General features: G+C 34.4%; 1 protein-coding gene and 2 long non-coding RNA genes across 3 annotated transcripts; 1 reads left to right on the top strand and 2 right to left on the bottom strand.

Moving 5' to 3' along the window:
- Window positions 1–61,923: 61,923 nt before the first annotated feature.
- Window positions 61,924–128,038, top strand: LOC149958999 (5-hydroxytryptamine receptor 1-like). Its single transcript, XM_090165117.1, has 4 exons — window positions 61,924–62,173; window positions 115,943–116,322; window positions 122,677–123,132; window positions 127,149–128,038. The coding sequence occupies exons 2-4, from the start codon at window positions 116,029–116,031 to the stop codon at window positions 127,773–127,775; spliced, it is 1,377 nt and encodes a 458-aa protein (XP_090021243.1). The 5' UTR covers window positions 61,924–62,173; window positions 115,943–116,028; the 3' UTR covers window positions 127,776–128,038.
- Window positions 78,274–79,044, bottom strand: LOC149959001 (uncharacterized). The gene is made up of 3 exons (XR_016478360.1): window positions 79,019–79,044; window positions 78,502–78,742; window positions 78,274–78,406 (listed from the first exon to the last, which is right to left on the bottom strand). It is a non-coding gene; the product is annotated as an uncharacterized LOC149959001 (long non-coding RNA).
- LOC149959000 (uncharacterized) lies at window positions 95,584–96,288 on the bottom strand. The gene is made up of 3 exons (XR_016478359.1): window positions 96,204–96,288; window positions 95,812–96,137; window positions 95,584–95,748 (listed from the first exon to the last, which is right to left on the bottom strand). It is a non-coding gene; the product is annotated as an uncharacterized LOC149959000 (long non-coding RNA).
- Window positions 128,039–144,179: the final 16,141 nt, after the last annotated feature.

Here is a 144,179-nt window from a genome sequence, read left to right as displayed (position 1 = left end):
TGCTTTATTAGTAAAAACAGTCCACTCTTCTATAGCTGTCTCCTATTTCACTCCGGCTGGGTGAAAGAGTGACCTTTGAACGTCTCGTATTCCCGTGTAACTTTGCTTTCGAAACGGTGTGTTTTTTTTGTTTTCTTCTAAACAAGGCTTAGGCTTCTTCATAGGCCTCTGCATGCAAACCGAATATTTTCTTTCTAATAAACTTATTGTTCGATAACTCAGGTGAATGTCTTCTTCAAATCCAATCGGTGATTACTTCCGCGCACTTCTTAGCGTTTGTGGACCCATAACCTGTTAGATGTTTACGGAATAAATCGAAAATACAGAGCTAAATAAAGTAATACGGTTTATTATGATGACGTACAAAAGTAGACTGACACAGAGATTTTTCTAGAACTAAAAACAAAGAGACACGTGATTAGCTAATAGAATCCCGCTTGGAAACATTATCGCCATCTAGGTTTCGAGTTCGGCATAAGTTTAAATCACTCTCTAACAGGAACTTACCTTCTGAGCATGATTGGAAACTTAGAGTAACAGTAAAAATCCTTTTAACATTAGTCTTCCTCTGGATAAATAAATGCATTCTTCAACTGATTAGAATTGGGAGGAATTTATTTTTCAAAATAATATGGAATAAAAAACATTTGTATAGAAATAATTTGTAACTTTTATTTTCAAGTAATACAGTGTGGTTTATATACAAACCTATGTCATTCATAATTAAACCTGTATCTAAGAGTAGGAACATGTTGGAAAATAGTATTTTATATAAATTTTAACAAATGGCTTTAAAATAGCTTGAAAATAGCCAAACTGCTTTTAATTTTCCATGTCAAATTTCCCAATAAATTTTTCTTTTTCTCTTTGAATGCCAAATTCGTAAGTTCTGAGATTGTTGTCAAATAAAATAAATTATAATTTGAAAATAGCATGCAAGCAAATAAACGGATACTACTATTGAAATTTACTTACCAGAAAATTAAGAACCGTGCTTTTAATTAATGGTACACCTTAACCTTAGTCTTAGTATATGGGTTTTAATTTTGTGTTAGAATATCTTATTCGAACAGTTTATCAAATTCTGGCCAGTATATAAAATATAGATACCTTTTCGACCGTGAATTGATTAATCCCTTTTAATATTGAAACACGGATATGGTTTATGCATAAAAGATTGCTTTGGCAGTTGATTAAAATATCGCATTAATCATAACTAAATTGGTTTCATTCCAAAGGGCCAGCATCATATTTCATTGTAGAGGACGTTGGAAATTCCAAAATGGATATAAAAGATTCACCTGCTTTATTTTCTTCACATTGGCAGTATTGGGGTTAGATGAATTTTACTGATAAATAATAAATTTCAAATTAGTTAACAAGTAAGAATCTTTTCAAGCACACTTTGAGAGAAAGTAGGAGAGAAATATCGATCTCCATACTTTTGATGTTTGGTGACCGTTACTTATTAAAAAAATTAGTGGTAAGCATTTTTTTATACAAAGCAGGTAAAGCAATGATAAATCCTTCAATTTTTCTGCCATACAGAACTCGCTTAGGAAAGACGTTTACCAACAAAATCTAATATATCGTTCTCATTAAAAGGTCAGTAATTTTTTTCTATCAATTTATTTTTAAAATTACTTGGTATCTAAGCGCACTATGTCTGAGTTAATTAAATATTATAATGGCTAAAAAAGGTGGCCGAAAATCACATCAGCGCCCACTCAAAAACTCCATAAATAAATCACCAGAAATATCAAATGGTTCGGACGTAGAGACCGATAATGAAATCCTTATGAAACTACAAAAAATATTCAGAACCAATATTGAAGTTGACGCTATTCACGAAGTGGTTTAAGAAATTCTGCCGTTAAAAGAAAAGGTAGAAACCCTTGAAACATCAGGCAAAAGGACTGATAATTGAGAACTTAGATGTAACTCTAAGGCGCAAAAATCTAGTAATTAGGGGTGTAGCTGATCGCGAACTAGAAACTAGAGAAATTTTTGCAAATTGTGTAGATTAAATTTTTCACGTCAAATTCTGTCCTTCCCAGTCTCTCGTACCGTAAGGGCCCATATTCTGTTGGCAAAAAAAATAAATGTTTAAATATATATTATGCGGATACCTATGACACCAAAATGAAAATTCAACAATCTTACATCAAACTTAAAAGGTTGTATACTATTGGACCGAATCCCGTTTGACCGAATCCCATTGAACGTAAAAGTATTTTCGTTTATAGCCCAACATGGCGGGATTCAGTTGAATGGGAAATTTAAATCTGGTTCGTTTTCACTTCGGGTAGGTTAGTTCAGGTTTGGTTAGGTTAGGTTAGGTTAGTTCAGGTTGGGTTAGGTTAGGTTAGGTTGGGTTGGGTTGGGTTAGATATGGTAGGCAACTATTTCACGTCGGGTCTTATCAAGGTTATTTTCCAAAAATTAAACCCGGAAAATATCAAATTTTAAGGGAAAAAGGTCTAAAAATACACGTCGGTATTAAATAATAAATATTCAAGACATAGTTTAGTCCAAATTAGATATACTATCGTCACGTAACCTACGATATATAAATATGTATCACTAAAGGTATGTTGAATGAAAACCGCGCAAAACGCGGTTTTCGGTCGATTGGAATTCGGTTGAATGGTGCATTCGGACGAATGGGATTTCGGTCCAATTGTCTACAATCAACTTAAAGGGACACAAATATATATCGAACATAAGAGTAATTCACGATTCAAGCTGAGAAAATTTGCTAAAACCAAACAACTGCAAAGAAACCAATGGGTCAGAAAAAATTCCATAAGAATTGGTGGTGGGATATTTAGATTTGAAAAATGAAATCCAAGTAATTTCCTAAAAATTAACTATAAGAAACCTTGTTTCATTTTATTTGTTTATAATTTATAATAAATGACGACATTAACCTCTCAACAATAATAGTTAGCTGTTTTTCCCAATAACAATATATTCCAGACATATTTGGGATTACGGAAACTTTGTTCCAATTAGACAGCTCAGAATATTACGACAGTTATACCTTCATCTGAACCTGTCGCCTTAGTCGCTCCTGTGGTTTTTAAGTCAATAATGAAACGTATACTATTACAGTCAAGGATTACTTTTTCTCCGTCATTTATCGACCAGAGGGAAACGTCACTGATTTTCTATGTGAAGTCGAAAAGGTTTTAAATTCGATTGATGGTCCAAATAGCAAAAAAATTGTGGTTGGTGATTTTAATCTAGACCTTTCTCAAGATAATAATAAGAACGTACGACTACTAGATACCTTTTTGAGCTAAGGGCTTGGTCAAAAAATCAATGAACCTACTAGAGTACAAAAAAATAGTACCATTATTGACCTTTGTTACTCTAATTTTAATGTTAGGGTATTGAGTAATAAAGATGTAACAGATCACTTCCCTATCGCCTGTTGAATATTGTATAGAAAGAACTACGCGACATCTTGTTTACCATTTTTGAATTTTTTGTTGTAACCATTGTTTATATTACAATCCTTAATCATTTCTTAAAATACTTATTATCCATTTACATTGTAAAAAATCGTCTATATTTCCCTTAAATTTAAATTCAAATTGCCCAACTAACATAGTTTTATGAGATAAATTGTAATGAAAACCAGATACCCTTAGACCCAAGTTGTAAAATATAAGCCTCTTTAAATGTGTATCCAACGAAACTCGCGCCAATTTCTGGGACCATAAATACTTCGTCAATTGTCCTCTTGGTATACAGTATAAGTAGCCCGAGGACGAAGAGTAGGGTCCCAGTATCTAGCACACATGGTGCCCAAAAGAAGCGAAAGTTTCGTTTCCTCCGCTCAAAACTGCTCAACAGTTCAACTGAAACGAGGTTTTGAGAGTTTTCGCGCGCTTTTAGAAACACCATTAAGAAAAACCCCCCTATTGTACCAAAAAAGCTATTGATTCAAAGTAGCTTCTTCCCAAATTTTCGCCAGATTGAACCAAGGAATTTCAGGGAACGAACGCCGTTTCGTTCCAATCCGGCTCTACCCTTAAAAGAGCAAATTCTCCGAATAAAGTTTAAGTTTTTTAGTATATAAAATCTTGTCTTAATTTACCTATAACGTTGCACGCATTTACTAAAGTTTTCGAACCCAGTCATTTGTTCAGTCGGTGGCTAGGGTTCTAGATATAGCTCTACCCTCCTTAGAAAACCACATAAATTGCCAAATTATTTATATCGCCTTCGAAATTTCTGACCTTGTGCCCGAAAAAACCCCCAATTCGTATAAGAAATCTTTGTTATAAAACATTAAAGTATTTGTTGATGAAATTAAAAAAATAAAATGGAAAAAAGTCTGGCCCAAATTAAGCGATTAACTGGTTTTTTCAAAATTTTACCTCATATATTCTCGAATAGAGATTGCAATTGCTGGATCCCTCATCCAGAAATCCAGCTGGATCCAGCGCATTTTTCGGTCTGCTGGATCCAGCGATGCGGATTCGCAAGTAATTAATTTTTAAATAATTGGCACGTGAATCGCGATTCGCGCGCCGCGAATGGCACAAATTAAAAGTGAACATTGCCGTTTCGATAGGTGGGCTACGGCCCTGCGTGAGACAAGACCATCAATACCATTTGTTTCTTGAGATTGTACTTCCAGAAAAGTGTAAAAAAGGCCTCTTGTATTAATTATGTGGTTTAATATTTAATAAAATGTAGCTAGTTGCCAGTATTAACAATAGTCTGGTTTATTTGTAATTGTCTGCCTTATTCTTCCAAGATGTGAAAAAAAAATCTCCTTAACTAGTTGGTGTAGATAGATACCCCCAACCCACGTGCGATACCAATTAGCCAAACGTGATTGATTTAATCCTTTAAAATACTTCAAGACTAATATTTTATAACTCCTACTTCTAATAAGACTTTACTTTAACAGAGTTCCCGAGGATGTGATCTGATATATTCTTTTAACGTTAACGCCCACCGTAACGACGGTTTTGACTCACTTGTTAGTGTAAACCAGCTTTTGAACGTTTGTATTTGAATTCGTGTTATTGTCATGTTTTGTTTACTGTGTTTTTGTGTTCAAACATGGGCGAATGTTGTAAGTGCTCTGTATGTAAGGGGTTTCTTCTCTCCAACTCCTTTTTTTTTTTACTTTTGGGACGGGCCGAGTGCTTAGGGTTACGGTAAATTATGTTGCAACGATATTTATACAAACAACTTTGGGAAAAGTCCGTCAACCTTTACGTTTTCATGAACTCATTAACGTAATTTATTCTATATTATTTATTATACATACTATTTATTCAGCAAGATTTTTGTTATTTATAGATTAAATCAAAATTAATTGATATAATTAAAAGTACAGTTGCGAACAGGAAACGAGCAGGAGTTATATTTTTAACAGGTAGATTCTAGGGTTCCGAGGTGGTAAATGCCAGGTGGAAAATAATGTGGCAAATAGTGGTAAATACCGGCCTGGCCAAAAATTTATTTAGGGGAAATATATTTTTTACGTTTATTAAGATTTCAACATTAAAGTTTTTGCATTTTGGGCTATAAAATACAAATATCTATACAAAGTCGCCAGAATTTGGGCTAGTCCAAAAGTGTATTATTGATAACTAATAATTAGATTTTCAACTTATTCTCTTTTCAAAAGACATATTTTCTTTATTTGCCACTATTTGCCAGTATTTTCCACTGGCCTGGACAAAAATCCAAAAAGGTGGCTTTTTAGGTACACCGATCTTTTACAGCTGAGCCAATGACTGCCACGTCTTCTAATTGCAAATAAATAATATCATCGACATACCATGGTGGAATAACAGGATGAGTTTCAATTTTTCACGCTATTTAGTACAGTACGACAGCCAGGTAACGCTAGCATCGCCTTTCAAAAAAAACTCCGGTTAGTTCTCCATGGAAAACTTTGGCTTTCTAACTTGTTGTGTATTTTTGATAAAATTCTTTTGTTTTTTGAAAAGTATATAAATTGCTGGATCCAGCTGGATTGATGTCGGTCCAGCAAAAATCCAGCTGGATTGAAAACCCTGCTGGATTGCAATCCCTATTCTCGAACCTTTCCCGTTGTTAAGGTGCAAGATTCGGACTCTCACTCTTGGGTCAATAATGACCTAACCAAAGTAATAAAACTGAAAACCAAACTCCGAAAATTATCGCAAATATAGAAAACTATAAAGAACTACGTAATAAATTAATTTTTAGAAAGTGTGTCCCCCCCCCCCCCCCGATGAATTTAACAATATCGAAGGCCAAATCGATGCTAACCTCCAATATGTTTAAGGATTTCAAATGTTACTGTTTGAAGTCGGTGAGTCGGAAGTCCTTGATATTATAAATAATTTAATATTAAATTCGGCGCCACGCATTGACTTGGTTTCCCCAAAAAGTATTAGAACTATCGGAAAATACATTACTACAGTCTTAACATATTTAATAAACTTATCTTTTGTAAAAGGAGTCTATCCAGACCTTCTGAAAAAAGCAATCATGGTGCTTATACATAAAAAGGGAGAAATTTATTTCAACCAATCTCGCTATTATCAATCATGACTGACAAGTAGCTAAATTGAAAAAATGGGAATTAGAGGGCCGACTCTCAAATGTGTTCATTTCTACTTATCAAACAGAACCGCGCAAACCAGAGTTAATGGTATTTTATCTTCCGAAAGAAAGGTATCTAAAGGTGTCCCCCAGGGGTTAATTCTGTTCCCCGGTTTTTCAATTTGTTTCATAACCTCTCTCGATGATTCGAACTCGCTGACTCTCTATGCGGATGACACATTCTGTCCGAAAGGGGGTCAAAACTTGGATCATATTATTATTGAATCTAATACGCTACTTGGTAAAATATATACTTGGCTTAAAAATAACCATTAGAATTAAATATAACTAAGAGCGTCTTTATGATGTTTTTCAATATAAATAAAATCTGAATACACACAGTTTTTTTTAAATAGGGGGCCGTGTTTTAGACGAAGCCAATAGCTATAAATGACTTGGTTTACATTTTGACCCCCAACTGAAATGGTCCGACCATGTTGATGTGGTAGCCAAGAAGGTGTCCTATACTATACACTCTCTGTATAGTTGCAAGTAAATATTTGGCAAACGAATCCTTAGGCAGCTCAGTCTCTCTATTATCATGGCGCATCTAACTTATTGTTTATTTTAATTTAAAACAATTATTTATTTTCAAAAAAAGAAATTCAGTAATAAAACCTACTATGCTCATTCTGACCCTTTTTCGAAGAGTTAGATCTTCTAAACTTGTATTGAACATTGGAACCTACGTGAACCTAGTATTTACTTTTAAATCCCTAACTCTATTTTTATACTCCGTCATATCCAATAAAGACTTAGCTACGACTGTCGTAATCCACCTATTTTATATACCCCGTATGCTCGTACATCACTGTAACTAAATTCGGTCTTTTATAAAGGTATCAAAATTTTTAATTATCTAAATATATACGGAGAACCTTGGTAAATTTAAAACACTAGCTTACCAATTTGTTGGAATTTCTGGCTAATTTATTTAATTTAATTTAGTTTTGCACTCGAAGATCTATTTGATCCGAGTTTCGCGTCTTTTGGTTTGCTCGAAGACCTATCGGTACGAGCTATTTGTAAGTTTTTAAATTTCTTCAAATTTGTTTAGGGTTTAGCTATTTTATCCCTTTTCTTAATGGACTTATCTACTTATTCGCTAATTTTTCATCCTTCGAAATTTTAATTAGCTGTGGCCATAAAATCATATTAAAGCTCTAAGCTAGTGTTGTTCGTTCTTAGATACCTTAATCATTTCTTGGTTCCTGTTTGAAATGATAAGCCTACTTTTCCAACCAGTAATGATCATAAAAACATTTTTCTAAAATACTTAACTTTTATGAAACTAATTAAAAACGAATTTTTGCAAAATGATAACATCATGTCTGTGCAAATTTACGATGCAACAAAAAAGCAGACAAAAACATTATTAACACCCCTGTAATTTAAAAACATCAAAAAATTAATTACCGTTGTAAAGGTTTCTTAGACCATAACATTGGTATATATTATTGTACCAGACTAGATTGTCTGTGTAGGTTAACGTATGTTGACTTAAAACGCGGTCGATAATAGTAGGTTTCACGCGCGGGGCGGGAGCAAATTGTGGATTGCAGTCAATAACTTTGTTTAATTTCGGGGTCGTTTTTCTCAGTGTTTTAATATTAGAGATTTACTTACTTTAGACTTTGCGAGGCTAAACAAACAGAAATTTAATTAAAACCGCCAGATATTTACATTTAATTTAAGCGGATACGGTGTCGCCAAGATTATTTCCTATTTTAGGAAGCTCTTCCTGGATCCTACCGTTTTGCGCTATAAAATGCAAAGGCTATTTCAATTTCCATACGATATATCTAAGCATTATAAATAACTTTAACTTCTGTGATACTTTCCAAAGCTCCGTGATGCGCCGGAAAGTTTTCGGGATTTGGAAAAGCCGAAGCATTGGCAAATATATCATTTTCCAGTTCTTATCAGTACCATATGTCTTTATTTTTGTTAGTTAATGAAATTGGGCAATTAAGAGTAAACATTTCACGCGTTCGTTAGCGAAACAATCGCATTTTGACATAAACTTTAAAATAATAAATAATAATAATAAAATTATACATACGTTTGATGGTTCAATATATTTAACAGAATTACTTGAATAGACAAAAATATAAATTTAATTATGGTACGATCCTATGGAAATAATTTCACGAATTTAACAACGGGATAGTCACTAAGAAAAAGTTTGTTCACCTGATAAAAAAGTCAATAAAAAGTGATTGTAAACCCGATAACTAAGTCAATAGGAAAGGTTAAAATACCTGATAACTGATAATTTAATTATGTCATGGTACTTCATGGTATTTATTTTTTTGTATTCTTAAAACGTTTTTGCTAGCTTTCGGGTACGATATCCCTTGTCAAGCGTACGTTCTGGATTCCTGATCACTGAGTCACTCAGAAACCGATTGAATAACCGATAACTAATTCAAGAGGAATAGAAATAGGTTGGTATACCTGATAAATAAGTCAATATGAAAGTGACTGTACACCCAATAACAAAGTCAAAAGGAAAAGGTAGGTTTACCTGATTACTGAGTCAGTAGGAAAACGATTGAATACCCGATAACTAAGTCAATAGGAAAAGGCTGGTATACCTGATTACTAAGTCACTAGGAAAACGATTGAATACCCGATAACTAAGTAAATAGGAAAAGGTTGTCATACCTGATTACTAAGTCACTAGGAAAACGATTGAATTCCCGATAACTAAGTCAATAGGAAAAGGCTGGTTTACCTGATTACTAAGTCACTAGGAAAACGATTGAATACCCGATAACTAAGTCAATAGGAAAAGGCTGGTTTACCTGATTACTAAGTCACTAGGAAAACGATTGAATACCCGATAACTAAGTCAATAGGAAAAGGTTGGTATACCTGATTACTAAGTCAGTAGGAAAACGATTGAATACCCGATAACTGAGTCAGTAGGAATAGGTTGGTATACCTGATTACTAAGTCAGTAGGAAAACGATTGAATACCCGATAACTAAGTCAATAGGAAAAGGCTAATATACCTGATTACTAAGTCACTAGGAAAACGATTGAATTCCCGATAACTAAGTCAATAGGAAAAGGCTGGTTTACCTGATTACTAAGTCACTAGGAAAACGATTGAATACCCGATAACTAAGTCAATAGGAAAAGGTTGGTGTACCTGATTACTAAGTCACTAGGAAAACGATTGAATACCCGATAACTAAGTCAATAGGAAAAGGTTGGTGTACCTGATTACTAAGTCAGTAGGAAAACGATTGAATACCCGATAACTAAGTCAATAGGAAAAGGCTTTTATACCTGATTACTAAGTCACTAGGAAAACGATTGAATACCCGATAACAGAATCAATGATAAGAGGTTGGTATACCTGATAAATAAGTCAATAGGAAAATGATGGTATACCCGATAACTATGTCAAAAGGAAAAGGTTGGTTAACCTGATTACCGAGTGAGGAAAATGATTGTACACTCGATTACTATGTCAAAAGGAAAGGTTAGTATACCTGAATACTGAGTCACTAGGAAAACGATCGATAAACCGATAACTAGGTCAATAGGAAAAGGCTGGTGTATTTGATTACTGAGTCACTAGGAAATGATTAAATATCCGATGACTAAGTCAATAGGAAAAGGCTGGTATACCTGATAACCGAGTCATTAGGAAAAGTTTGGTATAACTTATTACTGATTCAATAGGAAAAGTTTGGTTTAACTTATTACTGAGTCAATAGGAAAAGTTTGGTATACCTGATAAATAAGTCAATAGGAACATGATTGAATACCTGATATTTTTGTCAATAGGAAAATGATTGTTTACCCGATAACATAGTCAATAGGAAAAGGTTGGTATAAGTGATTCTGAGTCATAAGGAAAACTGTTGAATACCCGATAACTAAGTCAATAGGAAAGGTTAGTATACCTGTTTACTGAGTCACTAGGAAAAAGATCGAATACCCGATAGCTGAGTCACTAGGAAAAGGTTGGTATATTTGATTACTGAGTCACTAGGTAAACGATCGAATACCCGATAATTGAGTCAATAGGAAAAGGTTGGTATACCTGATAAATAAGTAAATTGATTGAATACCTGATATCTTAGTCAATAGGTAAATAATGGTATACCCGATAACTAAGTCAAAAGGAAAACGTTTGTATACCTGATAGTATACCTGATTATTGAGTCACTAAGATAAAGTTTGTATTTCCTGATTACTAAGTCATTAGCAAAAATTTTGTCTACCTGCTTTTGTCTACCTGCTTTTTAATTCACTAGGAAAAGTGTATTTCCTAATTTTAAATTTTTAAAACGTTTGTGTGATTTCAAGTGACTTTCTTTGTGAAATTTATTAATTGGGAATATTTTCAATTTGAAGCTGTTGAAACTTTTTTAAATTCATATTCAGCTTGAAATATATTTGTCGTTTTTTTCAATAGCAGAATAGCTTAATGACTTAGGGCGAAAAGTACTCTTCGAGGGAAATACTCGCGACTACATGTTCAATTGAGTCTCTTATTTCGTTCCTTTTAGTTAGGAATCTAAAGAGCCTCTGTGATTTCCTTTTAACCTCAACGGACTAATATAAAGTGGAAAGGACTATTAAGCTTTAGTGGGTTTCCGTGTAGGTGCCGCTATTTTCACCCTCATCTCTCTGATTGGATAAGTGGTTGCAAGAAACTAAATCAAATCCATCTAAAAGTCTTAGCAAAGGTCGTTTTTCCGTGTAGGTTTAGACGTTTCATAACTAATTACATAATATAATTTCTAAACATTACTGCAAAGAAGATTAATAACTTCAGGAATTTCGATATTTGGATGCTTCAACATTCCCAGCCGCCCTTGTGTATTTCCGTTAATATAAAATTAACCTCTACGCACCTAAAATTCAACTGTTGGATAATTCATATTGTTCTGGGATTTCAGAGAAGGGTAAGAAGAGTAACCATATGAAGCCATTTTACTACGATTCTGTGGTGGCGAATAGTATGCGTCGGGTTTAAAATACTTTCCTAAAATGGCTACTTGTGGGATTTTTGAGAACACAGACTCTCTCCCCACCTCCTTTTCAGTAGGAGTATAAAGTGTAGCTTTAATACTCGGACTGCAACATAAAATATTGGGCTAATTGAATTTAGCCGATAGCTGCTGTTGTCTTCCCCCCCTTGCGTAAAAAGGAATGCTATTGTATCTCCAAATTATTTCTACCGTAAAATGAAGGTCACATGTAGCCATCTCTTTATCGTTCTTTAATAACCTCGCAAAAACTTGTTTTTCCTTAAAGAGATTGTGATAGATTTTTTTTTAATATATAATATTTTTACATTAAATATATAAAAGACCACGATAAGTATAGTGGTAATAACGATTTTAGATGAAAAATTACTATTCACTATTCAATTTAAGATTTTAAATGGAAGGGTCAACTTCCCCGCAAGCTCCGGGTCTCATATTGCGGACGTCATTCGCGGGTATTATCTTCCGCTGCCTTGGCCACTATTGCGAGCCGAGAGAGAATATTTAGAGTGAAAACAGAGCGAAAATAGCGACTTCCCAACCAAATACGACGTAGAATATGGGTGAGTTTGCGGTGAAGAGAACATTTCATAAATAATTTAAAGTACATTTTCATAATTAAATACCAATTTCAAGTGGTATAACATATATAGTTTCGGATTCACGGCATTAATCTCTATCTAATGAAGGTTATTATGTCAAGAAATTTAATTGTGCTCCAAGCTGTCACTATCTCTAACTATTTTACTTTTCTGCATATGGTTTGCCACCGGATTTTTAAATGTACCACACATGTTGAAAGTGTCGCGAATGTTTCCCAAATGTTGAAAGTGTACCGATGGTACAGTATTCCCCATATGCCTTGAATTTCTTATACTAGCATTCAGACACATCCTTATCTTGTGAAAATAATGTCCACGTGAAAGGGGTGTGACCCCTTCGCCAATTGGGAAATGAAAGTTCAGCCCCTTGCCGACGATTTGGTTATGTGAATAGTGACTCTCCGTTGATGGACAGGAGGCTCAAACGAAACTAAGCTGCAGAGCTGAGAGCTCAACGTTTTTGCTTGGAACTCAACTTCTACTGGGACCTGAATGCTTATTACAATCAGGTCAAACGAAATAACCTTTGGTGCTAAGTGTCCTAATCCCCGTTGTGCTAGGTCTCCACCTTAACTTAGTCTCGGACTAACTCTCAAAAGCTATTTCGCTGAGTGAGTCGAATAATAATAATAATAATAACCAGCTAGGCTAATACCCAAGGCACCACCTTAGGCCTAAGTCATCGAGTGACTTTTAAAGCCATTAGTTCAGGTGGCCGGGTTACAATGCCCAAGCTGTTGTGCGGGCAGGTAACGCAGGTGCGTTGAGCATGTCTGGTTTTCCATGGAACCCTTAATGGTGCGTGTGCAAGTAGTTCATCCGTTGCCAACAAAAACTCCAATGAGAGCGCTTCCGCAGTTGAAACCATTGCAAGGGGACTGATGAATAAGTATAAAATGTTGACTTTAAATGTAATGTTTATGGAAATTTATTTTGGGAAGCTGTTTATGTTGTAATATTAATTTGATGTTTAAGTATATAATTACTGTTTGTTTCGCCCTATTAAACCCTGGTTAAACCATTTAAATCTAATGATAGTTGTAAGCTTACCATTTTCTAGACCATCAGCTACGCTATCTCCAATAGTGAGCGATACGCGTTTCACCCGGGAAGAACTTAATTGTAACGGCGCAATAGGTAAGTTGAACACGGTGCGTTCAACCTTACGAATAGTTTCAATGAGGGTAAAAGGTGTACTCCATTCGTTCCAAATCAAGCGAAAAGTAACCACCTTTTATTTTAAACACAGTTGATTAAAATTGATGGGAACATGTTTAAAACTTTTGAATATAAAAACATGTTCTCAGGCGATATAAATGTTGACGGCTCAAGTGAACCATTTGCAAGACTATATAAATACTTAATAAAATATTATTAAGAGTATAAATGAAAAATGTAATCGCTTTAGATTCTAGTAATATTTTTAGTAAGCAAAATACACAAAATACTACCCTTCTCAAACTTATTTTACTTCCAAAAGGACATTAATTAACTTTTGCCACTTGTTATTAAAGTTTCTCGCCTCACGGATAAAAAACAATTGATAGTTTAATTAAAACAATTTGGTTCAAGGAAGAATATTGTTTGCCAGATTTAAGGCTGTGTCCGGTATTTTGGGTAGTTTTTGGGAGCCCATATCTCTGAAACGAAGCACTTTAGCACCCATGTTTATTTGACATTTTTTACTCATAGAGACCCATAGAATGCATATAGAAAGTTTCGGTTCTCTTATCCGTAACACCTTGTATATAGTTATGTTGTAACAAATAAGTTTCGGGTTTCTCACTTTTTTTTAGATTATTTCACTAAAGCTAAATTATGAAAAACGTAATTTAAACGGAATCTTCATTCAAAACGTTTTTCTTGCCAACATATTAAATTACACTTATGAGGATGAAATTTGAAAAATATCTTTGACAACAGTAGTATATTTATTTGTTTGAAAAAAGCGGTTTACTGCAAACTTTTTATTCCTCAGATTATTATTTTAAAATCGCATTTCCTAGGTATCACTAGAAATTGTTTTATAGTTTATATATTGGATGTAGTCACCGATTAGCTAGATCTGAACAGTACATTACGTCTTTATATTAGAAAAAAATTGATGAGATTTTACACAAGATCCTGCCGAGTAATTCTAAAACATCTTAGAACATTGGAAATTTCAAAACTCTATATTATTTAAGGTTATTTTAATTTTTAATTTAAAAGAAATTTGTATTTAGCTGTTACAGCTTCTAGCGATTTTACCTGGAATATAGTCATTAAAAATTAATTTTTTAATTAATTAAATTACTTAATTAATAACAACTCATTTTAAAGATAGTAATCCCTTATGAATAAAGGAATAATACTAATTAAATTTGGTTGTTCTATCTCCTCAAAGATTAGTGGACTTGCAGAATTAATAATTAATAATAATTATAATCCTATTGTTTATTTGAATAACTTAATTTAAATCTTTAATATCTAGGTCATTTTCAATATAACTAAACTTTACGTTAACCCATTTCAATGTGTCATTGTTCATTTCGAATATTAGTCCGAACGGTAAAAGCTATTGCCTTAGACAAGTAGAATAAGATAAGAATATCAATTGTTCACTTAAAAAAATTGTCCTTAGCTTATTCTTAAGAGTGAAATAAGAGTTTTTACATTTTGAAACTAATATTTTCTACACCTAAAATGGTTGTCCTTATTCTTGAATAAAGGGCTTGGTTTATTTTTGTGGATAAATGAAAATAACTTTTGAAAAATATTAACGTCCGTTATCGAACTTACAATTGTTAGTATGCATCTATTTATTTCACTACAATCGAAAAATGCATGATATCATAACTGGCGTAAATTATGTCTTAATGCTTGAATAATGTAAACATACTATAAGCGGTATGAAAGAGGAAAATTTTGCTGTCTAATAGAGGTAAGAACCGCCATAGGCTTTGAACGATACCACCTTAAATAAAAAGCATAAGAGTTCTAATATTTTGGTCGAACTAACCCAAATTTTAAAAAAAAACCCAAGTCTACCTAACATTTCTTAAAAAACGCTATAACCGTAGAATATTCTACAACCGTCAAAATTATCCCAATTTACAACGAATTTCAAACTTCTGCCACTAAGTTAATTGAAGATAGAGGTACTTGTTACCAGGCAACAATTCAATTTAATTTCTTATCTCTTTAATAATTAAAACAACTGCTTATCTAATTGGATAAAATACAGAGTCATTTGAAATTTAAATCAATTTTTCAAGGTCTATTTTAGAATTTCTCTGTTTGAATTTGAAATAGAAAAGCAAAATCAGTTCAATTTCTACGAACGTAAAATGTTTTCATTTGCAAATTGTAATTGTTAACCTTTAGGTTCTTAATGCTACCACGACACAAAACAAATCTATGAGAGTGAGAAAGAAGAAAGTAAAAATTAAATGGAAATAAAGAATGAAGTTTGCAAATGAAGTACATCGCGACAGACGAGATTCTCTTTAGCGAAGGAAAAGCTTTTCCGTGTTCATTCTGCGAAACCAAAGTCTCAAGTCCTCTTTGGCACGAGGGAACCAGTCAGTATTTTGCCCCTCTTCTCTATTTAAGGTTCACTCGTGTCAGACGGAGTAACTGGAACAGAGTTTCCATCTCTTTCTTGTCGCCGGAGTCTCTGGCGTCCTGTTCGCCGAAAATGAGTTAGATACGGAACCCGAGTTTTTTCTTTCATCTCGAATTCAAGATTCCGGTGGTTTTCCTCTCCAATGCGGCCTTGATCCTGATTGAGAAAGAATAAAACAAACCTTTGAGTGTTATTTTTACTTCTTTAAAGATTAAAGAACCTTCGTACAGGGCACGTTCACGGAATTACTTATCTTTGAGCGATCTGGCTTTCATCAAAAAGACAATAAAATATTGATCTCAAGTTTTTTTCTACAGTGAAGCTCACGGCAATTTCGCGTTCTTCTTACATCAGACGGTTCCAATTACAATTTCTACATCGGTAGCACAGAAACAAAAGGTTTGTTATTTCCTTTAGCAGACGAAACACCCATCTACTTAGAAGTCGGTGATGGTTAACTTTTATTCAATAGATAAAGCTCTCAAAATTATTCGTAAAATGTTTTGATCAAGTAATTTATATTTCTGTATTATCCGATTAATTTTTTGATACATTTGTAAAATTAATCGAAAAAACTACGTTTTTTTCGATAAAAAGCTCAAATTTTACGGATAATACATGTTTTTTAAACCTTTTCCGAAATATTAACCGGTTAATTTCTTTGTTTACATTTTTTCCCCGAAAAAAACAATTTAAACATGTATAATGATTAACCGTTCCCGACCTCTACATCTACTTTAGACTATTCGCTATAGATGTAGCCGAATATATTTATAAAATAATTTAGGAAAATTTGACCTGCCTTGAGATAGCTACAATGGTATGGCCAAATGTATCTATAATTAAATAGATTTTTATTAAGATTTTGGAAGTTACCGAGATTCTATGTGATAAGAAAATTAACAGATCAAAGAAAGTACTTAAAACATCCGACGTGACTTTTTTCAGTTTCTCGACCGTGCAATGATTTCTTGCTTTGAAAGATTCGGGGAATCTCCGGCTAATCTCTTCAAACTTTTAATGAGAGAAAAATCTAAAAGCAAATACGCGTATTCCCGAGTCAAATTACAGAATAATCTTATATATGGAAATTAGAAATGACAGGCATTATCAAGAATTAATTTGTTTATACTTATAAAGAATGACTAGGTTGAGATGATTTTTAGCGTTGCTCTTAGTACCCCTTATGCTCGAAAAGTAAGCCAATTATATCATTGGATCCTTAAACCTAGCCGCTTCCAACGCGTATGAATAATCAGCTATACCCAAAGCCTAAGTCATCAAGCGACTTAAGCCATTAATTCAGGTGGCCGGGTTACAATGCGTAGGAGGGTGGTGGCAAGCCCTGCCTCTACCATTAACCTCTATAAGTTTTTATGGAAGGGGAAACTGAAGAGCTCGGGGGAAACCTCGTGAGCCAGTAGGGAGAGAACTTGCAAACTCAACGCAGAAGGAGTTTTTTTTAAATAGAGCTAATACCCAAGGCACCACCTTCGACCACATAAGCAATGTTGCTTGTGCGTGATCAAGTAACAGGTGGCCGGGTTACAATGCGTAGGAGGTTGGTGGCAAGCCCTGCATGCCACGCGAGTCAACAGCTTCCTACACTTACTATTACCGTTAACCTTAACACGTTTTTATGGAAGGGGAAACTGAAGAGCTCGGGGGAAAACCCCTTAAACCAGTGTGGAAAGAACTTGCAAACTCAACGCAGAAGGAATTCCGAGTTTTCACCCAGTGCCACAAGCTGGGATCGAATCCGGCTCCTCTTGCTGCGAGGTGAAAGTGCTAACCACTCCACCACCCCACCTTGAGTTGTTGCGAGTTTTCACCCAGTTGGGATAGAAACCAGCTCCCCTTGCAAAAATTCGACCCTGTTGTCCGTGAATCGTTTCCAAATAGTCCTTCTCGCTAAGAAAAATTTCATACATTATTCGTGTTAGGATAAATCTTAAAATTTGGATAAATTAGATTTTACATATTTCTAATGATTGTTTGGACCAATATTTAGCTCTCGGAGAAATGTAATTGCATCTTTTACAACCAAAATAAAAAAAAATTCTCCTCGCACAAGGTAAAATTTGTGCGACACAAAATGCTTGTTTAATTCAAATTGACTCCCAAACTATTTAAAATTCAAATGCGTAATGAAGTACGTTTTAAAATTCGACTCCAGTTTTCTTCAAGAGAAATCTCCAATTAAAATATTTTTTATGGCATATCTTAAACTTTATTAGTTTTTATTAATTTAATATAGGTGAAATTCGATCCAAAAATCGCTCCACGACTTACAAATTTGCTGAAAAGGATAATTTTAATTGCGGTACGATCAGAGCGACGAGACGTTTCAGTGAACTTTCTGGAGTGGTTTGTGGCAGAGAGAGAGATGATATAAGCAACCTGGGTATCTCCGATTGATCAGTGAATTGGAATAAAAGACTAACGTGTCAGCGCATTTCTGGTGGATGCCGAACCGGGCTCGCAAAATGGCATCGATTTTTGCGGGAGCATCCGTTCGCTGAAGCGAGTGACTGTCCATCTATAACGCGTTAGTATCAGCGCTCCCCGCCAGGGGATCAATAACAGTCGCGCTGGATCTTCGATAAAGCCTATGGCTGGGATCATTATCTGTACCGGATTCGTATTTATGGATAACCTGGCACGGTTGCTGTAATGCGATATGCATTAACAAGATGAAGCCTATACATTAGAGATCCTTTCCCTTTTTTGCAATTCTAGTCCCTTTACCGAATTCTTTTATAAATTAAAGCAAAATTTCAAGATACACCGCTTGACCAAATGATTCACTATTATAATCCAACTAGATAAAATAACTTGGATTTAATTAAAATAACATTGCTTTTCCATCATTGTAGTTGTATCAAACATAACACATTTTTTATTGTAATTTTCTATCTGAGGAATTTTGTATGCAATTTTAGAATGAAATATGACTTACCATTTTTGTAAGAGCTGTTAATGTTATTTTCTTGAACATGTGAATTAAATACATATTTCAATTTTATGGTCTACTTATCTCAAAGAAAAAATATTATATATTACCAAAAGTATTATAATAACAGTAACTGTGACAAGTCATATTTTAATGCTACTTTATTACTGAACCTTTTAGCGTTGTTAATTTTCCGGAGAAATAAAAAATTGAAACATAAATTACTTTTTCAGGGTTTTTAACGTTTTTAACTTTTTATCGATATAAAATGTCTAATATCAGAAAACATACTACAAAACAGTAATAGTGCTACATTGTAAATAAGTTTAAACTAGTCTAGAAGTTTAGTTTTACTTTTAGATTAAAAAAAATAAGGCGAAAATGCCGCTTTATTGAAATTTGCAAACAATATATTAGACTAATCATGGAATGAAAACCTTTTTATATTTTGAGGAAAAATATGGAAAATTTTACGACTTACAACACTAGAACCCAAGGTTCGTAAAAATGCTAGCCGCACTATAAGGTTGGCTCACGCGGACGCGCTGGGCGCCGGTTGTGGGGGAAAACCTTTGGGGCGGGAAGAAGAGGCACGCCTCGAGCTTTTTACGTCACAAATTCCGAGAGAGAAAAAACAAGATCACCCCGTCCGAATCCACGCGACGGCCGCCAGCAACGCGAAAATCTCCGTTAGGCCTAATATTTTTGCGTCCATGCAAACAAAGCCGCAGCGCGATATGAAATAAACTTTTGGAACTCTGGAAGATAAAAGGTACGTTAAATAAATAATAAATAGAATATATAGTACAGAAATAAATATTTATTGTTAATTATTCCTCAGTTTAAAATATGTAATTGTTTGAGAACTGTAAAGGTATATAATTCCTTATATTAATCCCAGATAATACCTTTTTTAACAAGTCGAAAACAATTCTTAGTATTCGAATCTTTAGGCTTACCGTTAATGATTTTTATAATTATTTTTCATATCAGGATAAATATGGAATAGTTTGAGCTATTCAAAATTTCAATTATGCCAATAATGAAGTGTTGCGGTTGCGTATTGGGTTGTAACAACTCCAACCAAGAAACTAGTGAACAAGATACTAAAAATAACAACTTCCATAGAGATATAAATACTAGAAATAAGTAGTTAGAACAATGTGGTAAACCAGAAGGCATCAATATTAAAAATGAGTGTTCAAGACATTTCAATAAAGAGAGAGACGCTCAACGAAGGGCGGATAAGAGTAACATACGAGTAATTAAAAATTGTAAAATAATAAGGTTGTTTAGAAGTGGCTTTGGCTATGATATCATTTGTAATAGTTTTTAACAAAAAATATGTATGTTTTTAAACCATTTGAAATAAAATAAGTACAAATTAATTAATAATTTATTTCTTATGAATTTTAAATAAGTCTTACACATTTTATGTAGTTATCTAATGAAATTAAATAGAATGATAAGTAAAAGAATAAAAATAAATATAAATTGTAATAAAACAAATAAATATAAATTTTAATGAAAACAATTAAATATAAATTTTAATGAAAACAGTTAAATATAAATTGTAATATAATATTAAATATAAATTGTAATATAAAAGTAAATATAAATTGTAATAAAAAAATAATACAGTTAAAAATTTATGTTTGTTTTATCATAGTGGTTCAAAAAAAACCTGCGGCAGACAGACAATGAAACAAACGTAAATATCGTCTTAGCCCTCCCGAATTACTAGCTCCTCAGAGGACTGGGGAATTTGTGACGTGGTACGCTCCTGCGCGCGCAGGGTTTTTCTCTCACGGCCAAAATGAGAGAGACTAACGTCGCGATCCGGCGAATGCGCCCCCGTTGACTAGAACCTTTCATCTACATTAACTGTAAATAGCAACCGAACTAAAAAGTATATTATGGTCCTTCGCTTTAATTCGCATTGTGCAAATTTCAAAACTAGTCGTCTTTGTTCGGAGCGAAACCTTGATTGCACAATAACTCTAAAAATTAGATCCCTGATAATTTTCGATATTTGTCGTAGCTATTTAAATTACTTGGGATATATTTTCCCACTGACTAGGTTGCAAAAAATAACTCGAGATTCCACCTAAAGTAAATTCTTGTCAGAGCAAACGACGTTTTGTAACTACATTTCTCCAAGTCTAGAATCAGTTTTAGCAGACTATTAATAAAAGTTTATTCCCAAAATACGATCATAGGCCCAGGTCTTAATTCCAGTTCGCAGGGTTGAAAGCTTTTGATCATAACCCTTACGAAAATAACTTGATCCAATGGAATTAAAACATTTTGATGAAATTGTATTAACATTGGTATTCCATACATTGTAAATCAAATAAAACACATTTTGGATTGCTATTTTCGATCAAAGTTAAATTTGTATTTTCTTATTTTTGGATTACTTTTTGAATCAAATTTAATCGACCATTTTCTGTAGTCATTTTCAGCAATGACCACAGATAAAGTTGTTGCGCGAAAGTCATCGTATTAATCATTCATATACATAACACTATTTCAACCGAATAATTTACGTCTCAATCTATAAGTGAAACACAGGAGAATTGATTGATTATCCAAAAATTGTAAATTCTTAAAATGGGAAATACCTGCCACCAGCACAAGTCAGTCAGGTCAATCCGGAATTCGAAAAAAAACATTCTTAGCAGATTACAGATTGGACAGGTCAAAAGAGCTGCAATAACAGACTAGGTACAGAAACGGACTGCCCATGTGGACAAAGGGGACAAATCCCACAGGGACGCGAAAAAGCTTTGCTTTTGGGGGCTGTATGAATTCCTAAATGTTCTGCACGCCCATTGAATTGGGTAATGTTGACGAAACCGGGTCTACAACTGAACTTTTCGCACCTCACAATGTCGCTAGTCTGCCTCAGTTTGGGTGAATCATATTATCACAGGTTTTCAGGTGAACTGCACAAAATAGAACCAGCCTAGTATGGAGTGGCGCCCTTGTCGCCCGGAGAAAAGTACCTGTTCACTCTTTATGTTAATAAAATGTGTATATAAACTTTTTATACCTCATGTTTTAACTTTGTCTTTATTTCATTATTAGTATAATTTTACAGGTTACCCAAGTTACCTACTCAGGTAATTGATTAAAGAAGTTAAATGAATGTAGATGCTGGCTTACAGCCTTGGGTTAATAGTTGCAGTTTTCGGGTTGAACAGGTTAGAAACTTTAAAGGTGCGAGTTGAACAGGTTTTTGAAAATGTCTGCATGTACCAGCATTAGCGGAGATATTTTCTTGGTGAAATCTCATTAAATTAAAAATGTATTCACATTACTAAAATTTACGACATGAAAAATTTTCAAAATGGCCAAACCCAAAGGGACTTGGTTACTTTTTTATTGAAATGGTTTTCGCTTTTGGTAAATAAAATAGTTATTACCGTAAAAAGCACAAAATTCCAAAGCATAAATTTTAATCAGACGCTGTGTGATTGATCCAGTCTTATTGCCTCGAAACCTAATCTGCCAGAGCCTTTTCGTTTTTTTGAGAACGATCTTGCAGTAAAAAATGTTCTCTGAAAGATGGATAGCAAGAAACGGTTCACTTCATTACTCAGCAAGGTCTAGCTATCTGATACAGTTCAATAACTATCTCTGTAGATTAATAAAAGAAACGTACCCGGCTATCCTGTTGAGACTAGAGAGGAAGTAGGTAAAATGGAATTATAAATTTTTGTCCACACTCAAGCCTGAAATACATCCGTTAGTGGCAAAATTCAATCTGTTTTGTAAAAATAAAAATGATAAAGAGTTTAACGATAAAAAATTTATTTTACAAACATGCACATTGATCTGCGTTTGGTACTTAAATTTAACGGGCTCCAAATATAAATAATTATTTACATTTCTATTTAAAATAAACGAATAATCCATTTCCTTACCGAAATAACAAAGTTTAATGTTGCTTGTCCAATTTTTGAATTTAAAATGTCATAGATCTGTTTTAATAAAAAAATTAGTACAATTTCACCCAGACCACGATGGTATTTTGGTTTATAAAACCAAAAAATTAAAATTTCTAGAATTTATAGTTTCTGAATAAATTGCTTAGCCAAAAATATTTGTAAACGTAAATTAGGGATCTGTATATTTTGCTTTAAAGGCTCCTACAACTAAAGAAGCCCGCGGCATCATGACATATAACAAAAGATACGAGAATTTCGAACGTTTTACTTGGCTCCGGGCTGACATACAGTACCATTGCCGCGAATGCTTTAAACGTCAATCACCCATTATAATAGTGGATAATGGAGTTTAGGAGCAAATTTTGTTAGGCTCAAGTATTCTTTACCGACGTATTCATAGATTTTCGAGCTCCTTCCTAGTCAACAACAAAGTACAGTAGCTGCCATCGGGAGACGCCTCAGGGATATTGAACGCTTCCATTTTCAAATATTTGAATAAGCCACGAACAGTAGACGACAACGCCCAAAAGTATTTGCATAATACGAACAAATTGTATCAAATGACATGGAACGCCTAACTTATCTTTCACAGATTAATTAAATATTTATTTATTTATTTGTCGATAATTAAAATTTGCACATCTATAATTCTTCAAAAACATCTTAAAGAGAAAATAACCAATTAGGTGCAGTAGACGTTTTATGCAGCCTACACAAGGAGAACGAAGCTAGCCTTTAAAGGGAATATGACCTCAGGTATTTGGTGTGGAACACCAACGTTTGTAGCTCTGGTCGATCTTGCCGTTGGCTTTAGAAATGTACCGGGTAATTTGAAAACATTTAAGGGGTCTTCCATAAATATTGCTTTGTAAGTTATATTCCCTTTCAACATGCTAACACAGCGTTGTGTACAACTTTCATTGGATGAGCTTTTACGCTGAACGTTTTCTAACGGCTTACATTTAAGTCGCCCAAAAAACAAATTAGATTGCCCAAAAAAAAGCAGTGACATTAAAAAACAATGAAAGTAGTCAAACAAATATTTACGATGACCATAAAAAATAAATGAAACCTACCAAATATATAAAAGTCAAATTTCATTTAGAAAGTCGCAGTGTACGTGTTAAGATGTCTCAAACTGTTCGCTATTTTTCTGACTCATCTTGCGATAGATGACCGTTTTATATTTAGTAACTATCAACGAAGATAACTGGAAAGAGGCTTCTTGTACTTGTGTCGTATATCTGAAAGAATTTATATGTAAACATATCGTAGCTGTAGCATACGTGAACAAATTCTTAGACGTTCCAATTGAGGCCAAAAATATACCTATTGGACAAAGCGGAAGAGGGGTCGACCAGCTAATGCAACTAAATCACTATTATTACAATGAAATAAAATTTTTGCTTTTACTTTTTATTTGGTAAGTTTAATTTCTTTAGTTTGGTCAGACGTATCATTTATTTGGGTGTACTAATTGTTTTTCAAATTCATTGGTTTTTTTGGGCTGATTAATTTGTTTTTTGGGACTGTGTCTTTTCTAACCAATGAAAACTGTATACAACAAAATGTACGACTTTTGACGGGTTGAGTTATCTTGCGTGAGGTGCTGTGTTTGTTCCTCCTAGCTTCCACTGAGTCCCCAATTTTGAGGAAAACATAAAATTTTAAACTGAAGAAACAAGCCAGATCACGTTTGTAAAGTCAATAATGCGATTTGCTGTGAAAGATATTTTGCTATTGGTTTTTGAGGAAACACGTTAAAGAGGGCCCAAAAAGGTCATAAGATGGCCCAAGTTAGTAACAATTACATGTAAACTCTCCTCTGTGACAGCCTTGACCAAATATTCATAGTGTAGTTTATAGATGGCAGAATAGATGTCGTTGTCGGCAATGAGTGTACAAGTTGCATTAATTTATATTTAACAGGTCTTCGTACTGTGACTAAATAACTGCTTTATAAAAGACTTATACACATTTCGCTAAGCAAAAGATTTCACTGGGGCAAGCGATTAGAGGCCAATTTTGAAATACCTGAAGCCTTAATAGATGGCGCTAGCAGTTTACCGTTTAAATTAGTGCCATGTACTACAAATAAAAGCTTTTAAATCGAACCTTCGACGGTTGTTTCCTTAGGTATTTTCTGTGGAACAACAACAATTTCTGCCACTCGCTGCGTTAACACTTATATTTTCTTAAGTCGTAGGATTGTGCCTTCCGAAAAACTATCACACTCTTCCCTTTCAAATGGTTCAATCTATGAACTTAAGAAAAAGCTTACTTTGCGATAAAACGGGATACGCGACGAGACATATCAGCTTTATAGACTAGTGTCAACGATTGGTTTTTAAATCTTTTTAAATTGAAACAAATGATTGGTCATATTTTCTAAATCAACTAATCAACTTCCCAGAATCTAAATTTACACGCTCAGGATAATGAAAATGAAAATAAATACTTAAACGTACCGTATTTGTTTGGGAAAACCAAAAGAAAGACTTTGTTAACGGCACGCCTTTGACAACAGCCTCTGTGAGAAAATTCTACTTCATCGACTAGTCCGACATTTTCAAATTTTGCGTACGGTATTTTTAATCTCAAAGTTATTTCAGAAATCCGAAACGAATTTTTAAATTTCCCAGCACAATTTTCTTATTGTTTCCCGGTTTAAGGGCTGATTTAGAGATTTTGAAACTATTTTTCACCCAGATTTCGGGATTTTCAAGTTGATTTAAATATTTTTTAAATCATTTTTCTCTAGAATTTACGGGATTTGTACGAATGTCGGACCCCTCGATTTTGATATATACATAAAATATAATTTTTATACTATTTCGTTTTTTTGTTGTTATTTAGACATTACTCTAACGCTAAGGCAGTCGTAGTAAAATGGTCAATTGTCTGGCGAAGAGCGACAGGTCGAAAGAATTGACGAAGGAGCATCCTCCGTTGGAAAACAGTGTGGTGCCAACAGGGAGGCAGAAACTGAGCCGGTCGTGGAGCAGGAAGGCCGCTCATCCAAGAAAATTCAATGGAAGAGCCCAAGGTCCGGAAATTTCCTGGCTAACAGGTAGAACAAAATCGTGGAAATTAAAATCACGAAATTGTAGCGGTAATTAATAGCTTAAAACATGAAATAAAAATGAACACCGTATTCCAAAATCTCAAGACTATATAGTGAATCACTGACAAGGAGAGTACCCGAGGTGTTTATTGCCGATTTTGTTCAAAGTCGGGCGTAATGTAGACCTATATGAGATATGAAATTTCCCAAAAGGAGACGTTGAACTACCCATTCGTTTTGCTATAGCAACCGAAAATGTTTTTGATCACTTAAAACGATAAAATCTCCATTTAAAAAAGCATGGGATTTTCTCGGTTTCACGAAAAAATTTGAAAATCACGAAATGTGTAATTTGGACCACATTTAGGTAAATTTCATCAAGTTTGGGTAAATTGAAACATTTTTAGGGTAAATTTGTAACAAATTTTGGGTAATATAAGGGAAAAACCTTATTTTGGTTGTAAGTGGTCAAAAACATTTTCGGTTGCCATGGCGAATCGAATGGGTAGTGCAACGTCTCCTTTTGGGAAATTTCATATCTTTGAACTAAATCGGCAATAAACACCTCGGGTGGAACTCTCCTTGTGAGATGAAACATCCGACTCCCGAATATTTCAAAATGTTTTCTGTTTCCCGTATGCCTCATGGTTTGAGAAAAAAAGAACCCCTTTCGAAATGAAGTAGAAATGTTTGTGAAGATACTGAAGAGTGTTACCTCGAAGTGTAGGCGAAGGTGAAAAACGATATGTTCGCGGTGACTAGTGAGACGAGCTTGTCATTAACACCTGACAGTAACACACGGGTGGTGTCGACGCGCAGGCAGAAAGTGTACCGTTCGCGAAGCAGGCAGGCTGCCTGCCTTTCTCCAAAAACAAGATTTGAGAGTAACGTAAATGCAATTCGAAGCATCGAGGGTAAAAAAATTCAAGGGTGAAAGTTAAAAAAAATACTAGGCTTTTAAACATTAGCCGACCATTTCATGCTTCACATGTTTGAACAATATTAATTTTTGTTTTAGTTATAATAATTTTAATTTTAGTTTTAGTTTGAATAATATTAATTTTAGTTTTAGTTTGAATAATTTTAATTTTAGTTTTAGTTTGAATAATTTTAATTTTAGTTTTAGTTTGAATAATTTTAATTTTAGTTTTAGTTTGAATAATTTTAATTTTAGTTTTAGTTTGAATAATTTTAATTTTAGTTTTAGTTTGAATAATTTTAATTTTAGTTTTAGTTTGAATAATTTCAATTTTAGATTTAGTTTGAATAATATTAATTTTAGTTTTAGTTTGAATAATATTAATTTTAGTTTTAGTTTGAATAATTTTAATTTTATTTTTAGTTTGAATAATTTTAATTTTAGTTTTAGTTTGAGTAATTTTAATTTCAGTTTTAATTTGAACAATTTTAATTTTAGTTTTAGTTTGAATAATTTTTATTTTAGTTTTAGTTTGAATAATTTTAATTTTAGTTTTAGTTTGAATAATTTTAATTTTAGTTTTAGTTTGAATAATTTTAATTTTAGTTTTAGTTTGAGTAATTTTAATTTCAGTTTTAGTTTGAATAATTTTAATTTTAGTTTTAGTTTGAATAATTTTAATTTTAGTTTTAGTTTGAATAATTTTAATTTTAGTTTTAGTTTGAATAATTTTAATTTTAGTTTTAGTTTGAATAATTTTAATTTTAGTTTTAGTTTGAATAATTTCAATTTTAGATTTAGTTTGAATAATATTAATTTTAGTTTTAGTTTGAATAATATTAATTTTAGTTTTAGTTAGAATAATTTTAATTTTAGTTTTAGTTTGAATAATTTTAATTTTAGTTTTAGTTTGAATAATTTCAATTTTAGATTTAGTTTGAATAATATTAATTTTAGTTTTAGTTTGAATAATATTAATTTTAGTTTTAGTTTGAATAATTTTAATTTTATTTTTAGTTTGAATAATTTTAATTTTAGTTTTAGTTTGAGTAATTTTAATTTCAGTTTTAATTTGAACAATTTTAATTTTAGTTTTAGTTAGAATAATTTTAATTTTAGTTTTAGTTTGAATAATTTTAATTTTAGTTTTAGTTTGAATAATTTTAATTTTAGTTTTAGTTTGAATAATTTTAATTTTAGTTTTAGTTTGAATAATTTTAATTTTAGTTTTAGTTTGAGTAATTTTAATTTCAGTTTTAGTTTGAATAATTTTAATTTTAGTTTTATTTTGAATAATTTTATTTTTAGTTTGAATCATTTTAATTTTAGTTTGAATCCTTCTGATATTTGTTGGGACATTTTCGGTACTTTTAATATCAAATAATTTATATTATTTAACACTATTTGATATTATTCTACCAAAATGTACTTTAATATTTGCTAATGGGAAATACTTATTTCAAGCGTGGTCTGTGATGAGATTAATACACGAAATAATACGATTCGAAAATTTAATATTTCTATAACACGACTTGTTAAAACACTGCGTTATGTATTTGCACCCTTTTTGTTTAATTTAAAAAAATGAAATAAATTCACCGAAATTCGGATACACGATTCATATTTGAGGCGCGAGAAAAAAGTGAACGTTCCCTTTTATAATGAAATATAAAGTAGTGCGAACATTAAAATATGCTTCTTTTAAAAGTATGTCCTGGGTCTCAGTATTGTGGCGCACTGGGAGATGTTAGCTCTGATCAATTGGTCCTATCTCCACCTCTGACTTCATTCAGGTTTGGGCTGGATACTGAGCTTCGGCTTAGGTTAACGGAGAGGGTCCGATTGGGTAGCCTGCTGTGGGGCGGCGGTACAAATAGCTCATAGTAAAGTTTTCAACCAGAATCATTGTATTGTATACAACTGAAATAATAATTAAAATTTCTAACACGCCTGTAAATTTTACAGAATTTACATTTAAAAACTGCGTGAATATAGCCAGGAAATATTATATATTTGATTTGTTCTTACTACCCTTTTTTAAAATAATTTTATGTACACTAAACATTTCCGTAATTAATTTTTAACCAATAAGGTACTTTAATTGTAAAAAAATATTCAACACATTTGCGAAATATATACCAATAAGCTCCAGCAGTAGTAGAGTCCAAAGCAAGAGACATAAACACGTGCACAACATAGTAATGCAACTCCTAGGCTCGGAATCCAGACACGTATTAAACTTAGTTCAAACAACAGACACTAATGCGATGAATTTACATTTAAATGTATAAACATTAATTTGTTTTAATTTGATGGGTAATTAAAAATATGACTCCATTGGTGCTTTTACGAGATGTCACTAAAAATCTTTTCTTCATATTAGTTGATTTACAACAAATAATGCATTTTTATGGATTATTTCTGTTTGGTAGCAATTCAACTTCAACCACAATAACTACAGGAACTACCTGTATTTTAAATACCTTAAACCGTCTTCATTTTTTACTGTAAATACATAGTAATATGTATTGAGCAAATATGTACATATATAACATTTCTACATAGAAACTACATGGCTGTCCTTTATTACAAATATCTGAAAAAACCTCTAATTTTTACTATAAACAATTAGTAATATGTACTGTAAATGTATGTATATATTACAATTCAACGATAAATACTACATGAAGCCCCTGTATTTTAAATACCTTAAAACATCCTGTAATTTATACTGTAAAGCAAATTGTAATATATACTGAAAATGTATGTATATATTGCTATTCAACGATAAATACTACATGAAGTTCCTGCATTTAAAATACCTAAAAACCTCCTGTAATTTATTTTGTAAATATTTCTTGAATATAGTAATTTAAACAGTACAGTACTTACAGTATTAAAAAATACAGAACGGGTGCTCTAAAATATTTCTGTTAATTCTACAGTTTTTTCTCTCAGTGTGGCTTGGGTCGACGGTGCGACCATCAGTAGAAGGGTACTACTACCCATGCTGGGTTTGTCATCGGTCCGGGCTGGCGTAGGGCACTATGATGATAGACCTCCGGTGGTATGGTCTCTGTTACTAGGTACACCGGGCTATAAATTCTGACACACTGGCTCTCGGTTTTACTACTTCTAGCCAAATGACTGAACAAGTGTTATTTAAGCGTCTATTATAAAAACAAATGCATTCCTTGTGTTACTTTACTTATTCTACTATTTTTCTCAAATACCTCGAGAGGTTAATACCCATGTCATCGATCGAATTTTAATACCTTTAACGGGTTAAAATGGAGGGTGGTGGCATGACCTTCATGCCACGGGAGCCCACACGCTCCCTACACTCACTATTACATGTACCTCTACAAGTTTTAGTGGGAAGGGGAAACCTCTTTAACCAGTGGGGAGAGAACTTGCAAACTCAAAGCAAAAGGAGTTTTTCCCAGTTTTCACCCAGTGCCACAATTTAGGATCGAACCTGGTTCCTCTTGCTGCGAGGCGAAATTCAACTTGTCAGGTTGACTAAAATTGCGAAACCGTAAAAGTCCGTCATTGACAAATAAGTATATTGAGTTAAATACAACTTAGCTGAAAAACGCCCCCGCTGCCCCCGTTGTTGGCACGCCCCTGAATCCACATCTATGATCGATAAACTTTGTGATTTTAAAATACCAAAAAAAGCACGTCTTTATTTATATCAGAAATCTTCGATTGATTTTCTCAAGGTTTATCGATCGATTTATAAAAAATGTCCTACTTTAAATTACGTCCATTCGTTTTTTTTGAAAAGTTGAAATTGACAGCCCATGATTTAGTATTACGCGGCAAGCGTCTTAGATTTCATCAACACAATATATCAAGTTCGCTTTCAACCGTCTTCCATCCATCGATTTCTGGCCTTTACGCATTAGCCCGAGTGGTTTAGGTGAGCTACTGCCCTTCCAATTGAGGCTGACTTCTGCAGAGCCGCGAGGGTATAGAAACGGCGTGGCATTTTATATTTATGAGGCCTCTAGTTTATCATATAACCTTTCTCGAAAGGATAAATTGTAAATATTTGAAGACCTACAACACCGTTTGAACTTTCGTCGCTTCTCCCTGGTCAATTCCCTTTCGAGTAAACATGTTAAACCTACAAAGGTGTCAGTGGTGCCGCGGCTTAGGCTACAGCCTAGGTGTAGATATCAAGAACCATCCAGGTTGTTTTGTCTTTTTAACGTTCACCATTCTCAGCACTCTCCCAGCTATAAATCCTTGCACGCACATATTTCCTCGCCCCCCCTCCCTGTTTCTTTTAGAGTGCTCGTTCCAGAGCTGTGCAGACTGCAGAGACATATGTTTAAGAACTAAGTTAAAATAGAACTTACATCTAGAGGCCTGCGCCGATCTGATATGGGTCGGCGGCGTCGTTTGACCCAAAATATACCGGCGGCGACGGCGGCGGCGTTAAGGCCTACGGCGGCGGCGTCTTCGCCGTGGCCAAAATGACCGGCGGCGGCGGCGAACGCCGGCGTTTGTATAAATTTTAGAGCTATTTTTGTAGCGACACTTTAAAAAACACGTGACCAAAAGGGCAAGGGCAAATACCAACTCGTACAAGTCCTTCCATGGACTAATTAATGTACTTGACATAGGAACGCCCCGTTTCCGAATATTTGCTTCGGGCGATTGTTAAATGTGCGCTCTGGCGGCGGAGGTAGGAACTAACGGAAAACTAGGGTCAACCGGGGAAAAAGGAAAGAGGGGAGGGGGACATATCGATAAACCAAGCCACATTTAAATTTAAAGGGAATTAAAATGTGGATAAGCCTTGGTTATATTAGTAACTATCTCTAAAGCCAAGATAGCAATGTTGGAATCTATTGACGCTAAGTGAAAGTGCTATTACTCTGCGTCGACCGAAATCCGAAAACCAAAATTTGACGTTCGACGTCGTGTTCAAATGTTGTTATTTTCGCGTAAATGAAAACCAAGCTTATTATACCACCGTTCTTTGAATCGACGGCGGCGGCGTGCGCCGATTTGCGAACAATCAGCGGTGGCGTGATCGGCGTGTTCAAAATTATCGGCGGCGGCAGCGTTTAGCGGCGGCGCAAGCCTCTACTTACATCTCATTAAAAAACAAGCCGCTCAAGGTCTATCATATTTGATGTTAAGTGGAGTAATAGCGGGCTTACGTATAACAACGTTTATGTACAAACCCATTTAGAACTTGTCCATATTTCTGATTTGATAACGTTATATTAAAGGAGCTCCAAAGTTCGGTGGCAAAATGTATGTAAAGTCAGTAAAGTGCGAAATTTACGGTTGACTCTGCCCGCCTCTGCCAAGGCGCCGAGTGAGGAGTTGGGGGGAATGAAAAGAATGCTCAATTTTCTTTTTTTTGTCACCGAACTTTTGAGCCCCTTTAAGACCTTGCCCAGAATTTGATTTTACGGCGTTTATGGGCTGCCACATTGAGACGTTTTAATTGGGCGGACGAAACATTTTTGATTTAACGCGGAGGACCTGCAGGTTTTGGGACAGATAATGGTACGAACCGTGAGCTGCAAACTATTGCGAGCAACGAACTCGGCCTCTCTATCTAAGTTATACCACAAAAATATACTATAACCCTATAAGTTAAAGGGATAATGAAAAGCCTATTTAACCTATATTTTATCGATTCCTACTCCTAAAAGAAGTACAAAAAATCGTACGATACGAGATAATTTAAGTCAATTTTTAATTAATTTTTGTTTCGATTAAAACGGGCCTTGGCCATAGCGCGCTCTCTACCTGTATTACTCCGCCAACGGGAGAGCGCGCTTTGTCTACGCACGGCCAACTTTGATTTCTCGCGCATCTTTCGCGCTACAGCGGCCATCTCATTCGTTGACGTTTCTGTGTTAACCTATGAGCAAAAGATGTGTATGACGTCAGCGCCCCTAGCGGATTATTATTTTTAGTATAGTTTTTACATTGGGGACAATATAACCACCGAGCGTGGCGCTGAACTCCTACACATTATAGTACAGTTTATAGGGGGAAAATCCTTGCTCGCGGAATTTCGACGAATGTGTTGGCCGTAGTAGCGCGAACAGCGCGTGATCAAAGTTGGCCGTGGTCTATGTTTCGGGAAAAGACAGGAGCCATCCTAAAAGCCGCTGGAGCTCGCTAAGCCTAGCTCTTGTGTTTTGATATTTTTGTATGTTATTGAATTGTACCTTGAATTTCTCAGCTTACAGTCGTTAAATTTCGGAAATTTATTATAATTACTAGCTAGTTCTTTTCGTTTTAGTATGGTTTTGGTTTCATCTTCGTTTTTACGATTTCAGTATTGCAATATTGTTTTATAAAAATTAGTACATTTTTGGATTTCTTCTGTAAGTTAATTTGGTGAATAACTTTTTCGATTATTATTTAGATTGTTTAGTTCTACTTTGGTTTTAGATTAAACTCTGAAATGAGTGTTAGTAGCATATGTGCAGTTTTTAACTGTGATAATACTCAATAAAATACTGTAAGCTGAGAAATTCAAGGTAAAATTCAATAACCTACTAAAATAACAAAACACAAGAGATAGTCATAGCGAGCTGCAGTGGTTTTTAGGATGGCCCCGTCTTTTCTGGAAACGAAGACAAAGCGCGCACTCCCATTGGCAGGTAGAGAGCGGGCTATAGCCAATGCCCGTTTTAAACGAAATTGAATTTAAATTATCTCGAATCGTGAGTATCATTATGAACTCTTTTTAGGAGTAGGAATCGATAAAATATAGTTTATATAGGCTTTTCATTTTCCCTTTAAACACCGCCATGAACGTAATATAAACGGCAATTTCTTCTGAATTTGACGCCCTTAAGTATAGGCGCCTCCGTGAGAGATGAGTATTTACCACGAAAAAAGGCGTAGAAATGGAGAAAAGGAACTTTCCCCGTTTGAGCTCCGTATAAACGGAAGAACAGCAGACAATCCAAAGGTCAATATATAAGGGTCATATGTAATAAATAGAAAACTCCCATTATTTAACATACAATATTTTTTTAAATGTTTTACCATTTACTTTAAAATCTTTAAAGATTTAGTTATACAATTTTAAAATATTTTGGTAAACTATACACGTAATAATGTAGTACTTTGTACCACCATAGATGACGCCCCAAACGGCTATGAACTCTGGCGGTGAAAAACGCTATTTATATTACGTCTTTGGTGGTGTCTAACTAATAGCGTTATATTATTTTCTTATGGCTATACTCATAAATACTCATACATAAGCATGCTTATGTAGCTTTGTTTTATACAAAAATCTCCACTAAAGGTTTGTTTTGGTGTCTAAGGCCTTTGGCCGACATCCTAAGTTTGTTCTCAAAAAAAAAATACACGTGTGAGTCAGTACTACCTAGTCATATTTTGTTTGGCCAAAATGGTATAGAAATTAGCGACGACGCGAGGGTTTGAGGGGTAAAGACGATTAGTATAAATTTTGTTCAATTAACATAGATAGATCTGTGCCTCTTTCAGCTATTATGTTTCAAAGTGTTGATAAAATATCTTGATGGTTCTAATGTGTTTCTTCATTAACTCAACGAAGGTTAGGCATTGATACACAATAAAAAACCAAGATGAAGGTAGATACAAATTTTCACGCCAATCGGATAAGTAGTTTTTGCTCTAGAGAGTCTAGAGCATGGGAATCCCAGAGTGATCGTTTTAATAAATGTTGGTCGTGTGAGTGTAACAATGCTGTGAAATCAGCCGTTAGTTGCTTCGGGATAAAACTATGTATCGGAAAGCAAGTCACCTCCCCTGACCTTGCTATGGGAACTATCGCGCCCATTGATTATTTGAAGTTGGCACTTCCTTTGACAAAATAAGTCCAACAACGCGTAGAAATAACTGTGAACGATAACAATGAAGTAATAATTTCGGTGTCTACATATGTCGTGGACAGAGGAGTATTAAAATTAATAATTAATGATTAATTTTTTTGTTATTTTTATACATGTATATTACTACAAATAAAAATATAATACTTCACTCAGCCAGGAAAAATTGAAAAATTTCTTTTTCATTTTTAGTATTGAGAGCGGGGAAAATTTCCTACTTCTGAACATTCCAGATGTAGCTACTTACAGAGTTTTAGGGCGATTGCATAATGAGAAGTTAAGCATCATGACAGCAGGGGACAATATTATCGTTCATAGTTCTTAGTAACTTCTACGCGTTCTTGATAATATCTGCCGCTGGGTAAAGGTGGGGTGGCGGAGTGGTTAGCACTTTCACCTCGCAGCCAGATGAGCCGGTTCCGATCCCAGCTTGTGGCCCTAGGTGAAAACTCGGAACAACTTCCGTCTGCGTTGAGTTTCCGTGGCATAAAGGCTTGCCACCACCCTCCTACGAATTTAGACCAAGCCACCTGAATTACTGGCTTTAAAAGTCGCTTGATGACATAGGCCTAAGTGGTGCCTTGGGTATTAGGATAGCTGATTATTATTACATATCAGAAACAACAAATCTTACCTTGAATTGAATTAACTCACCCTATATCCGCGGTTGCAGATCCCATATCGTAGGATTTTTAATGGCTATTTTGGAGAAATGCGATAAAGGGATTGTTAAACAATTTCAAAGGGTTTCATGTGATTTCAATTTTTTAGGGTATTTTCTAAGGTCAATTGAACTTTTTTAACTGTAAATCATAACCTCGGCATTTTGAATTCCAATAACGAATAATTTTTCAAATAAAATCTAAATAAAATTTTTGTGCCTATTTTCCTATGAGTTATCACAGGAATCCATACCTCTACTTGGAATGCTTATCGCGGCAGATTTTCGTCTTTATGTGACGGACCTTGGATTAATAATAGTAGTTCCTACCTGGATATATCACTTGGAAAAACCTGACAAGCAAATGGCTTTTGCGACAGCAGCGCCGCTTCGGCGAAGTTAACGGAGAATTTCCAAAACTCCCGTAACACATAGCCTTTTACAAGGCAGAACCCGTAACAAACACTTTGCAAAAGCACGTGGAACGCTAGAGTGATATATCCAGGTAGGAACTACTATTATTTATCCAAGATGCGGCTGACGGTTTTTTTTGACGTAACTATGTTAACTTAACAAACAACCACGTGAGAGGGGAGCGTGCGCAAAGGGTATTTTTATCTCGTAGGCGGGGCCAAATCCATCAGAGTGATCTCAACGTACGCTATACGGCAGGATAAGCATTCCAAGTAGAGGTATGGATTCCTGATTTTCATGAATGGAGGGGGGGTGTCTATTGGGTGGTTTTTCACCCGGAATTGTGGAATTTTCGAGTCTCGGACTTTGGCAACACTGCACGGTTGTCATTTAATTTGAAAGCGTTTCCATTTAAAGATGACATTGGCTTAGCTGATATTCGTAAGTTTTTTTGCCGGATGGAAAAACCTTTATTGATTAAACACCATTAATCCTTTTTATCGGGTTTCCGCCAAGACGAACGGAAATCCTGAAGATGGCTTTTATGCCCAAAAGACTTTGTTCGTGGAACTCGCGCGTTAGCGTAATAAAAACAGGCCAGACAATTAGTCGTAATTAGGCAGATATGCCGCCATTTGAGAGGTATCCACGTTTCCCCCTTTAATAAAGCCGATAATTTATGGAGCTCGGTAAAGAGTCCTTCCTTAATTAACAAATGTACCCAAACGAAGGTCGGAGAGCTCCGCCGGATAAATCTGGCTTCAAATGTTATTAATTCTCGCAAATGAACCAAAACTTTGTCTAGATTTTGGCGCGGAATTCCTAATTAAGGATAGCTTAAGGTTCTTTATTGTTATTTTATGTATATGAAGGCCGATATATTCTCTAAGATCCTCCCTATTATTAAGTATAAAGTGGCTGATCAATGAATATCTGTCGCGAGAATTGAATACCTAGGAGTTCAATTTGCCACACAATTTACATAAATTATTTCGTTTCAAGTATTAATAATATTAAAACCCTTTATTTAAGTACCTCACAAAATTAATTAATTTGGAATATTAGCAAATATAACATATTTTGGACTAGCGCCTGAAGCGTTTATTCAGGAGCTACAAGGCCGTATAAGGATGTTCAAGAACAAAACTATTTCCTTAGAATACGTTGTTGGAAGAGACTGTAGAGTGATGTCTTCAAAGAAAATGTTGTCTCGAGACCGTTCAGTTATGTCTCCTCATAGTATGTTGGCTTAATACACAGTACAGTGATTTCTCCTAAGAGTATGTTGTCTCAAGACACAGTGCAGTGATGCCAACCAAAAAACGTGGTCTCAAGACACAGTGCAGTGATGCCAACCATGAAAATGTGGTCTCAAGACAGTGCAGTGATGCCAACTAATAAAATGTGGTCTCAAGACAGTGCAGTGATGCCCACTAATAAAATGTGGTCTCAAGACACAGTGCAAGGATGTTTTTAAAGAAAATGTTTTCTCAAGACAGTGCAGTGATGTCTTTAAAGAAAATGTTTTCTCAAGACAGTGCCGCGATGTCTCCAGAGAAAATGTGGTCTGAAGACAAAGTGCAGTGAGGTAAACAAAGAAAATATTGTCTCGAGACAAAGTGCAGTGAGGTAAACAAAGAAAATGTGGTCTCAAGACAAAGTGCAGTGAGGTGTCCAAAGAAAATGCGGTCTCATGACACAGTACAGTAATGTCTACAAAGAGAATGTAGTCTCAAAACAGTGCAGTAATGTCTCCTCATAGTATGTTGTCTTAAGACACAGTGCAGTTATTTATCCTATGAGTATGTTTCTCAAGACAGTGCAGTGATGTCAACAAAGAAAATGTAGTCTCAAGACGCAGTGCAGTGATGTCTCTAAAGAAAATGTTGCCTCAAGACAGTGCAGTGATGTCTCTTCATAGTTTGTTGTCTCAAGGCACAGTGCAGTGATTTCAACGAAGAAAATCTGGTATCAGGGCATAGTGCAGTGAGGTCTCAAAATATAATGTTTTTTCAAGACACAGTGCCGTGATGTCTCCAGATAAATTGCTGTCTCAAGACCGTGCAGTGAGGTAAACAAAGAAAATGTGGTCTCAAGACAAAGTTCAGTGATGTCAACCAACGAAATGTTGTCTCAAGACACAGTGCGCAGTGATGTCTCCAAAGAAAATGTGGTCTGAAGACTTAGTGCAGTGCTGTCTCCGGATAAAATATCTCAAGACACAATGCAGTGTTGACTCCAAAGCTAATGTGGCCTCTAGACACAGTCCAGCGATGTATCCAGAGACGAAACGGCTACCAGACAGTGTTGCCAATGTGCGGGAAATTTTCCTTTTTGGGGGGAATTTTCGTCGTTAAATTATCAGGGAGGGAAAAGGGAATTTTTGTCGAAGTACTCATATTTTGCGGGAATTTTGAGGGGACAAGATACCACCGTGTATCAATTATCTGCTAACCCTTCTGCATTACGTATTTGTACCCTCTCGATGATTCTGATTACCGCTGAAAGGAGGCATAGCGGTAGTTTTCGGTAGGGAAATCAATAGTCACATGACATCATTCATTTCATTAAATGATGATATGTTTTTTTAAATATTTATATAATTTCATTAAAAATATTAAATATTTGGTCGCTCCCTGTTTTCCGAGGAGTTTTCACGAATGCAAGGGGGTTGTGGTTATTAAGGGAATTTTTTACCCAAAAAGGAAGATTTTTACGTTCTGAGAGGGAAAACAGAGTCAAAATAACAACCAAAGACCATGTCTTTTTCGTAGAAAAGTGGTTCTCAGAAGCGATATTATTACTATAGACAAAGTGGTCTCCTAAGATAAATGGTGTCTACTAAGAAAAGTGGCTTTAGGAGACAATCTAATATCCATCGACAAAATGGCCTTCATCATATGATGAGTTTCAAGCAGGTGCCGAAGTGGGCGATCCCGACCTTCAAAATAAATATTTCCGCCTTCAAAATGGTGCTGTGATCCTTCAAAGTGAATATATCAACGGAGACAAAGTTGTAATCTCGGATAGAAAAATTGCTTTTTCATTCTAGTAAACATTTAAAATTTTTTTAGAAATGCCACATAATTAGGGAAATTATCTTTTTATACTAATGTTAATTATTTGTCTATGGCTGAAAATTAAGTTCGCGTATAAAACGATTACAACGTAACAAGGGCTTTGATTGGTTTATTAAATTTATCTTAATTTTCATTGGCATGATCCCTTTGCATTATAGGTATCGTCAAAATTTATTATTTTAACACAAATTTGCAACAGATATCGCTTCGGAAGCTACAATTAACATGACGTACCACGTCTGCATTGTTTCGTTTACTTCTGCTAACACTCGTGATTATGAGGCTTACAAATTAGGAGGCTTATTGGCTCGAACGGTACGTAGTCTAGATTCCCTTGGTCTAGATTATCTTTGGCTCGAAAAAGCCGTGCTATTGCAATATAAAATTATAGAAAAGCAAAATTTTGGGATAAGGTGGGATACCTGAAGAAATAAAACTTGGCTTAGACTTGTCTAAACGATTCATTTCAAATGAGCTTTAAAGGGATATAAACAAAAGTGGTTATATATTTACAAATGAAATAAAAACCTTCCTATCAAGATACGCGCTTTATCAAACTCGTTTTCAGTTCGTCAGTAGAAAGGTTCTATTCTAAGTTGGATTTCTACTAAAATCGGCCACTGCAATTCTGAACTGGAGGAAATAATTTTCCTAAAATTCCTGCCAAGGTTATATTTCCATTAAGACAATGTTTTCGGAATTCGAACTTGAACATGGCCTTAATTAAATTAATCTTAATATAACGAATGCAAACCCTTCAAAATGATGGCGGCTTTTCTCTAGTTGTGATATTTTAGAAATGAAAGTCGGGGAATTCCTTTCAAGCTTGAGGACAATTTCGTTAAAATTCCAATCGCAATTTATCATTTCTAACTTCTAAGCTTTGAAGTGTATTCATTTTGGCGTCGCTTTCCATTCGGTCGCGCTTTGGAGATTTCATTTTCGCTTAATTAGCCAGGCTGGGCATTTTCGCAAAATTACTGCTCATATCAAAATCTGCTCTAACTAGAGAGGATTAAATATTATCTCTGTTTTCCGTTCCCTCAATTTTAAATGTTAAATTTGCTATAAGTTCAGTTAAGCCTCGCAGATCGAACGTAGACTAACGGTTTCAGCTAGTTTCTTCGGACAGCTGTTTCAGAAACATATTGGTGGTGCACGTGTGACCATGCGTTGAAAACTAATCCCAGGTCGGCCCCTACCTGAAAATTAAAAATATCAATTCCTTGATATTTTCGTTGTCCCCGTTTCAAAGTCTGAAAATGTGTAACTCATTTTGTTCTTTGCGACTAAAATTTTTGTGAAGCGTAAAGAAAACGTTTAGTTAAACTTGCATTTCCCTTTGGTGAATTATTAAAACCGCGTAAACGGAGTTTGCTGTAAAGGAAGCTCTGAAAACTCTTGATCAAAAGCTCTTCAAATTAATTCAATTTTGCCTTTATAAATATTTTCAATAGGGGTTTTTTTTATGTACAAATGTTTAGTTTTTTGGTACTTCACTTCAGAGATTTTGGAAACAGAATTTTAACATAAAAGTTATTTTTTAAAATACTTCTCTAATAATGCACACATGAGCGAAAAGCTAAAAAGGCGTTATTGGTCAATTTAGAAAAGCCATTATGATAAACTTTCTGAAGATAAATGTAAGCTGATGGCTTTATTTTGTTAAAAATATATTACCCTATGATATATTTTGAGCGCAATTCCCATTTAGAAAAATATATTAATTTTAACATTATTCTAGAATGTCTGTTTCAATCACTCTTCTCAAGGAACCGTTTAAAGAAATTTCCAACATTTCCCTTCAAAAAATTCTTAAGGGTTGTATCAAATATTTTTAACTGTCTATACTACAGACCTGTAGTGGTTCTAAATTCTAGCTGTTAAGAAATGTATTTTTTTGAAATAAGATTAATAGTTAACTTATTAAGGTTGGAGGCACTAGCTCTAAGCACTTCCATCGCCTAATAAATCATATTATACGAAGTTTCAAAAACTAGAAACTTTTTTAATTTTAATTCTTACTTGGAAACTGTTCAGAAATTACGTAACACCTTTTTCCCTCGTTACGACGATCCCACCCCTAAATAACGACAAATACACTCTTAGCTGCCTCAATGATAATTCCACCATTAATAGTTAAATAGTTTAAATAGCATTTACAATTAAGCATGTTAATTTTTAACTTTAAATTGGAGCCCCTCGTGTTTATAAAGGGTCAGAGAATCGTTTATATTTGAAGGGTTTTCTAAGCGTATTTCAAACGATTCTGTTTCAATTTGATTAAATTTTTAAGGAAAAGGAACTTAATGGTAAATGTTTTGGCCGGGTTCGATCCCAGCTTGTGGCACTTGGTGCAAACTCCGAACAACTCCTTCTGCGTTGAGTTTGCAAGCTCTCTCCCCACTGGTTTAAGGGGTTTCCCCTTCCATAAAAACTTGTGAGTGTTAACGGTAATAGTAAGTTTAGGGAGCTGTTGGCTTGCATGGCATGCAGGGCTGGCCACCACTCTCCTACGCGTTGTAACCCGGCCACCTGAATTAATGGCTTTAAAATTCGCTTCATGACTTAGGCCTGATATGGTGCCTTGGGTATTAGCCTAGATGATTATTATTATTTATTTATTAATACATAACGAATCTGAAGGATCTCTTACCCCATCTATTGACAAATGCCCTTCCTAAACATTCTTTGGATTTTATGACAAAAAGCCATTTGGCAATTATCTTTAAGGCGCTTTGAGGGGAAACAGGACTGAGCGGAAGGCAGATTTTTGGGTTAACCCTGAGAAGACACAAACATGAATAACCATTTTTAAAAATTTGTGAAAAACTATAATTATGTTACAAATTAGTTTACTGGTTTTGATATTGTTTATATATGGTAACTATTTGATCAAAACTGACAAGGAGACGACCCGAGGTGGTTCTCACCGATTTTGTTCAAAGTTGGGGGATTGTTAGACCTAGATGTAACATGAAACCCGTTAAAGGGAAAAGTTACGCTGGGCTTCCGTTTTGCCATGGCAACCAAAAATGTTTTTGACAACATAATATGAGAAAAAGTCTATGTAAAATAACATGCAAAAATTACAAATTCTAAGGGTCCCTCCCCCCTGTGCGAAACTCCAATAATTCAAAAAAAAATTATTTTTAAAAAAATTGTAAATTTTACATTTTTGGATTACTTTGGACAAATAGGGGGGAATAAAAACCATTTTGGGTGAACTCGAGCTAATTTGAATAAAAAGGTCGAAATTTTAGGTATAATACAAAATATTTGTAAAACTTATGCCGTGATAACTGCCATATATTTTCACCGATAAATCTTAAAATTTCTACATTACATTATCTGAACGATGTAAACAGATTTTTAGATTTCGATAGAAAAACGACGCCATTTTATAAAATGGCGGATACAAATATAAATCATGGTGCAATAAGTTAGGTAATTTGTATCCGATTATCCTGAGATTTTCTACGTTACATTATCTGCCCGAATGAATTTGTACTATAAATTTCTAAAGAAATCCGACACCATTTTGGAAAATGGCGGATATCAATAATAATAATCGTGCGATAAGTTCCGTAAATATACGTCGATTAATCAGAAATTTTCTACGTTTCATTATTTGTCCGAGTTAATTAGACCTATGGGTTTTCCAATAATAATCCGACGTCATTTTGAAAAATGGTGGATATAAATGTAACTTATGATGCGATAACTGCCGAAATTATTTGCCAATTTACGTGAAATTTTCTACATTACATTGTCTGATCGAATAAATAAGCCCCTTACACTGTGATAGAAATATGACGCCATTTTAGAAAATGGCAGATATCATAATGCGATAACTGCCGAAATTATTTGTCCAATTACTTGAAATTTTCTACTTTACATTACCTATTAAAGATAATTAATCCTATTAATTTTCATAAAATTCGAGGCCATTTTGAAAAATGGCGGATGTCAAAATGTCTCACGGTTATATAAGTTCCGTAATTATTCGACGATAAATCTGAATTTTTCTGTTTCATTAAATGATCGAATAAATAAGTCCTTTCTATTTTGAAAGAATTCCGGAGCCATTTTGCAAAATGGCGCATGTCTGAGAAGTTTCGTAATTATTCGCCAACTATTCTGAAATTTTCAATTTCTGAGCGAGTAAATTAGTCCTATTTCTTTTGAGAGAAATACGCCGTTTTTCAAAATATCAATGTATCTTTTGGTGCGATAAATTCCGTATTGTTATTGTTATAAAAAAATTATAGGAAACTTCATATATAATGTGTAAAATTAAATACATTTCCACAAAATCAAATAATATTGGGTAAGTTCTTATATATTCTTGACATATTGGCATATAATCTCCCGAGTTATCAATAATTTCTCGAGTTATCAATAATTTCTCGAGTTACCAATAATTTCTCGAGTTACCAATAATTTCTCGAGTTACCAATAATTTCTCGAGTTACCAATAATTTCTCGAGTTACCAATAATTTCTCGAGTTACCAATAATTTCTCGAGTTTCCAATAATTTCTCGAGTTACCAATAATTTCCAGAATAACAAATTATTTCCCAAATTACCAATAATTTCCCAAATTACCAATAATTTCCCAAATTACCAATAATTTCCCAAATTACCAATAATTTCCCAAATTACCAATAATTTCCCAAATTACCAATAATTTCCCAAATTACCAATAATTTCCCAAATTACCAAACATTTCCTGAATTACAACCATTTTCTGATTTACCAAAAATTTTCCGAATTACCAATAATTCTACAATGCCAATTGAACTAATTTAATAATATTTCAATTTATCCAAATTATACCTAAATGATTAATTTAACCATAATTATTTTCGATTAATCTAATGATATAAGAACTTACCCAATATTATTTTATTTTACGGAATTTATCGCACCAAGGGATACATTGATATTTTAAAAAAACGGCGTATTTCTCTCAAAAGAAATAGGACTAATTTACTCGCTCAGATATAGAAAATTTCAGAATAGTTGGCGAATAATTACGAAACTTCTCAGACATGCGCCATTTTGCAAAATGGCTTCGGAATTCTTTCAAAATAGAAAGGACTTATTTATTCGATCATTTAATGAAACAGATTATTATTGGAAAACCCATAGGTCTAATTAACTCGGGCAGATAATGAAACGTAGAACATTTCTGATTAATCGACGAATATTTACGGAACTTATCGCACGATGATTATTATTGATATCCGCCATTTTCCAAAATGGTGTCGGATTTCTTTAAAAATCTATAGTACGAATTCATTCGGTTTACCCCCAATTCGCCCAAAATAGTTCTCCCAATTCCAATTTCTCCCAATCCCATTTCTCCCAATTCCCATTTCTCCCAATCCCATTTCCCCCAATCCTATTCGTCCCAATCCCATTTGTCCCAAAATAGTTATCCCAAATCCCATTTGTCCCAAAATAGTTATCCCAAATCCCATTTGTCCCAAAATAGTTATCCCAAATCCCATTTGTCCCAAAATTACACTTGGTATAAACATGAATCTAAGTTTTATTTTAATATGCAAGTACATCAAATTTTGCCCATATGAATATGGTAAACCTAACCTAACCTAACCTAACCTAACCTAACCTAACCTAACCTAACGCCAAGTCAATTCACATATGGGCCCCTTCCTATTTTATTAGACAATGTCGTCAAAAAATATAATGCCGTCAAAATGTTACGCTGTATTTTTTTCGACATATCGACTCGTACCGATGAGATCTAAAACCGCGCAATTACCATATATTTGGAAAATAATGATTGGGAGAAAGGGGAATCCATATTTTTGGGAATATTGATCGTTGGGAGAAATGGGAATCCATTTTTTTGGGAAACTTGATCGTTGGGAAAAATGGGAATACATATTTTTGGGTTAAATGAACTCCGGTTCGGAGAAATGGAATTGGGACAAATGGGACACCATGTTTTTGGGAGAACTGATCACTTTGGGAGAAGGTCAAATTGGGTTCTTTAGAAATCTATAGTACGAATTCATTCGGGCAGATAATGTAACGTAGAAAATCTCAGGTTAATCGGATACAAATTACCTAACTTATTGCACCATGATTTATATTTGTATCCGCCATTTTATAAAATGACGTCGTTTTTCTATCGAAATCTAAAAATCTGTTTACATCGTTCAGATAACGTAATGTAGAAATTTTAAGATTTATCGGCGAAAATGTATGGCAGTTATCACGGCATAAGTTTTACAAATATTTTGTATTATACCTAAAATTTCGACCTTTTTATTCAAATTAGCTCGAGTTCACCCAAAATGGTTTTTATTCCCCCCTATTTGTCCAAAGTAATCCAAAAATGTAAAATTTACAATTTTTTTAAAAATAATTTTTTTTTGAATTATTGGAGTTTCGCACAGGGGGGAGGGACCCTTAGAATTTGTAATTTTCGCATGTTATTTTACATAGACTTTTTCTCATTTTATGTTGTCAAAAACATTTTTGGTTGCCATGGCAAAACGGAAGCCCAGCGTAACTTTTCCCTTTAACGGGTTTCATGTTACATCTAGGTCTAACAATCCTCCAAGTTTGGCTGTTAATTGAGCTACATGTAGACTTTTGGCAACTCTGAAGGCAATTAGTGCACTGCAGTCGGGTTTCTAAATTTCTACCAATTTTGATTTTCTCTCTTTTATTCCAATTGATATTGCGTAAATTTTGAAGCACGAAAATATTGATTTTTCGCTATTGAAAATTTGACGTTATACATGTAGCTTATTTACCTTTATAGTTTCACATAAACTTAAGTTTGGAGCTTTTATGATATTTATCACATTTATAACTTTCATTTACCTGACGAACATTTGTGAATTTGCGCATATTTTTCAGTTTTATAGAAATTGTATGATATAATAGAAGGCTACTTAGAGGGGCGGGCGCTTTATCTGCGGGCTATCTCTGTTGAGCACGTTTTGTGGATTTAGCCAAATGTTACGCACGTTTTCGTCGTTAATTTTAGGTAGATAACTATATAAAGTATATACTTTTTTCATAAACTTGGAAATATTTAACCAATTATTTTTAGCCAGCCTAATTGTCCATCTTAGCATAAGAATCTCAATAAAGGTTCCTCTAGAATAAAATAGAATAGGGTTTGAGTTCATTGGCATGCAAATTTAAAAGGTAATTACCAAGTTTCTTTATTTACTACATCTCTTATAATACAAAATATATATAACTTGTTCTACAGAGGTAATGGAGGAAATATTCACCAAGTTTAAGAATCCAATTTCAGAAAACTTTAAAAAGTTACAATTTCTGTTTTTTCAACCAAGGTAGCGCTATTATTTCAAATTCGAGTTAATTAATCTTTTGATTTTGATTTACATTACTTGTTATGGTAGTGTAAGAGGTATCTAATGCTTATTCTTATCAACAGTTGTAATTTTTAAGCTGGAAATTTATAGTTCAATTTACAACTAACTTGAAATTCATCTTTCAATTTACAACTTACTTGAAATTCATAGTTCAATTTACAACTAACTTGAAATTCATCTTTCAATTTACAACTTACTTGAAATTCATAGTTCAATTTACAACTAACTTGAAATTCATACTTCAATTTACAACTAACTTGAAATTCATAGTTCAATTTACAACTAACTTGAAGGTCATAGTTTAATTTACAACTATCTTGAAGTTCATAGTTCAATTTACAACTATGACTTGAAATTCATTGTTCAATTTACAACTAACTTGAAATTCATTGTTCAATTTACAACTAACTTGAAATTCATTGTTCAATTTACAATTAACTGGAAATTCATAGTTCAATTTACAACTGACTGGAAATTCATTGTTCAATTTACAACTAACTTGAAATTCATACTTCAATTTACAACTAACTTGAAGTTCATAGTTTAATTTACAACTATCTTGAAGTTCATAGTTTAATTTACAACTATCTTGAAGTTCATAGTTCAATTTACAACTATGACTTGAAATTCATTGTTCAATTTACAACTAACTTGAAATTCATTGTTCAATTTACAACTAACTTGAAATTCATTGTTCAATTTACAACTAACTTGAAATTCATTGTTCAATTTACAACTAACTGGAAATTCATAGTTCAATTTACAACTAACTGGAAATTCATTGTTCAATTTACAACTAACTTGAAATTCATACTTCAATTTACAACTAACTTGAAGTTCATAGTTTAATTTACAACTATCTGGAAGTTCATAGTTTAATTTACATTTATCTTGAAGTTCATAGTTTAATTTACAACTATCTTGAAGTTCATTGTTTAATTTACAACTATCTTGAACTTCATAGTTTAATTTACAACTATCTTGAAGTTCATAGTTCAATTTACAACTATGACTTGAAATTCATTGTTCAATTTACAACTAACTTGAAATTCATTGTTCAATTTACAACTATCTTGAAATTCATAGTTCAATTTACAACTAACTTGGAATTCATTGTTCAATTTACCACTAACTGGAAATTCATAGTTCAATTTACAACTAACTGGAAATTCATAGTTCAATTAACAACTAACTGGAAATTCATTGTTCAATTTACAACTAACTGGAAATTCATTGTTCAATTTACAACTAACTTGAAATTCATAGTTCAATTTACAACTAACTTGAAATTTTCCGAATTGGCGTTGACTTGGTTTTGCCGTGAGACAGCCGAGTTTCATAAGTAACCTTTTGAATTATAAATTTTTTTTAAACGAATTTGAGATAAATCGTAAGTTAAAATTAAAAAAATAATTTAACTTAGAATTCCTATTTAAACAATTTTTTGCTACCTGAGAGCTAAGGTAAAGCGAGTGGTTTTTCATAGTAGACCTAGTCAGAGATTAATATAATTAAAAACCACTATTGTACAATTAAAAGGTTTTATTTCAAACAGCTACGGTCGTTTCGACGCCAACACCAGCGTCGTCGTCAGGCTAATATACAATTAAAACGAAAAAGAGAACTCGTTAGAGACAATAGACAGAGTAAATGTGAAACGAGCAACAGCCGCAAAAATTTAAAGCCCATATTCAACCGTCATAGTTAAACCAAAATAATATTAATCGAGCGTCGATGCAAATATTGATTAACATTCGGAATTAAACAGGATACTATATAGTCATTTTGGATATTTTTGAAACCAAAATACTCTGAAACTGACCACATCGCCATCTTGTTTAGCTGACTAATATTGTTTTGCCTCGCAGGACTTTTTCTTGGTATATAATTCGCCTGGGACATATTTAAACACTAGGGGGCTCTGTTTTTAACAAACCCTTGCTCGCACAATAACTTAAAAAAATCGGTGATAATTAAATACATTACTTCAGAAAACATTTGCTGATGACATATTTTTTGATATTACTTCCTTTTTGCGTGATTATATTAAATAATTATAACATTCATTAAGTTTTCCAACAAAAACACAAGATCCCGAGGATATTTATTTTAGATCCCAATCACCCGGAAACGTCATTCCGAATATTCCAAAACAATGAAATTGCATGGATATTCAGGTTTTACCCCAAAATCTTACCTTGCGTTGATAATATTTTCAATTTTTTTGTTAATAATTTGTTAATTATACTTAAAAAATCATTGGGTGTTTGTACATTGAAACGACTTATTTAGTAATTTTTATTATTACTATTATATCATTTTAAAGGAATTCAAATAAACACAAAAATTTCATAAATATAAATCCAAAAATTCAATTTTCTCAAACAGTGGTTTTGAGACTCGCTACACTTTTGCTTTAACTTAGCGTAATACTCGAGCACTATATTTAAAGCAAATGTGCTTCCGCATTCTGCAAATTCTAGTTATTATGTAGTCTACTCCTAGTGCCACTGTGGCCTTTAAAAAAACTTCTAAGAAAATGGTTGATAATATTACGTCGTACTGTGGACCGTAACCGGTTGAGCTCCAGACCGATAATTCGATTAAACTTTGCAAGGAGCGCAGAACCGAAACAAAGATAATAAGAACCGTTTCTTTTCTTTTTTCGAACTAATTAAGAAGAACATTTTAAACGTTTTAATTAGAAAAGACGAAGCGAAAAAGTCGCCTTCGAGATATGTGACTAGATGCTGTACGAGTCAGCCGGACGCGGAGGGACTTCCTCTCGTGGGACGAGAGCATTTACGAGCCGGATAACGCTTTACGTCCTCGCACGTTACGCGATAAAAAATAGTGCAGTGGGGTTTCCCTCAGTTATTGCTAAATGGAGCTTGCGCCCTTGTGAATGTGACGCGAAGATTAGGACGCGCTTAAATTGGATCGATAGTTTTTCTCTTGTTTTACAAACTGGTTAAGAGGCTTAACGCTTTGCTCCGCAAAAGCTTAAGTGTTTTTTTTCTGAGCTTAACTTTTGTGTCAAGTATAGAATGTCAATTGAAAAATTGCCCAATTTAATGGATCCTTTGTTCGAACCTCCCATCAGCGCTATTAGATCGTTAAAGAGTCGCCTAGGCGGCTCTTCCGAGATAAACACTATTATTTAATAGTTCGACCGGGGATTCTCGTACAAGTACACTTCCCTAATTAATAGGCCGATTCTAACTAAGTGTCATGGCCATTCTTATATCGAATTTAGACTTGTTTGACTACTTTTAAAAAAGAAATAAGTGTCGTTATTAAATTTGGTCCAGCTTGCAATTTAAGTGTTCGGTAATTTCAATCTCAGTTATTTCTAAAGCCAAGAACTAATTTTAGGATTTCCTATTAATAATAATATTAATCATATTGAATTCTTGTTTTTAAGGGTGATTTCGAGATTTTGAAAAGTAATTTCACCCAGATTTTGGGATTTTTAAGTTTATTTAAAGTTTTCTAATATCATTTTCTCTAAAGTGTACGGGATTTTTACTAATGTCGGACTCCTCTGTGCCACAAATTATATTCGACTAGCTTGAAAATAAATTTGCCTGTATATAATCTTAAAGTTTCTTAGCCGATATGATGTTTGTGAGAAAAATAGGAAAAACGTTTCTTGGATGGCCTGATCGCCTTCAGTAGTTTAAAAACCTATTCTTTTTCGTTAAATCCAACGCCATCTTGGAAAGTGGTGATTTCTATTGTATAGTTTTTCTTTTATCAGAGGCAGTCTTTGATGTTAATTTTTAGTTTGTTGGCTATACCTAGGAGCCACAAACACAGCACCCCACACAAGGAGAACGCAACCCGTCAAAAGTCGTGAATTTTCTTGCGTACATTTCTCATTGGTTAGATGCTTTAGCACCTGCTGCCGTCAGAAGGGGACAATTCGGATATTGTCTCCCACCGCCCGTAAAACATGCAGCGTAAAGGCACGTCCAATGAAATTTGTACACAACACTGCGTTAGCGTGTTTCAAGGCTATAGCTGCGTTCTCCTTGTGTTTGTTGCTCATAGGTTATTCACATTACGTCAAAGCTATTGTTTGGGCTATCTTGGAAAGTGGTAGCCACCGTCAACGAAATTAGCCATTTTGTGTTAAAATTCAGTACCATCTTAGAGACAAAAAACGAGAAATAAAATATTTCTTTTAGCTGGCATTAAATCCAACGGCATCCAGAAAGAAAAAGGACCGTTCCTTTTCACTGCAATTGGGGTAAATCTCCGTGGTAGTAAGTCATTTGGTGGGACCCTATACAATCGCCCCAAGGCAAGCTCGACCAAATTACTGAATCAAAACAATAATGGAACTGGTTCAAACTCAGGGGGCTTGTAGACATTCATGTTACTTGAAAGTCTCTAAAGGGAAAAGTTATAATGTTTAGTGGGTATTTTCCTATATTAATCTGCCATTGTTCTTTGGCTGAAACACATTTAAATTGTGATATTGGATGAAATTGGATAATCGTTTGAAATTTTAATATTCGAATAAAATTTTAATTTACCGCCAATATTTAGGCATACATATTTTTTTTTCTCTGAAATCAATATTGTGACTATAATTTGATTTTCGAGACCTGGCAACGCTGTTGAACTGTCAACAAAAGGGTATTTATTTGCTTTGTCGATGGTTTTGGATTCTCGAGGCCTGTTTGGTTTATTTAATTTGCGTTTGGAAAAAAATACCTACAAAATTAATTTCGACTGTTAATTTGAGGACACAGTCAGGTTTCTCGACTAAGAGTTCATGTGTTGTAAAAAATAATGAGCCTTGAAACAAGCAATTGAGATGTCAGTCAGCTGTACAACTTTAAATAGCCTTCCCGACTCTTGGATTGGTCGGACATTCCGACTGTTTATAACTTTTACCCCACAGCCAACCTAGTCTTCCTGACCACTTTAAATAGCCTTCCCGACTCTTGGATTGGTCGGACATTCCGACTGTTTATTACTTTTACACCACACACAACCTAGTCTTCCTGACCACTTTAGTAGCAGTCAATCCTAATACTCTGTGCTGCATGGGTTTCAGGTGAAATAAAGAAATTGAATAAAAATTGTAAATTTAGGTTTTATCAATTTAAACTGATAGATTTAAACAATTTTTTTTACAAAACTTGGGTACATCCAAAGAAAATTAATAATAAGTCAGCTAGGGACTTTTAATGGCTAGGAGTGGAAAGCTCTTCAGGCCACGCAAACGAAGAGCTCTCTACAACGACTACAACCATAAGTAACACAATAAACATAAGTATGACACTTCCTATTCACACGATGCAATTTTTCTAATGATAGTCGGTTTCGACAATGACAACGTCAACCATTACGTACCAACGGACTGACAGCTCTCCGCGAACTACTCCTTGTATTTGGAGGAAGCCCGGAAAATCTCAGCTTTTTGATGGAACAGCCAATGCCTATTAAAAATTGAAATGCTTAAAAAAGTGTAAATAACGTTTACTTTTGGAAATTAATGATAAATTATTGAATCGGATTATATAAATAACTAATATAAACAATGTCTCCAATTCAGAAGTAAGTTATTTTCAAATATCAAATCTAAACGCGCGTATGCTCGTATTTCTCGCCATCAAACTAACCAACTATTTTTCCAACGGAAAGAGTATTAAGTGATGTGTTTCCTGTTCGGAAACTTCCTATTTCGCAATCACTCCACGACAGACTATCATTAACCGATTTCATGCTGTGCCATACTTATGTTAATTATGTTACTTATGTTATAACCGTTAACCTCCAAACGTTCTTATGGAAAAAGGAAAAGGCAAAACTCGAGGGAAAATCCCTTTAACCAGTAGGGAGAGAGCTTGCAAATTCAACGCGGCAGGAGTAGTTAGTGTTTATCAAGTGCCACAAGCTAGGATCGAACACGGCTCCTCTTGCTGCGAGGTGAAAATGCTAACCACTCTGCATCAGCAGGTACACTGATGATCCGACTATTCAAATAATATCGATAAGTAGATTCGGTAATTTAGAAGGTATTTTTACATTATCGATTGGTTGTTTTAACTGCAATTTTATCTCCTAAGTGAGCGTATATTGGCCTCCAATTAAATCCGTGTGATCTGTGTCGTCACATTTGGAATTAAATATCTCATAATCATTTTCATAGATGGAACAGAGTATACTCCAAGTTGGAAATGAAGATTTGCATTTCATTTAAAACGTTTCATTTTCTGGTTTAAATTTTGGTGGAAAGAAACTTCGAAAGGAAAACTTATTTCCATTCCTCCTCACTCGTTGAGCGCAACAGCTTCTGAGTAACTCAACTTACTCTGTTTTCATTCTCTAATATCCTCTCTATTCCCTACTATCAGGCTCGAAGATATTAATTTTAACTAATGACTCGTATTTCACCTTTTTCCATAACTTTGGAACATCTTAACATTAAAGTTAAGCCACTTACACCATAATTATAAAAACGGAGTCATTATCACCAGATAAAATAGAAATGTCCGATTATAATGTAAACACTTATAGACTCCCGAGAAAACTCTGCTACCAAATATCGTATGTCAAATGTTTCCTACATTTTAACAATGATTTCCCAATCTATAAGCTATCCAAATTTCCAAGATACGAACTAAAATTTGCTATTATCAAAGCTAAGAAGCTTCGCAATAAAATTAAAATTATTTTAAAATTGATCACTAGGTACATTACATATAAGGCAAGAGTTAAGGAATTGTAATTAAAGAAATCATTTAAAACTGCACTCTTATGCGTCAAAACTATGAGAAGAACTGTTTTTAAGTACTACTAATTTGCCACAGACTAATTGTGTTGAAACGTAGCCGGGTTTCAATTTAATCTTTGGATAAATTCCGTATAATCTTGGTAGCTTTTCTAAGAATTATAATCTTAATCAGCTAGGCTAATACCCAAGGCACCAACTTGGACCTAAGTCTGATAGCAATTTCTAATCAGGTGGTCAATTGGCGTTAAGCCTTCATACCACGCTAACCAACACTAAACTAACTGATACCGCTAACATAGACAAATTTAAAAAAATGATCATTTAAATGTTGAAATTGGAACTCTTAAAATACTGGCTGAGAGAAAAAGTTAAAAAATATTTTAATTTCTGCTTAAAGAAAAGAGTTCTTTGTTTTATATCTAGAATTCATAATGCTTGTTTAATATCTAGAATTGCAAATGCTTTTTTAATATCTAGAATTGCAAATGCTTTTTTAATATCTAGAATTGCAAATGCTTGTTTAATATCTAGAATTACAAATGCTGGGTTTAAATCTAGAAATAAAGTAGCTTATTTTACATCTACAATTGAAATTGCTTATTTTACATATATATATATATAAATTAATTTGCTTGTTTTACATCTATATTTGAAGATGCTTGTTTTTTATCTAGAGTTGAAGTTGATTGCTGGTTTTATATATTCATGTATATTTGAAGTTGCTTATCTTACATATATATATTAAGTTGCTTATCTTACATAAGTTGCTTGCTTTACATCTTTATTTGAAGTTGCTTGTTTTACATCTTTATTTGAAGTTGCTTGTTCTTCATCTAGAATTAAAGTTGCTTGTGATTTTATCTAGAATTAAAGTTGCTGGTTTTATATATTCATGTATATTTGAAGTTGGTTGTTTTATATCTAGAATTGAAGTTGGTTGTTTCACATCTAAAATAAAGTTGTGATTGACATTTCTCAACCCCTCGGGAACCACGCTTGAGGAATATATTTGCTGTAAATTATATTTTTATACATACACTTTTAAATTGAAATACAAAATAAGTAAACAACCGCGGAAAAAATGTGCAAATTCTTATTGGCATTCATATTCGTGTCAATAGTCAACTCCCTTGACTTCTTCTCTTAGGTAGGTAGTATCCATATGCCTGACTATGTGTACGCTCTCAGTGTCATCAGTAAGATTTGGCATAAAATTGTTTGGAATATTTTTCAAGATTGTTTAAAATATATTTCCCTAAAATTATACGACCCCGTTAGTCCGTCACTAGCTTCATAGTAAATACGCGTCGTTGACATTTATTTGCAATAATCCGATGCTATATTTTCCAGTTGACATATTCGATTATGTTCCGTGGCACCCTGTCGGTCGGTGAACGTCAAACAGCGCGAGTTGTCCTTTGAGGCCATGCTTGTGAATGGGGGGGAACGGGTCCCCTTTTTTACGTCGGTATATAAAAGAGTATTAGGGTTTCGCGGCCTCTTTCGCCGCTATAGAAAGAACATATGCGCCAGAGTTCAGTTTTCCCATCCCTTCAAACAGTTGAAAATCGAAAATCCGCTCTTATTTCGAAATCCTCATCTCAAAAGCTTTCAGACGAGATATAAATAAACCGTAGGCGCTTATGACGACGCGTGTTATGGATGTCGCGTTCGCCATTTCCCAGAGATATACGTCGGAGCCAGAGGTCATAGGCTGGAAAGATAACCCTCGATCAATAATGGGATTCTATAGATGGCAGCGCAACCGATTTACAATTTAAAAGTATATTTAGAATTTAATACATATAGAGAGTTTGGATATATATCGCGCGAATTGGAAATCCGTCGCTCGCTCGAGGCCAAGCCACTTTCGATATATCGTGGCTCGAACGGCATATATATTTCAGTTGCTTTTAAAATATTTCGGTTTCAAGGTGGACTTATCCGAAGTTCATTAAAGCTGCCTACACGCGTTGCGATTTCGAAGGGAATCGTTGCCTTAAGACTTGTCAAATTTGCATTCACTTACTGGAATATATATACAGACGAGCTTTTGCAGACGGTGCGGGTATGAACTACAGATTTAAATACCCACAGTACCCTTTTATACTTAATGGAAAGTATTTTTAAGTTTTTTTTTGGTGTAGCACCCCGGACAAAAATGTTCTATATAAACTAAAGTAAATCGCATAGAGCTCAATGGGGTTCTATATACCGTATAGAGTGTTCTATAGAAAATTTTATTACGTGGGTTTTTGCATTGTCTGTTCTTAAGACGTTTCTATAGTTATTTATCAAAGATGATGTGACATTTCCATTGCTTATCAGATGTAGTCAAATTCTATAATTATGAAGAAAATCGCCCCTATTTGGCAAATTCGTATACCAAATCGAATATCGAATCAAATTTCGAAAGAAACCCGAATGGAATAATAACTAAATCTCGGGACAAAAAATAAAGGAAATAGCGAAAAGGTATTTATTTGTTGAGTTATTAATTTAGCCATAAGCCTATCAACCCTAAGTTTGAATCGAAAGGCAGTGTGCTGGCGAAAGTACAGCGCTAAATCCACCCTGTGGCGGAAAAGAGAAACGTAACGCGTCCCGCAATGCATGATGCCAGCTGCTTTGGTAAGAGAGAGGTGCGTAGGGAGAGAAAGGGGGAAGGAAGAAGCTTCAATTTATCTCTACCAGGTGCCGATACTATCGCCTGATTTCTTCTTTTTCACCCGTCCAGTGGTGGTACAAAGGGCGCTATGCACGTTTCAAACTTAGAGGTTATATGCTTATGATTTAGCGTTTATATCTTTGAATATGGTTTTGTTTAACACCTTAACATTTCTTAGACGCGTACATGATATCCCGCCAGCCTAGGTAGTCTCTATATATAAATTCCAGTATAATAGTGACACAAACCGAAAGATAATGTTTATACAGATCCCAGTATAATTACTTCATAACCTACAATATCATTTCGACACAAGCACAAAAAGAGAGTTCCGAAAACGCCAATAGTGTTCCTAAAGACAAATAATTGAGTTTCCACTTAAAATAAAGAGTGCCCGCACAATATGTTTAGAAATACCACACCGAAAATAAATAGTTTCCACCCAAAAATAAAGAGTTTCCACACCAAAAATAAAGAGTTTCCAACCAAAAATAAAGAGTTTCCACACCAAAATATTAAGTTTCCACACAAAATGTTTAGAAATACCACACCAAAAATAAAGAGTTTTCACACAAAATAAAGAGTTTCCACACTAATATAAAGAGTTTCCCCACAAAAATTATAGAAATACCACACCAAAATTAAGAGTTTCCACACAAAATGTTTAGAAATACCACACCAAAAATAAAGAGTTTCCAACCAAAAATAAAGAGTTTTCACACAAAATAAAGAGTTTCCACACAAAATGTTTAGAAATACCACACCAAAAATAAAGAGTTTCCACACAAAAATAAAGAGTTTCCACACAAAAATAAAGAGTTTCCACACAAAATAAAGAGTTTCCACGCTAATATAAAGAGTTTCCCCACAAAAATTATAGAAATACCACAAAAAAATTTAGTTTCCACACAAAATGTTTAGAAAAACCACAACAAAAATAAAGAGTTTCCACGCAAAATTAATAGAATTAAACACACCAAAAATAAAGAGCTTCCACACAAACTTTAATAGAGCTTCCACACAAACTTAAATAGAGTTTCTATACAAATAAATATAAAAAATGTCCCTAGAAACACCTAACTTTCTTGTAAAACTGGATGTTGCTTTAAAGTATAGTTTCTTTTGAACATTTTTGTAATAAAACGAAAAGTTCGCTTTTCTGAAAATTCTGTGAAATTGTATCTAACGCTTAAGTTAATTTATCTTATAACTGTAGTTTGAAATGAAACCTTACTTGATTATGTACCTTAATTAATAATTAGTTATCTAAACCTCAAATCTTTATAGTATAAACTGGTTAAAAAAAACCTTTTTTGAATCGGTGAAATGATCGTTTTAAATGATTTTCCATTTATTTCAAGCATTGACCTGTGGAAATATTTTGGCGCTACGCTTTCCGAAAAGTACAGCTATTGGACCAATATTTGCACTAAATAAAGCTACGGTGAATGATTTTTTGATCATAGGTTTGAAGTGGCAGAACGTTATTGGTCCAAACGGTTTCTTTCTCTTCCACTTTAATATACGTCAGAACACGGGACACTTCTTTCACTCTTTGACCTGACTGACTGAGTTAGAGAGAAGCGACAAAAAGGGGTTCATTCTCCGAAAGAAGCGCAGGCTTTAGCTGCTTTCCCCTCTCGGAGAGCCAGACGGGGCCTCGTGACGTGTCATGACGCCAGGGAATATTATCGCCAAGTACTGCACGGGAATTTAGCGTGGCTAGTACGTTCACTTTCTTTGTCTGTCATTTGGTTGCCTTCAGTAATGCCATAAGTGTATAATATTCTTATATAAGTGTGACACTTCCTATTCTTCACATGCAAAAGTTTTCTGAGCGTTATTCACAAGACCGACTGCAATACGGGCTTCGCCGCCGTTTTGCGTCCGCTTGATCCCGCGTCAAACTTAGCCTTTGACAGTGCCTTTCTAAGGGGATATTTTCTTCTTGTGATAACGTCACTTCGTCAGTAAAATATTCATCAAAGTGACAAACTTGTGGAACAATATTATCGACTTATGGTAAAGTTCAACGGACTCTCCTTTAAGTAAAAGTTGAGTATGGGTTTTAACTGTATGGTTTTTTCGCGTTTCCTGGAATAATAGAGTTTTCCGTTGATCGACTGCACATTGAAGTCAGCACAAGCAAAGATTTGGGCGTGCATTAAATTTTAATTCTGTAGTTTTAGTTATGAAAATTCCAAGTAATTGCGAAAGAATAACAATTAAATAAATACTAAGGTTTGAGGTAGTTGCCATTTTATAAAATTGAACTAAAAATTAGTTCAGCGTGATTCGAAAATACTTTACATTTCTCTTGAGTCTTTTTCGTGCCAATATTTATATATACTGTTTTAAAATGAATATGTTTGGACGATTAAATCATGTGACCAGTGTCTGTTTTCCTTCCACCACCCTCCCCTTTGGTAAATCTTCATCTTTTTTATTTTTAATTTTGATAATTTAAACTGAATTATTATTAATTTTAAATCATATTTGGTTTTTAGGGTGATGCTATCTTGAGCTATCTTCAAGGCAATCTTGCAATAACAAGGCTGTGAATCATTCCGACTTCCGGATCGAAAAACCATCCAGTTGATATGTATGCCAAGAAATCAGTGCCGTTTTATGACGTAACGCCATATTTCTAAGAAGAATTTGTTATACTTGAATTTTTTTAAGCTCATAAATTTTCGTAGCCCCCTTTGAACCTTCGTAGGCACTGGATAAAGCGGCCCTACAATAAATTTTTCAAATCTTGCAATATTTTTTACTAACTGGACGTATCCAAACTCGACATTTGGTTTCCGATTCATAAGACGTCGCGAGCGGGGGACTAAGGACGTTTTGTCCCTCACTTGGCTTAGCACCGAATTTGGCCATAAAAGCCCCATTCTAAGATCTAACCCCTATATGTGAGACGTAAAAACCTATACATTACCAGGGTCAAAACTGAACGACAGAGGACCTAAGGAGTCAATTTTGTTATTATTTTATTACCACGCGCAAGAACCCCATTTACGAATATTTTACCACCGTGTTTTCGTCCTCCAGCTCTTTTATTTATTTATTGTACAATATTTAAGCAGGAATATTTTTATGTCTCCTTCGAGAAAGTGATTCTGTGGCGTACAGTATAGCATTTCGCCTCGCAAGAGGAACCGGGTTCGATCAAAACTTGTGGCACTGAGTGAAAATTTGGAGCTTCTTATTTGGCATTGAGTGCTCTTCCCACTGGTTGAAGGGGGTTTCCCAGAGTTCTTCGGTTTTCCCTTACATAAAAACTTCTTGAGTCAAACGGTAATAGTATGTGTATGAAACTGTCACCTCACGTGGAGAAAGGGCATTAAAAGCCGCTAGATGATTTGGGCCTAATGTGCTGCCTTGGGTATTTGCCTAACGGATTATTATTAACTTTAATAATTGGTTATTATATTTTGAGTTTTATAAATTTTCGTAATATTGATTTGGAAAAAGCTGCTGTTGGTTTATCCCGAGCTCTATATCCGCGATTTTTTCCTACTTTTTTGACACTGGTTTAACCGGGTTTAACGATCAACGTATATCAATATTGATTTAGTTCTTTAAAAACTGGGAAATGTTAGCTAAATGATGAGTCGGTTTGCATAGTGAGATTTAAAGATATTTTATAAAAAATAATTAGACACGACTAGTTTCGCTGCCGTTCGATAGCACCATCAGATTTTGAATTGATTGAACTACAATTAAATTAAATTTAATTTCCAAGGAGAAAAATAACTTAAAATATACAACCGTAAGTTGGTAAATTATATTCAAAATTTAGAATTAATTTACCAATATTACAAATAAATACTAAGCATTAACTTCCTATTAGAGACCATAGTGATTATTTTATATGGAAGAAATTGAGTAGTTTCCAGAAATAATGCAGAAACAATTCGAGAATATGATAGGCCACATTTTTCAAATGACCAATTGACCCATTATTATAGGGCTTAAAGTAGATATAATTGAAAAGTAACTTTAAATGGTCGTTACCGTAAATAATTAAGTTGAATGAACTTTCTCTGTAATCTTTTCAGTTTAGAAAGCTTTTCGTAAAAATATTTTAGGCATAAGAGGTTAATTTGAAATAAATTGGATGTTTCTTTTCCGTGTGTACGAAATAATTTTTTTTATTGTATTGGGGATAATTGTGATTTCACCATTACGTTATGTTTTCCTATTTAAAAAAAATGAAATGACCACGAAGTTTGGGTTTTTTGTGGAAGGTGACGGTAAGATTTACGATCGAACTCTTTGGAGAGATCGATGCAAAGGGTATTTACTTTAGCAGGTCCGGTGATCTTGATGTCGACGTGATTCTAGAACGATAGAACCATCTCTACAAATCTTCCCTTGAGAAATCCATGACGAGTATCGGATATAAATACTCTAATCTAAATGTGAAGGTGCTTAGAAATAATAAAGTCGAGAGTTGAACTCAAACAATTTATTACCTCGACTAGACTGTAGTTAAAAAATCCCCTTTTTAAAACTTAATTAGGTTATTTGACGATTATTTTTAATTACAGAAGTGGAACATTAATCGAGGATATTTGGCAATAATTTGATTAGTAAATCGGAATAAAACATTCTTTACAAAGTTAGGAACCATAGAGAGAGTAATTTTCAGATTATTTCGATTTTAGAACTAACTGTATTTTTGAGTTCTTAGGCCACAAATTTCTTTGTATAATTATCTATTTCTACTTCTTACTTGCAACAACTCCTGCGTAGATTTAACGTGTTATATCCTCACTGGTTAAGAGTAGAGAACTGTTAACTAGCGTTACATAATAATCAGCTAGGCTAATACCCAAGGCACCACCTTAGGCCTAGTCATCAAGCGACTTTTGTAGCCTTTATTACAGGTGGCCGGGTTACAATGCGTAGGACGGTGGTGGCAAGCCCTGCATGCCACGCGAGCCAACAGCTCCCTACACTTACTATTACTGAAAACCCATTAAACCAGTAGGCAAAGAACTTGCAAACTCAACGCAGAAGGAATTGTTCCGAGTTTTCACCCAGTGCCAAAAGCTGGGATCGAACCCGGCTCCTCTTGCTGCGAGGTGAAAGTGCTAACCACTCCGCCACCCCACCTTGAGTTGTTGAGAGTTTTCACCCAATGCCACCAGTTGGGATTGAAATCAGCTCATCTTGCTGCTAGGTGAAAGTGCTAACCACTCCGCCACCCCACCTTGAGTTGTTGCGAGTTTTCACCCAGTTCCACCAGTTGGGAGCGAAACCAGCTCCTCTTGCTGCGAGGCGAAAGTGCTAGCCACTCCGCCACCCCACTTTGAGTTGTTGCGAGTTTTCACCCAGTTCCACCAGTTGGGATCGAAACCAGCTCCTCTTGCTGCGAGGCAAAAGTGCTAGCCACTCCGCCACCCCACATCAAAAATTCGACCCTGTTGTCCGTGAATCGTTTCCAAATAGTCCTTCTCGCTTAGAAAAATTTCACACATTATTCGCGTTAGGATAAATCTTAAAATTTTGATAAATTAGATTTTACATATTTCTAATGATTGTTTGGACCAATATTTAGCACTTGGAGAAATGCAATTGCATCTTTTGCAACTTGATCCGATCAAGGGCATTGTAGCGCGGCCATCTGTATTGAAAACCTTAAAAGCCGTTAGCTGGCTTAGTGGTGTCTAGATGATTATTACATTGAATACAAAAAGAGAAATAGCAAGATTATAAGGTTTATATACATTAACAGACAAGACTTATGTGATAACATAACTAGAAGTTAAAATCCCTAAACCATTCAAACACGATAAATCAGCCGAGTTGCTATTCTTTTCAATAAATTTCTAAGGCCTTAGAAATACAACCTGCAATCTGACCTGTTACTGAAAAAAGGTTTCGTAGAGAGTTGCGGGTATGCCGACAGACATTTCAGACCTAAACGATTTTAGAACACTTACTCGATCGCTACATAAAGACCTTAGAAAAATAATAAAAATGCACCGTTCTATTTCCAAGAGAAAAAGCGAAGATGGAAATTAAAGGGTCACCCGGTCTTAACCTTTCCGTAACGATTTTCGTTTTCCCCCTTCGGCTCTAAAAGTTAGATGATAAAATACAGGGTCATTATCTATCGGTATGAGCGAACGGACAGATCGAGGGAAATGTCTTTAAGGCGTCAGGGCTACTCGGGCGTCTCTATCCCGGCCTAACGACCGCCCTCGCAGACCTGTTTGCGCGTTTTTAGTCCAGTTAGTTGGGAGTTTTATACGCGCCAAGACCCTGTAGAAACGTTCCCTAAATGGCTCGATATTTAGAAGGACGAAGCCACGAGCGGCTCCGGGTGCTCTCACTCCGAATGATCCTTTCGAGGCGCAAAGGTGCTCCGTCAGACTCTCTCTCGCAGCCGGAACGTCCCGTCAAATTAAAGCGCGCTCCCCCTACTCGTTAAGCGAATCAGTGACATCAAGACCGTCGCGCGAAAGTGGACTTAGTCACGCCACCACAGGTGATAGAACCTTCCCGAGCAGGTACATTGCGAATAACTATGGTGTATTCGCGAGTCTTCCGCGTTTAAAGACGATTCTAATGAAGAAGGATGACTGGCCCGCGAGATGGGTAAGTGCTGATATTATCTTATACGATTCCCGATTGCGCTGTCTACAGTTTAAGCAAGTTATCAAACGTTGGCCGCTGTAGTTTTGATGGAGGGCTGATAGGCTAACTAGGATAATATTCTTATATTCCAGTTAAACTAGAAAGGGCCTCCATTCAATTTGATTTTTTTTCATATTTCTCAGCGCAAACAAATTTTGAGAGAAATGTCGTTGTATGCGGAATTTTTTCTCTTATTTCATTTTTACGCCCTTTCTCTTCAAAATGAATCGGTATGTGTGCAAATAGAGTGTGTTTGCCGAACCCTGCAAATAAAATCGAGAAAAATAAGTTGTATATATTCAAATCGCAAAACGTTGAGGCGGTATCGCCGATATTGGTGGCTATGGTTTTCGGATTTATTCAAAAAACTTTTTTCTACTTCTTATAGAGACGATTGAAAAATATATTTTCTTATCCGAGCAGACCTATACCCATTTTTTATATGGCAACACTAGCTAAAATAAGAAAGTATCCAATTCTGGTTTCTGACGTTTTCTTAGACGAAATCAAGTTGTAAAAATTGAAGCTTCGGAAATGTACTGGCCTAGTCGAAGAATGCGAAGAAAATATATCGATAATCCAATGGTTTCTGTTTGTCCCTGATTGATTTGAAAAATTTGGGGCATTGTTTTCAAAGACTGAAATTGGCTGATTCTCTGTATTTTCTCTTACGGTTGCAGTTTTAATGAACCCGAAATTTCACTAGAGAATTGCACGTGCCTTCTTAATCTCGAGATTTGCACTTGTAAAATGAAATTAGTCCTTGAAATAGTAATATATATAATTGTATTGAATTAGTTAAAAGCAATTAGGGTGAATTCCCCTAGAGCTTAAGAGCGTTTATTTGCACTAAACAGTGGGGTACTCAGATTTTTAAGAAACTGGTTTTGGGGCCCATTCGTATCATGGGGAGCATATTTTCTAAATCTTTTGGCGATTCCTTATTATTACGAGCCCGTCAGCGCCTCGCTCAGGGAAACGGATAAATTTCAATTTATCATAAAAAATTCGCTTAACTGTTTATTTATGGATATTATTCACGACTATTATACGATTTAATATGCCACCAAAAACTTTTTATTCGGATTATTTTCGGATAAAGATAAAAAGAAATGCACGGAAAATTTCATATCCGAACGCCGAGCCCTACGTCTCAGGCCCTGCGCGGCCCTTACTTACGCCGCTAGTACCAAACTAGCTTCAGGTTTCGACATCATAAATCATTAACCAATCACTTATTAATCACTTAAATTAATTCAATCATTTGATTTTTATTTTTTTATCTATAAGCTTACATAGAAATATAGCATGTAAATCTTAAATCACAGCCAAGGGACTATAAGAAAGTTTGTTTTTTTTTAGATAGTTTTGTGTAAACCTTTATTGTTGCCTGATACAAAATATAATGTACGTTTATCGACATGTGACATGTGTCAAATGATCCATTTTACGTACGAGTCACCAAATTTGAAAGGAAAACAAGTTTTGATTTATTAGAAAGAGCGGCCGTGGAAGTTGAAGACTTGACAATTTTACGTCACTAGTAATGAAGATTTTAAAGTTGAAAGGAAGGCAAACTTGATTTATTTTTTCTTCCGAGTTTTTCCAAGTTACTCCGTATAAAATGACGCCAGCAACGGTCAAAATTCAATGTAGTAGCTACTTCCTTCCAGAAACGGATGCAAGCGTCAGTAATTACCGGGAGCTAAAATCGTATTTTAATTACTGCAGCCAGTATAATAGGTCTAACTACTATCGACTTCTTAAGCCAGTCGTCTGGATAAGCGTAACTCACTTGTATTCTCATTCAAAAGTTGCAGCGAAAATAAAGCGCTGGTTTTGTCGGAGAATATAGTTTATAAGATCAAATGATTACGGGACACGGATAAGGTTATTGGAAATATATAATGGCGTTTCTTCATCGTGTTTCGTGTTTCGTTTCTAATGACTTCAGTGTTCGGAGAGGCCTCTGCAAGGGCCTAATTCCGCTTAAAAAAGAGGTGATAAAAGAAAATGATTAATAGATTTTAAACTAACTATCTTGGTAGTGCTGTCAAAGCAGGAGATTTTCTCAACTATATTTTACTTGATGAAAACAAGATTGTATTTATTTATAATTAGGGAGAAGTACTTAATTGAGAAAATGTTTAGATTGGCATCAAATCCCCCTCATTCTCTAACCGTTAAATTATCCCATTTAAAATATTAAATTCAGCTTGTTAACTCGTTGGTTTTCTAGCGATTGAAGCTCGAGTTTACTTTCTGAATAAATGATTAGAGCATCGACGGCTTCACAGGGCACGAAATTTATTTACTTTACTCTATTTTAAAAGGAGAACAAATGATTATAATTAAATCGCCTGAACACTAGCGAAACAATTTGTTAAAAGGAATAATTTAAATAATAGATGGTCTCTAAGCCTTTGCTCCTTTAATGAACCCATTGCCATAGATTGCCGTGTTCTCGACTAATCGAAAATCAATTCGAGTCAAATTAGTAGGCTTGTGTTTCCACAATACCGGGTAGCCTTCTACATGTATATGCTAACGGATAAATCATTAAACAGGTTCGAAACATTGTATATTTTGAACTAGACCTTCACGGATACACTTGGTAGTTTACACTAATACTTAATAAATTGACAAAGATTGTATTTTTAATATTATCCGTGAAACTCTTCACGCCATTAGAGCTTTAACTAAAATAAATATATAAGATGTCTAATACCTTTCTTGATTTCGTCGAAAGTTGGTAAACACCTTGTACAAGCCTAGCTGTTTTTTTAAAGGTTTGCGTGATTTAATCTCTAAATTGCTTTGATAGCGGTATGAAAAACCACAATGGATAGAAAACAGACTACTTCGATCGTTAGCTAGAACCACTAGGGTATCTTTTTACATATTTTACTTTGAATTTTTTCCATACACGTACGCATCAAACATTATTACTAAATTTAAAATGACGGAATAAAAAGAATGTTTCCAATATTCAATGTTAACTTAAATTATAGATTATCTTTTGAGGATGTTTTGAAGAAGTTGAAATTTGCGTAGCCTTTCAATTGGGAGCCTTTAACACGGATAGAAAAATGTTAGAAAATAATTATTGCTTAATCTACATTAGACTTTTTGAAACTACTGAAAGTTACCTTATTTCATTTCAAGTGATTTTAAACAGTACACCCACTTAAGACTACTTTAACGACGAGTGTAACCCTTCAAAATTTTATTCAAATTAATTAAATTAATTGAAGTCGCCGTTGGCACGCACAATAAAAACCACATTTTAGATTTAAACGACGACCAAATTATTGTGAACATTTTACTAGAAAATTACTCGGTTGCAAAGGTATCTTGACGTTATTAAATAAGTTATATTGTAACATTTATAACCTGCGTAGGGTGTATAAGAGCCAAAGGCAATCACTTATAAAATTATGTTTTCTAAGTAAAGTGACTAACTAAACAATTAAGCGGTACATTTTCGGTTTAAATGGACTTTTCGTTCATTTAAATGATCATAAATTTAAATCAATGAAATTTTAATTGGGTGCTCGCTGTTCAGAACTTAAAGCACACAGTTGTTTCGGCAATTTCTAAACTTGAAGGGCAAACTTTAGAATAAAATTATAAATTTATGAACATTATTAAGTAATCGCTCTCAAATTAACCCACGCAAATCAAAAGATCAGAAATTTGCAAAGTACTTCGGAGGAAGGACCTTCTAACACACCGCCGCTTATCTAGAAGCCGAAGTGTGAATAATCTTTTTTGAAGTTCTCAGATAAGGTGGGACCGGGTTCTGGATAAGAATTAATCGACTTCTTAATGAAGATCATCATTTATTATGCTGCCTTATACAACGCCATCATACTCTATTTGAGTGAGGTTGGAAATGCGTTTACACTGAAGTATGAATGAATAGAAAGGTTTATTCGTTGTACAGAATAAATCTACGGCTTCTTTTCTAGAATAATCATTTATATTAAAATAATAAAAACTTACAATAATAATCAGTTAGGCTAATAAACAAGGCACCAACTTGGGCCCAAGTCATCTAGCGACTTTTAATGCCATAAACAGGTGGCCGGGTTACAATGCGTAGGAGGGTGGTGGTGAGCCCTTCCTGCCAAGCGAGCCAACAGCTCCCTACAAGTAATAGGAGTTTATTATACAGGAATTACAAATGTATACACTCATTGCACGCTGTGTATTGTCCAACGATGAAATAAAATAACATGTCTAATATTTATTGACCCTTTGAAAAACCAGTCCCTTTTGTATCAGGGAGCAAACCATTTTTTGGTTTAACCGGTACAAACCAAAATTAAAAAATAACATTAAAAGGAATAATTCTAAAATACTATATAAAAATGGATATTATAATAACGTTATAAACAAAGTGAATACTAAAATGAAACGGCAGACGACAAGAAACAATAGATTCCCCTGTCTTTTTTTACTTTTTTCGCCTCATCATCCCGAGTCCTTTTGTTGGAAATTAAGTCTTGCTACACGACTTAGCCCTAAGCTTAAGATGCACGCTAAACACTCGTCTGGCTTATCTTACTTTTCGGCGTTGAAGATCCTTTCACAGGAGTAACGTCATTAGAGGCCGGTTATTAAATACCCGAAGTTTTAATAGATGGCGCCAACAAGCCGAAAAGTATACAATTTAAATTACCCATAAGCCTCATCTTTCTTTTAATGTCGAAAATTTCCTGATTTTGAATATTGTTTGTGGCTTTAAGACCAGATTTAGGTAATAAATCAGCAATTATTAAATACATTCGCTCCAAAGGTATAATTTAAAAGAAAAAGTATATTAAGTAAGGGCTGGGTTCTATAAGTTTATCAGTCAGAAATTTGTGAAGTGGTCTATTGAAATCCTTTTTGATGTTGTAGGAATTTACTAACTGTCATCAATATAATACAGGGTGTTTCAAAAGTTATGCAAAAATTTGAAGGAGTTGTAGGGGCTGAGTTGAGAAGTATGCCTGTATTTTCCCCATTTTTCTACGATGAGTTAAAAAAACGCCAGAGCTTCAAATTTTGGCCTACTAGCCCCTGGAAGTAGGCTGCACCAAGCCCAAAACCAAGCAGCAGGGACTTCAAATACTGTTTAAGTTTACTTTTTTACACTGGTTACCTCGGTATGTTTACAATGTCTTTTTTTACCTATCACACCAACCCAAATCTTTATGTTCGCATTTCCCTGCTGCTTGGTTTTGCGCTTGTTGCAGCCTACTTCCAGGAACTAGAAGGTCACACTCTGAAGCTCTCTCTCTGGCGCTCTTTTAACTCACCGTAGATAAATGGGGAAAAAACAGGCATACTTCTCAACTCACTCCCTCCAACTCCTTCAATTTTTTGCATAATCTTTTAAAATACCCTGTATTATCAGCAGAAACCCATACGAACCAAAAAATGTAAAACGCTAATATCTGTACCTTCTAAACAAGGACATTTTCTCCTTTTATCATTATTATTATAATAAATTTTACTAAATAAAAACACGCCAACCAAGGTATTAAAATCGAAAAACCCTTTAAAATCCGCGAAAAAGTTTGAAATATTACATGTATAAAACGAGGAATTTTCCTTTCGCGGCTGGAACACCAAGTTTTAGTTTTTCGACTTTATATTACTCTCGTTTTTTTTCCGTAACCGCGCTCAATGATTCCTCCCACCGAAGCGAAGTTCGGAGCCTGCAAACTCGTCACGCGCACTTTCCGGGTTCAACAGTGTTTTTCTTCGAAATGACCAAAGCCTCGAGCGCGAAACAAATTGAAGTCGGAAGTTGCAGTGGGCGTCGAGCTGGAAAACCTCGTTCCCGCTTCGCTTGGCGACGCTAGCACGGAGAAAAACATTTCCTTTTTTTTTCAAAGCGCTCTTTGTCGCTTCACCACATTTTTAATTTTTTTCACGACTTTCCGAATGGGCGCATCAGCCAGCAAAAAGTAATAAAGAAATTAATTTTGCTTCATTTTAGGAGCCACCTGAAATTCCGAAAAGAAAGTAATTTGAGTTTTCGCGATGCTATTTCGAAATTTGTATTAAAAAAATACTCTTAACGAGTTTCGAATTCGCGCCGCTGCGGCGCTCTTTTCACAATCGATTTGCAAATTTAGAGTGGAAGATATTAAGGGCCTTTTTTCAGGATGAACTTCTTTGGAAGATTTAAATATAAAGACACTACGTTAAATCGTAAAACCTACCATTGTGTAGCGTTCACACTATTCCATTTTATTGGCAGTATTTATTTGTTCATGGCCTATGTATTAACTTTACTCAGTTGCACGTTAAGAAAGGCAAAGTATCTAGTATATTTGGTGGAAAGATACAAGCATGATTTTCCGGTGGGAATTTCGAATTTTGCCCACTTTCTGTTGAATTCCTAAAAGTGCTTAGGCGTGATATATTAATCCATTTTAGAAATGTCTATTGCGTTAATTTCAAAATTATCAATCAACATTTAATGTACATAATTATTTTTAAGCTTCATTGCAGCGTATTTTTAGTATTATGCTCCTAACAATCATCAAATCGCACGTTTTTTAGGTATGCCTCACTTGTAATTCTAAAAATAAATTATTACAACTGTTATTAACTCTTAACTATGTTAATTCATGAATTATCACTTTGAAATATAACGCAATAGACGGCATTTTCCAAAATTATATTACGAGAAGGTATATTTAGAAATTCAAACGTAAATAGGCTTATTACCAATTTCCCACCGCCGATATACCGGAAATTCGTGTTAGTATCTTTCCGCTTAGTATACTAGATATTTTGCCTTTCTTAACCTGCAACTGAGTATTACTGGTCAGCCGGTACTGTTTCCAACAAAAAAATATAACATTCAATTTTAGCAAAGAAAAGTATTTATTTATGTTAAGACTGAGAGGAAGGAACGTTTTTCGGTTTGATCTTGGTATTTTACAAAACATTATTTTTACGACAACCAAAAGGTCAAACGTTTGAAATTAACCTTGTACAAGTATGATTCAATAACTTCTCCTTTTCAGTGAAATTAGTTCGAAATTTTTTTTCATTCTACTTTAGGCCTACTCGGTAAAAAAAAAAACATATTATTTAGACCGTTCTCGAAGGACCTTTTGTGACGTTGTCGCTTACTTGAACACTGAGTGCCCTCAGCGATGGATTGGAAGAAACAGCACAGTTCAATGACCTTCAAGATCTCCAGAATTAATTTTTTCCTTTTGGGCTTCATTAAGAAACATGATTACCGTAAAATAATAATATTCAGCTAAGCTAATTAATAAAACGTTTGAACCTTAGCTTTGGTGTTGTAAAAATAAAGTATTGTAAAATACGAAGAACAGAGATACATTTCAAACATTTTGGTTCATCGTTCCGAAAAGAGTTCTTTTAAGTACCTCATTATCTTATTAAAAAATAGGCCTATTTCGAACGAACCAACATTATTTGTTAATTTGGAGTATGCCGATTAACTTTCCAATTGAAACATTTTGCCTTCCGCCTACCAGGGAAAATATAAATTTTGCAAAACCGAAACATTTCAGCCGATTGTTCTTATATTTAAAATAGAAAGTGATAGTGACCGTATTCACATACTCTACAAATTTCTAGATTAAATAGTTATTCGGACAAATGGCCGGGCCGATCAAATTGAAACACCCTGTATACCAAGAAGTTATTTATACTTAGAGAGAATGACTACTATAACAGGATCCGTTGCCATTTAATTTTTTGATGGCGAAGGATCTTACTCTTCGGGCAATGCTGAAAATGGTCACAAAAAAGCATTCACCTCAAGTCTAAATAAATATTTTCTTGATATTTAATAATAATAATTATAATCAGCTAGGCTAATACCCAAGGCACCACCTTAGGCCTAAGTCATCAAGCGACTTTTGAAGCCTTTATTTCAGGTGGCCGGGTTCTTGGTACAACAATTATACACACGATTTTTTATTATCTTATGCTATTCTCTCTGCTTAACTATTTCCTGAATAAAGTTAATTAAGTATGTTTAGACTGTCAGAAATAGTTATGCCATTTAGACAATTTCAATTTTATTATATTTGTTTTTTCTAAAAAAAAATAACATGTACATATCAGATGACAGGTCAAAGGTTAAAGCTCACGTATAAGTGAGGACACCATTTGAATTGACTAAATTTCAAACAGTCAAATCTTAAAAAAAAAATTAACACCAAAATCCTTCACCTCTGCTTTAGTCACACCAAAAACAGTGATAACTTTTAGTAACTCTGCATATTGCATTTCTTATTAGTAGGTCAAATTTAGTAGCCCAACTAATTTGCCTTTGATATTTATATATAGTCTGAACATGGGCCAAATAATGATAAATCCAGGACATGACTCTGGTACCTTCACACGTTCTAAATCAGTCGTCCACCAAAAGTAACAGGTGGCCATTTTAGTAGGTGGGGAAAAGGATCAATTAAAAACAAATTGGGAGCAAAATCAAGCAGAAATTTCCGGTTTCCCGAACGCCATCTAGTGTTAACTAAGTCGGAATTCGGAAATAAGTGGCGGTTGTTATTCAAAAATCCTGCCATATTGGCCTCTCAGTTTTAGATTAATTTTAACTATTCTAGGAAAGTATTATATAATTATATATATTATACTAATTATGAACTTAGTACGTATAAAAATAGTTACTTACATTTATAACCACACTATATATGATCACTGTGAATAAATATTCCGGGATATTTACTACGACGACCACGTGTATTATTTTTGAAAACTGCCCCTAAAAAATATGCCCCCAAAATGACGTAGGTCCGCGATCGCGCGTTTTCCCAATAGGGGGCAATAGTGGTCGGGTGTTAGCGCTATTGGACGGGTTTTTCGCATAGAGTCATGTCCTGGATTTATCATTATTTGGCCCATGGTCTGAACGGCCCTTTGTATAACAACAGAATATGCGCTATACTATTTTAGATTGGCTATTATAAACTTAGTTACTTTGTAATCAAATTTCAGAAAGAGCTAGTACGGAAAGATTTTCAAGCGAATCTTAAGACACCTGCTCGAAATTAGGAAAATGACTGTGTGCTTCGTGCTTCTTGTAAATAATTAAAGCAATTAGCGACTCCATCATTGCCACCTGTACTATGATAAGGCCCTTGTTATTAGAGATGGCCAAGAACCTATGCCAATCTTCGAAAAACGCGACTTTACCAGAGAACGTGCTGCCATCTATTTATGTCAAACTAAGCTAAAATTAAAAATAGCCAAAGGATAACGTCGTCAGAGAGCCATGGTAGAGTATTTTAGTTTGACAACTTATACTCTATTTAGTAGGCTTTTACCTAAATTATATATCCCATTTAAAAATATTGTTTATATTTGCTGTAATTTATGTGTTTGACCAATTTATAAACGATCCAATAAACGCGAGGGGTACCTGTAAGTACCGCCTTTTTGGTTTTGATGCTAGCGACATCTATTGAAATAAGAATTACTACACTTCGACCCGTCACTTGCTCATTTTCAGAATACTATAAAAAATAATTATAATAATAAGCAAAGCTCTCTAGAAGTTTAAACAACAAGGAGAAAAAACGCGAACAAGTAAGGATACCAAGAAGTGGGGGAGAAAACTAAGTTTTATTGGGAAAAAATATGCGGTACTTCGGCCGATAGGCCTTCGAGGCGAAAAACTTAATTAAAACTAACCGTTAATTGGAAATTTGTTTAAACAACAACTTCGGTACTACCTCGACGATCGAGATGAAACATTCTGGGTCGTTCCACACCGAATCGGTCATTAACTTTACCATAGATCAACCAAATTTGACTATATAATACTAAATATGCGGTAAAAAAAAGTTAAGTTACTCTAAATTAGTGTGAAGATTTTACAACTTGAGTTATAGACTCATACTGTGGGAAATACCTCTTCCGGGGGTATCACTCTCAAGCTTATAGGCCTAGTGAAAATCGCCTAACTTGAATTGTTTTTTAATTTCAATCTTATAGTAGCCCGTAAACAGATCTTTTGAACGATGTATATAACTAAATCCGTATTGGTTTCCTTAGTGTCGAAAATTTATTTAAAATAACACGAAATTTCAGTATATAAAAAAACACTTTTATTTCGTACGGTACTGAGCATAGTTTATCTTAAATTCCTTTTTAAATAATTATCTTATTTACTTAAGGCAATAATTATAAGGGTTAAAAACACCTTTTTGAAGTGCTAGGAGCTTTTAACTCAGGTACTACGCACACAAAGTATTTAAGTGGAACATAGCATTCATCAGTATTTCTAGGCTATGAGTTTTTCGAATAAGGGTCCCTGACCATAAATTTTAATGGATAATCGTTGCTTGCACAAATTCAACGTACCATTTCTGGTCGTACAAAGCAGCAACATACTGACCCACAGATATATCAGTATACGAAATTTTGGAATCTTGTTCCTCGTTTCCCGCAACAGTGACCTTTGAACTAAAGTTATCTGATGACATTCGATACATATTTAGCCTTCGAAAATCTTCCCTCACTTCTTGTGACAAATGCAATGAAGCTCTGACTACGAGACATTTCGCCGTGCCTCCAAAACCGTCGCAGCCATACGTACCGTGGCTGCTGGTGAAAAAATTCCACTCAGCTTTTATTCCAAAATCAATTTCGTGATGGCATAGCTAGGTTAAGTTCTTTCGATTCTTGTATTGAGAAGCGGCACCAGTGGCGTAGGAACGTTCTAGAAGTTGCAGGGGGCAAAGAAAAACGAAAAGGGTCTGGAGAATTGTTTTGAATTTTTAATGGGGTGTAGCTTCTCCGAATGCATGTGTACTGTTTACTACTATGTCAATTGGCGGGAAAAGACTGAAATATAAACACAGTTGAGGTTCTATAAACTGTATATGGTTTTAAAATGATAATTTGAGCCTTTTGAAAATTTCAACTCACCAAAATGTTGGAGGGGGCAATAACATAATTCTAGCGAGGGGCATTGTCCCCCTGCCCCTCCCGGTTCCTACGCCCCTGACCGGCACCATCGCTGAAGTATTGGATGTGTTTAACCGAGGAAGTAACGTTTTCAAAGTTTGGAGTAAAGTTTTGATGAAACCGTTGGGGGGGGGGGGGGGGGGGGTTTGAGATAAAGTGCTCAATTTCTTTACTTACATGTCCGATACACGAATGGGTGAAGCGTTGCTTATTGATCTCCCCAGTGGAAGCCCTACACGGCATCTTGCCTCAAAAACGAATGTTTCCCATCAGAATCTAAAACTACTATAGCTTCTAAATGATGTACTATAAAACTTACTGAAAAACCTTAGCACATCACTTCATTGCGAAAGCTCAAGCTTCATATTTTCGTCAATGAAACGATAAGTTGCTAGTAGTTTTTGCTGGTAGTAGGATAAGCTATTTGATTTAATGACACTCATCAGCTAAATATAAAATTTCGTAATGCACTTCATTTACTTTTGAAATAAGTTGACGACAACATCGTCATCAAGCGGAAAAATAATTGTACAATGCGAGAATATTCGAGGGTGTTTATCATAGAATAAAATCGCCGTGTCGTGCGCAAATCAAAAAGTAGACATTAAGGCGTCCTCCTTTAATTGTAAAGCTCTGCTTTAATTACCGCGAACAATTAATTCCCGTATAACAGAAAAATAACTTTGGTATTAAACTAGAAAGGGAGCTCCGTAATAAGGGGAATTAAGCTTTATTATCTGCATTGTCTTCTCTTATAGAGCCCTAATTTCCAACTACCTTCACGGATTCGGTTTCATTAGTCTGAGTGGTTTAAATGGATATTCCCTTTACGACAAAGATATGTATATCATTATTAATAAGGTTCTGTGTACGTGTCTATACGCGCTCTGGTAGTCGTCTACGCCATATACGGGGTTAGAGCTAAAACCATTATGAAATATAATCTTACTAGGATTACGTCTAATCTGCAATTCTACTATGGAAAGCGAGATTCGGTGGGTTTCCTATTCTTGGATGACGTAAAATATAAGCCACCAGCTGCTGTTGCGTATGAGGCACCTCATTTTCTAAGATTGGTAAAAAAATCGGTTTCATTTTCAGGATGTGTCCAAAAACGCTGAATATTCCAGCTTAATATAAAGGCAGTTATCTCTTCAGAAACTCTACGATAACAAACTCGCAAAGTTTAGAACCAGCAAACGGTGTTACTTTCCAGTCTCCTAGTTATATAGTTAAGACATTTTAAAATTGAAGTTGCGTTAATTTAGTAACCCTTTAAACCAAATAAGTTATACAACCAACTGATTTATTGAAAAGATATGATATAGCAAACCTTAAACAACCTACATGTATGGCGTTGCTTATAGGTCAACTGAAGGTCACAGGTTTGTAATTAGCAATCTAAATTTCATATGGGAAAAATAAATTTAATCTTTCTCAGTCCCGCTATAATATACAGAATTATAAGTAAATCGTGTTAAGAAGAGTTCAATTTTACATTTTCAAAAATTTAATTTAAAATATGTTATCTGTTTCGAAGGTGCAATCCTCTGATTGGGCGGGGTTCTAATCGCTAATTGGCTATTACTACACTCAATTACGCTAGCAACCGAACCACCAACTTTGGCGCAAAACTATAATTAATTAAATAAAGAGTTTACTAAATTACAATAATTTTCTAAAAATTAGATTTAGTATTATTCGTTTATCCACACCTTTCGCTTTGATTTAATATTTACCAAACGGAACCATTTTTTACGTCTGCGTGACATATAAAATATTTTCGATTGATTTTAACTTAAAAGTTTGGAATATAATGTTAATTTAATGGCGCTAAACCTAGAGCTTTTAAATTGAATTTGACCAAAACTACATAAAGCACTTGTAGAAATTGTTTACTCTTAACTAGTTTTACTTATGGCAATACTAACCAAAGCAAGTTACTGAAACCGCAACTGAAGAAGGCGAGGCCACAGTAAATTAATTTTTCTAACGTTATGAACAATCAATTAAACATATTTGGAGAAAGGATAATTTGAAACCGGTCTTAATTGTGATCACGGAAGCTGGAATTAACCCACGTCTTTGAAGATTGACTTATTGGATAATTAAGCCGACACCGGAATACACGAATTTCAATTCTAGTATTATATCCCTTTTGATGTCGATAAAGGAGATTACAACCTACCTGTTGATCTACCTTCAAGGTTAATTGGAATCTGTGGGCCATTGAAAATGATCTCTTTGTTAAATTAAGCAAATAATTATTTAATTTGCATATACCCTCCTTGTAGTCAAACAGATAAGCAATTCCAAGATATATCTGGACGGTCGTGATTAACATCTCTAATGATGTGCTATTCTCTTTAGCAACAATGACGCAACTGAAACGTGTAATAACCTAGTCTCAGAAAGAGCCGATCCAGGTGATATACCCGCATAAGCGGTGTTAAATTTCGTAAGAGCGAATGAGAACAGCCAGTCAAAACCACTTTAAATATGAAATGATAATGAAATGTTGGGTCCTTTGCAGAAGTATTCGCGTTGCCACTATAACCAGGGTTCGAATTTAAAAAACCCACCCAAAAAACCCACGTTTTTTATTGGGTTGGACCCACCTTAATAAACCCACAATAAAGCCAACTTAAAAAAACCCACCTTAAAAAGTTTCAAAATGACGAAAAAAGTTTAAATTTATAGTTTAATAATTAAACTATATTAAACTATATTAAAGAATTTAAAGAATTAAACTTTAATTCTTTAAATTCTATAATAATACAAAAATATTACTTTTTTAAAAAACATATTTACACAAAATACATTACCAGTGTTTTGGTAAACACTAATCTAACAGTAGCAAGTTAACAGTGTTAACTAAACAGTAAGTTTTAAACTTCTGCAACTTTCAATAAATATTTAGCAGAACATGGAGCAGACGATACTTTACGTCTACGAAAGATAAGAATAAGGGCGATAAATAAGTAGTGTTAAATTGAAAATAAAAAATAAAAATGAAGTAAATCATCGATTTAGGGTATCATTTTAGGTAAAAAACCCAAAAAAAAACCCAATGGGCTGGGTGTTTTAAAAAAAACGGTTTTTTTTAAACCCTGACTATAACAGTTTAGATTTCTGTAATAATTTTAACCATGAAAAATTAGGTGACTGTTTAATCATCATTTAAAGATAAATTAAATTGAGAAAATAAAAATCAATAAGAACCCCAAAAGCCGCTTGACATCTATTTATACGTTTAGGGAACCAATTAAAAATAAGCGAATGGAGTGATAAGGTTATTAATAACCTGACGGTTTGATGGTACACGTGCCTTCCAAGCGAGCACACATATTTGCATAAGAATGTATTCTAGTTCTTTGGATTTCGTAAAAGGTCATGATATGAAGTCTCTTTCAATGTCTCGTACTTTTACAAGTGCATGCTTGAGTTAACAGAGAAATTTAGGGATATGTTTAGCGTGGGTTCAAAACTATACTTGAGCAAACTATATACTGAAATGTTCTTTTAACTTTATTTTATATAAACATCTTTTGTAGTTTTCATCGTGGATAAAACAAATCAAAGTGGAATTTAGTCTCCAGGCACCGTTAATCAAACTTAAGCTACCCTTCAGTGGGGAGAAAACTGATACTTTTTTATTCAGGAGGTTTTAAAACTTGTAAGGTTCTTTTGTAAAAAAAAATGTTCTCATAAGAAATGGGTTGTTCACAAACAAAAATGTTTTTTTCTCCAACGCTATCTACCACTCTTAACAACGAGAAACAAATGAAAATAAAGGAACTGAGATTATGTGAAATCTATGATACATTCAGCTACGCGACAAAGATCAAGCCTGTAGTGGAATAAACTAAAATTTATTAGTATTCACTTGGTATTTTGGCTGAATAGTTTATCTAGACGGTGCCTCTTGTTTTATTTGCATTTTTGAATCTATGATACATCTGTTTTACGTAGCAAGTAAATATTTCCAACTATTGTACAATATTTATAAAGTTTAGATTAAAAGTAATTTTTCTTAAGGAGGCAGTGGCTAAATATGTACCCAAAACTCACAAAAAATCTATTTAGTCCTATTGATTTATGAATTAATGTAAATGTTTAATCAATAATTAACCTTTCTATATCAAAATAACCCTTTTAACCGCGAAATAATCAGTTTAACCGCGAATTAACCAGTGCAATCGCGATATTAACAGTTTAATCGCGAATTAACCAGTGCAATCGTGATACTAACAGTTTAATCGCGAATTAAACCTCTAAGGGCCCGGTGCAGAGACGATTTAAAAATTATCGTAACTTTACGAGGATTGTAAAGTTACGAGAGCGGATTTACGATGTCGTAAAGTTACGATTTTGTAAATCGAAATCGCGGTGCAGAGACAATTTTTCGGGCTCTCGTAAATGACGAGTCTGGTATTTGGGAATCTGTTTTTGTTTAGGCTCCGCCCACTTATTGACCAATGAGAAAGCGTTATTTTGACGCAAAAATTTAAACATTTTAAAAGTTACTTATTTTTTTTGTGATTTTACACATTTTAAGAAAACAAGTTAGCTGAAAGTATTTTTTTGAGAAAGAATATGGGGAAAATGAAACCAGGTGAAGAGAGACAACCAAACTTTAGTACAAGAGAACTTCAAGCAATTATTAATTGTTTGGAAGCTAGGCCTGATTTATTGAAAACCTACAAAAGTAGTGAAGATGTGGATAAGGCCTGGGCAGAAATTGCCCACGAAATTGCCTGTATATATGGGTATGGGCCTCATAAGAGCGACAGTAAAAATAAGAGCTAAGTGGACTGATTACAAAAGCACCGTTAAAAAAAGGAGGTGTCCGTTTGCCGTTTAATAAGTGAAGCTGCGTTGCACGGGATTAGATGAGTTGATAGTTCACAAGTCAGGCACCAGGTTGGTTGTTTGTGCAAAGCTAGTGTTTTGAAATGAAACCACAATAGTCTAATTAAATTTTAATGAAAAGCTAGAAAATCCTCCATTGTAACAAGTGAAAATATTTCAGTGTAGCACGACTCATTGGCACTCCTAACTCTGGACAATTTCGGGTTACTCCCCTCAATATGCCAGCAAGTGTGGGTGGTGACGCTATAGATTTTTCACTGAAGAGACATGGTAAAATGGGCTTAGAAGTAGAATCACAGTTTCATTGGTTAAACATAATCTTGTTTAGCTTCCCAAATTGATGAGCTTGCATGAGAAAAGAAGTTTAGAAATATGGAAGAGTTGGTCGCAGATATTGGTACATTTCAATAAGGTCACGTAAAAACTAACCAGTCCTTTACCTTATTTGTACTCTCATAAACAGATGCAAGAGCAATGGGTAGTGAAAACCCATTTCCTCCACCTAGGCCTACAATGAAACCTATAGGGCACAGTTTCTTGTTTCAAAGGCAGATCTGATACTGATATCGTTGTTCACATTTTGCCAGAACAATCTGAGTACATGATTTTCACAGGTTTAAAGCTTGGTTCACATACGTTAGCAGCTTTTCCATTTTCTCTGTGTTCTTGCGTTCCACAGCACTACAGAAGGCCGAGTGGGAAATGAGAAAATACAGAAAATTTATCCCAGTGAACCAAGTTTAACAATTTGAAAATTTAAAAAAAAATACTTAAATTGGGTATTAAATTTTAGTGGGAAAGACTTTTAAGTTAAAATGTAAGTACATTATAAAGTAATTTTGGGTCAAATATTCAGGGGAAAAATCTACAAAACTCAAGTTAATTTGAACGATAATAATTGTGGCTATACCGTGGAATGTGGTTGATAAAGACTTTTGAAAATATTGATAAACTCACTTGACAGTTCAAAAAGAAGTCACAAATGGCAAACTACCAGACACCCAGCACCTAAGCCTTCTTTAACAGCTGCTAACACCTTAGAAAAAACAGCTCAGTCAGTTTTGAATTATCAAGAAAGGTTAAATGCAATTTTGGGTTCAATACTTTCCGAAATGGTAGCCAAACGGTCACAAGATGCCTAACTTGGCATTGCATTTTCCAATCATTTAGAAAATGCAAATAGAATTCTTATTTGCATTCGCAACACTCAAGTACCTGTTGAAAATCTTTACCTTGGTGTTACATCAATTCCACTTCCTAACCCTAAAACAAAAAATCATTGATATGTCTAATCTTTCAAAATAAAACTGGTGCAAATTATTAATTACTTATCTTTAGCACTAAGATTGATGTTTTCAAATATATTATCATCCTTTCATATGCATTATTTCCATCTATTTATATTATGTAAACCACTCTATAAACTCATTGTTCATTGTGTACCTCTTTCATTTTTCACAGCTGTTATTTTTTTACTCTGATCAGCTAGTTTTTTTTCTAATAAGAAGCCTCCATCTACCCACCAGATTTTTTTCCCAAAATAAAAGGCGCCCTTTTTGAATTTTTAATTATTCAAATAAATTACCATGTTTTCTTTTAATATATTTTTTTTATTGGCGAAGAGCAATTAATTTACATTGAAAAAATATTTGAAAGTAATCGACGAATAACATATTATTGAACCAGTAATAAATAACAAAGAATAATATCACAAGAGAACAAAATCATTGGAGTTATTAGAGAAACTAGAGTTTTTAGTTCCAAAATTAGAATCCTTGACCACGTGATTACATTATAAGAAAATTTGTTCTACAAGTATGTCCCCAAATTAAATTTAATAATGGGAGAGGGCGGTTTTAATTTTAAAAATCAAATCATATCGTAGAAAACTGAAATTATTCTTGATGTAAATTTCTTTGTCCATTCAAGTTTTCCACCAATTGATTTAAAATTTGATTAGCCCGAGCATGTAATTGAGCATTAGTGAGTTGACATGGGGGATCCTGTTCGCTTGTGCCATCTCGTTCTTCTACCATTGCCTCGGGCATTTCCACACCCTTGTCAAGGTAGAAATTGTACAAGATGACACAAGCGAATACAAATTTTCAAACCTTAAATCTGGGGCATACAGCAAATTGCCTCCTTAATCACTCCATGATCCTTGATACTGTGTATCTCTCGCCCATATGGCCGTCACCCACTGTATACTTCCAGTCACGTAAAAATTGAAGCAAATAAGTATCTATAGAAAATAACAATGATTAGAAGTGGCAACATATGAGCATTAAAGAGCAACAAAAGGTAGGAAAATGTTAAAAGACCAAATTATTTTACAATGTTTTACACTCGGTTATTTTCCCTATGCAAATTTTTTATCCTCCGATGGTACATCTCCTAAAAACTGACCCTATACCACAAATTTTCTCTGGTTTTGTTTTGCACCCCTAGCTCACGAAAGGGGTGAGGTATCTTCCTTCCCAGATATTTTCTTCAAACTTTGCCCAATCGCTTTTCTTACTCATTTACTACTCAAAATCTAAGCCTAGATAAATATCAGTTTTGAGTATGAAAGAGTAGGATTAAAATATGTATTCCAAAAGGTTGTACAAAGAGTTAACAGAAGTGTTTGTCATATAACCGGTGTTAAAGCACATAATAGTAGTAAAAAAAAATTACATAGTGATAAAAAATATATTCCTACCTGGGAAGCTGCAGATAGTGGTCTCAATGCTTCATGGTCAAGGTCGGGCCTTGGCTCTTTCAAAAGTTTTTGGAAGTCGATAATTTGCTAAAAACTCTGTCTGACCAAAGGGTCTGGTCTCTCGTGATAAATACACTCATTTCCAACTGGTTCAACAACGTTTATTCCTCGATTAATTTCCTCAACTCTTCGCATCGCGAGCAGAGTGACAAACTCCGCCATTTTTGTTATCAATATTTCGCGTCGTTTACGTCTTTACGAGACCTCCAGAGCACCCGTAACTTTACGAGCGAAAGTCACTCGTAAAGTTACGAGCCTATTGTCTCTGCACACCATTTTCGCGAAAAAAATCGTAAGTTCTTTGGCCACGCCCACTTCCTCGTAAATTTACGAGGATTGTAAAGTTACGAGAGTGAAAAAACGTCTCTGCACCGGGCCCTAAATCTCGAAATTGTAATAGCGAATTATTCCTTTATATCTCAAATTAGCTTGGTAATAGCGAACTATTCCTTTATATCTCAAATTAGCTTGGTAATAGCGAACTATTCCTTTAAATCTCAAATTAGCTTTGTAAAAGCGAACTATTCCTTTAAATCTCAAATTAGCTTTGTAATATCGAACTATTCCTTTAAATCTCGAATTAGCTTTTTAATAGCGAACTATTCCTTTAAATCTCAAATTAGCTTTGTAATAGCGAACTATTCTTTTAAATCTCAAATCAGCTTTGTAATAGCGAACTATTCCTTTAAATCTCAAATTAGCTTTGTAATAGCGAACTATTCTTTTAAATCTCAAATCAGCTTTGTAATAGCAAACTATTCCTTTAAATCTCAAATTAGCTTTGTAATAGCGAACTATTCTTTTAAATCTCGAATTAGCTTTGTAATAGCTAACTATGCTTTTAAATCTCGAATTAGCTTTGTAATAGCAAACTATTCCTTTAAATCTCGAATTAGCTTTGTAATAGCGAACTATTCCTTTAAATCTCGAAATAGCTTTGTAATAGCGAACTATTCTTTTAAATCTCAAATCAGCTTTGTAATAGTGAACTATTCCTTTAAATCTCAAATTAGCTTTGTAATAGCGAACTATTCCTTTAAATCTCGAATTAGCTTTGTAATAGCGAACTATTCTTTTAAATATCAAATCAGCTTTGTAATAGTGAACTATTCCTTTAAATCTCAAATTAGCTTTGTAATAGCGAACTATTCCTTTAAATCTCAAATTAGCTTTGTAATAGCGAACTATTCTTTTAAATCTCGAATTAGCTTTGTAATAGCTAACTATGCTTTTAAATCTCGAATTAGCTTTGTAATAGCGAACTATTCCTTTAAATCTCGAATTAGCTTTGTAATAGTGAACTATTCCTTTAAATCTCGAAATAGCTTTGTAATAGCGAACTATTCTTTTAAATCTCAAATCAGCTTTGTAATAGTGAACTATTCCTTTAAATCTCAAATTAGCTTTGTAATAGCGAACTATTCCTTTAAATCTCGAATTAGCTTTGTAATAGCGAACTATTCTTTTAAATATCAAATCAGCTTTGTAATAGTGAACTATTCCTTTAAATCTCAAATTAGCTTTGTAATAGCGAACTATTCTTTTAAATCTCAAATCAGCTTTGTATTAGCGAACTATTCTTTTAAATATCAAATCAGCTTTGTAATAGTGAACTATTCCTTTAAATCTCAAATTAGCTTTGTAATAGCGAACTATTCCTTTAAATCTCAAATTAGCTTTGTAATAGCGAACTATTCTTTTAAATCGCGAATTAGCTTTGTAATAGCTAACTATGCTTTTAAATCTCGAATTAGCTTTGTAATAGCGAACTATTCCTTTAAATCTCGAATTAGCTTTGTAATAGTGAACTATTCCTTTAAATCTCGAAATAGCTTTGTAATAGCGAACTATTCTTTTAAATCTCAAATCAGCTTTGTAATAGTGAACTATTCCTTTAAATCTCAAATTAGCTTTGTAATAGCGAACTATTCCTTTAAATCTCGAATTAGCTTTGTAATAGCGAACTATTCTTTTAAATATCAAATCAGCTTTGTAATAGTGAACTATTCCTTTAAATCTCAAATTAGCTTTGTAATAGCGAACTATTCTTTTAAATCTCAAATCAGCTTTGTATTAGCGAACTATTCTTTTAAATCTCAAATCAGCTTTGTAATAGTGAACTATTCCTTTAAATCTCAAATTAGCTTTGTAATAGCGAACTATTCTTTTAAATCTCAAATCAGCTTTGTAATAGTGAACTATTCCTTTAAATCTCAAATTAGCTTTGTAATAGCGAACTATTCCATTAAATCTCAAATCAGCTTTGTAATAGTGAACTATTCCTTTAAATCTCAAATTAGCTTTGTAATAGCGAACTACTCTTTAAAATCTCAAATCAGCTTTGTAATAGTGAACTATTCCTTTAAATCTCAAATTAGCTTTGTAATAGTGAACTTTTCCTTTAAATCTCAAAACAGCTTTGTAATAGCGAACCATTCCTTTAAATCTCGAATTAGCTTTGTAATAGCGAACTATTCTTTTAAATATGAAATCAGCTTTGTAATAGTGAACTATTCCTTTAAATCTCAAATTAGCTTTGTAAAAGCGAACTATTCCTTTAAATCTCAAATTAGCTTTGTAATATCGAACTATTCCTTTAAATCTCGAATTAGCTTTTTAATAGCGAACTATTCTTTTAAATCTCAAATCAGCTTTGTATTAGCGAACTATTCTTTTAAATCTCAAATCAGCTTTGTAATAGAGAACTATTCTTTTAAATCTCAAATTAGCTTTGTAATAGCGAACTATTCTTTTAAATCTCGAATTAGCTTTGTAAGAGCGAACTATTCCTTTAAATCTCAAATCAGCTTTGTAATAGCGAACTATTCCTTTAAATCTCGAATTAGCTTTTTAATAGTGAATTAACCCTTTAAATATCGAATTACCTTTTATCATTCATTAATGAACACGTTTACTCTCGACAAAACCCGTTTAGCAAAGATTTTACAGCTTTCAAGCTCACATAAGCAGTCAAGTCGTGAACGAGGGACAAACCACTGTCAGATAGACTGTACACCGATTACACGTACTCAACACGGTTTAAAGAGTACGTCAGTCAAAGGTACGAGCGTCTACACCGATTACGTGGAGTGACTATGCCCTCGGTCGTAAATTAACCCATTCAATGCAGTTTGAATTAATAAACCAACTTGATCAAAAATTAATCAATTTATTTGCGAATCAGACCTCTTTAATCTAAGTTACTTTTGAAGTTTTCTGTGGGGTTGTGCAGTTAGGTATTGCGCAGCTGCTTATTTGGTACCTATGATTTATAGCCCTTTATAGGTATAGTATTTTGAGACCTTTTGATAAATTTATGAACGGCACAGTCTTGGAGTGCAGTGACGTTCCGACCGATGACCTAACGTCGGACCGAAAGATATCCGACGAACTGCAATAGTTTCCACATGATTGCATTTGAAACTCGTTATCTACATATCGTAACTCAACCTGTGTTCGGAGAATGGTCGTTTTCTTACGAAGTAGATCAAAGATATGTCTAAACGATGGAATCGATTGGCGTGGCTCGAGATATTTTTCAAAGGGACTGGAATCGCTTTGGCGCCATACCATTTCAAAATGGACAATGCAATACCAATACATCGATATCAGCATCGTTTTATAGCGAGGCACGCTTCTGCTACTAGCGGAGTAGATAATTTGTGGAAACATCCTTCCAAACAATCCAGATGCCGTTCGATGCGCTAGAATTTTTAGAAAATAAGTATATCAGTGTATAAGAATTTTGTAACGGTACCGTGGAGATTTAGAAAATTTCGTACAAGTTTACTTGAGAGGTTAAAAAATGTTACGGAAGTAAGTTATGATCTTAAAAGATACCTTTCGAGAAAAACTGCATCTTGACAAAGACAACTTAGACAGTTAGCTGACGTTCTGGCTTAATGATCCTTGAAATGGCAAGGCTTTTTCTACGAATTTTCTTTATTTTTCAGGCCTCAAATTTTGCTACCTTGGTACCAAAACCAAGTAAATAGAGATACTTGGAATTTTTTAAGGACTTTAAAATTATCTAAAATAGTTTCGATGGTTATAAAATAGTTTAAAAGTGATAGATTTCTTATAGTTTTAAAGTGATAGATTTCTTATAGATTTAAGTGATAGATTAATTATAGTTTTTAAATGGCAGATTACTTATAGATTTAAGTGATAGATTTCTTATAGATTAAATGTGATAGATTTCTTATAGATTAAATGTGATAGATTTCTTATAGATTAAATGTGATAGATTTCTTATAGATTAAATATGATAGATTTCTTATAGATTAAATGTGATAGATTTCTCATAGTTTTAATGTGGTCGATTTATTATAGTTTTAAAATGGCAGATTACTTTTAGATTTAAGTGATAGATTTCTTATAGTTTTAATGTGATGGATTTCTTAAAGTTTTAAAATGGCAGACTACTTATAGATTTAAGTGATAGGTTTCTTATACATTAAATGTGATCGATTTCTTATAGTTTTAATGTTAAAGATTTCTTATTGTATTAATGTGAGAGATTTCTTATAGTGTTAATGTGATAGACTTCTTATAGTTTTAAAGTTAGAGATTTCTTATAGTTTTATAGTGATAGATTTCTTATAGTTTTAATGTGATAGATTTCTTATAATTTTAAAGTGATAGATTTTTTATAGTTTTAAAGTGATGTATTTCTTATAGATTTAAGTGATAGATTTCTTATTGTTTTAAAGTGATAGATTTTTATAATTTTAATTTGATAGACTTCTAAAATTTCGTATAGTTTTAAAGTGATAGATTTGATATATTTATTATAGTTTGAATGATATAAAATATGAATTATAATAATTATATTAATATCTTAAGATATATTTTGGAACTAAGATAATTAAAATTATTTTTAAATGAACCCAGCTATAACCTAAATCATTTAAAAATGTATTCCTAAAATTATGAGTACAGAGGCTACTTATTGCCTAAAAATATTTTGTAAATGAAAATTAGTTATTTTATTATGATTAATCCTATAAATGAACTTGCCTTTTTTTACATCTATGCAAGAAATCAGCCTTTTTAGGGGCTGTTCACAAATTACGTAACGTGGTAGGGGGAAGGGGGGGGGTCTCAAGCGTTACGAATTGTTACGTGGGGGGGGGGAGGGAGGGTTCACTAAAATGTGACGTAACACATCTTATTTTTAATTACGTAGAATAAAATTTTCATAACTTTCAGAAACAGTCGCAATTATTAAAAACATAAGCATTTTCATTGGTTTACTCACGTTGCCGATAGCGTTTACCCACTTCCCGCCGGAACTCAGAAAAAATTCGCTCCGTGGTTTGCGCCTTACCGCAACCACGGCCAACTTCGATCACGCGCTGCCGCGCTTTATAGCGCGGCAGCGCGTGATCGAAGTTAGCCGTGCCACAACCGATGGAGCCCGATTTTTCGGAGGTCACGTGCCGGAAAAGGGTAAACGCTTCGTAACAAAACCGTCAATGGGAAAGCTCTCAGTATTCGAATCTAGGGTACGAGTTTAAATTAATTTTGCTCACGTTTAAAAGAATTTCATACTCAGGGGTATGAAGTGTTGCGTAAAAATAAATTGTAATTTCAAATGTAAATTACAAACAATAAAATTTAGTACCTGATCTTATTGTACTTCATTACCAGCATATTAGTTGCTACGTACTATAATAATTTAAGGGGGGGGGTGTTCGATTTTTGTTACGTAATTTAATGGGGGGTCTTTCCATTTGTTACTCTTTGTTACGACGGGGAGGGGGGGAGTCCAAAAAGTGGTTTTTCTGCGTTACGTAATTTGTGAACAGCCCCTTAGGGAATGAGAAACAACAACGAAGGTTATTTCTAGGAATTCTAGGTTTGTGAGTGTTAGTAATAGAAACGCAAGTAGACGTTAGGCATTAAAATCGCTAGATGACTTGGGCCTAAGATTATTATTATTATTGTTATTATTATTATTAGGTAAATCCCCTGGAAAATGATCTGAAATAAAATAAAACTGTTTACGCTTATAGTCCGGGATACTCTGAAAGTTACCTAGCTAAGACATTAAACGCATTCGGTTTTATTGTGGAAATCGCTGTTATTTCAGAGTTACAAAAGAAATTTCTTGCCCCTGTGATAAGCACGGTAATACATGAATTCAAAAGACTACAATGGAAATATTTACTGGTTCGTAAATGCGCGATCTTTTAAAAATTAAAATGTAACAAAGTAATATTTTTAAAACATCACTCATCGTCTTAAAATAATACATTTTAGTCTATTATAGCAGTTTTCCAAGTATTTACAAGGCAGTTTAAGCCATTCGTCGAAAACGTGTACGGATAACTTGTAGCAGTATGTGGGTAGCACCCTTTTCGCAAATATTTTTCCCATAACTAAAATACCTTCTTGGAAACAGTAATATATATCTGCAATTGATATTTTTGGGTTTGAAGATATTCTAAAGGATTTTAAGAGCTTTTATCTTTAAATGCGTAATCCTAATGACACATGGAATTTTGTTTCTATTGAGTTATTATAAAGAATAGCAGTTATTTATTTACTAATAATTTTCAAACGCTGATTTTATCTTGTATTTAAATAATACCGAAAAAATGTACAATGCTTTTAAACTAGTAGAACTTTCTGAGCATTTTATAAAGTTTTGTTCAAAGTTTTAACATTCAAGATAAATCACTAATTTTCTGGTTCACAATCTAAACACTAAAATTGTTATTTGGCTATAAATTATCGTAACAGTGTTTATTATTGGAAATCTAACAAAAAAAAATATTAGTCTTATTGCTAAATAGTCTTAGTCGATAGCTACACCGCAAAATTTTCGTTTTGAAAACGAAAACATTTGAGAGAGTTGGCCGTTTTCAGTCTATCGAAATCTGGTAGCCTTGTCTGCCTTCCGGAAGTTCCGGCCTGTATCGCCATACCGAAAATGGCCGACGATTACGTTGCCGAAAATATTTTACTAAACCGTTATTTTGAATTATCGACTAAATAGATGTTAGTGTACAAAATGATATTTAAAAACAAACACGTGGATGCCAGAAAAATTCGTGTCAAGTGTTTCAGCTACGATACGACAGATGGCGTTTCGAAATGAATTTCGAAGCGCTTTCGGGACTCTTAAAGTCTATATTTCGTTAAAGTGGTTTCGAGATAAGGCGCTCTTAGAATTATAGGAAATACTTTATGAAAAAGCTTTTGAAGGTATGTGATTTTTTCGTTTAGTAGACTTTACAGCGGTTTAGGTCTCGCGTGAATACGTACAATGTTTACGCTATACTCGACATAGGACTAAATCGGTTTTCTATGGTATGTTACCTTAAAGCCCCGGTGCTCCTAGAAAAAAAAAGCTCGAGTAAATCTCAGCGGTAAGCAATTTAAGTTCTTTCTTCGGCGCACGGGTCTCCCTTTATTCACTTCTCTGTCAAGCTTTTTTCGCCTAAGCCCGGCGTTCTCGGGGGAGGAGTTATCGGAGCCATGCAAACCAAGGCATGCAATTCCGAAAAGGGCCAACGGCGTATATTTCGATATTTCGACGTTGTCCGGGAGAGAGGTAATGATATCCCGCTTTCCTTATATTTCTTCGCTTGACATTTCTGGCTTAAGGCGAATTCGATATTGAAAATCAATATTTGAAATAAAATTTCCCCGGCAAAATATATTTTCGTGTCCACTTAATATATCAGATATCAATTCTACATATTTACCAAAGGAATTTATTGTGATTCAATTTACTGTTTAACATATGAGATTGTTCATTGGAACACGATTTTTATTTACTAATATTAAGAATTATTTATTTATACTCAGGGATAATGAATAGGTCGAGATTATTTTTAGCGTTTCTCCAATTCCACCCGTTGGGGCCCCCGGTATGCTCTTCCGCTTTAATAAAATCCAATAATATTGGTTCTTAAAAATTACGTTTTTCGACGCGATTAACACTGCTGCGAGGACGCAAAAAATAAGACCGCCTCCTTTTATCATCCCCCCACCCCTTAGCGTGACGGGGTTAAGGCCTCAACGTGTCCGTCGATAGTCTCGACATATTCATTATCCCTGAGTATAAATAAATACATTCTTCCTGAGTATAAATAAATACATTCTTCCTGAGTATAAATAAATACATTCTTCCTAATATACTATTATTTAAATTTTTCAGGTTTATGCACTAATTTTCTATTTAAACTGCATTTTTTATTTTCGTATTTTTATAAATCATATTTGTACTTCATTAAATTTAATATTTTTAATTTCAATTTACGTTATAATATTTTAAATTTTAATTTACGTAATAATATTTTTAATTTTAATTTATGTAATAATATTTTTAATTTCAATATACGTAAGAATATTTTTATTTCAATTTACACATTAATATTTTTAATTTAAATTTACGTTTTAATATTTTTTATTTCAGTTGACGTAATAATATTTATTTCAATTTGCGTTATAATATTTTTTAATTTCAATTTGGGTAATAATATTTTTCATTTCAATTAACGTAATAATATTTTTAATTACCATATACCCAATAATATTTTTCATTTCAATTTACCCAATAATATTATTAATTTCAATTTTCGCAATAATATTTTTAATTGTACAAAAATACTGAATAAAATGAAGAAAACAACGATAGTTAAAATTGCACAAGATTTTTTTTTAAATAAATATTTTCTTGTGCACTTTTAACTATCGTTGTTTTTTTTTCCTTTTATTCAGTAACATTTTGAATTTAAAAATTTTTAAATGATACTTTGAAATTTTTATATTTTATATTTAATATATAACAAGAAGTCAACTGGCCCAGTTTTGGGGTCTTATTAGCGTTACTTATAATGTGTGATTGAATATGTTGAAACGAGCAGCGGCCCAGCGGGTATCATGCCGGAATTCCCCCCTAGCACCGATGGAGCTTATTATCTTGGAGCATGAAGGGCATTAGAGCAGCGCCGAAAATCCTCTCCTTAAATAAATAAATAAATAAAAGCATTCTTGCTTTTACTGACCCTTTAAAATACAAATCCCTTTAGAAAATAAACCATTATTAAGCTAAAATAAAAAGTTACGAGAGCTCTTTGGGTTCTTTTATAAAATAGTATATAAACAAAATGAAAAAAAGTAGTAATACAAACGACATAGATAAGCAAACTGCAACCAGCAGCTTTTCGAGGATAGAACGAATTCCTTCTCAGTAGCGATGCCCAGCAACAGGCCACCTACTGTTAGAAATTTTGGCTGAATTCTAGTCTATTTCTTACCATTTATATTTACTATTTTATGAAAAAAAAATCATCACGTTTACTTCTTTGAATGCGTTGTGGTAATTGAGTAATTCGATATACGTTTTATGTCTTGAAGGCTATTCGTGATTTGCTAAACCCTTTATGTCTCGTGTAATATTGCAATTTAAAATATACATAGCTTGGGACATAAATGAGTGTCGTTACAAATCGGTGTAGCTTGGCTCCGACATTCTGTCATCGCCAAAGCTTTTCATAATACGTCGTCGGAAATGTAATTTCTAAATCGATATAAGAGTTATTTTTAGCTGCGGGGTAGTTTGTTAACGCGTAGTTTTTCCCGACGGAGTATAAATTTCAATAAATAAGTCATATTTTATGAAGCGTATATTTGTGGTTTTTTTTTAGATAAATAGAAAACAATCGTTATGAGAATAATTTAAGTGAATGCGTTCGATTGGATTCCGCGGTGGTGAAAAATGCCAAAGAAACTTATTAGAATTTGGAGGGTGATTGTTCTTTTCAAATTTTCAGATGAACAAAAATATTATAAGGGATTTGGTATATTTTAAGTTATTTAGTACAACATCAAAATTAATTAAAAACAAAAGACGTAAACCAAAACATCAATTTTTTTAATAAAATTTGATTCGAAACCAATTTTTAATCATAACCAAAAATGAATCAAATAACTGAGTAAATTTCAATAATTATTTGATACAACCTATTTATTATAAACTTAATAAAATTATCGAAATGTTAACTTTCCTTGACTGGTGCTAATTTTTGCTTCATTAGCCTTTAATGCTTTTAATTCGACAGACTGAAGTGTTTAACAGACGAAAAGGTTCAATGGGTCAACTTCATTAGTCGCTTCTTCCATGCACATATTTGGAGGGGCGTTGCCTCCTGCTCCCCGGTTCCTACGTTTCTGCTTGTAATATTTCACGTATTCCTGGTTTAGTGGGAACCTTATAGTATGCTGAATGGGTGTGTTTTGAATAATTACGGCTCTCAGAAAAGCGTAAAATCAATTTTCTTTGATGGATGTTTTGATGTATTTCCGACGTTATAATATGAATAGAAGTGTAATGATGCCGGAACTACGCGTAATGCAGGAGGTTCATAGAAGAAATTGCTACGTTGAGAAGAGGATTTTCATAGAGTTTGTAAAGACTATATTGACTACTCGTGAATTTGCCGTCTTTGTGCTTGTATTTATTCAAAAACTTATACGCGTAAATCCATTATTCAACGGACAATATTAGTCTCCACCTATTCATAAATTCCTCATTCATCTAATTATAAAGATACAATTTTTTCGGAGTCTTAAATAACCTAATTTTTGAAGATAAGAATAATAACGGATATTTGGTTGCCCGTTTTCTAAGCGATACTCAGAGTAATGTATTTTTTTAGGAAAATGCTTAAGTAACCAAAATAGATATTTCAATTTTTATTTTACTTAATTTTCATGAAAATTAATTAACTGAAATTTATAATTATCTATAGATAATGAACAGATACACTAAAAAAAGGTTAACTTTCAAACCTTTAAAGATTTTTTCTTGTCTCATTTTCCACACCTTAACAGGCTTATAAAGGATGTTATTCTGCACCTTTATAGAATTTTTCCTTTTAGGGTGTAAATGAAAACTACTCCTTCAGGCACCAAACTACTCCTTTAAGGGTACTAAACGACTCCCTTCAGGGATTTACAATACTCCCTTTAGGGTTCTACAAAACTACCCCCTTTAGGGTAGTAAACTACTGCCCTAAGGGTTCTGCAGTATTCCCATTTAAGTGTTAAACTGCCACTTTTAAGGTAGTAACCTACTGCATTAAGGGACCTACACCCTACCGGGTGTTCTATCACGCTATTGACGGTGTTATATAACACCGTTTACACACTTTTTCAAGTTTTAAATTTGGGACAAGAAAAAACACTTAAGGGTGTATATATTAACCCGAAAGAGTGTTTTTTTTTAAATAAATGTTAGACCCTTTTTATACCATTAAAAAACAATTTTTTAAGAGTGAAGGGCTGACTTCAACAAATTCAAACATTATAAAATTGTTGGTGTAACTTTCAGTACATAGTTTATTTCTATAAGATGAGTAATACATACATAATAAAAAATCGATCTGAGAACATTCATCCAATTGGCTAAGCACACCATTTAATCGGTGTACAAGCCTGTAGCTTTGGCGGTAATAAAGTGATTACGTAACTGATAGGGAACTACCACTCTGTAGCTTTGGCTGTGGCTGCCATGTTGGGTAGAATTTTTAATCAATAAGAAAAAGCAAGGGTGACGTCGTGTGACGTAGAACTGTTAGCTCCCTATAACAGATTTAACATTTACAAAGGCTGTCTTCACTTTTGTACTTCTGTACTCGAATTACAGTTTTCGAGAATGTGATAAGCCTCGCGCATACATCATTCATGTATACTTAAAAACGTTTTCACCCGGGAAAATATGGATTTTAAGTAACTAAATATCCCTACGCTGTAGAACTTTTATATTTTAAATCATCAGATCAACTTATGGGCTTTATAGGTTTCATGGAATCCCGTGTTTACCAACCAGTGCGAATCGCTAATTCTTTAATTAAACATTTTACATTATTCTTCGCAGTTATATTTACAACGAAAAAAGTCATCGACCTCTTTCAAAGCAACACTACGATTCCAAACAAAGCGTCGGTATAAAAGGGAAATATATTATTGAGATTCAATTATCGGCTTTATGATTATTGATTGCGTGCTATAATAAGCTTAGAATTTTCCAAAGCCTTTAACAAACTGAACAGCGCTCGGGGGAACATATAAATTAACCGCCAAAATTTCGATTAATCATTAAAATTTCGGTAAACTGCTTATATATGGACATTTTTCGCGGATATATAAACATACATAATAATTATTGGTTTTGGATATAAAAGAAATGAAAGAGAAAATTTATTATCCAAACCCCGAGCTCTACTCGGGAAACGTTGATTAGTTTTCCCCATTTAAAATCAGTTATTTTTAAACACAATAAAAAAAATCATGCTTTATGTGCTAAGATTATGTATTTTATCGTGAAAACATGGCATATACGATTATATTTTATTTATATCAAACATTCCAACGTTGCTGAGTGTAAATATTGATATTAACTTAGACGTGATATTTAAAATACGAAAATTAAGGTAGTATAATTTTAGTGTACGATATTTTTCGCGTGAAAATAGCTGTGAATCCTTGAGTTTTCGCTAATATTTGTAATTAATACTGCTTCTAACTGGTCGACAATACTACAAAACGCAAAATAAAATAAAATAAAAATACTTCGTAACACCATATAGGAACAACGGTTTTACGGCAAAGTCTGTTTGAAAGTTTGACCTCTAGCTTTCCAAATCTTTAGATTTTCCCGCAGGACGGCAGGTATAAGATTTCAACTAAGGCAAATATTGAGGAAAAATTGTACTATTGTTTCTCAATGAAAATAAATATTTTCTGTCGAACCTGATTTTCCTTTCTCTGTTTTACACCTATGCATATTTTATAATTTAGTATAATCCACACACAAATGTTGTTTCCTTGTAACAAATGTTAGCTAAAAACTTATATTTATATATACAGTATCGACAGCTGTTATTTTTAAAGGATATTAATATTTTAGTTGAGTTTTAGACTTTATTGGTATAGTGAAGTGTGGGGTCAATAATATTACAGAAAACCTTGCTTTTAAACAGATTCATCCGAATTTTAGAAATAGGGCTTAAGAAATTAACAATTATCATACGTTGGATCTGCTACCACGAAGTTTGGAAGGGAAGGAGTGCGCGAAATTATGCTCAAATTCTTGAAATCATTCGTTGTCCCCTTCAAATGGCACATTGTTTTTAATCTAGAAACAAAAGTTTAATACACAGTATTTGTTTTAATCTTGTTTTAAAGGAAATATTTTAGAAGTCTATAGGTTTTGGATAAACTTTCTACTAAAAATATATTTAACACAATAAATTTAGTACCTTAATATGAAAAGGTCTTTCGATGCATTATTTATAACGAAGAGATTAGCGTGCTTACAAAACTCACATAGGTACGGGATTTTCCATATTAGAACTATAAAGTTACTGCACTATTTATTTTAAAGCCTTTTATTATAATTTGTAACGAAACTACTTTTGATTATGCGCTTTTCCCTCGGGTCGTACACTGTAAAATCAAATAATAAAAAGTCAAAGTTTCCTCATTAACGAATTGAATTTTCGTGCTCTATATTTCAAACGTATATTCGACTTTTAAAGTGACGGTTACTGTGATAAACTTAGGGAAGTAATTTTTAACGTAGCTCCCATTCCCCTTGCCTACATAATTTCATTTTTCTTGATTACAATGAGATTTGAGATAACGTGGCCTAAAGATATTTTATCTACATTGAATTAAAAAAATTAATATCGTTAGTTAAATTTCATATATTAAAGACCACTCAAAATTTATTTTAACTAACTCTAGTATTTTGAATTCAGATATGGTTATGTCGATTTTCTTTTAAGGTTTATTTTCAGAACTCCGATCAATTACGCTTTGGAAAAAACCCAACACTCTAGTTACGGTTTTGGTATAAGTTGTAATATGTGACGTAACATTTCAGCAAGGCTTGTCCTCACTGCGTGACGTAATTTGTGAATTTGTGTGGAAGCGTTAACAATTACAATTGAACCATGGACACTGTATCTCTAACCGGACGGGAAAAGCTGTAGCTTCCACCATACAAAATCACCTGCCGCCGCCGCCACCGTCTCTCTGTAAAGGGGGGGGGTTCAAGAATTTTTAAAGTTTCGGGGCTGTCAAGGCCATATAATTCGTCACGTGGTCGAAAAAACGTTCTTTATCGTTTGAATACGACACCTGGTGAAATAAATTCAAATTATTCTGAGAATTATGGGAAATCGAATTTTCCCAAGAGTTCCTGCATTATCTTCGTAATTTAAAGGGTTATTTAATGATAATGAAAAAGTTGAATACTTTAAACAGGTAAGCAATTTATTCCTAAACTATTCTTTATAGTTTTCGTACATAAAATTATACAAAATATTAAATTTTTATAGTTAAAGTAGAAATTTAAGCCAAGGTGGTAATGTGAGGAATAGAAATCTCTTATACATATTTCAAACATGGAAAACCAAAACAAATAAGTTGCATTTACAATGTAAACAGAGTCTATAGTGGATAGACTGTGGTGTAAATATAGTTACCGTTGCTATTACTATGTAGGTTTTAATATGACAATGTTTTTATTTGTAGATTAGTGGTTACGCTGAATGACTTATTAGTGGCGTTGGAAACCTTAAATTGCATCTCAAGATTTATTAATTGTTTACATTTATTCGTTAATTCAAGGTGTCTTGGTTATTTTTTTCTAGGGTTGAAGACTTCTCTTTAAGCTCCTTATTTTCAAATATCAACTGGTTAATCAGAGCATCTTTTTCATTAATAATTGATGAGTAATGGTATTTTATTATACACGAATGTTCACAGTGGCTGATGGTAAACTCATTCTTCATGCTCATTTGTGGTACTGGTAACGTACTTTCCTCGTTGTTAATAACAACATCTGCTCTTAGCGACAACGTTTCATCCGGAGGAAGAACCAGATAGTTATAACCTAACCGTACTGTGAATAAAAACAAAATGTTATAATTTATTATAAATAAATACTTATAAGTTAATTTCCAACCTTTGAAAGGCTTTAAAACAATATGTTCAAAAGATTTCCAAGGAAAGTAACAAGGGAGAAAATCATTGTAATGTTTGACTCCAGCTGGGTTGAAATGGTATCTGCAGATTTTGCTAGTTGCTGAAGGAATCCAGTTTCAAAATTTGCTTTTGAACTTGTGCATGGTTTAGAAATCATGAGGAGCTGATTGAATCCTACTAATCCATTCTTCTTTCAAAGTCTTGTCCCTTGGAAACAAATGAAAGCTAGCTTTACTCTTGTAGCTGTTTTTCCCACAACCGATAACACAACATCTTGTTCCTCCCCTTTTGGGAGTTTCTGAAGAACTGTAAATAATATACTATCATTAAAAATTGAACATTCAATAGGCGAAATTATTTATTATAAATTACCTGTTTTGTCTCTCGATCTCGTTTGAAAATCGTATTTTACACCTAAACTTATTAAGCCTTACCGATAACTTAAGTAGCAGACGATTTATACAGTCCTAGCTAAGCAGACAGAAATCGCAAAATTGTTGATACCAATAATACCTAGCGAATCCCCAGTAGATGGCGCATTTCAAACGATAAAGAAATAAGGTTTACATTCTTTCGAATGACCTTGACGGCCCTGCAAAACGAGTACGGCCGACTATTTCAGCTAATACGAAGTAGGCCGCAAACGGACAGTGAGGGGGTACCTCTTTTAGGCTGCTTTTCCCGTCCGGTTAGAGATACAGTGTCCATGATTGAACATACATTTTTACGTCTCCGAGGGGACTTTGTATACCCTAGGAGGGGTTATACAACCACCGTGTCTGTCTGTGGGTCTGTCTGTCAGGCCTGCGAACGCGTTCGCATTTTCGGGGCAAAGCGTAATCACTGCGTACCCAGTTTCTTAGAATCAGGGAAAAGGTTTTTCCAAAAGCGCCCTCTTTTTTCCATTGGGTGTAGTATAATTTTTTAATTGGCCGGGATTCGAACCCGAGCTCTCTTGAACGACAGGTGAGCGTTCCACCACAGAACCACGGATACAGTTACGCTTCACTGAAAATTAAAAACTCTTCCGAGGAGAGGTAATTTTGGCTTGCCAACTTGTTAATTTGGCTAACGAAATCCCCAACTTCATTTTATTGATCGAATAATATGTAGCATTTTTGTAGTACAACCGGGTACGCCACGAGATAATGCGTTTAGGCAATACTACCTAAGAAAATATTAAAACATTTTATGAAATAATATATTTTGAAAATCAACTGCTAGTTGTCGTTCACCTTATCTGCATACATTTCTGCAACATTCTCCCTAATAAATACATTCTAGGTAAACAATTTCGTTTTATGTAATGGAAATATAATTTCCATTGTAACACAAGCCTTCCATCTAACTTGTTTCCGGGTCACCAATATATATTTTTCTACGTCGATTTCCAAATTAAATTCTATGTATGCTTTGAACGTCCGGGTCGGATCCTTTTCGTTGGATTGCCAGAATTGAGAGAATAAAACACCATCGTTCATTCGTTCTCTCTTTCTCTCTCTCTCTCTCTTTTCTCTCTCTCTCTCCCTCGCTTTCTCTCTCTCACTCTGTGTATTTCTGGAGTCTTTTAGCGAGTGACTCTCCTTTTTCCCCCGCTTCTAAATGTGAAAGCGCCTCGATTTCTGTGGGCTATTGTGTTCGCGGGATGTCCCATAGGTTTTCGATTTCCTTAAGTTTAAGACTTCCTACTATCGATTACTCTTTTTATACCGAAAATGGGCGTTCTTCTAATAGATTAAAAACTGATTATATTTTCGTCTGCAGGAAAAACATAAGCTATCCAATCAAACGTATACACAGGGCCGATTCAAACAAATAGCGATTTGTAAGTACCGAATTGCCTATATTAGATACATTTTGAGCATTCATTCGATAAATTATAGCTGTTTTATTATGTTTATTATACATTATATATTGTTAATTGCAAACTCCAGATTGGAAATTGCATAGTATAGATTGTAACTGGCATAAAAATTACATAATATAGAATTATAGATTGTAAATTGCTTAATATATTTTGTAAATTGCGTAATATAGATTGTAATTTGCATAATATAGATTATAAATTGGATAATATAGATTGTCAATTGCATAATATAGATTGTGAATTGCATATTCCAGATTTGAAATTGCATATTCCAGATTGTAAATTGCATATTCCAGATAGTAAATTGCATAATATCGATTGTAAATTGCATATTATATAGTGTAAATTGCATATTATATATTTTATTTTGTAAATTGTTTATTATATAGTGTAAATTGCATATTTTAAATTGTAAATTGCATATTTTAAATTGTAAATTGAATTATAAATGAATATTGAATATTAAATAATAAAAATTTTATATTATAAATATTATATTTTATATTATAAATATTATATTTTATATTATAAATATTATATTTTATATTATAAATATTATATTTTATACAGTATATATTATCTATAATTATATATTATAATATGATTTTCAATGCTTTGAGTCCTTCTAATTTTATTTAAATATATTATAATATATTATAATGTGATTTTCAATGCTTTATTATAATAAATAATAATTAGATTTTTTAATTCCTGCTAAAAATGTATGAAAGCTTTAAAAGATGGTTCCATACCCGGGCTTGATATTTAGTTTTAATTCGTGGGTGTTGTTTCGGCCCTTTATTTTATGCACGAGTTGGATGACGCTTTGTGTAAATTTTATATGATATTTCTCGGAAAAATGTAAAATACTTCTCGTCGCAGCTGGCTTGAAAGCGACTTCAACCTGAAAAGATGTTCAAAAATATCCCTTCTTGCCTTTGGTTTGGTTACGCGGTACTCTTTGTGTGCCATCACTCCTCCATTTCCGAGTTAACATAGTTTGAATAGATATACGCGATACAATGCGCTATAGCAATATAAGTTCAATCTCTTTCTCTCTGTTAAGAATCTATTCAGACTAACCCGGATATAGAGCCGAGGAGTTCTGCCCCCTAACCGGCAGAAAGGGGGAAAGATTACACGAGGAAAGCTGATGGGGCGCAGTTTTTCATAGAGGCATCACGACGCGAACATGGTTCTGTCCACGTTTTCTCTTTTAACTCGAATACCATTAAAGGCACCAAAACTTTCTTCCAATTTCCTTCAACGTTGCCACTAAGTAAAGATTCGTTTCTCCACGAATCTTTCCGCGTGTAACAGAAGTCAACTTAGCCTTGGCGCTTGACAGCATCCACTTAAAATTCGTTTAAGAAGAGTCCTTCTGTAAACAAAAGGTTCGAGACATCACATTCGACCTTCATTTAAAATTTCATTCTTGTTTCGAAACAAGATTAGTGAGGATTTCAAGTCGAAGCAAAAACAATTTAGTCTCGGATCTTAATAGGATGGAGATAAAACAAAAGCCCTTTTACATTCAGGTCTACTCTATTAACGATTTAAGTAAGTTGAGAAGTTTCATCAAGGATCCATCCACTTGCCACTCGCAATCGGCTGAGAAGAAGCTAAAGTAAACTCGAACGCTAAGAGGCAAGAATAAACAAGTCTATTTATTCGTGTCCTTATTCTTAACGGGCGACGCCGTATATTTTCTCGTCGTGTCAGCCTAATTCCCGCGGCTGCAGATCGCGTAAGCGATTGTTTCGTTGCCTATAAGAGCAGCCCTGCAGAATATAGCGAACCACTTTTGTTGCTTAACGCCAACTGCGCTAGAAACTACAATGCGTTTGACAATATGTTACGTCTTCTGAAAGTATATCTGGAGTCAGATCCTCCCTCTGCGCAAACCTTGTCTAGATCGATACGGCACTGGCTCCGTCGTCTTATCTCGGGGACTGTGCGCGTCGCATCCTGAAGGGAATATACGGTTGGCAGACTGAATGAATTTGCTGTCCCTTCCAGTTTCCTCGCTTAACGACTTCGAATGCGGAATATAAATCAACAACGAAAGGAAATCTCTGTAAATATCCTTTTCGATATCATATCGGATAATAACTGAGGATAGCGCTCTTCGGTGCAGTTTCCTGGGAGAGAGTGGAAGAGCGGCGATCTGCTCTTGTTCTTATTCCAGCCCAGAAAACGGGTCAGAGATCCCTACTCATAATTCAAAGTAAAATGCCCCCGAGCCGCTTTTATGACCCCAAAAAAAAAGAGGAGATGCGTGGGCATTTATTACGGGTATCGGATCAAGGAATTGAAATTCAGACGCGTCTCAACGAGGAGGAACACCTATTTCGGAAAGCCACCGTGATTTTTTCTGACGTTATTCAAAGCTTTAGTTTAAAAAAAACTATCACGACGTTTCTTATATGTCTCTCGTTTGCTCTTTTGTACATTATTAGCGTGAAAGCATCCAACCTTTTTGTTGACAAATGAGCTTCTTCTAACACAGACATTTTTTGTGGTTTTTGTATTAAGACAAATTTAAGGCAAAGTCTCGGTTTTTAAAAATCCTTTTACGAAATAAGATTTGGTAGCTGTTACACTATTTTAAACTCATTTTAATTACGAATATACAGGGTGCTTGAAAAGGTTATGCAAAAATTTGAAGGAGTTGAATGGGGTGAGTTGAAAAGTATGACTGTATTTTTTCCATTTTCCTACGATGAGTTAAAAGAGTGCCAGAGAGCTTCAAATTGTAGCCTACTAGCCCCTGGAAAAAGGCTGCCACAGGCGCAAAACCAAGCAGCAGGGACTTCTAATACTGTTTAAGTTTACTTTTTTACGCTGGTTACCTCGATTTGTTTACAAAGTCCTTTTTTACCAATCACACGAACCCAAACCTTAATGTTCACATTTCACTGCTGCTTGGTTTTGCGCTGGAAATTCAGTCAGTGTTGTGTAGCGTCAATTTTTAGCATTTCCATATTGTATAGTATTTAACAAAAACGCAAATTACGATTTTGTTCAGCACCAGTAAACTGGTTCTGGATCCTCATGTAGCCGAATAATTTTTTAAAAATTTTGTTAACGGTGCTGAATACGTAATTGGATAATTCCAACAACTTACTAAGCATAGTACAACAAAAATATTTCAGCGGTTAATACTTTTGGTAGCGTAAATATTTGTTGCCCGTGGTTTATACACAAGGCTAGAATGCTTTGTTTCTTATTTAAATACATTTCCAAGCTCTGACCAATTTTACAATATTTTCTGTAATATCAGAATGCCTTGAAAATGTCTACCTTCAAAGGGTTTATCTTAAAAATATACCAAAATCTTAAAGGGGAACGGCCAAGCTTTTTCAAATATCGCGTTATTTCCATATCAAAAGATCAACAAGACATTCATTATACTTACAAGTACCTTATTTGGTCTTGAAAAAATAGTTTTTGGCCAAAAAAGTTGAAACGCAAAATAACGCCAAGTATTTGGGTTTGAATCGCTAGTGCCAGCAGTACCATAGTTAGCGATTTGCAAACTATCCTAACTTTGAAAATCGCGCAATTTAGGCTTAGTCTCGAATAACTGGAACGCGCCGCGCGTGCTAAACAAATCTTTCGCGTCTTCAGCAGCGCGCGCTTTTATGTTGGTTTTCTGTGTCACTGATTTCTCACCAGGTGTCGCATCGGACGCGCACTTTTCAATTTCCAGAAATTTCTTTATTTTATTAAAAATTAACCACTTAATATTTTTTATGTGGTTTTGGCCATAAATTTTAGCTTTTAACGGGTTATAGGGCTATCTAACCGGTTAAAGCTTGACCGTTCCACTTTAAAATAAAAAGCTTATAAAACAAACGATCTCGACGTTACAACTGGCGATATCTAATATTGGTAATTTTGAGCAACTTTTGCATTAAGTAACGTCGGTTTTTACATTTGAAATAAGTTTCAAAATCGTAAATCCAAGTATTTATTGATACCCTAGCTCACCATAGTAAAACCAAATATTTTTTTTTTAATATAAAATTCCCTGTATGGCTAGCAAAAGTTCTATTAGAAATTTTCTTAGTAAATTTAATTTTCCTTAAAAATAAACCAGGTGTAGCAGGATTTAGCTCGGACATTCATTTCTTGGAATGCCTTTAACAGTTATTACGGAATCTAAAATATTGTTTCGATATAGATACGAAACAAGAAGCTTTCCACTTAGTTCGATAAAGATAAAAGTCGAAAATTAAGAACTAACTTAACTGGTGTCAAATACGTTATTGATCCGTCATTTGAGTTATTAACCTTTAACAAAAGAAAAATGCTATATATAAATATATATATATATTTTTTTTATTTATATATTTTATATTATGTTTATTTTAACGTTTTCTGAAACTAGTCGGAATGGTGGTTCTATTTTTAATTTTAATTTAAAAATAAGTTATGTTTCGCACTTTTAAATATCGTTGTCATTTCCTTTTGAAATTTAACATGCAATCCTAAACATAAAATTTAAAATTGTAAACCAAGTTTAAATATATAATTAAAATGAATTTGAATAATAATTTGTATTATTATATAACTGGCTTCATAAAATGTCACAATTATAAATAAATAGTTTCACTACTTCCATGCCTAGTTGTGATCTGTAAAATGGTATATTAGTGAGTCACGTGTCTTTTCCTCTATAGTAATACGAACGCGATCCATTTTAGAAGCCCCAGCTTGGGAAAAAAAAGAAATCAATCGTCCGAAAGAAGGAAAGAAGCGTCTGTATAAAACATCCCTCCGGGAAGGTGACGCTATTTTTGCCAGCAAGTCGGACAGGGTTTCCGTTTACTGACCCTTATAAAATACACGGTGATAGGTTTAGAACAATTGTCGAGTAACGGGACACTCCAGACAGGAAGACTTTTGAGCCTCGTTAAAATAAAAAGACCCGAACGATTTCGCGTGCTAAAGATCCCTTTAAACTTCAAGGGAAAAAGGAAAATTCGAAAGACATTTCGTGCTTTCTCCAACGTTAAAGGGAACGTCATGAGTGTGAAGACCTACGGCCGAAATCCGTTTAATCATTCACGAAAATATAGATTGTTCTATAGTTGAACTGTCAACTGTCAATTACGAAACGCTTGATAAGTGTATTGGCTCGCTTAACCACGATTTTTTTCCGAAATTTAAAGTTGTTACCGATCGTATAAGTGAAGTAATTTAATGTCATATAGTGGGCACTAGCCCTTAAGTCGCTTTTCCGCTTACGGAATTCTAGAATACTGATGTTCGATTTCGTCAGAGCGTAAAGAGAACTAGGGCAGTAATCCTTTACGAAATTGATGAAAGTTTTCTTTGAATTTATTAATATTGGAATTTTAATATAGCTCAAGAACTCTTTTTAAAACCAGCTTTGAACCCTGTCGGGATATTTCTCGTCTATATGTGAACGAAACCCCATAGGACGATTTCTCTCTACCTTCATATATAAATCGAAGTTTACATAAAATTTACAAGGCGAACTTTTCGCGAAAATCACTTTGACTTGCTATATGAGACTCGCCTAACGTTCCGATTTCTGACTTAATGGGAAAAGGCTCTCGGTTCTTCTGAAAAGACCTGCGCAACATCTTAAAGCAAAATATAGCTAAAAGTTCTCCTAATGATCAAACTTTAAAGGAATATTTCGGTCAAAATAAATGACTGCCTATGAATAAGGGACAACATTTGTCTTTGAAAGTTTTATACCCGGAAGGTTATACAAACTTCAGTAGAAAAACGTTTGTGCACAGTCCTATAGAAAGTACTTCAAGAACAGTATACCGAAATATTATTAACTTTCCTTAACTACGCAATTAAACCGACCAAACGAAAATCACACTGTAAAATAAGCAGACGTGAACCAAAATAGTTGAAGGAAAGTGTGGTTATTGCAGTCTATATACTGATTGTAATTTATGAATTTAAAGGAAAAAAAATTTCGTGAAATTTCCATATATAATTTTTAATATACCTTGTGGGATTGCCGGTCTGACATGTTTCGAACCACTTTGCAGATCTCTGATGATGATGAAACAAAATATGTTTCACTTTGAACATCATATGAGAAATAGTTATTTAAATTGCATTTTCCACTGAGTACTTCAGGCTGCTCTTTCCTTAACACTTATGGATTTTCAAAGCAAAAGTGAGTGTAGGGACGCTAGTGCAGGGCGTAGACCAAACCCTCCTACTCGGTTTACATTACCTTGCATCACTGTTAAAAGCCCTTAAGCCTGTTGCAATGCACGCTATAAACAAAACTCATCATTATTATTATAATTATAAGAAGTTTATTTTAAAAATATTAGGGCGGGTGTATTTTTACTCTAAAAGATTAGGCCAAAATATATTGCAAGATAAATCCTCGATTCGATGATATATCTGGCCTTCGGATGGTCTCAACATTGTCATTATCTCTAAGTATAAATTATTTTCTTATTCTCAAGTATAAATGAAGCCCAGTTCACACTATACAATTAGTTGGGCCATATACTTGTTTCTCATTGCTAGCAAGAAAATTGTATAGGCCTAATGTAAAAAGAAAAAGTGGGAACAATTGTTACAATTTTTCTGTTCACACTGTACAATTTTCTTGCTAACAATTAGCTATGTGGCTCAATTAATTGTATAGTTGTGAAGTCAGCTTGAGTTGATTCCTGTATACCTGTATACTTTAAGTATACGAAATATTTAGTTGTAAATTAAGAGCAAACTGCTACCACTATTTAATTTACACGATAAAAAAATGCACGAATGTTTATTTTATACCATATTCGCGTGTTTTACGGTCAGATTTGATGAGTGCAATCCTTTGCTTTATAAAGAGTAAAGCCCAGATCACACTATACAGGGTCTTTTTTTTTGCTCGGAAAAGTGTTTTTTTTTCAAAAACTATTTATAGTACCGATTTCAAATTTGGAAGGTCAATTCTCTATACCGGGGGACATCAGTTTGAGAAATTTGAGCGTTTTCGGTAATGTTTTTCACCAATTTTGAAAAATTATTTTTCGACCACTAGGTGCGAGATAAAAAATGTCTATTATAAAGTTGTAGGCCGTCATCGAAAACCCTTAAAAATTGTTCACTCGACGAAAAACAACTTATTTATCAGTGAAAATTCGAGCTTGAAAAATTTACAAGTTGGTGAAGCCAAATTACGATTGTTTTAAACGATAATTGAAAAGGGAACAAGTCTAATACAAACGTAGTAGAGTTTTCACACTTGAAAAAATGTACACGTTTGGTTTTTAAATGCAGATATTTTATTCACATAAATTTTTACAAAACATTTTCAATAATATCACCATTGGCTGCAACACAGGTTTGTGCGCGGACAATTAAGTTCTCAAACGCTTTCTCTACCATTTCTGGTGTGACGTCTCGGCAAGCACTGATTATTCGTCTAATGAGTTCCTCCCTAGTTTCAATGGGCGTGGCGTATACCTTTGCTTTAACGAATCCCCAGAGAAAATAATCCAGCGGTGTTAGGTCAGGTGACCTTGCTGGCCAATGCACTGGACCATTTCTCCCTATCCACCTTTCAGGAAACTCGTTGTTGAGGTGCTCAGTTACTTGCCGGGAAAAATGCGGAGGGGCGCCATCTTGCTGAAACCACAACTGACGTCTTTCAGCCAATGGAAGGTCGTCGATTGCGTCACTCAGTTCGTTCTGTAGAAAATGTAAATACCTTTGGCCGTTGAGGTTCGTCGGCAGGAAAAAGGGACCAATCAAACGGTTTCCAACAAGTCCAACCCAAACATTGACCCGTTCAAATTGAACCTGGTGATGATATTCAAAACCCCAATGTGGGTTGATGTCAGACCAAAGATAGCTGTTTTGATGATTAAAGGGCCCATCTCTAGAAAATGACGCTTCGTCGGAGAACAAAACATGGCGCAAAAATTGTCTATCTTCTTGGACAGCATTTAGTAACCAGTTGCTAAATTCATTACGTCTTTGATGGTCTCCGTCAATTAGTCCTTGGTGGAGCGTAGCTCTGTATGGGTGATAGCGATTCTTACGAAGAATTTTCCACACACGATTTGCAGAACAACCCAAATCAGCAGCGGCGTTAGCGCAACTGTGACGAGGATATGCCACAAAGTACGCGAGTACATTGTTCTCGAAGTCTAAATCCGGTTGACCCAATCCGCGAAACCTAGGTTGCAAGTTACCAAATTGATTGAAATCGTGAATTGCTCGTCTTACTGTATTTACAGATGGTGCTCCATTTGGATGTCTTTCTGCGAAGATTTCAGTCACTCTTCTAAGGTTTTGCGCTGCTTCTCCATAGTAAATGGCAACTATCTCGGTACGCTCAGCTACTGAATAACGAGGCATTGTTCGAAATATTATCAAACACTGATAATAAAGTTTTCCTTTAAATACCCAATGCATGTTTAGGATTGACCTATAGCCTCGTGTTTTTTAAATCCGGTCGTTTTTTTAACCAAAGTTTCAACTGGATTAGGTAATTCGGTTTCAATTATCGTTTCAAACAATCGTAATTTGGCTTCACCAACTTGTAAATTTTTCAAGCTCGAATTTTCACTGATAAATAAATTGTTTTTCGTCGAGTGAACAATTTTTAAGGGTTTTCGATGATGGCCTACAACTTTATAATAGAAATTTTTTATCTCGCACCTAGTGGTCGAAAAATAATTTTTCAAAATTGTTGAAAAACATTACCGAAAACGCTCAAATTTCTCAAACTGATGTCCCCCGGTATAGAGAATTGACCTTCCAAATTTGAAATCGGTACTATAAATAGTTTTTGAAAAAAAAACACTTTTCCGAGCAAAAAAAAAGACCCTGTATAATTAATTGGGCCACTTAATTGAAACCAACTAAATGTAAGCAAGAAAATTGAATAGTGTGAACAAAAAAATTATAACCATTGTTCCAACTTTTTCTGTTCACACTGTATAATTTTCTTGCTTACATTTAGTTAGTTTCAATTAAGTGGCCCAATTATTTGTACAGTGTGAACTGGGCTTAAAGAGTGAAAGATCAATCTGCAAAACTTCTCTAATAATGGCACGTAGGCCTTATTAATATTAAATAGGAATCTGACGATCGGAATTGACAAACATCAAAGGAGGACCGAAGTAGGGGATTAAAACTAGACCTAATTGCGAAGGATACAACGGACGTGACTGGCTGTTGGGATTCGGTAATTCACGTTGTGAGGTACGAATTTGGAAGAGGCGGACTCTTCGAAACTTTAAATAAGATTCAGCGAAGACACTCAACTTTATGACATAACTTTCCCCGCTTTTCTAAGTAATACCAAGGACAGTCATTTTCCTTTTATCTCTGGAGGATGGTCATTATCGACTGGACGGTTTTCCAGTTTAGAAGGGATTCGGCTAAAACCAGAGTCGGGCAGCGACGGAGCGAGCGAGAGGGGAAGACCTTGTTGAGGGGACCACCAGACGTCGAAGCGAAGAGAGATTGGCCAAGGTTTAAACTCGCGCCTTGGTTGTTGAATTATCGCTCGCTCCTCAGATCCTCTCTTTCTCTGGTAAGAGAAAGGCCCTCGTCGAAAGGGTTTGACCCGCGAAAGAATTCTTCGCATTCTTCCACGTCGAAGAGGAAGAAGATTAGGAATTGTCTCGTCTTCGCGGGTCCTACTTCACTTTAGTCGGCCCCACCCACCCGCGGTGGTCGTGCCTCATCTCGCCCGTGAGACGGCGAGGCCAACTCCGTAATATTGCTCACCATGGCACTTCCATTATCATCTTACGTTCTCGCGGAAAGTTTCAGCTTTTCAAAGAATATAAAATCTTTTCCACGGACCGCTTTTTCGTCGAATTTTTATTTATGTCCTTTACGGAGTCGACATTTTGGCAACTGTCCAAAATTTCAAAACTTTTTTCTCGACATAGGTCTGCCGGGAATGGTTTATCTGCCCTAAAAGTTCACGACATACATCAAATTATTTTCCAAATTGAATGAAATCGGGTTTCCGAGAGTTTTCGTCGATACTTTGCGATAGACCCGCTTAATAGGGTATTCTAAACGGCGCCTTCACTTTTTCACAGCTTCGCGTACTTTTTTACAGTTTTTTAATAAAAGTGGCTTCTCTAACTCAGCCGCTACTGAAGGTAAGCGTCAAGCTGTGGAAAGGGAAATTTTGCTCAAACTTTGGTTAAGACCAAGTGTTATTTATGGAAGCGTGAAGTATGGACGTTCAGTCTGTTATTTGTTAAAAACCAATTTCAGGTAAAGTGAAATTGGTTATCAGAGGGGACGATAGCTATAGACCTTGCGTGGTCTGTTTTTTAATGAGTTGTAAGTTCTATTTTAACTTGATTTTAAACCACTCATTACAAGTGGCGTGATATGCGGGATTTTTTTACAACTTATATTGACCGACTCATAAAGAACTTGTTCATATTTCGGTTTTGACAACATATACTATAGCGAATAATAGCCCATAATTGGATTTCACGGCGTTATTGACTGAAACATTGAAACGTAGTTATTGGGTGTACGACACATAATAATAATAATAATAATCAGCTAGGCTAATACACAAGGCACCACCTTAGGCCCAAGTCATCTAGCGACTTATAATGCCGTTAAACAGGTGGCCGGGTTACAATGCGTAGGAGGGTTTTGGCAAGCCCTTCATGCCACGCGAGCCAACAGCTCCCTACACTAAATATTACCGTTAACCTCGACAAGTTTTTCTGATTTAAACGCGGAGGGCCTTGGAAGCTTTAACTTTGAGGTTTTTGGTCAGATTAAACTATCGTACAGAAACGATTTATCAGGCTAAGACAAGGAATGAAAGACTTTCGTTGCAAAAACATTATCTTGATGATAACTGGTGATTTTACCATGTTCTGGGTAGGACACACCAAGCAGTGGAAACCTAATAGTTTAAGGTTGACGCCACCTTCATGACGTGGTGACTGCCGAATTTTATAGTCGGTTTAACTGAAATTTTCTCTGATTAGGTTGTTCACAACGAAAAACGAGACCCGTTTTTCATTAAAATCCACGCCATTTTGGAAAACAGTGGGTAAAAACGTTTAAACGCGATACTATCATAGTTTGAAACCGAGGGTTTAAACTCTACGGCAATCAACAACTTTCTTATTTTGACATTTAATTGGTTCTAGCTAATATGCAGTATTAATAACAAAATAATAAATTGAAACAAAGTTATTATACTTGAGGTGAAGGGTTATGGAAATAAATGATCCTGTACTGTCAAATATCCCACATATCATTAACTTTATTTGGGAAACAGCTTGCACAAGTTATTAATATTTATCTCTTTAGCCATTTTCCATTATAGCAATTAAATTAAATTTATTGATTGAAGATAAGGTAGATTTATGCGGTAAAGGTGCGATGAAACAAATTTAAGAAACTATGGATTAAATAATAAACCTTAGCCCAAATTAAATTGCCAAGACCCCTTAACGAAAATATTGCAAATATAATTCTGAAATGTAATCGCAAGAAAACTCCCAAAAGCTCACTTCTCTGATGTCTCTAATTATTATACGTGGGAAAGCTCACTTCTCTGATTCTATTTTAATTCATTTTTGATTGGACCTTTCGAAATTTAATAAATGATTTTAGAGATATTTAATGTTCAGAGAAGAGAATGGACGAGTTAACTTTGGGACTAATGATATATTCCTAGAAATCTCCGCATTATATTAAGACTTTACAATTGAAATGTCCTCCAATTAAAATTCATGATAATTGACCATTGTCTATGGTAATTTATAAAATAAAATAAAAATAAAGATGCGCTTAAATCATGGAAAAAAGCTAAGTATAGTGCACCAAGGAAATATAAATAAATTAAGCTCAGATAAAATAGATACTTGAGCAATTTCATATTTCTTATATTATATATGTATTTGAATTAGCCAAAATAATAAAAAGGAATTTTGCGTAAAAATTATTTTCGGAATTGTAAAACTAGGAATGTAATTATTTATACCATAACTCTATAATATTGTTAACATAAGTGTATAATATTATTACATAAGTGTGACACATCCTATTCTTCAGATGCAAATGTTTTACTTAAATCTTTTCACAAGACATACTACATTACGGGACTAAGTCACTGTTGTGCGTCCGCTTGCTCCCCCGCGCCTCGCTAGGGGGAGATTTCCTTCTTGGGAGGACGTCACTTCGTTACTAGCTCTCAGTAAAATATTTCCCAAAGAGACAAACTTATGGAACAAGATTTGATAGTTATGTTTATACCTAGAGATATTTAATATGCGTTACTCTAAATCCACCTCACTTTCCAAGAGTAAGCCATTTTCCACTAAAAAGAATCAAATCAGCTTGGCATCTCATTGGTTCCCTTAAACTGAAATCTTCCGACGCGAGTGAAGTATTTTCTGGTGACGAATTTCCTTCCCCCTCTCGAGCCGAGGAAAATCTATACCTTGATGCCCACGTATCATTTCAACAGAACCATTCTCCCTAAATATAAATTATTACGTTCTTGGTGAAACTATTAAAATAGATCCCTTTAACCCTGCTTCCCGGTAATACAGTTGTATTGTAAGTTTCGGGTCCTACAGTTTTCCTGGACAGACGCAATTTGGTTAATGAAATTAATTACCCCTAACGTTACTTCATTTCTAATTTCTATTTTATTGAAATGTACCTCAGTGACATAAATGTACACACAAAATGTTTGTCGAAAATCAAGAGGAAAATAAAATTTTAAAATACTGTGGGAAACACTTGGTAACATGCGCCCAAATCCATAAATGACGTAGCAGTTTTGTTAGCCCACAACGAGGGGGGGGGGGGTGAAAGGGGACCTCAAAAGGTTCCCCGTAAAGTCAACAAAAACTATTTTCGTGCTATTTTTATTATCCATTTATTATTGATTCTCAGTGTCCTAATGATCTCATTATTAATCTTTTAACAACCACAAATACATTTCTTAATAAAATGCAGCTCGTCGATTGGCTAAATTTTTCGGTAAAGATGACACAGGAGTCTAGCCTTTCCTTATGGCCCGTGTGGTACGCGGAGGCTAGCGACAACGACGTGTCACAAACTTTCGCCAAGGTTTAGCTCGTGAACTGTCGTTTGAAGTTTTAACTTGATCTTAGGAATGCTTTGGTAGGACTGTCTAGCTTGATGACACTATGACGAAGCACGGTGTACGCTAAGACGTTCCAGATAAAAGACTTAGGTACTTACCCTCTTTATGGACTTATATAGCCTTATAAGATTTCGAAACAAATACTTCAAATATCCCCAAAAACCTAACCCCTAATTTAGTCTGAAATTATTTTTATAACGGAATAAAAAAAAACTTAATGCAGATTGCGTTAACTAAAGAGTTTACCCCATCTGTTTTTGACTTTACTCCTTTTAAAATATTTAATTTGCAATAAAGAAGATTATAAAATTTAAATTATCCGCAAGTAGGCTTCGCAATTAATGGAGTAGATTCTTTTTCGCTGTCTAACTATCGCGGTTGTAGACAAAAATAAGAGTTTGATTAGGAAAGAGCATTAGTAAAGTAACGACTTTAAGCCTCGGTCTAAAAATAATGACTTTTCAAAAACGTAAATCTTGAGCTCCGAAGCCTTGGCCATTCTCAGTATCGGAACGGGCGAAGAGATACTTCCGTTCTTATTGAGAAATAAAAGTGATTTTTCTTTCTCAAACTCCACCTCTTTTCGAAATTGAACCGCCGCTTTTAACGACTTTCGTTCAACGATTTTTCAGTGCTTACCAATTTATAACATTTTTCATAAACTCCATTCATTTAAATAAAAGCAACCCCGGTGGAACGCTGGTATTCGATTAATGTTTTTTACTTGTACACACAGAATTTTCGACCGAAATGAATAAAAAAGATCGGAAAATGAAATGGAACAATTATTGTTTTGCATACCTAAAATGGCGATGCGCGACTTTTCACTATGAATTTGAAAATCAATGTAAAAATAGCAGGCCTTGGTTTGCCAGTAATTAATAAAAGATCAAAAGCGGGATTTCGACTGATAGAATTTCTAGGCGTAATGTAATTAATAAGCATTTCCATAAAGTTAACTTTGAACAGTCCTGCAATATATTTATTTACAATTTATTAATTTGAAATAGAATAGTTTAACATTTAGTTGGTAGCTCTATTCCTTTGAAGCGATGAATAAAATAAAGTCTAGAAAAATAAATCCTTGAATCCGAATTAAATAAGTACATTTGTTACTTTTCTGTGATAAATGATTCTGAATCTATGGCAGTAGAGATTAACATAACTCTTAGTATATTTTAATATTTTTTAAAATTTCAACGCCTGCCTTGCTAAAACAAAGTTAATCCATTTGGCACCCTGCAATTGTTGCTCCTAGTATTTTTTTCAACTTCAGAATATTGATATTCAAAGAAGAGTGTAACATATTTTTTACTGGTATTGATCTTCCGATACCGCTAATGTTTTTGGTTTGGAACTTCTACCTTCGCTTTTCTCGTAACAGCTCCATTATACAATAAATATTATTATTTAATTAATAAAGCAAACCAATAAAACCAGCCTTTTTATATTGTGCCCGACATTTACCTAAAATGTCTTCTTAATTGTGTACTTGGCTTATAGATCAGCAACTATAACTTATCACCCTACACTCTTAAAAAAAGGGTGTTTTAATGGTATATTAAGGGTGTAATATCTGTAAAAAACACTCTTGAATTTTAATTTAAACGCCCTAAAGGGATTTTTATTGTCCCAAATTAAAAACCTGAAAAGGTGTATAAAGGGTGTTATATTACCCCGTAAATTGAGTGATTTAACACCTGGTAAGGGTGTAGCTCCCTTAAGGCAGTAGTTTAGTACCCTAAAATGAGTATTTTAACACCTGGTAAGGGTGTAGCTCCCTTAAGGCAGTAGTTTAGTACCCTAAAAGGAGTATTTTAACACTTTAAAGGGAGTATTGTAGCACCCTTAAGGCAGTAGTTTAGAACCTTAAAGGGAGTAGTGATAAAACTTTAAAGGGAGTATTATAGAACCCTTAAGGGAGTATTGTAGAACCCTGAAGGGAGTCGTTTGGTACCCTAAAAGGAGTCGTCTTGTAACCTAGAGGGAGTAGATAATAACCCTGAAGGGAATAGTTTTATACCACAAACTGTTAACAAAGGAACCAAAACGGAGGACATAAGCACCCCAAACAGTGTAAATAAACACCCTGGCAGGAAAACTGCTTTTTAAGGTGTAGAAAAACATCCTTTATAAACTTGTTAAGGTGTTAAATATGGGACAAGAAAACACCCTTAAAGGTTTGAAAAGAAACCCTTTTTTTAAGAGTGTAGGTTTCTATGAAATGAAACGAAAAAAATTAACAAAAACAAAGTAATAAAAAATAGCTTAATTAGAACAATCTTAGCACGCTATAAAATCCGAAATTCCTCGCTACTACATCACGCACTCGTATCCTTGTAAAAGTAAGAGATAGAGATGTTAAAGAAACATTACAACAAAAAGACCCATTTAATTTATAGAAAGAACTAACAGTTTCAACCTATAATATTAATATAAATATTTCAATTACACTCTAGTATCACTGAATAATACTTTTTAGCAAAGGACCGTACTTGGTATTCCGCGAGCCTTGCTCATTTAAAGTTTAACAATTATTTTTTGGATGTTACCACGTTTTATACTACACGATGTAGTCTAAAACGTGGTAACATCCAAAAATTAATGCACGATTAAAAAATAACACGATGCTAGTCACCATAATCTTATTCTTTTAAGATTTATGTTTAAGTTTCTAACACACAAATACGCGCAATGGGTGAAAACTTGGAATAACTCCTTCTGCGTTGAGTTTGCAAGTTCTCTCCCCACTGGTTTAAGGGTTTTCCCCGAGCTCTTCGGTTTCCCCTTCCATAAAAACTTGTTGATGTTAACGGTTATATTTAGTGAGGGAGCTGTTGGCTCGCGAGGCTTGCAGGGCTTGCCACCACCCTCCTACGCGTTGTAACCCGGCCACCTGAATTAAAGGCTTTAAAAGTCGCTCGATGACTTGGGCCTAAGGTGGTGCCTTGGGTATTAGCCTAGCTGATTATTATTATTATTATTAACTTAAATAATGATCAGCAACTGTATTTCTATAGCCTCGTGTTCTAATTCTGATGACCGTTTGCTCAGCAAAAATGAACAGTTATTTCTAGTTTCCAACTAATATGTACAGTGTGGGGTTACAATTATATTTCGTTAGTCGCGAGTAATACTTAAGCTCAAAAGAATGTTTGTTAAATATTTGACTAGAATAGGTTATTTTTAAGCGTCAGTAATTGACAATGGACACTTTCAGCAATTCATGAAAATAACGTAAACGCGAACGTCTTGATCTTTTTCATGAAATGCTTTAACAGTCTATTAGAAGACGTTTTAAGATTTTATGAGGGTGGCTAGATTACATTTTTTAACGGAGTTTTGTGGGCCGCTCACCTAACTTAATTTCCAATCACTAACCTAATTTTTACGAAGACCTGTTACCAAATTTTACCTCACCTCGGTTTGAAATTCCTAAGGTAATGGTTTAGCTATGATACTGTGCCAAAGTAAATGCTTTCATATTTAATAGGAAAAGTACTGATTCTCCGTATTACATGCAAATTTTAAAATTTAGTTTTTCTTGCACGAAGCATTATATTTCGTTTAGGCTGTAAAGGGTAAATACAATATTCAATATTTCAACTATTTATTTGAAATTCAGGAGAAAACGAGAGAGGCAAACATACATGTTGTGGCCAAAATCAATATTTGCTTAAAATTAGCTTTTCAAAATCCCCAAGAGAGAGAACTTCGCAAGCAGCAAAAGATAATCGGATAAATGTTTTGGATGATAAAATACGCGAAAAAGTAGATTAGTCCATAATTTAAAGGGATAATATATCTAAATCCTAAACAAAATGAAGAAAATAAAAAACTTACTAATAACTCGTACCGATAGGTCTTCGAGCGAATCTCGGATCAAATAGATCTTCGAGTAATAAACTACATAAAAACTAAATAAAATAGCCAGAAAATCCAACGGTAGACCGGTTTCGTTCTATTTGGAACTCATCAGTACCGTGCGGGGAATCTGGCTGGCTGGCTGGCTGGAGATTGTTACAAAATCCGAATTAGTTTAGAGCAGTGCAATAATAATTGGATTTTTTTTTATGAAAAATGAAATACTACAAAACATAACCTAGGACATTATTGATAAAGGGTTTTTTTAGCTCAAAGTAATTGGTTATTTCTAACATATATCGAATCCGATAGATAATGGGATAAAATGTCGTCCCCTTATCTTCTGATCCCGCACTTTCTTTAAATCAAAACGTGGTCTCTTTTCACCCACTAACTTATTAGAATTGCAATGGTACAGTCCAGAGAAGCATGCATTTATTTATAATTAAGACGATGTTTAGACAAACTTTGCCGTTGCTCTCAATCCCCTCATGATCGAAACGTAAACGTTTTCCCCCCAAAAAATAAATCAGCCTGGTATCTCATTGGTTAGCTAAATCTGACGTCTCCTGAGACGCGATTAAAACTAACCCCGGTGATATTTGGCGGAGCAAATTGAACCATGATCCAATAAAGTGTATCTTCCTAAATATAAATAAATACATACTTGGTACAGGACTACTGGTTAATTTTTTACTTATTTGCAAAAGTAATAAGAATAATAATAATAATCAGCTAGGCTAATACCCAAGGCAACACCTTGGGCTAGGCGCCCACTGGCTCTCCGTTTCGTATCCGTCCTGCCTTCCACAAGGCATTGTCTAAGTTACGAAGCAAAGGCTGGTGAAATGTAGGACGGAGACGTTACGAAGAGCAAAGAGCTCCTGGTCTTAGGCCCAAGTCAGCTAGCGACTTTAAATGCCTTAAACAGGTGGCCGGGTAACAATGCGTAGGAGGGTGGTGGTTAGCTCTTAATCTTATTAAATCAGCTAGGCTAATACCCTTGGCACCACCTTAGGCCTAAGTCATCAAGCAACTTTTATAGCCATTAATCCAGGTGGCCGGGTTACAATGCGTAGAAGGGTGGTGGCCGGGTTACAATGCGTAGAAGGGTGGTGGCAAGCCCTTCATGCTACGCGAGCCAACAGCTCCCTACACTAACTATTACCGTTAACCTCAACAATTTTTTATGTGATCGTGTTAATGAATGTTGCAATGTCTTTAACTGATATAACATTAATGTTGAAACAGTGAAGTGGACGAATCTGAGTGGTCCGAGAGATGGCGCACTAATTGAATAAGACAGAACTGTCCACCCTCCCTGGTCGGAGCTCTCCATGTCTGAGGCTGAATCCGTGTATTTTTCAACAACGTATCAAACAATTAGAGACCCAGAAGACTACCCGCTCATCCTCGAAACCCCCCTCCCGCACGCCGTCCTCTCGACTGTCCTTTTGTGCATCTCTTTGGGTTTCATCATCGGAGCCACCATCGTCGGGAACGTCCTCGTCTGCGTCTCAGTATGTTTCGTTCGGCGGCTGCGGCGACCTTCTAACTACCTCCTGGTGTCCCTCGCCGTCTCGGATCTCTGCGTGGCCGTGCTGGTTATGCCGTTAGCGTTGCATTTGGAGGTAAATTATTCACTATTCGAAAAACACAATTTTCCTTTCAAAACGAAGCTCTTGGAAAGAAAAGTGTTGCTTGTTAACAAACTAATACAATATTAATGTTCTTTTAAAAGTCGTGTAAGTTTCTATAAGTTTTTACCAAATATACAGTTTTTTTATCTAAGAGAGCGCTACAAAATTAAGTTAACCTCTTAACACTAAAGCTAGGATAGCGAAGGCGCTTGATTTCCGGGAAAACAAATTATCTTGTGCCGTTCGTCGAACTTTGGCTGTGCAGATTTGCAACTAGCCACTGAAGCGCGTCGGCAGGAGCTCAGACTTTTTTAAATTTAAAGCGATTTTAACTAGTTTCGAGCGCTGATCTTCGGAAATTGAGCTGAATAAATCCCAATTATGATTGTATAAAATCTAGATTTAACAAACAAAATAAATATTTATGGTCTCATGACTTAAGCCTCGCCTATTGAAAATTATATAGATCGGAAGAAACCTCAAAACATCTTTTCAAATATAAATATGATGTTCAATTTTTCTTTATTTTCTATGAATAAATTATACACATGTATTTGTCTGTATTATATAAAAGAAAAATATTGAAATGTAGCATTGAATTTTACATCAAAATTCACACATATCAATAAATCTGAATTTCTCAAACGTAATGCGACCAAATAAGAAATGAAAATTTTTCAATATTTTGCTTTTAACAGCCATTTAAAAATAATTACTATACCTCAGAAACTAAGTTGATATCTCATGGTTTTACTTTAAAAATGCTACGAATGACATAGGTTTAAAACAAACGCTTATTAAATGTATTACATATTATACATTAAAAAAACCGCTTTTAACTTTAACGGTAACGAGAAGCCAAAATACTAATTAGTCGTTTTAATTCTTACTGGGACTTAAGAAGACAATAAGAAAGCTTTTACAAAAGATGTAGTTCCCTCGCTCGATGTTCATTTTTTAAATAATTTTTGCTTTTGAGAACGAAAAAGTGCTAACTTTACCCAGAAAAAACATTCGGTCGCACGGTCGTTCGATTTGACGAACTGTAACATTCTAGCCAATTTCCCGTCGTTTCCTGTCACTTATAGGTCATCAATTCTGAATTTCTAGTCCCTATCAATTGTAGAAGAGCTTATCTTTATCTTGGCTAACTACTAAAGCTACGAGCGCACGACAGCTATAAAGCTCTTTGCTTGATACATTTTGCTATAAACCAGAATACACGAAGAGGCAGGCATCTTGATTGGACGATACGAAATTACTAAAATGCACTGAAGTCCACGCTTAGATCGTGGTGTTCCCTGTTGAAGCAAAATATAAAAGTAGGACATAGTGAAGAATTCAAATTATTTTTTTAAGGCTCGTATGAATTACGTGGAATAAATTAACTTCTAAATTCCATAAGTTGTATTAATTGCTGTATTGTATCCGTCTGCCTTGCAGTCGTTAACAATTCGAGATATTAATTGTTATTCCTTCTACATATTTTGTTAATCAATTATTAAACCTTCCACTTAGTCTGTTAATTAATTGTTATTATTTCCACTTAATCTGTTAATTAATCGTTATTACTTCCACTTAGTCTGTTAATTAATTGTGATTCCTTCCACTTAGTCTGTTAATTAATTGTGATTCCTTCCACTTAGTCTGTTAATGAATTGTGATTCCTTCCATTTTTTTTGTTATTTAATTGCTATTCCTTCCACTTAGTCTGTTAATTAAATGTTATTCCTTCCACTTAGTCTGTTAATTAATTGTTATTCCTTCCACTTAGTCTGTTAATTAATTGTGATTCCTTCCACTTAGTCTGTTAATGAATTGGGATTTCTTCCACTTAGTCTGTTAATTATTTGCTATTCCTTCCTCTTAGTCTGTTAATTAATTGTGATTCCTTCCACTTAGTCTGTTAATGAATTGTGATTCCTTCCATTTTTTTGTTATTTAATTGCTATTCCTTCCACTTAGTCTGTTAATTAAATGTTACTCCTTCCACTTAGTCTGTTAATTAATTGTTATTCCTTCCACTTAGTCTGTTAATTAATTGTTATTCCTTCCACTTAGTCTGTTAATTAAATGTTATTCCTTCCACTTAGTCTGTTAATTAATTGTTATTCCTTCCACTTAGTCTGTTAATTAATTGTGATTCCTTCCACTTAGTCTGTTAATGAATTGGGATTTCTTCCACTTAGTCTGTTAATTATTAGCTATTCCTTCCTCTTAGTCTGTTAATTAATTGTGATTCCTTCCACTTAGTCTGTTAATGAATTGTGATTCCTTCCATTTTTTTGTTATTTAATTGCTATTCCTTCCACTTAGTCTGTTAATTAAATGTTACTCCTTCCACTTAGTCTGTTAATTAAATGTTACTCCTTCCACTTAGTCTGTTAATTAATTGTTATTCCTTCCACTTAGTCTGTTAATTAATTGTGATTCCTTCCACTTAGTCTGTTAATGAATTGGGATTTCTTCCACTTAGTCTGTTAATTATTTGCTATTCCTTCCTCTTAGTCTGATAATTAATTGTGATTCCTTCCACTTAGTCTGTTAATGAATTGTGATTCCTTCCATTTTTTTGTTATTTAATTGCTATTCCTTCCACTTAGTCTGTTAATTAATTGTGATTCCTTCCACTTAGTCTGTTAATGAATTGTGATTCCTTCCATTTTTTTTGTTATTTAATTGCTATTCCTTCCACTTAGTCTGTTAATTAAATGTTATTCCTTCCACTTAGTCTGTTAATTAATTGTTATTCCTTCCACTTAGTCTGTTAATTAATTGTTATTCCTTCCACTTAGTCTGTTAATTAATTGTGATTCCTTCCACTTAGTCTGTTAATGAATTGGGATTTCTTCCACTTAGTCTGTTAATTATTTGCTATTCCTTCCTCTTAGTCTGTTAATTAATTGTGATTCCTTCCACTTAGTCTGTTAATGAATTGTGATTCCTTCCATTTTTTTTGTTATTTAATTGCTATTCCTTCCACTTAGTCTGTTAATTAATTGTGATTCCTTCCACTTAGTCTGTTAATGAATTGTGATTCCTTCCATTTTTTTTGTTATTTAATTGCTATTCCTTCCACTTAGTCTGTTAATTAATTGTGATTCCTTCCACTTAGTCTGTTAATTAATTGTTATTCCTTCCACTTAGTCTGTTAATTAATTGTTATTCCTTCCACTTAGTCTGTTAATTAATTGTGATTCCTTCCACTTAGTCTGTTAATGAATTGGGATTTCTTCCACTTAGTTTGTTAATTATTTGCTATTCCTTCCCTTTAGTCTGTTAATTAATTGTGATTCCTTCCACTTAGTCTGTTAATGAATTGTGATTCCTTCCATTTTTTGTTATTTAATTGCTATTCCTTCCACTTAGTCTGTTAATTAAATGTTATTCCTTCCACTTAGTCTGTTAATTAATTGTTATTCCTTCCACTTAGTCTGTTAATTAATTGTTATTCCTTCCACTTAGTCTGTTAATTAATTGTGATTCCTTCCACTTAGTCTGTTAATGAATTGGGATTTCTTCCACTTAGTCTGTTAATTATTTGCTATTCCTTCCACTTAGTCTGTTAATTAATTGTGATTCCTTCCACTTAGTCTGTTAATGAATTGTGATTCCTTCCATTTTTTTTGTTATTTAATTGCTATTCCTTCCACTTAGTCTGTTAATTAAATGTTATTCCTTCCACTTAGTCTGTTAATTAATTGTTATTCCTTCCACTTAGTCTGTTAATTAATTGTGATTCCTTCCACTTAGTCTGTTAATGAATTGGGATTTCTTCCACTTAGTCTGTTAATTATTTGCTATTCCTTCCTCTTAGTCTGTTAATTAATTGTGATTCCTTCCACTTAGTCTGTTAATGAATTGTGATTCCTTCCATTTTTTGTTATTTAATTGCTATTCCTTCCACTTAGTCTGTTAATTAAATGTTACTCCTTCCACTTAGTCTGTTAATTAATTGTTATTCCTTCCACTTAGTCTGTTAATTAATTGTTATTCCTTCCACTTAGTCTGTTAATTAAATGTTATTCCTTCCACTTAGTCTGTTAATTAATTGTTATTCCTTCCACTTAGTCTGTTAATTAATTGTGATTCCTTCCACTTAGTCTGTTAATGAATTGGGATTTCTTCCACTTAGTCTGTTAATTATTAGCTATTCCTTCCTCTTAGTCTGTTAATTAATTGTGATTCCTTCCACTTAGTCTGTTAATGAATTGTGATTCCTTCCATTTTTTTGTTATTTAATTGCTATTCCTTCCACTTAGTCTGTTAATTAAATGTTACTCCTTCCACTTAGTCTGTTAATTAAATGTTACTCCTTCCACTTAGTCTGTTAATTAATTGTTATTCCTTCCACTTAGTCTGTTAATTAATTGTGATTCCTTCCACTTAGTCTGTTAATGAATTGGGATTTCTTCCACTTAGTCTGTTAATTATTTGCTATTCCTTCCTCTTAGTCTGATAATGAATTGTGATTCCTTCCATTTTTTTGTTATTTAATTGCTATTCCTTCCACTTAGTCTGTTAATTAATTGTGATTCCTTCCACTTAGTCTGTTAATGAATTGTGATTCCTTCCATTTTTTTGTTACTTAATTGCTATTCCTTCCACTTAGTCTGTTAATTAAATGTTATTCCTTCCACTTAGTCTGTTAATTAATTGTTATTCCTTCCACTTAGTCTGTTAATTAATTGTTATTCCTTCCACTTAGTCTGTTAATTAATTGTGATTCCTTCCACTTAGTCTGTTAATGAATTGGGATTTCTTCCACTTAGTCTGTTAATTATTTGCTATTCCTTCCTCTTAGTCTGTTAATTAATTGTGATTCCTTCCACTTAGTCTGTTAATGAATTGTGATTCCTTCCATTTTTTTTGTTATTTAATTGCTATTCCTTCCACTTAGTCTGTTAATTAATTGTGATTCCTTCCACTTAGTCTGTTAATGAATTGTGATTCCTTCCATTTTTTTTGTTATTTAATTGCTATTCCTTCCACTTAGTCTGTTAATTAATTGTGATTCCTTCCACTTAGTCTGTTAATTAATTGTTATTCCTTCCACTTAGTCTGTTAATTAATTGTTATTCCTTCCACTTAGTCTGTTAATTAATTGTGATTCCTTCCACTTAGTCTGTTAATGAATTGGGATTTCTTCCACTTAGTTTGTTAATTATTTGCTATTCCTTCCCTTTAGTCTGTTAATTAATTGTTATTCCTTCCACTTAGTCTGTTAATTAATTGTTATTCCTTCCATTTTTTTGTTATTTAATTGCTATTCCTTCCACTTAGTCTGTTAATTAAATGTTATTCCTTCCACTTAGTCTGTTAATTAATTGTGATTCCTTCCACTTAGTCTGTTAATGAATTGTGATTCCTTCCATTTTTTTTGTTATTTAATTGCTATTCCTTCCACTTAGTCTGTTAATTAATTGTGATTCCTTCCACTTAGTCTGTTAATTAATTGTTATTCCTTCCACTTAGTCTGTTAATTAATTGTTATTCCTTCCACTTAGTCTGTTAATTAATTGTGATTCCTTCCACTTAGTCTGTTAATGAATTGGGATTTCTTCCACTTAGTTTGTTAATTATTTGCTATTCCTTCCCTTTAGTCTGTTAATTAATTGTTATTCCTTCCACTTAGTCTGTTAATTAATTGTTATTCCTTCCACTTAGTCTGTTAATTAATTGTGATTCCTTCCACTTAGTCTGTTAATGAATTGGGATTTCTTCCACTTAGTCTGTTAATTATTTGCTATTCCTTCCTCTTAGTCTGTTAATTAATTGTGATTCCTTCCACTTAGTCTGTTAATGAATTGTGATTCCTTCCTTTTTTTTGTTATTTAATTGATATTCCTTCCACTTAGTCTGTTAATTAATTGTGATTCCTTCCACTTAGTCTGTTAATGAATTGGGATTTCTTCCACTTAGTCTGTTAATGAATTGTGATTCCTTCCATTTTGTTTGTTATTTAATTGCTATTCCTTCCACTTAGTCTGTTAATTAAATGTTATTCCTTCCACTTAGTCTGTTAATTAATTGTTATTCCTTCCACTTATTCTATTAATTAAGTATTAATAATTTTAAAATTGCATAAAGGAAACAGTATAGCAGGCATTAATAAAAAAATATTAATAAGCGCAATGGAGAAAGTAAAATCGTGAGCTCTCGTGTGAACAATTGTCATGCTATAGCTAACCGCAAGAATACGTATAAAAGCATTGTTTAGTGAAAAAGTGTGAGCTGCGAAGGTTCAAAATTAATGAGTAGATCCGATATATACTAATTTAACACCAATAAAATTGCATTGTTTGATCCCGTGGCAATTTTTATTTTTTATTTTTGTTTTTGTAGGTGACCGGCTTGTGGACGTTGGGGCCTCGAATGTGTGACGTGTGGATCGCCCTCGATATGACGTGCTGTACGGCTTCCATCCTCAATCTTTGCGCAATAAGCGTGGACCGCTACTTAACTATCAGCCGGCCTTTGACTTACGGAGTCAACAAGAAAGCGAGATGGGTCTGGCTCTCCATCGCCATCGTGTGGCTCTCGGCGGCCCTAATCAGCGTGCCGCCGATGATCACTCTGGGAAACGAATACGGGAAGCCTTCTGAGCCTCGATGCGACGTTAGTCAAAACCTCGCTTATCAACTGTACGCTACTCTCGGCTCTTTCTACATCCCACTGATCGTCATTTTGCTCATGTATTGCAAGATATACATTACGGCTAGAGGCATTGTCAAATCGGAAAAGTTGAAATCGCAACACGACCACCTGTTTGGGAACGATAACAGAGCGCCGAAAAACAAGGTAACGATTTTTCAAGTTAAAAATATTTTACGGATTACCTTGATTGCGTTCGGCGTGGAAAGGTTTAAATTGCAAATTGGGTCAAATTAAATGCAATGACTTTACGCTTATTGAAGGACATTCTTTTTCAATTTCTGGCGTTAGGGGTGTAGTGAGGGAGGCAGGGACTTTAGAGAGGCATCCTCCCCAACTGTTTCCGTAATTGGGAAACAGGCTTTAGTTGGCAAACTTTGCTTTAGTTGGCAAACTTTGCTTGAGTTGGCAAACTTTGCTTGAGTTGGCAAACTTTGCTTGAGTTGGCAAACTTTGCTTGAGTTGGCAAACTTTGCTTCAGTTGGCAAACCTTGCTTGAGTTGGCAAACCTTGCTTGAGTTGGCAAACTTTGCTTCAGTTGGCAAACCTTGCTTGAGTTGGCAAACTTTTCTTGAGTTGGCAAACTTTGCTTCAGTTGGCAAACCTTGCTTGAGTTGGCAAACTTCGCTTGAGTTGGCAAACTTTGCTAGAATTGGCAAACTTTTCTTGAGTTGGCAAACTTTGCTTCAGTTGGCAAACCTTGCTTGAGTTGGCCAACTTTGCTTGAGTTGGCAAGTTTGCTAGAATTGGCAAACTTTTCTTGAGTTGGCAAACTTTGCTTCAGTTGTCAAACCTTGCTAGAATTGGCAAACTTTTCTTGATTTGGCAAACTTTGCTTCAGTTGGCAAACCTTGCTTGAGTTGGCAAACTTTGCTTGAGTTGGCAAACTTTGCTAGAATTGGCAAACTTTTCTTGAGTTGGCAAACTTTGCTTCAGTTGGCAAACCTTGCTTGAGTTGGCAAACTTTGCTTGAGTTGGGTAACTGCTTAAACAGAAAAATTTGCTTGAGGGTGCTTTAGGGCGTTCATGACAAATCAGTTAAAGGGAAAACAATTTGAAAATGAGCGCCAAATTTTAAGAAATAAGCATTTTCTTAACTGAACTGAGTTAATTGTGATGGGTTAGGAGTATGTTTCAACCCTTTCGGTTTGTGAGTTTAATTTAAAGGGCACTGATAGAATGTGTACTTATCTGTTTCTCTTTATTCCACGGTCATTTAGTTTCGCCTTTGCGTGATAGATAGTGCCATGGTAAAGCGGGAATTTTTAATTAAAATTTAGTTTAACAGGGATTGCAACAGATGGCTTCGAAATTATATGACTACGTGGGTTTTTGTAATAGTGAACAGTCTTACCAAGAAATACTAAGTTTGTTGGTTATAAAAACTGCTTTTTTATCTAAATTCTAAACTACTAGTGTTGTATTCGCAAGTACAATTGTTTTGTTTTGACCCTGAGTGTTAGTTTTACCACTTCACTTCTTAATATAATTTAAGGTATAAACTAAGACCCATATATATACTGGTTATGCCCCAATTTAATTGTCCGTAGCAAACATGAGTATTTTTCCAAAGTCATATACCATATGTCTCCTATAACAGCTGTGTTCCACGGAAAGTTCGAATAACATCATTCCGGGAAGGGTTTACGTGAAAAGCTTCTTTACTCCTGGGCTTAACGTTCTCGAGAAAAAGATGTGAGGTTTTGTATTGAAGCGTGTAATAAATGTTTAAGCATCGTAGAAAAAAAAGCGTATTTTTGAAGAAAGAATAGGATAGCTTTGAAGAAAAATACTATGCTTTTCATGGCTTAAAAAAATACTTTTGTTTCATAAATGTCTAAAAAAAATGTCATCTTTGAGTTTCATATTTTTTTTGAATGTTTTTCCATGTAGTCGAATATTGGTTTTAAAAACGTTCGCTAGACTGCGAGAATTCAAAATTTAATATTTGCTTTTCCAACAAAAAATAAAATTACTGTTAAAAGAAAGTAAATTGAAAAACAAAATACCCCTAACTCTAATAAAGTCACAATTAATAGAATTTTTTTGTTTAAGTGCAGGAAAGCTCTAATTAATTTGTGTCGGTAGTGGCGTTGTAACGGTGACCCTGCGTACATAAATAAATTCCAATTAATTTTAGTAATGTCATTCTAATACGTAAATTCTTCAATGAAGTAGGATGTTTTATTTACGGTTGGAATTCATGGAGCATATATTGGCCACTAGGAATGAATTATTAGCGACTTTTCAATTAAAGAACTCTTGGCTCATTTTAACGCTTTTAATAATTCATTAATTAAAAATCGATAAATTCGGTTTCTCGTTTGTTTGTACTTATTGGATTATTGAACTTAGAATTGAAATTAACTTCATAAATGACGTCACAATTGAAAAAAAATAATGAATACACCATGGCAAGATATGGAGTGAGATACCAAGAATTTTCCTATTGGTTGTATTACAAAGAAATGAAATGATCAATGTTTGGGACAATTTTTTCTTTATTTATTGTATTTTCTGATTTCGCGGAATATCGCGATTTAACACTTTGAGATATAGATCTATTTACCCGGAAATTATATTTGATAGAAAACCTGTTTTTTTTTGTCAGAATAGAATACAAAGCAAAAAATCAATATTTCATTATATTATGGGCATTCCTGTTTGTTTTGTTTATCATCGGAGACTTAATAGCGTCGTGTTTGATAGGTATATATGTGGACGCAAAAAAAAATAGAAATTAGGGTCCCACGGTACAAAACTCGCCAGCCCAACAGCGTAATCTTCGCAGTAGCTTCTTCGGAAAACTGAAATCGATAGTGATCGATATCGGCTTGAAACGAAGTAGGGAGAGACCCACTCCAGAAGCCGTGTTTTTCGCCCATCGCGTAACTTGAAGTATATTCTTGTCGAAATTACTTTCACCCCAGTGCCTTCTTGTTGGATCAGGCGAAGGTTTTCGCCTGGATGCGGGCGGAATCGCAATGACGCGTGTTATACGCTGGTTATGACTACACTACATCGACTGAAATACAAAAGAAATGGAAAGAACTCCTTTTCAACAGCAATTTTGCTAGAGACGGATTTACGTCCAACAAATCCTATTAAAGAAGCCAGGGTTTTGACAAAAACCACTTTTAAGAAGTTCGCTTTTCAATCCCATATATTCCTCCCGACGGAAGCGAATAGCCAGATCCCATTCGCTTCGACTTCGACCCAACTTCTCTCTTTCACCCTATTTACACTCAAGGTTTTATTTAGCCTCGCCTTTTAAAGGATTCCTTTCGCGGGCTGGTAAATGTTGCGGGAATCGACCTGCCTCTAAAAGACGTGGCTTTTCTAGGAGCGCGTTTAAACTTTAAATGCCCATTTAGTCGCCGGCGGTCTTTCGCGTATCTGCCTATCTTTATACTCTAACCTTTTCCGAGAAAACCTTTTGACCCCCTCATTCGCCATAAAGGAATATGATATAAGCTATAGGAAAATTATTATAATATTTGCGGAAATAATTATTTGCTTTGGTAAATGCGTAGCTAAGAGGTGAAATGGAAATATGGGCAGAGTAGTGTTGCAGCCCCAATCCACAATAGAAAACATCGGGCCCTCAATAAGGGCAAGCAGCCCACCTGGCCAATACACCTCAGTTCACTAGTTCTAGTTCAGGTCTTCTCTATTGTCTACAGAAATGATTGCTGACTAGAACGGGAAGTATACCTTCACCAAAAGGAGCAACTTTCAAGAGGGTCGTTTCCACTCACTTTGAAGAGCCGGTTTCCAGGACACCGATAATTATAAGTGCCGAAAACATTTCATTTCCAGCGTTCAAATTTACTTATCCGTATTTAAAAGTTATTATAAATAAAATAATTTTTACTCCACATGAGTTTTGGAATGTAGGGTATTTTGATAAGCCTATTGGAGGTGCTTTTACTTAATCTTAGGAGAGGGTTTTCGAAATATCAAGAACTCTATAAGACACCCTAATCACGTCACTGTACTCACCACATATCCCAATGTGTAAAAAAAAATGAAATCCTGTTTCATCTAGGGCCCGTGAAATTGGATGAAACTTTTCCGCTTAACTCGGCGCTACGTATTACGGTTACTTCAAAGTTTGCTAACACCTCTCTTACTTCAACGACATTTCGTTTTCTCGTTTTTAGGGCAAGCACACGAGAGATTTCAGCGTCGACAAGATTACGGAAGAGGTACCCAACGATTTGCAGAACGAAAGTGCAGCAACGAGGCAGGCGTCGTCGTCGAGTGGCTTGAACGCGAACCAGCCTTCGGCGGCGACGGTGTCAGCGCCGGAGAGTGAACGTGCTCGAAAAGCCGGAAAATGCAAATCCAGTGTTAAGAGAAAATCCTCGTCACGTTGCCATTTGGATCAAATGGACGAATCAAGCAGAAGGTCGATAGTTAGCTTAACGCCGTCGGTATTTGTGCAGAGCAACCGAGGGGTTCCTAAGTCGCGAATGGCCGCCCTGCTCCGAGAGCGGAAAGCCTCTTTTACCCTGGGTATTATTTTGGTGGCCTTCACAATGTGCTGGCTACCTTTCTTCGCGGTAGCCCTCTTGCGGGCTTTGCTTCAAGAGTGGCTGCCAGTACCTGACGCCCTCAAGACTGTCGTGCTCTGGCTGGGCTACGCGAATTCCATGCTAAACCCCGTCATCTACGTCACGTTTCACAAAGACTTCCGCAAGTCGTTTAAGGAAATAATTTGTTTCCGCTGCAGGACGGTGAATCAAGTTTTTCGACAGGAAGCGTCCAAGGAGCAGTGCCACAGATAGTCCTACCACTCTCGAAGGTCTCGATAGCGGTTTCGTCGTTAAAGGTTTAGGTATTATAAAAATGGACGGTATTCGTGTAGTTCTTGACTTAAATTACGGTTCAAATAGTTTGACTTTTCACCCTTAGCAATATCAATAAATATATAAAAATCGTTATATAATTACGAGTGAGCACCTCATATAAAATGTGAATCAAATTAATTACGACGTATGCCTCAATGATTTAATAAGATATTTCTATCATGTTAAATATTACTATACATTGGAAGAGTAAATATTTCATTCAATCCCGTATTTTTCTGAAACGTAACGACATGTTCTAAATATTCCTTACCGTGTTAATTAAACCGTACGGGATAGAAATAATGATGTTGGAAAATAGATTAATAAATATTGTATTTATGAAAGTTACTTTTCTTTTTTATTTTACAAAGAATATATAAATACATTCATACAGGGCCGTGCTTAGGGGGTGGCGAGCCGGGCGGTCGCCCAGGGCCGCTAAAATTTTACCCTAGGGATGTATATACCGGAGGGCCGCTAAACTCACAATTGTCAGTTTCGCTCATGCATTTCGCACGGGGCCGCGAGACCTCTAAGCACGGCCCTGCATTCATAAAAAATTCCACGTTTGTATAAATTATTAAGAACCAATTCTATATCGCGTCCTCTACATTTTTAATATTTATTTTACTCTTCATAACTTTTAAATGGTAAATGTAGAAATATCAAAAGAAATTTAAAAAATTAAAATTATGGATGTTGACATAAAATTTTTAAATGAGTTAAGCTTGCGATGAGGCACACAGTTGTTTAATTTACATGGTTTATTTTTTAATGTTTAATATATTTTATAATAACCAAACAAGGAGCAAAAAGTAATATTTTCTGTTCAAAAGTGCATTACGTTTTTCCAAGAAATATCTCATGAAAATTTATATTAACCGTCCTCGACTAGGAATAAAATATGAACCACTATCTTTTGCCCAGACACTTTTATTCTTAAAGGGGAACGGCCAAGCTTTTCTAAATATGGCCTTATTTCCGTATCAAAAGATTAACAAGGCGTTCAATTTACTAACACGTACCTTTCCAAAAAGTTGAAACGATATATAACGCCAGGTGTTTGGGTTTGAATTTTCGCCGCCGTCTTAGGGGCTGCCGCCAGCGCCCCTAACCCCGTATGAGCGATTTGCGAACTATCCTAACTTTTAAAATCGCGCAATTTAGGTTTAAGGCCTCTTATAACTGGAACGCGCCGGCGCGTGCAAAACAAATTTTTTGCGTCTTCAACAGCGCGCGCTTTTACGTTGTTTTTCTGTCTCACCGACTTCTCACCAGGACAGTGGTGACGCGGCGGACGCGCGCTTTTCGATTTCCCAAAATTTCTTTATTTTATTAAAAAATAACCACTCAATATTTTTTGATGCGGTTTTCACCGTAAATTTTAGTTTTTAATGGGCTATAGGGCTATATAACTGGTTACAGCTTGACCGTTCCCCTTTAAACTGTGGACTCATTAATCATGTCAGTCGCATAAAAAAGTCATTCATAAGAAAACTATCGTCTTAAGAGTTTCATACTTCTATTTAAAGTAAAAAGTAGATTATACCAGCTTCATAATGCGAACTGATTATGTGAGCCAAATTTTTATTGTTAGATACATTTAGGTTTAAGTCTTTTTTAGTATAGTTGAACTGCTCCCGAATACAGTTAAAGGCGAGGAACTGTAATACCATGCTTTGATAACAATGCCAGGTTAACCAGAGCATATGTCTACAAAGAGCTCTAGAGTTTTAAGCATACTAATTAAATTGCTCTTTTTACTATTCCCTGGTAAAAGGGATTTTTGTTTGTTTTATGACTAATTAGTCTGCAAATTTAACTGGACGTCAAACTTCGTGCGTGGCTGAAGGAACGAAGGTTATTTAAATAGCCCTTCGTGTTTTGCGAAGTTACACATCAATAATTATAACATAAGTAACATGATAATAACATAAGTAACGTGATAATAACATAAGTAACGTTATAATAAAATAAGTAACATCGTAATTACATAAGTAACATAAAAATAACATAAGTAAAATAGTAATCACATTATTAACTTAACAAAAACATAAGTAACATCAGGAAACTATATAGGTATACACTTGGAATGTCTAAGGAATATTTTTACGGCAGTGATGAAGCTCGTAGAAACGGGCGTGTCTTAAAGCGCGAAAACTCACGAGAAAACTCTCGCGCCTCGCTACCCTAATTCAATGAAAACTCGTCATTAAGCCTAGTCATGGTTATTATATTATTAGCTTACCTGATTATCTCTTTTAGAAGAACATGATAATTACTTCAAAATATTAAGTACGATAACAAATTGAGATTTTTAAATACATGGTTTTATAAGTCTTTTTTTGCACGGGAAGATCACCTTTTTCTTACCATGACGACGCATTCTTATCGCGTCAAACCTCGAGCCAATGAATTTGAAATGTCGTGTTACGTCTTACACTTGACGTAATAACAACATAAGTAACATAATAATAACATAAGTTAAATAATAATAGCATAAGTAACATAATAATAACACAAGTAACATAATAATAAAACAAGTAAGAAACAAGAACATAATTAAGTTTATAATAACAACGGTAACTAAATAATATTATAAGTAATATAATAACATAAATAACTTAATAATAACATAAGTAATATAATAATAACATAAATAAATTAATAATAACATAAGTTTCTTAATAGTAACCTAATTTACATAATAATAAGTAGTGCCACTAGAAAAATAATATCAACCTTCTGATTTTCAGAGTTATTGTGCCCATTCTAAATATACCCAAGGAGAAATATCCGTCTAAATAGAGCGAAAATACAGCACTCAGATCGGGCGCAAATCCCAACTCGGATCTGGGCGAGAGTGTCAGTAAAGATAATAAAGACAGCTCGTACCCTGCCTCGCGCGTATTTAATAGCGTTAATCCTCTTCCTGCCGGAACTAAAAAAACATTATCTCCACAGCTACCATGGTAACCAACATAGTTAGCGCCCTACAGCAACCAATGGAGACCAAATTATCGGATGTCACGAGCCTGAAGTGGGTGATCGCTTCGTTACAAAACCGTCCATCAGAGAGCTCTCTGAATTCCAATCTGGGGTACAGAGTTCTAAACGGTTAAAAATAAAGTTTAAGGCTATTGAAAGTATGGCCACGAAACCTATCTAAGCTTTCTGGTCTCCAAATTCAGTCCTTTTGTGAGGTGTTTAAGAACCTAATTTACACTTCCTTATCCATTTTACTTCAAATACCGTAAAATGTTAGACCTTCTAAAATCTTTTTCCAAACCTTTATATCGCCTTATTTATTTCTATTTTATGGTTGATATTCAATACGACTTGATATATTAACCATAAACACGGCCATATTAGGCTGGTTTTCGCCCGATAAGCGTCTCTGAGTCGCGGAACAAAGGGGGGTTTGCTAAACGTAAAATATTTTTCAAGTATTTAAGTTTGACATGAACTATTTGGGTACATATAGTTGTCAATATCCCCTGTATTAAAAATCTGTTATCAAACTTTTAAATACTTAACTGTCGTTAAATATTCCAGGGGATTGGAATTTCTTCGCATTTCGTTATTTTAAAGAAAATATTAGCAAGTCAGCCCAGGCCGTAATATTAGTTCGACTGGGCAAAACCATACTCCCTTAGTAGATACAGGTAGGCAAACTAATACAAAAACTGTTGAGGCTACGTGATTTCTTATCGTTTGTTATATAAATTGCCATCCTAAGTTACAGAGTGGATGCCGCCCACCATCAGTAGACCAGGGTGGGCAAACTAATATAAAATCTGTTGAGCGCATGTGATTTCCTATTGTTTGATATATAATTTACCATCCTACGTTAAAGGGTGGGCAACGCCCACCCTCAGCATACGTGGGTGGGCAAACCAATACAAAGCTATTGAGGCCATGTGATTTCCTATCATTAGATATATAAAATACCATACTAAGTTGAAAGATTAAAACTTGGGCGCCACCCACCCTCAGTATACGCGGGTGGGCAAACCAATACAAAAGCTGTTAAGGCCATGTTATTTCCTATTATTAGATATATAAAATACCACCCTAAGTTGAAGGAATAAAACTTGCGCACCACCCACCCTTATGATAAAATCTGTTGAGAGCATGTGATTTCCTATTGTTTGATATATAATTTACCATCCTACGTTAAAGGGTGGGCAACGCCCACCCTCTGCATACGTGGGTGGGCAAACCAATACAAAGCTATTAAGGCATTGTAATTTCCTATCATTAGATTTATAAAATGCCATACTAAGTTCGATATCGATGTGGAACTAAAATGGAAATAACGTAGTATTCAAATACTAATCTCGAAATTGGTCGGTATACGTTTTTCTTCGTTAAAGGGATTTAAATAGTTTTCAAAAGGACTAAAAGTAAAAACATTCCTTTTTTAATTGCTTAACCACGAGGACTGGAAAACGTTTACTCTAAGGCTTCTTTCCTTTCAATACCCCAAAAGGTATTGTTTTAAAAATGAAACAGTAAAATGGGTAAATTAATAAACCTTTTCAGAACCTAAATGGTTTGAAATAAATTAAAAGTCCAATTTTATTCGTTCTTTAAATCTTAATAGTATATTTTAAAAGTGTATATTATTTTTGGTGTCGGTCTCAAAATATTAGCATTTAGAGGAGGTGTCGTACTTATTGTTATTTGGTTACTTATGAAGAATGAAACCAATAACGAACTCTTTACAATAAAAGGTCCAAAATCCCTCTCACTTTCATTTTTTAGCGAAATATCCGTCTTCAAAATTTACCATTTCCAAGTCTATAAAGCATCACGTAAAATTCTTGACACCAGAAAATTGTTTTTTTTTTCTTTCCCGAAATGACAATCAGGTGTCAGATTACTTTTTCTTGGCAGTCACTTAATATTTGAAATATAAGAAGGAAGAAAACTTTGGAGGGAACTTCTAATCGATGAAACTAAGAATGCTCTTTATTCATTTTCATTTCGGAGTATTTTAAATATGCATTTAGTTTGAGAGTCTGATTTTCAAATATCGAAAACTGACAGCCGTTACATTTTATCTAAGGCTTTTCTCAACAAAAAATTTAAAGCAATATTTATGTTTGTAATATTTTCTGTTGGTTCGGAATATGTGATTACAGAGTGCTCTAGCAAGCACAAATTGAAACCATCCAATCCTCAAGCGTGTTCAATAAGATCCTATTCGCACGAGGCGACATTTTTACAAAACATTCTTGGTGAACACGAGTCGAAAACCGAGTCCCCCCTTGTCAGTGGTGAAAATATTCCCACAAAGTGTTGACCAAAGAAATCATTTTGTTTCATAAATTTTGAAGAACGACCGGTTTGTGTGATCGAGGCTGAGCTCCAAATACTTAAATCTAATAATTTTCGTGCATGTCCTTTAGATAACACAAAACTAAATGAAAATTATAATATTATACACCTTTTTAACATAATTTGACATATTTTGTAGTAGATGAGGTATTTTTAAACCATTTGTGGAGCTTTTCAACAAAAGCACAACGTGTTTGGAAACCAAATTCGAAAGTTATGCTCACTAAAAATATTCGCTCATATTAATCGTTCTTAAATTCCACTGGAAGAAACAACTGAAAAAGAAATTACGAGAGTCCAAATCAATTATATTTCGAAATTTGCGTAAAAATAGTGTATTACAAATATTTATTTAATTTATTCAATTTTATAGATTTTTAAATTTTATGTGTATCATGTATTTTATATTTTTTGATAATTATTTGTATGTGCTCGCCATAAGGGAGTCACCCTGTAGAAAAACGGTAGGTATTCAAGAAAACCACATGAACCATGCTTTCATTCATTCATTCCGTCATGTTTCCTCTGAGAAATGAGAGTCTGTTTGGAAGGGTAGTGGGTACCGTATGAACAAAAAATGTGTCGTACATAACATATTTACGAGTGTGTACTATATGACATCAATTTTCTTAACTGCCAACAAAGCATTCCTTTAGCGCACATCCGAGGCAAAAATTATAGGGGCATTCTTAACTAATGCATTTTTATTCTATACACTTTTTTAATGTTCGCTTTCTTATATTACTGTGTTGCCCCTTAACACATTAATAGCTAGTTTACAAACTGGTTTATTTAGGAATTGAGATAAATTCTATGATTAAGCTGTATCAATAAGGAATTATTAACACTTTAAGGCTCCTCCCAATCTCCCAAGTTTGTAATATATCTCTTGTGACAATTATCCATCCAGGCCATAAAATTAATTTAAAATCCTTAAAAGTCTCTAGATAGCGCCAAGGTTAAGCAAATCAAAAACCCCATTTTGAAAAGAGTAAGTTCTTAGTGTCATATCTATAAAAATTGCAAAAGTAATGTAGTAATTGAATTATACTAAAAAGAAGGTTAATGAAACATTAAAAAAAGTAATGGGTTAGTCCAATTTAAAAATACTCGAGGATTCTAATTTGGAATTTCTTTCAAAAATCACTTACCTCGACTTGCTTGGGCCTAAGGTAATTATTACATCTCCGAAGGGACTATGCCACCTAGGAGGTGTTTTACCATCACCGTGTCTGTAGGTCTGTGGGTCTGTCTGTGGGGCAAAGTGTAATAATTGCGTACACAGTTTCACCACGTTCGCAGATTCTTGGAATTAGGGAAATGGTTTTTGCAAAAAGTCCTCTTTTTGTCATTCTGTGTAGTATAATTTTCTTTTGCGAATTGCGATTGTACGTGATGAATTTTAGACTTATGGGACGGACCGAGCGCTGAGGGTTATGGTAATCGTCTCAACGTCCAAAAGGCAGGGTTTCCACCTAATGTTAACGGTATACGTCATAGTATCATTTTGCTACCGCATTGGGTGGGTTTCGAACCCAAACCCCCCTGCATTACAGGCGAGTGTTCTACCACAGAACCACCGATACCTGTTACGTTTGACTGAAAATTATAAGCTCAGCTTAAGCGGAAGAGTATATTAATAGTTTTTAAAGTCTTATCTTTTTTACGTATGAAATTGTGAAGGTCAAATCTTGATTTAGCGCAGTCAGCAGAGATAAGAGGGTTAAAAGGTAAAACCCGTGGGTGGTTCACTTAGTTAGTTTTGGTCTATCGGTACTTTTGAACCTTTAAGTGTCATTTATGTATACATTTTCAAGTGGCATACAACGCGATTTACTCTTAACTTCGTAATTAAAGGGGAGCAACAAGCACACAGCAGCCCAAGTAACCCGGCACAGCTGGCACCGGAGATCCCGGTGGGCCCCAAAAGGCCGGGAAACAGGGCCGCCGTGCCCGCATATGGAGACCCGCCGCCCTCATCAGGCTACCCAATCCGCCGAGGCGGCCAGGGTGCCTGGACCCTCTCCGTTAGCCTGAGCCAAAGCTCAGTATCCAGCCCAAACCTGACCGAAGTCGGAGGTGGAGATAGGACCATATGATCGGAGCTAACATCTCCCAGTGCGCCACCGCTCTTATGGGTTACAAGAGCCGGACCCCGACTCCCCAGTAAAGCCACCAGTTATTGCACACTGCGACCCCTTTAGGGCCGCTGCAAATAGACACAGAAAACATGTTTTTTTTTAAACTTTCTATAAAACATTTCATAAAGTCTTTACATGGTTTTCAACAGAATGTATTTAAGGTAAGCCACTGACATTTAGTGAAAAATGTTAATACAATTTATATAATTTTATTTTTATTTTTATATAAATTTATAAATATAGAACAGCAATATTTGTCCTTGTTTTAAACTGTTAATTTGACTTTCTCTTTATTATTTCTTTTATACTTTCATAAATGTAAAATACGACTAACCGAACCTGTGATGGAGTCAGTCTGTTGACATTTACGTATATCTCATTTTTTGAGTGTACTAAGATCTTACTAAATTCTACTTTTGTTATATAAGCAAAATAATTGCATCATTCATTAGCAATGTGTTTAGGTGATATGTTAAACCCTTAAACGTGTTTCGATTACGCTTTTGTATAAGTTGAACGGGCTCTTTTTATGTTAAATGTGTTAATATTTGCGGTTTGCATTTGTATCAGTAGTCAGATATTTTTTATTCCCATTTTTCACTCAGTCAAAATCCAGTCTCCCAGACTTTGCATACTTTTAAACAAAATTAACTGTATGCAGGAAACCATACGTTGACCTAGTATTGTTTATCCTTTCAAATAAACTATAGTAAGAACCTACGGACCGTATTGGTCCGCCATCTCAACCGTCACGGTACTGGTGTTAGCATTTTCACTTCGTCAAAAAAACCATGTTTTGTTACACTTAAGATTAATAATCATATTTCCATTAAGGGGGAAATCACTGTTGCTATTGCCTTATACAGTTTTAATTCAAGGAGGCAATGACCACTTTATGAAAAAAAATTGAGAACGCAGAATAACGTTACTTTGGGTACAGATAATGTCACAGACTTTCTAAGGATTTTTAAGACCATCCAATCATCGACAGTAAATTAAGAGGACAGGTTTTCGATACCCTTCCACAGTGCATTTTATTTCTCCCCGCGTATCAATCAACTTGAGAGACTACGAGGGAGTCTTGCAAGGTCGTTTGTACCACGTGATCTTAAAATTTCAAAATGGCAATCTAAAGCGGTTGATATTGTTACGTAATTTATTACGCTTTATATATTTTAGTAATTTTTAATTTTGGTTTTTTAATTCAATAAAAACTATCAACTTATATTTAGTATATCATATCTAATCTATAAAACCCGAAAAAATACCTTTTGGCGTAAAAATGTACATCGTGTGTATCTTATTTCTTTTTTCGAACAGTATCATCCACTCTTAGCGATACTTGTTTTTTTTTTTTTTCAAATAACCTTGGCCGACTCCCTTAGTGTGATTGGTTTACGGGGGCTAAAAAGCAGGCTTTTTACCGATCCTCTAAAATCTACGGTATATTGTACTCAATTGTGGTTCATCCGCCTCGCCAACCCCAAAGTGAGGGTTCCGTTGAAGATACTACAATTTTTAGAGGTACGTGATAGCTGTAATCTTTACCTCTCCGAGGGGTTATACAACCAGCGTATCCGTCTGTGGGTGTGTGTGTGTGTGTGTGGCCTGCGAACACGTTCGCATTTTCGGGGCAAAGGGTAATCACTGCGTACCGTTTTGGCAGTTTAAAGGTTGGCAAAACCACCGTGTGAAGGTAAGCGTTAACGGATAAATTTGCGATTGCGTTGTGTTTTTTTTTTCTTCATTAACGCCCACCGTCGCTACGTTCGTTATTGGTGCGTATTCTCCAACTCCTTCTTATTGACCTTTGGGACGGACCGAGTGCTGAGTGTTATGGCAACCTCTCAACTTCCCATGGCATGGTTTCCACCAATTCTTTACGGTATTCGTCTTAGTATCAATTTGCGATCGCATCGGGCGGGATTAGAACCCAAGACCTCCTGCTTCACAGGCGGACGTTAAGAGTACGAAATTTTGGTTTAATTGAAATAGAATTGAAATTGAAATAATTGCATCGAAGAAATTCTAATTTAGCGTTTTCTCTATTGATTAAAAACAAATGCGCCACCCAGGTTTGGGAATTTAAGTGCACCATACACTTTCATAAAATATTAAGTTCACTTTAATAGAACACTTTTAGATCATAAGAACATTTTTAGTTCATATAATGTGAACGTTTTAAGAACGTTGAAAAGTGCTAAGAACATGATTAGAGCACTTTTAGGACACTTTGTATGTGTTCTTCAAACATTCCTGAAGTGTATGTGATCTTAAATCGATACCGTTCTAGGTGATCTTAATGTGTTTTATTGTGTTCTTTAAATGTACCTCAAATTTGCAGTGTATTAAGAGTCCATAGAAAACAAGGTTTCCGCCCTAACGACTGCCAGCCGACTCAGATTTTACTATCATTTTTAAAGTAAGCTGACCTAGGTCACATTATACAGTACTAAGGTAATGCTTAGTTTTACAAGAGCGTTGCAGAGGTAGGTGTAAGACTCCTTTAGCGGCTTTTGTAAAAGTCACTACAACCGTCACCGCGACAATGTTTAATATCCAATTCACGTCGTTCGGTGGTACAAAACCTCCCACCGACAGAAATCTTGGTTGCGGGGAATCTGTAGACGGTGGTTTTAAAGCGCTTGTAGAGAAACCCTATCACAGCATGCATCGGGACTAAGGGAAAGAGGGAGAGCTCGTGCAGATAAATATTGAATGCGATCCCTCCAGCCTCACAGACGGGCGAAGGGGAATACAGTATCACATTTTCTGAAGGTGGATCTTGGGAAATATAAGAAAGAATAATTCAACGAAAAAGTGATACATTTTTAAATTCAACAATTTTATTTCTATGCCAGTTCGTTGGTACCAAATGTATGTATGCTTTTTAGGTAGGCTTTCTATTATTTGAGACATAGCGTTGGCATCTTGTTTCTAGTTAAATCTACCAGTAGAAAAATATTCGAATTTCCTGTAACCAGACACGAAAAAGAAGTCAAGTAATAAAAACAATACAAGAATAATACATGGGAATAATTAAAATTTTGTGGCTTGCCAAAGTTAGGAGAGTGTATGAAAATAAGTCGATTTGGTTACAGCGAGGAACAGAAATGGAAAGTTTTGTTGAACAAACATGAAGCTCACGAACTTCATTAAAGAGACAGACCGAAAGTTCAAAAGACCTGGGGAAAATCTCCTTCCATCTTTTGCTGAGAACTTCCTTCAATCTATTTCTGCGAATTCAAGATAATCGTGGGGCCTTAATCAAAACAGCAATAATTTCTCCTAATGAGATTGGTTCGTGAATTTCGACGGAAATAATCGGGAATAATCGATATGTCGTTTAAGTTGGTTGCCAAAAAATCCTCTCTTAAAGGGAATATAACCTCAAGTCGTTTTTTATGTTTTTTATGCTTTATTATGTAAGCAATTTTGGCGAAAAGTCACTTAACAGCGCCAAAAATATCTAAAGTCTTAGGAATACGTCTTGGATTTCTAATAAAAACAATATCAGAGTAAATGAACAATTAAACTTTATTAACTTCATTAAAAAAACCACTGTAGCATAGTGAAACTGTTTTCTTTTTTAATGAAGGTATTTAAATAACTAGGTGTTAGAACAACATAAAAAATAAATATAATTAATTACGATTATAGCTAGCTTATTATTGTAAAAAGCTTTTCTGTGCCAGTTCCACGGTTCTCTGACTGTCGAAAAAGAAATATAACAATTGTAATATAGTTAAAACACTTATTAATTGGAAATATATATGCAACGACGGATACTTGATGGCTAAGTTAAAATAAATTAAAAATAATTATTTTGTAAAAACATTTTTCCTTTTTATTTACATCGTTAAAACACTAGTTTGCATTTGATTGATATTTATTAAACTCAAAACGTTTTATGATGTCATGGATCATCAATAAGGATTAACTAATAGTTTGGTTCAAAATATCTAGCAACTAAAAGCTTGATAAAAGTCAACTACATATATAAACTAGCCCGAAATGTTTTTATTTAAAATAAGCGCAGTATGGCTTCTTTAAACCTCTAGGAGGTAGAAGTCGGCACTTGCCAAACATATTTAAACAAAAAGGACACTAAATTAACTGACTGAGAAAGACTCGAAATGTAGAGAACTGCTTTGAAGAAGCGCACAAAATGAAATGAAACTCTGGTAAAAATAATGTCTTAACTTCGTTAAGATAAGAGTGACCACCGGCCTTTCGAACACGTGACCCAGTGGGCGAATCACAAACCCCCAAATAAGCTGGAGCTTTCCAGTTTTACCCCCATGGTGAAGGCCCACCCCTTCTAGGACGATATTGCGCTTATCAACAAACGACATTCTTGACAACACGGTAGCTCTCGGACGAACAGGTGTCAGGGGCGGGGGCCCCCTTTCTCGATTTGCATCTTGTGGGGGCAGAGATTTCGGTCTTTGAACTTGCCACGAGGTGGAGGGGAGCTAAGGTCCGAAGTCATTTTTACGTCTTACGATAACGTGTGCGGCTTATGGAAGCAGCTGTTTTTTTTTCCAATGATCCACCTTTACAAATAAACTCGGAATGTTAACACCGATTAACCTACCCTTTTTAGGGCGCAGGGGGTCCCTGAGGGGGCTTGTTTTCTAAAGTGGAAAGCAAAGATTACCGGCCGTTCAGGAATAATAAAAACTGGCAGTCAACTAGTCATCTTTTCAATAAAGTAGGCACCTTTTTCGTAAATTGGAGGCCTAAAGTAGGCACCTTTTTCGTTAAATGGAGGCCTAAAGTAGGCACCTTTTTCGTTAAATGGAGGCCTAAAGTAGGCACCTATTTCGTAAATTGGAGGCCTAAAGTAGGCACCTTTTTCGTAAATTGGAGGCCTAAAGTAGGCACCTTTTTCGTAAATTGGAGGCCCCAAGTAGGCCTATAGTTCTTAAAATGAAGGCCCCCTAAGTAGGCCTGAAATTTCTCAACCTAGGCCTACCGCTGGCGACGCTACTGATTTTACCTGCAATTCCAGTTTACATAAATATAAAATATAAATATAATATACTATAATATAATATAATATAATAAAAAATGGGCCAGTTCTCAACTTGTGGGAGCTAATTCGGACAATATGCAGTGCATGGAAAATATTTTTGGTATAATCCTGAATCGGAGAAACCAAATAAACATTGTAACCCGTACACCTGAATAATTGGCTTTAATAGTCACTGAATGACTTAGAAAAAAAATTGTTTTTTACTATAATTTGATGACGGAAAAACGCCTTTACAAGGTTAATTGTAATAGGCTGATTTGAAATATTAAAGCTAGAAACTATTATGCATGTCCACTTCAATATCATTTGACAACATCCAGAAAATTTATAAAAGCAGAGTAAACGTTATTTCGTTAATATTATATTTTATTGCCTTTTGAAATCGAACAGTTAATGTAAAGTGAACCGATATCACCAACTAATCTTCTTATATGGAGATTTAAAGAAACGCCGATTATCATAGCTTAAACTAACAGCCTCCATTTGCCCTAAAATAAGGGTGTTAAATATAGTTACACAGCAGACCTATAAGAGGACTCATACAGAAAACCTGTTACTTGAAAGTGAGGCTGCAACGTAAGATTTATTAATTTCGTGTACCTTATCATATATCAGTCTGAAACGTCGTCAGTGACCACATTAGTAGATAGAAAAAAGGTATACAAAATACAGATAACGTTCAGTTTAAACAATTTTTTTAAATCCTTTATTTAGTTTTCGTTACAATACTTTTTATGTATCAACCTCAATTCAATCATTTTTTAACAATTTGTTCTATATAGTCATTCTTAGTTTCATAAAAACCCAAAAATATAAGATTACGCTTATACTATAGTTGGCTCAGGACAAATATTAAACAAAGTTAGGGAATCCCCATCCACGATATTTGAGCCCTCTAAACGGATAACTTCATTATACAACAGAATCCCGGCTCAAATCTAGGTAGAAGCTTTCTTAAATGAAAGAATATTTAAACAAAACTTTCTGAAGCGACATTAATATTAAAACGTTTGGGCAATCCTTGGAAAACGCGACCTCCTTTTAGGCCTTGGCTAGATATGAGAAAGAGATCGAGGGTCCGGGGCGATATATATTTAAAAAGGAACCAAGTATAAGTTTTCTCGTTCTTGAGAGGCTCTTCGTGTTGGCAGCCACCCAAACTTTACAAGCAGAATTATGGCGATACTATTGATGGAATTTTTGATAATAGTAATTGAACGCGTCAGAAATGTAAAGAAGGTCGATTCTTCACGCGAGCCAAATTGTTTTCTATAGTCGCGGTCAAAATCAATGTTTCCTGAAATAGCGTTGATTTCATTGAGGCGCATTGTCCACAAAAATAACAAAGGAGGTCAATGAATCTGGCTTTTAGGTAGATTGATCTGGCTTTCACAAAAGATTTAATGCGAATATTATTTTTCATAGCGTATTGAATCTCAAACGCGCCGATTTCGTTCACCAATTTCATGCCTTTATCCGCCGCCACAGCCTAACTTGACCAAGAAACGCTTTTCGAGAGATATAAATTTTCAATTTGATGTTCGAAAATGACGGGAAGAAAAATGGTAAAAAGAAAAGAGTGCATACATTAAAGTTTGAAATCTTAGAAAGGGGGTACCATTTTTTACTTTCCCATTATTCTAGGTAAATTTTACCCTAGTATTTTCACTGGTTATCGAAAATAGAAGTCTTGGGAGTAGGTTGATCCTAAATATTTTAAACAAATCTAAGAATAAAATTAAACATAAGTTTAAAAACGAACTGAACCTCTAAAATCAATTAACATTAAAGTTATATTTATATTATACTTATTAATCAGGATAAGTTGTTTGTTGTAAGGTCCTATATGCTAATGATTATTAATAAATGTAAATTTCGTTATATTTGCATATTAAATTATAACTAAATATCATTGATTTTAATTAAATATGCTAATATAACGAAGTTTACCTTTGTTTAATAATCATATTTATTAATAAAAATAAAACATGATCAAAGAAAACGAAACTTACCAAACCGAGCTTCTTCAAGTCTTATGGTTGAAAATAATGAGAAACGTAGAGTTTCGTCGAGCCTTTTTCAGGATTTTCGTCCCTGAAGCAATTTAATCAGTTCTGCTAAATTTTTGAAACGGCGTAAAATAAATTGGTATAAATGTGGTTCAATAATGAGTGCACCGCTTGAAAAAAAAATCAATATTTCCCAGTTTATTTAAAATCATCCTGAGGGCATAATATAAACTTTTGGAAAAGCAAGTGTAATCTGACGTAACGACGAAAGGAATTTATCTGTTTTTTTTTTTCATTATTCTACCTTTGGGGTATTTGAAACCTTTACCCAGATAAAACGTCATTATATCAGTTTTTTTTAATGACCTGCTAATAAGGAGATATTCTGGTAAGCCATCATATGAATGTGGAATGCCCAAACAATGTAACAGCGGTTTTGATTTAATACGTGTAAAAACCGTTAACTATTCTGTATTAACACGGTTTAAATAAAGAAAAAGAAAATTATACTTTTCTTATAAACGTTTTTTAAATAATTTGAAATTACATTCAATTTTAAGTTCCAATTATAAATTAAATTGTCAGACACTAAAAAAGGAAATTTCAAACAGAAATCATGCAAGTGTACAAGTTAAACTATTGTAGTTATATTTTGTTATTAATTGTATAATGATAACATTTATTTAGCGACATATAAAGCCTTTATATCCTTTAGTCGGGTTACTATAAGTAGGAGGGTGGTTTGCATTGTACAAAGTGTATACGACATCCTTTGAATATTGAAAATCCAAAATAAAATATCACTGTTCTCAGTTATTATATAACTTTAAGTATTTTAATCACAGCCACATTACAGATTAGAAGAAAGGTTTAATGAATACAGCGATGTTTTTCAATGCTCTATATATTAATTCCGTGTATTTAACACAAATGGTATTACGGTTTATGAAAAGGGAGCGCATTTGCGAAAGCCTTTTTTTACTGTTCAATATCCCGTCTACATCTTTTACTTTTTGCTTATTCCTTAAAAGATAGCTTTATTAGCTAACATAGTGACATGTAACTTCAAAGGCAAGAAGTTCATTAGCTTCTCAGTTTTGTCTGCTAAGTAGAAAAATTTAAAAAAAAACCCGTTTCTTCTTAGCAGATCAAAACAATATTAATAATAATCATTTTAAGTATAATAATCATAATTACACTCATAATTAAGGCACTAGCTAAGGACTAAGTAATCGAGCTACTATTAAGCCCTTAAATCATATAAGCTTCTATGGTATTCGTGGTTTCAAAAAAATACCGAGTGATTTAATCTCAAAAGTATTCATTTGTTTAAATATAAACCTAAAAAGTTTTTAAGTTTCCTAAAAATATTTTTCTTTTTAATAATATTTAAAAAAAAACACCCACATTAATAAGGGTATTTCGGTTATTGCGCATTTTAAGTTCAAGTTGAAATTCCATTACCCGTAAATGTAATTATTGAATTTAACTATTCAATAAGAAGCAATTCAGGTTCACGCTCAATTTCTCTGGCATTTGAAAGGCGCGTTGAATGAAGACATCTCTTTCGTAATGAACAACGGACGTCGGACGCGTCGGGGCGTGCTCTGGCCCATTTAATTCAGCAATGCGTTAAACATAAATGATCGCGAACGACGGGAAGCCCAGAATCAGTTCCAATACGAGCGTATATTCTCGTTTGCGGCAAAATAAGCGATTTAAATTTGAGGCGACGGATATCCTTCGAGCGGTTCAGAAGCGGGGTACCTCAAGGCGCCAAAGCTATTCTAACCATGTCCGAGCAACGCCA

This window comes from Leiobunum rupestre, chromosome 2 (assembly GCF_980474605.1).
Source record: "Leiobunum rupestre chromosome 2, qqLeiRupe1.1.hap1, whole genome shotgun sequence".
Lineage (NCBI taxonomy): Eukaryota > Metazoa > Arthropoda > Arachnida > Opiliones > Sclerosomatidae > Leiobunum > Leiobunum rupestre.
The sequence above is the reverse complement of the archived record's forward strand: the minus strand, read 5'-3'. Positions and strand labels throughout refer to the sequence as shown.

Coding starts and splice junctions, on each gene's coding strand:
- LOC149958999 (XM_090165117.1), top strand. CDS start 116,029: ATGTCTGAGGCTGAATCCGTGTATTTTTCAACAACGTATCAAACAATT. Junction 116,323..122,676: donor CGTTAGCGTTGCATTTGGAG/GTAAATTATTCA, acceptor TTGTTTTTGTAG/GTGACCGGCTTGTGGACGTT. Junction 123,133..127,148: donor ACAGAGCGCCGAAAAACAAG/GTAACGATTTTT, acceptor TCTCGTTTTTAG/GGCAAGCACACGAGAGATTT.